We start from the raw sequence: 144,179 nt of genomic DNA on the forward strand, positions 1-144,179 counted from the left end.
CGTGTCTGTTCAGGTTGACACTTTGGTTGACTAAACACTTACATGTTAGAGCTATATATAACATGAAGCCTGTGCATGTCTGTGTGCAGGTAACCCTGCTCCAAACCCACTCTGCAGAACATCTTATCCTAGGGGCAGCAAGACGCTCCTTACCTTACAACAATGTCATTCTTCTAGGTAGGACAGCGCAAATCTCCTAATGGTTGTGTGCTTTGTGTGCTGATGGGAACATTTTTCTTTTTGGTATTGCGTGGATCTACAGTGATCTTCGTGCTACAATATCTTGCATATGAATGGATAGGTCTATGTCCATTGTGCAGGTAACGACTTCGTGATCCCCCTGAGCGGTGCAGAGGTAGCGGTGTCCAGAGTTGCTTTCCGAATCCAAGAGGAGCTGGTCAAACCTCTCAGAGAGCTGGACATCACAGACAAAGAGTTTGCTTGCCTCAGAAGCATTGTCTTCTTTGCCCCAGGTCAGTCTGTGAGGGGGTGACTGTGGACTGTAATTTCTATTCTGAGATCCAGTACAAGTTCCCTGTAATGTGCCATTGTATTTAAAATAATGTCAGGGAGACCACAGAAACACCACTGGCTGGTCATTTAGAGCACGGCCTTACTGTACTCTAACTGTACTGTGGGTTTATGTCTTATCTTTTATCAATCAATGCATTCTTGAACTGAACAAAATATTGATTATGTTCAATCACTGATTGAAAGGTTCCATTGCCTGTTGCAAGGAAACCCAGTAAGAACATTACATACACAGAAAGAACATCCTATATTCATTATACATGTGATTTCACCAGATCTCCTACAGGCCTTTTGACCAAAAGAGCAAAACAAAGAATTGTCTGTAGTATTGAAAGTATTTTATCTCTTGTGCCTAAAACTAAAATCAAAAGGACTATATTTTCCTACAATCTCCCAGAAAATGTTGCCTTACATTTTTTTTCTCCGAAACAACTGACAGTTATTAGGAAACGCACTTGTCCATGGACAGACTGAATATAAAGACTGAATATGAAGTCAGTGTAGATCAGTATGTAGCAGGATTTGTAAATCTCAACTCAGCACTACAATATCTGTCACCTGCCGTCTATAGAGAAAAGGATGTTTTATACTGACATACTGGCAACTGAGTTAACAAAAAATGCAATGCACCTGCAAAAAGTTGTACCTGCTTTTTGTTGTCATGTAAAATTGTAGCACAGTACAATTAAAACCATTTGTCTTCATTTCTTTCACCTCTGTTTTTCATTCAACAATTTCATTGTCATTTTACTGAGCTTATCTACATGGATAAACTACTGCACCTCTTTTACTTAATGTTAACGTAAACAATTCAATAATAAAACTGCACTGCATTCACGGCCTCTTTCTTTTGTCTCGCAGAATGTCCAGGTTTGAAGAGCCCACAGCTGGTTCGACACCTCCGTTTCCAGGCCCATCTGCTGCTGGAAGAAGCAACCAGTGAGCAGCGGGGAAGGTTTGGGGAGCTCCTGCTGATTCTGCCTCCTCTGCAGAGTGTGGCCTGGCAGATGGTGGAGACTCTCCATTTAGCACAGCTGCTGGGTGAAGCCAGAATGGACAGCCTGCTGCAGGAGATGCTGCTCGGGGAGGGAGCCCAAACTGGACAGCAACTGTATACAGGTTGGAGACACTGCTGCAGTATAGACATGCAAGACATTTACTTAAATAGTATGTTAAAAGTATGTTAAACTTGAACTGTCCTGAGCTTGTAAGTGTATAATAGCCGAGACATTATTGTGTTGTGTCCTCCAGTTTCTCCTCTTCCTTCAGAAGATGCCCCAACCCAAGACCTACAAAATGAGCGAAGAGCTTCACCTGGAAACTTCACCTCTGTCATCTCTCACGCTTCAACATGTGAGCACTCACACTCTCTGAAAATAACAATAAAACAGTCTATATTTAGGCAGCACTGACTTTTCAGTGTGTAACAGTGTGGATGTTTGTGTTCCATAGACAGTAGCTAATAGGTTGGGTTGGATCTTTATTGGGTTTAAATAGAAGTGAAATAACAGCTGCATTCATGTGCGGAGGAATTTATGGTGTATTTTGTATTTCTGATGTTAGTCTGTAAAATAGTAGGGATAGTTTGTGCCAGAAGGTCTGAGTTTGAAGAATATATATCATTTTCAAGTGCGAGGTTTGAGTAGTTTTGGCTGGTGAACACTTTATGGCTGGGATCGTTGTTCCCTCTTTTTTACATCGTAACTGATAAGCTCAATACCTGCTGGACTTATTGCTGGTTTCTTATTGTTGTTTTTGAAAAGATAATGTTGAATCAGAAATTTTGTGGGGGGTTTTTTTGTTTCTTTGTTTTTTGTTTAATATTTGGTCTAGCAGGAATTTGGCATTAGTCTGCCTGACATTTGTTCCCATGAAATTAGAATTTATTATTTATTTATTTAGACACTGATCTCTCATGTGCTAAATGCCATTGCTGATGTCTGCCTGTCTCACACAGGTCTTTCAAGCAGCTTGCCGGCTGCCCCCACAGACTGGCACTGAGGTGTACAGACATGGCAAAGCCGCCAGTGTGCCCATTGCATACCAGAGGCACGTGTCCACACCAAGAACTACCTCAAGAGGCAACAATTCATCCAAAGAGTGGGGGGGGAGGGTGTGTTCTTTTTTTGTTTATTTTTTGGACTCAAAAACTTAATAACTTAATAATTCATCACAGTATCTAGGATTGTTCATTTTTCAGAGATGGGACAAAAGGAAAATTAAAATTTCTTTTTTATACAGGAACACATGAAACACCAAATGAAAAATATTCGGCGCAAAAGCACAGTGACAAATAAAAAGTGAAGGCAACACCTGGGAAGCATGTAAAGGAAAATGAATGATATATGAAAATAACATTACACCAAACTGTAACTAAGCATTATTCACTCATCCTATCACACTGAGAGCAACAAAAATACTGCACACACACACACACACACACACCAATAAAACTGGGCCTGATTCTGATCTACAGTGTGTTAGATTTGTGCATTGAGCTGAAGTGAAGGTTCCAGAAACTGCCAGCAGAGGGCACACAAAGGCTGTCCAGAACTACATTTGTTAGCCACTGCAAGTTTTTCTCTGTGAATATAAACCTTCACTCCTGTTTTTGTGGTCAAATATTTATCATGTAAATCTGAATGAGTGAATGGTTATATCTCAAGGGTCCTCTCACGGAAGTGAGTAAAACAAATATCACAGCCACTTTGATTCAAACAACACTAACTGGCATCAGTCATTAGTAAAGATTAGCTATCCTTCTTGCAGAAGCCATCTTCATAGTGCAAATTGATACAAGAGCCCTGGTTGTGGATGTCCACCTTGATGAGCAGAGAGTTCTCAGTGGGGCTGCAATGACTCAATATGATTTAATCACATAATGAAACCTTTTCTCTTTCTAGTTACTCTGTTTGTTTTTGTATCTTAATTACTGAATCCCTGCAGAAATAGAGAAAGCAATCCATCCTTTACTCTCCCTTGAAGCCAATGGCAACCATATCCACAACACTGAGTATAATCTAAACAGTAAATTAGTTAATTCCACTAATCTGAAGATCGGGCAGTCATGCTTTCTTAAAAAATACTCATGCATCACAGAAATCAGGTTAGCTAAATAGTGATGTCTTCTCTTTCCATTTGAGACAGTATCAGGTCTGTGACATGCTGCGTGAGCTCAATCAGTGGAGGAATCTCTGATGTTGAAAGAAGTTATATAACATTATATAATCCCATAAAGCTAAGTGGTTCAATGTACTGAAGACAGACATGCTGCTTTAGCAATGGGACACTGGTGAACAGCATGGACAGATCAGTTAAAGATGGGAGGCTAATTTATCACAAAGAACTATAAAGCCTATTGTTTATATTTTCAGGCTTTTCATACATACTTGGGACAGTTTACTGCTACAATCCAAAAACATGCAATTCAGGTGGATTAGAGATTAGAATTAGCCTATACCACAGGTACTATATAAATGTATGAGAACACGTATGAGTCAGGCCACAGATTCACACTGTGCAGTACATGCTTAAGATATAGTAAGTCTTCATCAAAATTAATGAAGCAGTTTAAATATATTTGATAGAATAGTTCTACTTCTAGAAAATATAACCTGAACCGTAGCATTGATGAAATATTTTTATAGCAATGTATGATTTTGTCAAATGAAAGGGGTTAGCAAATCTCCTTTTATCTTCAGTATGTACAAAATATTGAACTTCTGGTGTAGTTTTATAAAACAGGAGCATTTACGGTTAACCTTCAAATTGTTGCTGAAAAGACTGTAAGCAACATAGAGCAGTGTCCATCTGTCTGTGTTAATCTTGTGATTGACCTTTGAATGTCCAACAGCAGGTGCTTCCCTGCTGCTTACCTAATGCATGCTAACACAGGCTTGCTGTCATGAGCCTGACTAAATCTTGTAAATACTTAGCGGGCATAGTATATACAGGTAGCCACAAGAAAGGAGTAACATTACAACTAATGGACCAATGAATGAATAAGTGAGCAATTAGTCGGCTGGGAACACTTTTTGAATCAGCGTAACATCTGGGGGTGTTTACAAAAGGCCATATTTTTCATCATGTTCATTGCTTTACTCATAGCAACAGCTCTGTCTGAGATTGTAAGAGTTCACTGTTTCATCCTGCAGGAGGACATTTGGTAACAAAAATGTGACTGGGAGCATGTGGATGATGGCCACTCCTCCTATAAACAATTTCATGCTCCATCTCTCTTTCACACGTCAAAAAAAAGCCTCACTAGGTAAATAAATAAGATATTTACACAGGTCTTTTTGTTTTGTCAGTGTATAATTTTGAGGGGGTTAGGTTTGGAGGTTGTACCTGTACCTGTTCATTATTGGCTGAAAGTTTGCTTCTGAGCAAAGGTCACTGTAAATTAAATATCGTATCAAAGAAGTGCCTTTTTAGCTTGCTATTAATTCCTCAGATCACAGAACAAAACATGTCTGCTCACTCACCACTCACTCCTACATTCATTCAAAGACTTAATTAGGCTTTTAAACAGGAACATGAAAAAGTTAAAAATGGGCTCCTTTTCATACTCAGGTTTCACTGTTTGTCGCTGTTAAGAGGTTCAACAGTGACACTTGCTCTGATGTTGATTTCCCTCCCAGTGGCCTGCTGCGCTGGAAGTCTATTGATCTGTCAAGCTCAGCAGAGAGCACAGTGATCGGTGTTAAAAGCTGTCTCAACTGTTAATGTCATCCTCCGCATACTGGGTGGAATGGGTGTAAAGGTTGGGGTTATGTCTGTACTGACTTTGTTCTTTACACAGCAATATTGCAAAGTCTTCCTCTGAGTTCCTCTTTCTGCATCATAGACCAGCAGCCTGTTGTGTGGTTACAAACTGCCAAACATCTCGGAGATCCTTGGATATCTGCTGCAGTTTAAATATTGTGCAATCTCCAAATGTTGGCCACAGGCCTGCTTGATTCTCTCTACTGGAGGGCATGAAGAGCTTAGCTAAACCACAGTATTTCTGGATTATGATAGTGTGGAAAGGCAGTGAGGTGAGAGTGGGGAAACACTGACATCATCAAATCAGAGGTTGTTAGAATCAAATTTGCGTCTGTCCAAGTTTTAAATTCTTACATTAAAGTCAAAGGAACTTCTGAACCTTGAAGATGTGCACCACATGAAACAAGTGAGTGGCAAGCAGCATGGATTATTTGAAAATCCTCTTTGTAAACATACTGAGCATAGAAAAAAGAATATTGTGGTCACTCGCATCAGTACTGGGCAGACTCACTCCCACAGCTCACAATAACAATGGAAAACATTTCACAGACAGCAGTCAAACACACCTTCTTGCTAAGATTCAAAACTTAACTCAAAGCTGTAAAACTTTCTTTCCATCTCAAGGTTGACTTTCCACTTTGAGAATGATATTACTTACTGAAAATCACATAACATGTCGTGAAAGGTTTACTATTTTAGGGAACTTTTAGGTGGAATTATATAGAATTATAATTTTATTTCTAAGAGGAATGCATCAGGGACTTGGTAGAAATGCTTGGTGTCTATCAACTAATTAGTCTCATGTGTTGAATCATGGAATCATGGACTAAAATGAAATTGTTTAGATCAACCAATTTCAAAATATGCAGCATGGTGGTGCCTGTTGCCTCACAGCAAGAAGGTTCCAGGTTCGAATCCCGATTTGAACGTGGGGTCTTTCTGTGTGGAGTTTGCATGTTCTCCCCATGCTAGCGTGGGTTCTCTCCAGGTACTCCGGCTTCCTCCCACAATCCAAAGACATGCACATTAGGTTAATTGGTGAGTGTGAGTGTGAGAGTGAGCGGTTGTCTGTCTCTATATGTCGGCCCTCTGATTGGCTGGCGACCAGTCCAGGGTGTACCCCGCCTCCCCCCCGATTGGCTCCAGCTCCCCTACGACCCTGGCAGATAAGCGGTATAGACGATGGATGGATGGAATTTCAAAATATGCAACTTAAAATGCTACATTCTTAAAATGTGGAATAAGTAGACAGAGAAACGAAAAAAAAAAAAAACTTTAACGCTTGAGAGAGAGAAGAGAAAGAGTGGATCAACATTTGCTGCTAAAATACTGTAACTCTTGTGGGTCAGGAGTAAATGAGACAAGTCCACTGCTGTCAGTGCTCTTGCCCAGAGAGGCAGGAAACATGGCTTTCAACACCTCCAACAGTGGGATGAGACTTGATGCTGCTGAAGCACTGACTCAGAGTTTCAGTTCAGTTCAATCTAGGATTTTTCCATATTAACTTTTCCCCTATCTGACTGTATAACAATGTATGAGGACAGCAAGAAAATCCATGAATTGCTGTAATTATCAACATTGTTCTTTCACCTTATGACAGGTGACAAAGCGAACATTGCTAATTGGTCACAAATATTCATCCTATAATAAACGTATGTTAGTTACTAAAGAAAGACAGCATGTGTCTTTCTGCCCAGTTAGGCCAGCGAGGTCGACCATCCAGATGTTTTCACTGCCCTCTCAGGTAGCAGAGACAGACAGCAGTCTTCTTTGTGTTATGGATTTATGACTGGAAACCGCTCCACCTAAATATAGCTGTGCAGAGAGGTGCTTTCAGCGTGGTCTGAATTTCAATCAGGGAGAGGTATGGATGTAAAGAGAAGTAGCTCTTCAAGTTTGAATTTGAATGTTCAACCGTGGGCACATTAGTTGAACTATTGCAGACAGAAAAAGGTATTTAAAAAAGAAGACGCCTTTTGAAGTGCAAGTATTTGCTGTGGCAGGAAAATTGGATAAGATAAGATCTGCTGTCAGCCTACCACAAATCATTTTTTGAAGAGAAATTGTGGTCACCTTTTACCCTTCAATCTTGAAAGCAAACCCAAACAAAAGAGAAGTGCATTCAATCCTGGAACCCTCGTATATCGTTTGTACACTTGTAGACTTAACCAGAAACAGAACAAAAGGAATGTCTGCTTTGAATACTCTTAGAAACTTGAGTGTAGTGCACTGTCAAATGAATTTTGTATCACTTAAGGGATGGAGACAGACAAAAACTAGGATGCCAGTATATTCAGGCTTCAAACAGTACTTTACCATCAGTGGACTATAAAGTCCAACTATAAAGTGATCCTTTCTAAAGCTACACAAGCTCTGTGGTCCAAATGCAATTTAAATGGTGGCCTCAAGCTCCCATTATTTTGAACATACAATAGCTAAGCAAAGTTTTAAGCCCCCTTTTACGAGACATCAAGGTTTCTGCTCAAGGTATATGAAGTTTCACAAGGCTATAAATGTAGAAGGCTTGCCAAGCCAAATTATATAATAAAACAAACTAAGAAAAGAGGGTCAAGTGACAACACAATGCTTCTGCTTTAAAGAATAAATGCCCAACAAGTACTATTAGTAGTGTAGTGTATGTATGTAGTGTGCAATGTAGTGTACTCTTGCATGAGATATGATGTATGTTGCTGTGCAGACCAGACAGGTTAATAGAGGCCATTTTAGATAACCACTGATAGCAAAGGTCCTGATGTGAGCTGGATGGTCCTGACCGGTTAACGTCTAGATGAAACTTAAATGAGGTGAAAACTCTCAGAGTCTCTATTTTCTGTCTGAGAAATCAGTCATCTACACAGTTGTACAAATGCCAATGGTATTTTCTGATCTTGCACCTGAATGTAAACATACAGTATATGTTTGCTTTGGGGCATTTGCTGAGTTAACTGATCCTCTTCATAGGATCGTAAAGGCCATCAGATGGAGCTGCAACGAAACATGATGGCATATTGATAATCTCACTCTCCAATTAGAGTCTAATGCGATTTTCCCGATTTTCACAGTGCCTTTGAGCAGCCATGGCTCATGACACACTCGGAAATAAGGAGAGGACGGAAAAGCAAGGTTTCTCTGTCCTCTGAACTGAAATCATTTCCTTTGAAACTGATGGGGTTATTTTTCAGTGTATGTAAGTACACATCTAAGTATTAAATGTCCCCAATGTGGACAGGTGGCCATAGGTGTGAGGACATGTAATTTTCAACTATCTTTGTTATGGTACAGTCATGGATGGAAATAGAACCAGTGTGTGTGTGTGTGTGTGTGTGTGTGTGTGTGTGTGTGTGTGATAATGTGTTCCAATTGTGCTCAGAAAGTCCAACCAATACTAATGAAATGAAACAAGGCAGCTTTTTAAAGCAGCAACTTAAATGGTGCATCAATCACATATGTAAACAATTACAGCTAAACCAGGAGAAAATTATTCACTCTGTCCTCACTGCATGGTAAATTGCATAGAAAAAAGGTGAAAACCAATCAAATTGATATAATTATGTTGTGATTCAAGGCCAATTCATGAGTCACTATTATTGCATCCTCTTTTACACGCTTTTATAGGCAGTGAATTTTATTATGTGATGTTGTTATCCCTGACAAAAGCATATCAGGCACAGGCAGAGTGGCGGCAGAGTTGCCTTTGAGCTCTAAACTAATAATTGTTTAGCAAAGTTCAGAATAAACTGGCCACTGCTGCTGTGTTGACCTGCATGGTTTGTTTGGCCAAGGAAATTCTGGGCAAAAGAGTTCAGACAGAGAGGGGTGATGAGGGGACGCAGGAACAGCTGTGTTTGCTAGGGCGAGGCAGAAACGTGTGTTGAGTTTCTTCCTTGTACAGCGTCCAAGAACTCCACAATGCAGAATTTTGGCCAGACTTGTTGCTCCAGTTGTTGGACATTTGTACACTAAAGTAGGGCAATCCATGCACACACAAGAGCACACATAGAGAGAGAAAACAGTGGAGTGGAGATGCAGTACACTTTTAGGGTTATTGGTTACCATAACGCAGAGGAGCCCAGAGAGGACACCTGCTTACATAGAGACACAGAAATACTCTGGTGAGACCAAACCTCAATACAACCCCTCGCAGTTTGGGTTTTTCCACTGCAGAAAAGCATAGTGTGAAAAGCAATGTTTTCTTTACAATAAACAGAGTAAGTAAAGACTGCATGGATCATCTTTCATTCACAATATGTTCTCTTTGGTCAGTGAAGTCTTTCAGTACGTGCATTAATTCTCCAAAATCAACATGTTATTTAAATCTATACCAGGATTTAAGAAGGTTTCCAGTCTGGTCACTGGCAGTGGATTTCTTGAATTCTCCAAGTTTCAGCCGCTTTAGTGGGCCCTGTTCTGAAATAGTTTTCATCCCACTTAAAGTACAGGAGCTTTTTTGTGTCATGAGGTAATTTTAAAGAAACAAAAACTTCCTCTGGGGTTCCACAGGGTTCAGTCCTTGGACCACTGTTCTTGAATCTATACATGCTTCTGCTTGGTATCATAATAAAGATACACAATATATCATGTACCATCCATGTGCCAGTGACACACAGTTGTACATTTCACTTTCTATACTCATAGTTGGTAGTAAAAGATCAGTAGGACTGCTCCAGCTCATTCGAAATGCAACAGCCAGAGTCCTTAGAGGTATGCAAATGTGGCGAGCGGAGGGTCAGGAAAATAAAAAGATAGTCGTTCTTACTCCATTTAACAAATCAAGTTGCCAGACAACGCCACTTTGGAATCTCAGCCCAAAGAACTGAATGACGCACCTTTAAAGGCGCACAGGTCCGTTCACTCAAATAGCAGGAGACGGTGTTCCAATCTCAAAAAAATATAAGTTTTATTAACAGAATTTGATTAAAATGATATAAAAACACACCATTCACACAGGGATTAAACTAGGGGACTAAATTAAAGCTGAGGATACCGGTGCACGAGTTGATGGAGCGGTGAATCCCAACAAAAACAAAAAAAAGAGAAGACACCCAGCTGTGACAGTCACACACACACGTGAAGGATGCCCGAATCCCAGGGAGCACAGCACACAAAAGGGGATCCCACCACCAGACCACCGGACCTCAGCAACTAAAACAAAAGGAACACACACACAGGTTAGTGGGGTTACAGTAATCCAACAGAACAACAATATACAAAAACAAATAAATGGCAGCAGAAATCAATTAAACTAAACAAAACTACCGGTTGCCAAATATAAGTTACTCAAAATACAAAGAGAAATAAGGTAAGAAACAAGAAAAACTCTGCCCAAATGAAATATCTAAACAAATAAATCTAAATACAAAAATAATCAATACAACAAATCAAGACAACGGAGAAGGGCAATGAAAACAAAAATGCAACCCACACTCCCAACAAACAGACTTTAAAAGGGCTCCAATCAAGCCAGTCAATTAACAGTCAGCACACCAGAGTACCACGCAATACTTGAGAGTGAAGCAAGCCAAGGGAAAAGCAACTGTCTCAAGAAGGCAGGTCCACAGCTGGCGAAGCAGAACCTCTCCACCGGACGGACGATGGAAATCGGCGCGTTATAGCGGACACGCCGAGGAAACTCACTGACGCCGATCTCCACAAAGCAGCAGCGATCCACACAACGCAGCAGCGATCCACACAACGCAGCAGGTCCCAACAAAGCAGGTCCCAACAAAGCAGGTCCCAACAAAGCAGCAGCGATCCCCAGCTACGAGCAGCGCCAACTGTGTTGTCAGCTGCTGACGCCACACACCTGACCGCAAGAATCACCGTGCCGACAGTGAGCGGGGTACACGATCCATTAAAAACTCCGGGGCACTCGAACCAAGGGCCCTGCAGTACAACACAGCAATTAATAATACCCACAGGCCTACACAGAAGGTGAGCAGACTAGCCGCCTTACCTGCCCGACGAGAGCGTGGTCGAGCCAACAGTGACGCAACCAACCAGGAAGCAGAGAGGGAGAGCCAGCAGGGGGAAATCCACCCCTTAAATAGCCATGGCGCCGTCAGTGGTTGGCTATGGTGCTGCCAATTGGCACCGTCAAAGTATAATAATGGCAACACAATTTCTATGCTGCTACATTCTACCCCTCCTCCTTGCATCGTCGCCCCGACGATGGATAAATCAATGCAAACCTGAAAGCTAACTCCAAGGCCTAAATAGAACTGAGACAGCGTTTGACACAAATACCGAAGGATTACCAGCCTCAGCCCGTGCAGGTGGCTGTGGGAGACGGTGAGGATTTGAGTGGTGTCCAGCAGTGGATCGTGCAGTCCTGCGCACAGTGACATCACTGAGACCAGGACTGACTGGGGGAGCAGCCATAGACACGGATGTTCCAGCAGGTGAAGCTGTGGGAAGGTCTAGGTCCAATGGCACCTGAGGTATGGCCTGAGTCACAGGCGGAGGCTGTGCTACAAGCACAACAGGAGGTGCCTCAGGGAGATTTTGTCTCAAAACCAACAAATCATACTCAAACACAGACCCATCCTCAGAGGGTGGCTCATCTGCAGGTGGTGAGTGATGGGCAGAGGCTGAACCAGGTGAGTTTACTCTGACCACAGCCTTCAGCATGGAACGGTGAACCTGCTTAACCTTAGTCCCATCATCTACTGGTGCAATGGTGTACACAGCACCACCTTCTCTAGGTATCCTCAACACTTGATACCTAACAGAGCTCCACCGATCCTTGGTCTTATGAGGCCCTCTGGCACTGAAATCACGCAAAAACACTAACTGGCCCTCACTCAAAGGCAAGTCTCTAACATGCTGGTCATAGTTTTGCTTTCTACGGTTGGCTGCATATAGCAACCGCTCCCTAGCTCCCTCGAAAGCCATCTGGAGCCGGGCCTGGTGCTCCTGAACCCATTCATGGACAGGGCCACTAACTGGACTCTCCACTCTACCCAACAGGAAATCTACTGGGAGCCTTGGTTCCTGGCCAAACATCAGGAAGAAAGGGGACTCCCCAGTAGACTGATGGGGAGTAGTATTGTAACAATACAACAGTTGGGGCAAACATGAGTTCCAGTCTCTCTTCCGAGTCACTGGCAGAGTGCGCAGCAAGTTGTGGAGGGTGCGATTAAATCGCTCACACTGACCATTTCCTGCCGGATGGTATGGAGTAGTGCGCGATTTCGCAATGCCATACAAGCTGCAAAGCTGTGCAATCAAAGAACTCTCGAAATTACGGCCCTGGTCAGAATGTAAACGAGCTGGTACACCAAACTTGTAAAACCATTCAGCCACTATAACCTTCGCCACAGTGGAGGCACGTTGGTCCCGGGTGGGGACAGCTACTGTGAACTTGCTAAACACATCGGTCATCACTAAAACATTTTCTACACCATTCTGGGCAGGCTCTAAGGTGGTGTAGTCAACGGCGAGGATCTCATTTGGCCGGGATGCTAACAGATGTCCCATGAAACTGCGAGCTGTTGGGTGAACATCCTTGGCAACCTGACAACGCTCACAAGTCTGACACCACTGGGCAACATCAGAGGACATGCCAGGCCAATAACACCTAGACCGCAGGAGCGCCAATGTTCGCTCCACCCCTTGATGGCCATGTTCCTGGTGAACTTTGGTCAGAACCTCATTTGTCAGTGCACTAGGTAACAACAACTGAAGCACCGCTTCTGCACCATCAGATCTAAAAACTTTGCGATAAAGGACTTTATCCCTCTCAACAAGGCGGTCCCACTGCCGAAGCAGAGCCAGTGCAGAGCGGGACAGCTGTTGCCGCTCCTCATGGCTGGGACGCTGCCCTTTAACCCAAAACTTCAGCACGTCCTGCAGAACTGGATCTGCCTGTTGAAGGGCACAAAGGTCAGCTGGGGAATGCTGTGGCAAAGCTGCGATGGCAGTTTGAGTTACCTCGACTGTTCGCCAAGCCAGAGCTTGCTGCAAAGGCTTTGGCATGGCAGTACCTGGAAGCATGGCTTCCACATCCTGAGAACCAGGTGGGAACCGACGAGAGAGAGCATCTGCATTGGTGTTACTCCGCCCTGACCGGTACTTTATTTCAAAATCAAATGCAGCAAGTTGAGCTGCCCAACGTTGCTCAGTAGCGGCTAGCTTAGCAGAGGACAAGTGACTCAGGGGATTGTTGTCGGTGTACACAACACACTTATGCCCTAGCAAGTACTCTCTAAACTTCTCGGTCATGGCCCACTTAAGGGCCAAGAACTCAAGCTTCATAGAGCTGTAATTTACCATGTTCCTTTCAGTGGGCCTCAGACCTCGACTAGCGTAGGCAACTGGCCTCACTTTGCCCGCTTGCTCTTGAGAGAGCACTGCTCCCAAGCCACCATGGCTCGCATCGACCTCTAAGATGAAGGGGAGGGAAAAATCTGCATAGGCCAACACTGGTGCAGTGGTGAGTCTGGCTTTCAAGGCCTGAAAGCTCTGCTGACACTCTGCAGACCAACACCCTATAACTCCATGCTTAGACCTTTGATTTGTCTTTGAGCGGGCGCACTCAGATACAACCTTATGAAGGGGAGCTGCCAACTTGGCAAAACCCTCCACAAAACGCCTATAATAACTGGCGAAACCAAGAAAAGATCGCAACTCTGAACTTGTAGTGGGAATCGGCCAATTGGCAACCACTTCAATTTTACTTGGATCAGTTGACACACCATCGCCAGAAATCACATGGCCCAAGTAATGCACTTCCTTCTGAAAGAAGGAGCACTTGCTGAGCTTGGCCTTAAGGCCTTCATGTTCTAGCCTGCTTAGCACAACCTTTAGTCTCTCCAAATGTTGTTCCACCGTTGATGAAAACACAACAATATCATCAAGGTACAATAACAGCGACTGACACTGCTGGTCTCCAAAAATACGCTGCATCAACCTCTGAAAAGTGCCGGGTGCATTACAAAGGCCAAAGGGCATCCTATTCCATTCGAACAAGCCAAACGGTGTACAAAAGGCAGTTTTTGGTCGGTCTGCTTCTGTAACTGGTACCTGGTTGTAGCCACTGGCCAGGTCCAGAGTAGAGAACCAGCGGGCACCAGACAATGCATCTAAAGACTCCTCTATGCGGGGCAGAGGGAAAGCATCTTTTCGGGTTTTACTGTTCAATTGCCGGTAATCCACACACATGCGGAGACTGCCGTCCTTTTTACGGACTAGGACAATGGGAGATGCATAAGGGCTACTACTCTCTCTGATTACCTGTGATAATAGCAACTGGTTGATGTGCTCTTTTACAACCTCGTATTCAGAGGGTGGAATGCGCCTGTAGCGTTGCCTGACCGGGGCATCATCAACCAGAGGGATGTCATGAGAGACTAGGTTGGTACAACCCAGATCTCCATCATGAGCTGAAAAGACAGGTGTGTACTGGCTAAGAAGGGATCTCACCTGACCCTGCTCCTTAGGTGACAATGATGACAGGCCCAAGTCATCCACCTGCTGCTGTACTGTGGAAGTGACTGTCTGAGACGACACTGTGGCCACACCTGATGGCACTTCAGTGAGACCTGATGGAAGACTGACAACATTTACCGTGTCTAATGTGCCAACAACAGTCCGGGGATACAACAGCACATCAGTTGAGCCAACATTCACAACTGGTATATATGCGGTCCCTCTGATCACACGTACCAGAGCCGGGGAAGCAAGCAACCCCGCTGGCAAACCAGAATCTAACGGTTCAAACAGCACTGTGGAGTCTGAGTACAATTCTGAGCAGGTGGCTGCCACAATTTTCATGACACCACCAGGGATGCGCCAAGCTCTCTTACCCCTGACCTTTAACCTCCCTGGACTGTCCGGCCGGGACTTAGCACTAGCACGATGGCACTGCTGCAGTGCCTGCACAAGGGGCTCTGGGGAATCAAAAACACAAGGCCGGGAGAACAAAGCCTTACCATGTTGTCCAAAAAGCTCTTGGTAACATTTATGCATGATGTTCATCCCCAAGACACCAGGTACCTGTGAAGGCACACCACCAGGCAGGTCTTTCACAACTAGCACCCCACAATGTGGCATTAACTTGCCACAAAGATGGACCTGTAGCTCCAAATAGCCAATATAGGGGATCGCTAGGCCGTTAGCAGCTCTAAGCTGCAACCAATGACATGATCGGAGGCGCTCCTGGCCCCAAGGCTCAAAATGCTGGCGGAAAAAGCTCTCAAAAATAGTAGAAACCATGGAACCAGTATCTACCAGACAAGGCACCTTCACTCCCCCCATGTCCACATCTAAATGGGGACAAGAAGAAATCAGCTTAGAAGTGTCTAAACTATCTGAAACAGCCTGTGAGCCAGTAGCGGCCCCACCCAAACTGTGGCTCTGCAGTTCGGTGGGCACTAGTTTTCCGACGCCGAAGTGGAACGAGCCCGCACAACAGTATTGGACGGAGGTTGCAAGTGAGACTGGAAGGGAGGGGGGACATGCACTCTACACTCCCTTGCAAAATGACCAGGCTGATGACAGCGCCGGCATATTACTGGGCCATTACGACGAGGGGAACGACTACGTTGCTGAGAGCTCTGCAGCAGAGAAATGCTCTGAGTAAGCTGACTGAGCTGCTCCTGCTGACGCTTGAGCATCTCCCTCATCTCAGCCATCTCAGACACTGGGGGCGAAGAAATGATGCTCGGAGAAGGAACACGGACACCATACTGAACACCAACCACTGAGGGAACTGAATGACTGCGGCCTCTCACACCACCAGGCAAACCCTCCCGCTCCCATCGGATAGCCTCGGCTCTGACGTCAAGCAAGGTAAGGTCAGACTGCCTGCGTACCAACTGCTTCAACTCACGGCGCAGAGAACCATCTAGCACATGCTCAACAAACTGATCTCTCAACAGAGCTTGTGAATTGGGCATGCGACTAGGTGCGCTCTGCTCAACCTTCTCCATGAGGCCCATCAAAGCAAGGGAGAACTCCTGAAGAGTTTCTCCCTCTTGCTGTCTCCTGGAGAAGAAAGCCTCCTGCAGGGCAACATAGGATTCGGTGCACCCGTAAAGCTCCTGTAAAATGGCTAGTATTTTGTCAGGGTCTCCTCGCTCTGCAGTGGCACGGTACTTAATCTCCTCTCTAGCCTCTCCCTCAAGGTGGTCAAACAGAAAAAATGCCTGGTCAGACCGCGATAAATGTCTAGCCCTCATAGATGCCTGTACCTCCTCCACCCACTCACCCAAACCTATGCCTGTTCTTCCCCTAAAGATGGGACACTTCCTATCTCTGGGAACAAAAACTAGTCTCTCCGCTACAGGGGCGCCAACAGTAGATGGGGCAGCAGGTAACGATGAGGTGGATGGTACGGCACTAGGGTCAACCTCTTCACGACGCAACCGCTCATTATCAGCTTTTAACTGTGCAACCAATTCTCTGAGTTCCTGCAGTTCGGCCTCCATTGCTACAGCGAACTTCACTAAAATACTAGTAAATAATCTCAATGAGAGAACACAGAAAAGCAAAGGGTGCGGAAGAGATCTCACCACACTTGTACGAGGGATGACTGGGAACCACTGCTGCTTTGCCTCTAAACTAGGATGCTCTGATGTGCCTACAAGAAAAATACAGCAACAATATTAAAACCAAAAAAAAAAACACAACAAACAAACATGAGATGGAACACACGTCTCTGCCTTTAAATGAGTAAATCCTGCCGACAACGCCAGGTTGTGGCGAGCGGAGGGTCAGGAAAATAAAAAGATAGTCGTTCTTACTCCATTTAACAAATCAAGTTGCCAGACAACGCCACTTTGGAATCTCAGCCCAAAGAACTGAATGACGCACCTTTAAAGGCGCACAGGTCCGTTCACTCAAATAGCAGGAGACGGTGTTCCAATCTCAAAAAAATATAAGTTTTATTAACAGAATTTGATTAAAATGATATAAAAACACACCATTCACACAGGGATTAAACTAGGGGACTAAATTAAAGCTGAGGATACCGGTGCACGAGTTGATGGAGCGGTGAATCCCAACAAAAACAAAAAAAAGAGAAGACACCCAGCTGTGACAGTCACACACACACGTGAAGGATGCCCGAATCCCAGGGAGCACAGCACACAAAAGGGGATCCCACCACCAGACCACCGGACCTCAGCAACTAAAACAAAAGGAACACACACACAGGTTAGTGGGGTTACAGTAATCCAACAGAACAACAATATACAAAAACAAATAAATGGCAGCAGAAATCAATTAAACTAAACAAAACTACCGGTTGCCAAATATAAGTTACTCAAAATACAAAGAGAAATAAGGTAAGAAACAAGAAAAACTCTGCCCAAATGAAATATCTAAACAAATAAATCTAAATACAAAAATAATCAATACAACAAATCAAGACAACGGAGAAGGGCAATGAAAACAAAAATGCAACCCACACTCCCAACAAACAGACTTTAAAAGGGCTCCAATCAAGCCAGTCAATTAACAGTCAGCACACCAGAGTACCACGCAATACTTGAGAGTGAAGCAAGCCAAGGGAAAAGCAACTGTCTCAAGAAGGCAGGTCCACAGCTGGCGAAGCAGAACCTCTCCACCGGACGGACGATGGAAATCGGCGCGTTATAGCGGACACGCCGAGGAAACTCACTGACGCCGATCTCCACAAAGCAGCAGCGATCCACACAACGCAGCAGCGATCCACACAACGCAGCAGGTCCCAACAAAGCAGGTCCCAACAAAGCAGGTCCCAACAAAGCAGCAGCGATCCCCAGCTACGAGCAGCGCCAACTGTGTTGTCAGCTGCTGACGCCACACACCTGACCGCAAGAATCACCGTGCCGACAGTGAGCGGGGTACACGATCCATTAAAAACTCCGGGGCACTCGAACCAAGGGCCCTGCAGTACAACACAGCAATTAATAATACCCACAGGCCTACACAGAAGGTGAGCAGACTAGCCGCCTTACCTGCCCGACGAGAGCGTGGTCGAGCCAACAGTGACGCAACCAACCAGGAAGCAGAGAGGGAGAGCCAGCAGGGGGAAATCCACCCCTTAAATAGCCATGGCGCCGTCAGTGGTTGGCTATGGTGCTGCCAATTGGCACCGTCAAAGTATAATAATGGCAACACAATTTCTATGCTGCTACACAAACATTTGGAAATATTACAGCCACTGTCAGCTAACTTGTTTTTATTTTATATAAATATTTGTAATTCTTTTCAGGCTATTGTTGCATAGCCATGGTGATGAAACTGTTAAAAACTAAAATAAAGCTACATAAATGACAAAAACACATAAAACAATGATAATGAATCATACAAAGATAATAAAGTGGATATTAAAGTAAAGTGGTTGAGATAAACAGCTGGCTTTCTCCTGCCTCTGTTAATCACAGTTCACTTGTTTTTTACAGCTGAAGCCTGACCGAATCACACAAGCATGTGTGTTTGAACGTGCAGTCACGGGATGCAGACACAGATGTACGTACACACACATGCCTGTATGTCAGGAGACCAACATATGCTTGCCTGTGCATCTGCATGGCCAAGTAGTACTAATCACGCACAAACAAACACACATCTCATATCTAGAGTATGTTGCTGATGTTACCCTTGTTCTCATGTTTATGCTTATCTCTTTATATTTTGTCTTTCAGTGCATTGAGTTTACATGTAATGAAATGTGCTATGTGAGTAAAATTGCCTTTGCCATTGCATTTTTCGTCACACTCAAACAGAGGATAATAAAGTCTATGGACAGATGAACAAAATATGAATGGAGTCCTAATAGTCATCCTCTGAGGGCATTTTTGTGGTTGTTGCTGCTCAATTCAAGAAATATGGGTGAGGAGAAGTGATAGCACATAAAATTTGTAATACATGTTAACAAACACTTGTCTGGCAATTAAACTTGTGTCAAAGTATTTCCAATATTACATTTGGCCATGTCAGAGTTTCTGTAAACTTTTGCCACAGCAAATGACATGACCTACATTATTTTTGGATGCAGCTCACCTCTGATAACTTTGTCCTTAAACAAACATACACAGTGTACAACCTGATTTGACTTCCTGCCTCCTTTCAACACCAACCAATGCCAATGTTTGATGGTTCCCATGATTCTTGGACACTAACAAGGAAAATAGAAGACAAGCAAGCTACAGCTAGCTACCAGGCAGTTCACCTTAATTCTCTGGCACTTTTTGAACTTGGAGCTACATCTGGTCAAAATCTGAAAACACGTCTGATCTTTTGTGAGTGAGTTCTGAACTTGTAGATAATACAACACAAAGTATCATATTCTACATTCAAGCGACATCTTTTCGTGCTGATGTAAGGCTGATTAAATAGTGAAAGGGGTAATTTTGTAAGATTTAACAATTTGGAAAAGATTGCATTGCAGATGAGAAGAACGCTTTCTGTACATCATCTGTCTTTTTTCGAGCTGTCTCACACAGAACTCGCCTTGACATTTTGTCTCCAGTGTGGAACAAAACTTTCCACAAAGCCGAATCTTAATTGTCAATCAGACATTTTTCCAAGTGGACCTCAAGGCTCTGCACCATCCAGAAGCTTAGGCTGTCAGAATGAGTCATCTTCCAGGACTCATCTTCAAACACATTTTATAGTTACGTTTTTATGCGGTGAAACCAATTCTGCTTTATGACTACTATGTTTGGATTGGATTACTTATTACTTTTTAATTTAGTTTTGAATTCGTGTTTGTGTTTTGAACTGGTTATAAACGACTCTGAGGAGGTAGTTGCACCAGTAGTAGCAGAGTTGTGCTAGAAACAGCAGTCGGTAGTGGTAGTGGTCATTTACAGAGCAGAATAGCACACAAACATGCAGCATCACTTAATTTATTCTTGGCAGAAAAATGAAAACAAATTTTGGGAGAAATGAAGCAACATGCTATCTGGAAAAAGCTAAAGTCACACTAAATTGTTTACTGGCTTCATCCCCGTGTTACATAATCACTTCAGAGACTCATTAATTCTAAAGGGTTGGGGGGGGGGTGATGATAGATGGTACTGTGATGGAGCACATCCAAGACAGCAAAATCCGCAAAAGTACTGAAGCAGCCAGTGCTAGATAAAAATTATGTTCTTTTTCCTGGGAAGGACTTACAGCTGTGGAGCAATGGAAAGACAAATGCAGGAAGACGATGACAGACGTTAAAAAACAGAAACAGTGGGATGACATGAGCAGAAAAAATGTGTTCAGCATGTGCAGAAACTAACAGCCTGCTTTTTTAAAACTCTGCATTTCTAAGGTTTGAATATTTCTTTCCACTAAATTTAATGTCAGATGTATCTACAAATGACAAACTCCTGCTAAAATAAATTTTATTCACCCGTTTGCAATTTTAAGATACAGACCTGTGTCTCATCAAGTTCATGGAGGTGCAAAGAAATGAAAGCACAAATGTTGCTGTTGAAAAAGGTGGAGACGTTTGTCTGTCATCACTTCAACAAAATGACACTACAGAGAACCTGAATGCATCCAGAAACATTTGTCTGTTGTCAAACTCACAGCCAGCTGAAGGGCTTTGAGATGGAAACAATGGACAACAATGGATCTCTGGGAGCAAAACAGGTTCATTACCTCACAGATGTGACAAGATTCATTTCTACGCACATGTTTTTTTAATTTCCTTTCTGTGGGAGATTTTCTGCTCTCTCTGGCAGTGAATCCAGTACCATCTAGAAATATATTGCAGGGGCTTGTAAAACAGGTTGCTTTAATTCCCCTGCTTACCTGCTTGCAGGTAATTGGAACCATTCAGTGCAACTACGAGCTCATGGGCCCAATTCTCCTCAGCCTCCTCAGAGGTGTTTGCTGTCTTAATGATTTTTCTCAGTAATATCCACACATCACATTTCTCACACATCCACCAGCCTACATTGTTCATATTGTTCATCTCTTTTGGCAGTTTCATTTACTTTTTTTTTAGGCAGTGGCATCCAAGCACCCGTAATACACTGTACAGATGGGGCTCAGATCTGGGCTTTGATCGTTTCTATCTTTCAACAATTTTCTTGCTATTTCAGCTCAGTCAGCTCATCTCATCCCCTCAACCCAGGTTTTTTTTTTCTTTTCTGAACTCATAGTAGTTCATCCAAACCTGTTGTTGCCTTTCTGCATAGAGGTGGATCCTCTAAAGCTCTGCTTTCTCAACAATCAAACCGAGAGTGTCACCTCAGGCCTTCATCTCTCTCCATTTCAGTGGAATAACAGCATCAGAAATTGGGAACCGTTTGCTGGGAAGGAGACAGCGGAGGAATGAAAACACCAACTGGAAGGGGCAAAGCATGCTTGGATCTTGTTGTGCGGAACTAGACCGGCTGAACCCACAATGCAGACACAGAACAACTGGGACAGGTGGGTTTAATAACACCAATTGATGGGAGCAAGGACGGGGAAAAGGGGCTAGCGGGAAGCAGGACCGGGGTGGGGACCAGGGAAGACAACCAGGTGGAACAGGAGTGGGACGGAGACCGGGGAAGACAGGCTGGAGGAGCAGGGAGCAGGAGCTGGACCGAGACCTGAGCTAGGCTTATGTAGGCAGGGAAGGAGTGGGTGGCTTGATTGGAGATTGGTGTCAGGTGTGTGTGAATTGCAGGTGCGTGGGCGGAGTGACCTGGAGTGACCTGGAGTGACCTGGAGTGACCTCTGCTCAGGTGGCAGGTAGAGGGAGACAGCACAGGAGGGAGAAAGAGCAGGGGAGACAGAAAACAGGGTCCTAACAGATCTGCAATTAAGAGGAATGCTTGGGCCATGTGAGGGTGTGCATAACACTGAAAATCATTCTCGTATCAGAAACTATGACCACTTGTTAAAAGGTTTTTCTCTTTGACTGAATCAATCAGTCACAAAGACAAGAGACAAGGAAGGACATCTGCTGAGGAACAGAATACTATACTTTGGATGGACCCCTCCACTGTGACAGCAGTATTTTGAAGCCTGTTTGTCAGTCAGACGCACCTAATGAGTTCCAGAAAAGCATCTCCATCTCTGTTCCTTTGAAGTTGATGTGCGTCAGCAGGCCTGTCAGGATGGCTTCACGCTTGTGTCAGCAGTCTGATCTCCTCTTAGTGCTTACTACTCACTACAAAGACACAACGAGTGAGTAAGTCGGTTAGCTCAGACGTCAAAGTCCAACCACCACTCCCAAAACATAATTTATGGTTCTCGGAGAGACAGAAACAAGACTTTTTTTTCCTCTTTATTCTCTCTCCTCAGACTGGTCGTCTGAACCAGATTTCAAATATAACTGCACTTGTAAATACAGCCATCCACCCACTATCATAATGAGTGACTATCAATTACAAAATAGAAAAAAGAAACATTTCTGGTTTATGTTTTATACCATGATAACATATTGGATGGCTCTCTTAACAAGAAACAGTGCATGTCAAATGAAGTCCAGATACAGCTAGAGAAACATTCCTTTAGAGTGAAAGCTTTTCATACAAAATCATGCATAATTACACAAAAAAAGCAAACACGACATACATTCATCACAGCCGTCTGAGCCTTATGTGTAAACCTAAACGCAAGTCACTATCAGCCCTGAATAGGAAAACTGACAGTTAAATTATTCGACAATGGCCCACAGACTCATAAGCTCTGGACTCTTACACAGTTTGAGTAAAGTGAGATAAAATGTGGGAATTGTTGTAATAAATTGTTAATAAAAATGAAAATAGTTTCTATGCAGCGCCCACCAGTCAGCTGTTCAAACCTCCAGGGAAAAGGCCACCAACAAGTCTAGAAAACCTGTCTCACACTCAACATTGCCTTTTCTGTCTGGGAACTAAACCTTTCCCAGAGCCTCTGCAGGACTGCTGCGCAAAAGACAACTTGTGAGGGATTTTCAAAGTCTGGTACAATAAACTCACGACCACAAGCTGGGACTTGGACTGGGAAGCCCAGGCTGACATTTGTCTTGGCATGGGCAGTCAATGCCAGTGTTGGTGCAGATAGCCCACTGACATCAGTAACATGGGAAAAGTGGCCTCAGGGCATTCATTGAGATGTGGACCCCATTTGGCTCTCTGAGAACCCATATTAATGACATAGGACTGGCAATGAACCTTATTTACTATGTTGCAGCTGCAGGGGATTTGCGTAATGTGATAGCCGAACTCCATCATAACGACTGATTCCTTTTGCAAATATTCTTCTTCTTCTTATGTTTCTATATTTCTACTACATGGAATACAGAGCGCACCTTACAGACATATAACGCAGGTGCTGAAAACATGAGAAAAAAAAATCATGGCAATAAAATCTGCAAACAGAAAGTGACTCTCACAAAAACTGCTTACCAGGAACGACAAACTCTGTTGCAAAAATACAACAGAGTAGTGGAGGTCTAACCAGTTAATTCATCGCGCCCCAGTTTAAGCCATATCTGGAGTGGAAACTTGGTCTGAATTTATGACCAGATTTCAAATAATAAAACAGACCTCAATTTGCCCAGTGCAAGAGATCATTGTACTGTATGTACATCTTTACACTGCCTGTTGCATAACCTGTCCAAACCTCATCATTTGGAGTTCTACTTCTGCAAGTGTGATGGATGCATCACATTTGTGCTGTTTGCTCTATTGGATGCCCTATAATAAATGACCACTGCTTTAAATTGAGGTTAGCAGTTACGGGTAGCGAATCTATTTTTCTCAGAATCGTGAGAGGACAAATGACTCTGGGGGGAGTTTTCCATACCTGATGGAGACAGAGCTACTGTAGCTCTTCATTTTCTAAAGTGTTTTTGTCTTCCATTGTGAAGAGAGCCTGGCAGAGACAAGGGGTGCTAGAGGGACAATTAATGAGCCCCTCCGAGATCCAGCACATATTGTACACACAGAGTGGGAGGCAGTGGGGTTACATAACGTAAAGGAAAACAAAACTACCCTATGCACTCATTGACAATGGACCTTAAGGACACCTGGAAACAATTATGTTTTAAATGTGTTAAGCATGTTATCATGTTCAAAACGTGACTTCTGTGCTCTGTAAGGCTGGTTTCAGTTTTACTGAAAGGGTATGAGCTTATTCTACCGTTGCTTTCAATAGAGGCCTTGCTTAAGAAGAGGAAAGACGCACAGTTTAAAAGAACATTATCGTGTTGTATCAGGACATCAGCAATTCTTTTAATATTTCTTTTCACAAAAGGAATAATTGCTTTCAAGTCGCATTCGGAGTATGCACCACTGTTGCTGCACCTTGCTTCAGTCCCATATTCACTGAGGGTAAATGTTTATGCATTGTTTTGATCATTGCTGTCAGGACATCAAACTGATTGGACAAACTAAGTACCCATAGAAGGCTAGGGTCAGTTTCATCCAAACTCTAAGAGCCTCTCACAGAAAGTAAACTTCAACAAACTAGACGTTTGCCGAATCGCCTTATTTTTACTTCTGCTTCTGTGGTTCACTAGTTGTGTACTGGCAAAACCCTCCAAGGATAGAGCTATTTAAACAGACAATAACACTGGCCCTCAAGCCTTGTTTACTTCAGCTTAACTTTCCACTTGTGTCACTGCTCCACTCAGAGCAAAGTGGTCAGAAGCTCTTCTGCTGCTCATTGGATTCATACATTAACAAAGCAGGGCAATAACTGTCAGAGGAGGTACAAAAGACGCAGCCAGCCATTACCAGCATGTGATTATGTGTCGGCTCCAGTGTGTGATCGTGGAAAACAAAGCTGGGCAATGAGTGTGCTCTTTGTTATAACAGCTACAGTATAACGAGGTATCCTAAATTTAGACTGCTTTGGTGACAGTAGGTTTATGAAACTGTTTTTCGTCCATCCACCCATCATTAGTCAAATATTGGACTAAAGGGGATCCTCTGAGGAAAGTCATGTGGGAGAAAGAATGAGGTTCTTCTACCAGGCCTCATCTTTTAGGACTCATTATGAAAAGCGTTGGTGGAAAAATGTTAGCATCTGGTGCCTCTTGAAGGCTTCAGTTTTTAGGGCAGTTTTATGCATTTAAATCACATTTTGAAATATACATAAAAGTACAAGGCAAAGCTTACAAAAAATAGTAAATCAAAAAATTATAAAATGCTACTACTACATTTCATTTGGATGTATAAACTGTACAATATGTGTATTACAATTTTAAATAAATGTGCAATCAATACAAATGATTTTTAGCTACACTAGCAGAGTGAATGGCAATGTCAGTCTGTTCATCAGTTCACCACCTGACTGAAATATCTCAACTATTGGTTTCAATGACATTCATAGTCGTTCATGGTCTTCAGAGGTGGAATATTAAAACACTGGCTGGCCAATGATGGCCTGACTTTTCCGAATAGCGCCAGCATCAAGCTAACATTTTTGGTTTGTAGTGCAATGTCTCAACACCATCAGCTGGACTGCCGTCAGCTGGAAGGTACAGACATCCCTGGTTCGCAGGGGAAGATTCATTATAACTTTTGTGATTCCTGGATTCACCATCTTGCAGGCCTAGTAGATCAGATTTATCTCTACCCAGTGAAATATCTTTTCCTTTAGTGTCACTGTTTGGTTGCCATTTTTGATTTTTAGTGAAATTTCTAGAAAAGTATTGGTAAATGAAAATCAGCACTAATTTGTCTTGCTGTCCATAACAAATGCAGGGTTCTGAATACTTAAAGTTGAATTCTAAGATTCTTCAATGGGGACTTTCTGTTTTCTTCTTTCTGTCAGAAGGAAGTTTGATTTTTAAAGCCACAGTTGAACAGTCATCTCATCACTAACTAACAGAAACACTTCAAGATGACTTTTTCTTAATCATCATCCATATAAGTGTATTAATCCTTGAATAGGGACAAAAGAATGTCCTCAAACCAACATGGATTATGATTTACCACAAAGTGCTGACTGTTGTGCACAGCTGTTGTTTAATCAGTGAATTATGAATGTTCAGCACACTCTTCCCAGAAGGGAAGTGTTTCAGAAAGGAGACAGAATAGCATGGAAAAGTGGATCTACGGTAAAGATAGCGTATGGTAATGTACGGTAATGTGCAGTAACATATGGTAATGTACGTTAACTTATGGTAATGTACAGTAATGCACTGTAACGTATGGTAATGTAAGGGAATGTATGGTAGTGTATGGTAACATGTAGCAATGTACGGTATTCTATGGTAGTGTATGGAAAACCTTTGGTAATGTAAGATAAAGTACAGTTACGTATGGTAATGTATGGTATTCTATAAAATGCTACCATTGCCCACTACTGCATTTGATGTGAATGTACGTACAATACAATATGTGTATTACAATTTTAAACAAATGTGCGATCAGTACAGAAAAGGTGAGTGGATGGTTTCTACATGTGTGGTTCCCACCGTGAAGCAAGGAGGAGGAGGTGTGATGGTGCGGGGGGGCTTTGCTAGTGACACTGTTGGTTATTTATTCAAAATTGAAGGCACACTGAAGCTGATTGGGAGAATGCCAAGAGGGTGCAAAGCTGTCATCAAAGAAAAGGTGGCTTCTTTGAAGAGTCTAAAATATAAAAAATATTCTGGTTTGTTTAACACTTTTTTGGTCACTACGTAATTCCACATGTGTTCCTTCATGGTTTTGATGTTTTCAATATTAATCTACAATGTAAAAAATAATGAAAATAAAGAAAAACCATTGAATGAGAAGGTGTGTCCAAACTTTTGACTGGTACTGTGCGTCCAGATGGGTTAAGTAGCTTTGCAATTTGTCTTAGCAAACTGTGAAATATATACATAACATGCACTTTGACATCAGCTTTTTTAGTCATTATTGAAGGCTCTGTATTGTAGGAAATGGCATTTTCAGGTATATTAGAATAAAATTTTCCTGCTATACCTCCCCTTGTCCATCACTTATCATGCACCCCCACTGTTAACTATAACCAGGCCTCCAGTGCACGCTGGATGACTACACACCATCACCACATATTCCTCATAATCTTTCTGGCAAACCGCCTTTGTTCACTCATTTGGGTTTGCCTCCTTCTGAGCCAGAATTTACGCCGTGTGTCAAGGGAACCCAGCCAGGGATTCACTGCGGTGGCTCTCAGGCCAAGAGAAAACAAAGAAGAACAAACCAAACAAAATAGTGACGAGGATACATTGCTTAAGAAAGCATCATCACATGAATTTCCCCGAGTGGTTTGGCAGCATCAGTGCAGGATGTTGTTACTTGAAATTCAGTGTTATAAGGATTTGCCAACGTTTGCAAGAAAAGTAAAAACATTTAGTAGTCTCTGACAGAAGAAACCATATACAGTATGTAGGGCTCTGTATGAACTGATTCTCTTTACCCACTTTGTGCATTTCTAATATTAAATATACAAGTGTACAGGTTATAACAGAAAGAGGAAACAAGAGATAAATGAACAAGACTAAGCTTTAGATGCTTAGTCTTGTTCTGCTTGCATGGCTGTGCTAAAGCTGTACTAAAGCTGCATTTAAGCAACTAAACCAAAGTGTTTTTGGACCCCATAATGGTAATAGAGACAAAACCACTGAAGGGACTTCAATTTATCCTGTGAAAGATAAATGTCCATACAAAAAGCATATCAATCAAACCAAACTATCAGGACATTTACCTCAAAACAACAAATAGGATCATCATCTGGGGACCATGAAAGTCTATACAACATTTTGTGCCACTCTGTTTAGTAGATTTAGAGTAGTGACCTGCTGGTGGTGCTAGAGGTAAGATAAAGTTATTATCAAAGTCAGAGTATGCATCATCGTAGTATTCATCCTCTGGGTAGCATGAATGTCTGTACTACTGAATGTCATGGCAATCAAGCGAGCTATTTCACTAACAAACAAAAAGATCAACGTCATAGTACCAAAGTGTTGTGCTGACTGACAGGTGAAGTGAGGATCAAGTGAGAATGAAAATTATGCTCATATACATCATCACATAAGTAAAGAATTCAATGCTAGATCACATTTTTTGTCATTCATGACTCATTTAAAGGTTCATTTAAGGTCTGAATGTCAGTGATGTAGAATCAACCTCAGCACTGTTACGTCAAATATGGCCATGAATAATTGGGGCCAAACAATTTCAGTGATTTCTGCTGTTATTGTGTAACTTAGAATATAAAGTCTGGAAAGTGTAGATAAATCAGGTTTCATTAGATGTGGCCTATTGTGTCATATTGTTCCTTTCATTCTGTTTAGGTCCAAGTTGTCTTGGTTTACCTCCTCGCAGACAATATACAGCACAAAACATGACATGTCTGCTGAGATACTCCCATGACTGGGTTTAACTAATTAACAGTAGAACAATCAATAGTCACGACCTAACTCTTGTCTGTAATCTGCATTACAACCTTAACATTACAAAAATATTGAGTAAAGTTATGTTGGAAGACATGTTATCACTTACAGTACATTCCAATGCTCCCTTTAGATAGATAGCTTTGGTAAAGCCTCTATCCTCCTTTTGTATTTATAAATCTTACTGCATTTTATGATGAACAAGGAGGCCAGACACAGTCCTGTCATAACAAGATCAGCCACATCTCAGCTTTGTCTGTTTTGGAAGATGGTGCCTCTAATTCCAGTCTCTCTAAATCTAAAATTCCTCCACACAAGCTGGACCTGCCTCAGCTGGCTTTGTTGAAACAATGTGCTGTACTATAACGCCTCTCTGACCAGAAAAATATCATCCCAATCATTTAATTTGGACCCAACTACTTATTTCTGTCCAGTGATCAAGGTCCTGCCTGGAGGTCCTATCTGGAGTATAAGAACAATAGTGCGTGATGAGCCCTTAATATTATTGTTGCACCCAAAATGAAAAAGCTAGTAGAAATACACCAGACCCACTGCTCACCAAAATTCTGCCAGACGCAGTGATTTACCATCTGGAGACAGCTGGTTGATGAAGCTGTAGTGTTGCACTCTTCATAGTACAACAGAGATGCTGGGGGGGGTATTTTCTGCTCTAAAAACCATGTGGTGAAACCTCAGTGATCAATACAAAATGTTATGCAAAGCACATTTAAGGACAAGAAAACCAAAAGGTGGACGGAGCCCCTGAGCTTTTTCTCTGAGCGCTGTGGAGATTTGCAGGGTGAGCACAAATCTTTATTTCCATTGAAAATGGGAGTAAAACAGTCATCGCACAAGCCAGTTGCAGCTGTTTATCAGAAAGGTGGCCAGGTCCCTGTCCACCCAGGGCTTAACTGAAACTGAACATCTGCCTCTTATAAAAGCCCTGGAGGTATGAAGAGTTATTAATACTTACAAGGTTGCTCTGGTCTTCTCTCTCAGTGTCATTCCCCTTTCCCCTTCCCATCTCTCTACCCATATCTCAAGGTTTAAGTAAATGAGGCATTTACTATTGGCATATATACAGTGATCTTATCATCACACCGACCTTGTTACAAACAGCTGTTCGGTGACTAATGATAACTTCAACCTGGAGTGTGAAATGGAGAATTACAAGGTCATGAATTTGTTTTTTAGTTTCTTTCTCCTGAAATCATTCCACCATAAGCTAAAGCTCTATTGGCACATTATCTATGTGGTTCTTGAGTAAAAGTGATTGCTTCAATTTATTGTTCCACTTCATTCGGCTTGTGCGTGTCCGTGAGAAGCAGAGCCAGGTTATGAACATGGTCAGTGATATTCTTCCAAAGATAATGGACAAATCTTGGGTGGCCTGGGTCTACATTTCATTCATGGCGCATGACGCAGATTTTAGCCTACAGTTTACAATTACAACAGTTATATAGTTTCTCTCATATTTTATCACTCACGACCCTGAGGATACAACGATCCATATATGCACTTATTGTCTTAGCTACATGTTTGTTACTTTGGAAAAGTGAAAAAAGCCGCATGCAGAGGTGGAAGATGTCACTCTGTTACAAGTAAAAGTCCTGCTACTAAAAGTACATAAATATCACTGTCAAAATATGTTTTAAGTGGCAATAAATAAAGTACTCATTATGCAGAAGGGCCTCATGTAAGTCAGGGAGAGTAAAACGCTGTGTATCCTGGTTAGTTTAGTTGTGCTAAACATCACAAGGTGGTGCCCAGGGCAACATGTCCAACATAGACAAAATAATCTAAACAAACAGAACACAATATAATGCTCTCATTGAAGATCATGCACTCACTGGACACTTTACTGAAACAGAAATATGAGCTGTTGCATTTTTATATCATACTTTATTTTCAAATTGTGCAAAACATATAGAACCCATCCTACACCTGTATAAAAACAAGACACTTTAAACAAATTCACACATTTGAATCATATCTTACTGCATAAAGGATTACTTGAAAACAAAACAAAAAAATCATAGTATTTACAGTTCCCATAACTTTACAAAACCTTTCCCATACAAATTCCCATAGAGATATGACATAAATGCCTAGCATAGCAACAGGACTGAGGTAGAATAAAGAGATTAAGTTGAAATATGCTTGAAGGAGGAGATTTTAGAGAGTTGGTTTTTTTTTCTTGGCCAGGTATTTGTAACGTTTTTACAGTCTTGTATTTTATTCTGAAAACACGTGTTTGGCATCTTCAAGGAAACCAACAGACAGAGTGACAAGGCTTAACAGTACTATGATGTATCTGATGTTCTTTAGGACCTCAACTGGACTTTTGTTTCATAAGTTTCCACAAGGGGTGCTAACTTTGTTATAATGTCTTTTTCCTGTGCATTTAAGCGACACAAATTCAATAAAAAAAAAGGCATTGCCTTGAAAAAAGTATTCAAATGAGCACGGTGCCAGTGGCAACAGTGTCTCAATCCGGTATCGTGACAGACATCCCAGGTGTCTGTATCCTGCATGCACTGTGTAGTGTAATTTGTTCCAAAGTCCATAAAATGCAATTTGCTGATGAGAATCTTTAACACATTCACACACCTCAAAATGTGGTCTAGCCTCAACACATAAAACTCTCACTATACCTGAAACATGTGACACATTCATCTGTCTTAGGTGGGGAGGGGACAAATTTAGTATTTCCATATATCTTAACAGAAATAAGAGAAACAAGGAAATGAGGAGAGCACTAAGCAATACTGTAATAAATATAAATGACAAATGACGGCTTGTTATTAACATATCCACTGTCTGCGATTGTTATTGAATACATCCACAACATTGTCGCCGTTCTGAGGACCCATCTGCTCCAGCTTTCATGTACTACACACTGAACTTAGCAATGTAACACCTTCACTAAATCACCTCCACATGCCTGGCACTAAAGCGACACCAGCCCCCTGAAACACTATCTGTCTACAGCAGTGCCTGCTGCCTGAATACACTTCCATTTACCACCCTGCTTCCTCTCCTTTAGTATCTGTCTGACGAGTTCTGGTCTACCCAGCCAATAAAATCTCTGCACACCACTTAATTTATTTAAGTACAATTTAGACTAAGATTTGGCTTCACAGTCTAAATCTTCAAGAGCAAAAAGGAAAGATTATCCAGGTGAGCAGAAAAAGGCAATAATAAATCAGGAGGGACGTAAAAATGTTAATATATGGTTCTCCATTTTTGAATTAAAATATAATATATTCTGTACACAATGATTAAATACAGTGTGATCAATATACATTCTTGTGTATGAAAACCAATTCAAATTTGTAATAAGAACATCAATGTAAACATAATACTTTCTGTAAAGCATGTCTAACTCAAAACATCCAGCACCAGCTGTTCAATGCATCATAATATATAAAAAATTCTGTATTCACAGATTAAGTAAGTATATCTAAGAAATATCTATATCTGGAGTTAAAAGTCAAGAGAAAATAAAGGTCCGTCATGATATTGGACAACTTTTAGAGGGTGGCTACTGTTTATGAACTAAGAGGGAAATATGTTTCAATCTGTTGGGACGGTCTGTTTCCACTGAAGACACAGAGACAGATGAACAGCCATGGTATCCAACCTGCGGGCACTTCCTGCTCTTCAAGAGCAGCTGAGGTGACTCTGTTGGTCTTTGGACTTCTGAACTGGAGTCTCACTCCCTCACGGGAAAGACTCGGAAAGAGCCTCCCTCTGTGTTGCTCTTGCTGCAAACAGACAACATAGAAAACGTGTTACAATCAGTAACCACTGTTATAGACACAAACATTATGTACTAAATGGTAAAGGAGCTCTCCAGCTATTTAGTTACTTCCATGACATCATCTGGGTCATCTAAAGCCTTGGACTTTAGAAAAAGCCACACAAGTCAACTGTGTTCGCTGTGTACTGCTGTACTGCCTGTGACAAGTAAACTGGACGTCAAGTGTAAAATCAAAATATCTGTTTTTGTGATACTTAGAAATTGCTTTTTTACTGTTGTCCAAGTGAAAAGTGCACAATCAAGGTGTTCACAACATGTTTGGAAAAAGATGTATGACTCACTGTTGCCGTATGTTTGAGTCTGACCTTTTCCAGCCACCACATGTGTTAAACTTTATGACTTTGTAATTAGTTCATTAGTGGAGAGACCTTGAAGCTCCGCCATGATCAATAATCATGATAGGCCTGTGAGATCGGTATCAGATCACAGATAAATGTCCGTATAGGAAAGCACTGACTAACTGGCTGACAGCATTTCCATCCACGAGTAATCAGATAGGCTATGATTACTTCCACAGCAACAGAGCCCAGTCCAAACTGCCCACCCTGCCATGATGTTGGCGCATTGCACAGCCTCTCTCTCAGCCATTTATTGACCTCCTATCCCAATGCCCTGAGTGGGGCCTTCACAGGTCTGCATTAGATTTCATAGTAGTCAGACTTGGATTATTTTGGCCATTCAGCACTTTGCACACTCAATTGAAATGCCTGGGTAAAGTAAGCAAAGATCCCATGTGTGGCCCATCCACACACCAAACCACACCATTACTCTTACAACCCCACATGCCAGCAGAACTGGCCACAAAGGCTTCCTTGCCTAAGCTTAGTCCACTGGAGCCGGCCACAGAGATGAGAGTGATGTGAGAAGCATGGTGTGCATGCAGGGAACCCACTACATGCAATATTACTGGAGACATAAATCAAGGTTGGGCAGAGTGCATAAAAATCACCTTTCTCAGGAATATTTTAGATTCTCTTGTTAAATTTACTTGTCTAATTTTACTACAAGCTTCATGTTTTCATTTCAAATGTATCTCAAGGATTTCTTTACCACACTCCCATTGGTCAAATATTAAAGTCTGAGCTGAGCAAATTACTGAAGATAAATATTATTCTACATCTACACATCTATGTAACTTCCAACATAAAATTCAGTTTTTTTCTGACTTTTCTTTTTAAAAAAGCTCCTTACACTATGTGCATACATATTGTGAACAAATCTAGAGATTTCATATCTTTATAGCTGACAGTATAATAAAGCACCAAGGCTGTTTGTTAGTTAGAGAAACAACTGACCGATCAGAGCAAAGTGGTCAGGATAAGGAATAGCGACCTCATCTTCCTACGTAGCTAGTGACAGGCTATATCTTACATTCAGTAAAAATGTGACAAACAAAGGGCAACAAGCATGGCTTAGAATGATGAAGCGTTACAAACGGCTGTATATCCACATTTAGAAATATCAACTCTTAAATCAACATATTGTCAGTGATGAATATGAAAGAGGTTAAGTTTCATGCTCCTATTAACGACTACCACAGCTGGAGTGTCACACACAAATGTTGTGGGCATGACAGATCTGTCATTCTCTACCACTGATGATTGTTGATGGATATTTTGTTTTAAAGCCCTTACACAATCTCCCAATTGTGCCTAATTAGACCTCTTGTGACTCCATGGTTGCGTGCGGACTTGATTGCCTTTCACTCACCTGTCAGCTTTGCTGCATCTGCATCCCAGTCAGCGTTAGTATCTTGTTGAGAGTCTCAGAGTCTAGTCAGGTTACTATTTGTCAGTAAGTATTTTTGGATTGTGTCTGTTTTTGGTGCCTTGTCTTTAAATTCCCTCTGATTGAGAGACATTGCTCCATTTAGAAAATATTGACATTACACGGAGTCCTAACCACCAAACCATACACGCTACCTGACTCCTGTGAGACTTAAGCAGATAACATGCTGCACTCCTTAACCTGCAGCTTGCCTTTTCAGAAAGCAGTGGGGATGTTTTCACAGACCGTGTTTGACTTGTCCCAGAGTAGTGGATTTATAAAGTGCTTGTACATATATTATTAGCAAAAACAAATTCCCATACCTCAGAGTCATGCTTTGACACCTAAATGAAAGCTTTCATTACATCTACGAAGGCTTTGCTGTTTCACAGCTGCCACATGGTTTCTTGTTGGTAGAAGCTGGTAGACACACCGTGTCTAAACATGAATGGCAGTTCTCATTTTTAGACAACGCTTCTCTTAAATACTCTGCAGCTAGACTGCTTGGAGCCAAATCTAAAAATATAGATCTCTGGAAAGCAGATTATTCCCATTGCTATTTTGGTATCCTACAACTATTTAACATGCTGCCTGATCCTTTTGTTATCGGCAACAATCTTCATCTGGGAAAAAAATAATTAGAGTAAAAATAGTTGACCAGAAAAAAAGTCATACCTCTCAGACTGGATGCCATTTTTTAGGACTCCGACATAGTTCTTTCTCTTATCCAGGGGAAGAACATCCACAAAACCGCCGTCTGCCTTGATTACCCCTGCATGGATGGCTGCTTTACAAATACTGGAGCTCTATGAAGAGGAGATGTGGCAAAAAGGAGAAAAGCTTTTACAAAATGGGAAACCGCTTTTAAATGACATTAATATCTTGGTTACGCATTTATTATCAAAAACAATACAAAATATGAGTAATTCTCAGACACACATGTTAGCACACACACACACACACACACACAAGCACACACACTGACACAACCGCAAGCTTTGTTTCACAGTCTGAGCCAGCACAACAGGCCATAAGCTCTTATCAACAGTCTGGAGCAGAATCATTCATTTCTAGTCCAAACACAGATCACACTGTCTATACTCTCTGCCAACATTTTAACCAGATGGTTTATGTCTCATGCTTAACCAACATCTAGCTTCTGTAGCACTGTAGAAACACGTTTGGCTGCCTGAGATTGCAAAACTTTCTTGGGCATATTTGCGATGAGCCACACTGCTTATTCTGTGACTGTTGTAAGACATCGCAGTTAAAGATCTCTGGGGAGCTGTGATCTGCGTCCAGCCAGACGTCATCTAAGGTTAGTTTCATCCGACGTAAAAACCCTATTAAACACCACATCGACTTTATGTAACTGTGCCAGTTGGCAGCTACAAAAGGAAGCACAAGAGTGACGTGAATACTTACAAACTGTGCATCTGATAAGCTTAGACTGGAAGCTACTTTACAATGACTACACTGAGCATGATTGGTGACTCCTAAGGTGATGATGTAAACCAGTCTTCATGAAACCATTTCTTTCTATGCCTTCTACCTCTGAGACACAGCCACTAAGTCTGAGATAACTCCTGAAAAAGCCTTGGAGTGCTCGTGCCCCATGCAGAGAAACACATCCCTGGCAGTCTCTGGCTTACCTCACCATTACTCCCATTCTCCATGAGCCATATTCACACAGTGATTCAGTGGCTTTCCATAGCTACCATGCATCACAAAGCCTGCAAAGTCACTCTAACTTAACCATGCTGCAGATCAAGTTCTGCTTTCCTTTCTGTCTGAACTGACAGCACATCATTAAAAAAAAAATAGCACAGAAGTGGAAGACCTGAGCTGATCTGTTTGTTCATTCACGTGCACATACAAAACAGTACGTTACTTACATCTGTGTAGATGTTGTTTCCGATCACAGGTGACCAATAAGAAGGCTGAGTCTTGCAGTTGGCTGGACAGAAGATCCTGAGAAACAATTTGGACATTAGAGTGAATTTGCAGCAGAGTGGGATCAGATTTCATGGAAATAAGGATGGTTCAACGCACTGTAATGAGGTCGTGAGCAGGACATTTTAAAGAGTTAATTAATGTACAGTATTTGTAAAAGCTGACAAACACCAATAATAGAATAAAGCAAAACCTTCAATTGGCTAAATATTTCATGCTTTAGAGAGTGATAAGATTGTGGATGTGAGAAGGCACCTTGGACAGTGTGAGTAGGGCTTTTTGAAAGGGCAGATTTCAGCCACTGTGGTGTAGCAGTCAGCGGTCATATCTGTCACAGAGAGAGCACAGGAAAATGCTTAATCTACTTAATACATGTTGGCTGGTTGTGTAAATCTACATGCAATCAAAGCTCTTTTTAAAAGCAGTGCTTCACTTACCTTCCACTTTTGCCATCACAAAGGCATTGCCAGGTTTATATTTACTGTAAAAGACATCATGGTGTTTAGAAATCTGGGAAACAAATGGTTCTGAGAAAACCCAGTTATTGTGCAAAATGTGAATCACAGAAGTGGGGAAGTATGTTTCATAAGTGCCGATTGAGTAATTGATGTTTCAGTCTATTTGGGAAACTTAGACCAAGCACAAATATCTACCTTAGGGACTCGATGCCATTCTTTGTGGATCTGACAAAGAATGGATACTTGTCTGTCCTTGTGACGTCGACCACTCCTCCATTGTTGTCAATGGCTCCAAAATGGATAGCAGCTCGGCAAATACTTGATTGCTGAAACAGAAAAATGAACACTTATGAGTACACGCATTTATAGTATAAATTGCTGCATGATGCAAGATTTCATGTCGGACAGACTCACCACATCGTAAAAGAGAGTTCCCCAAACTTTCCCCTTCTTAGTCAGACAATTAGCAGGGCAATTATATCTGCAGAGGCAGGAAATCAGACAGAGTGAGCTGATACCGGAGTGTACAGTAAATGTGAATGAATAAGACAAAGAAGAAAAAATAACCCGACCTGTTGCATGTTGCGCCTCTACACTTATCTCGAAGTCTAGTCTCACACTTAATGTTCTGAGCTGCAAGAACAAGACGAAAAGTTAGAAAAGTAATACACAAAATATGAAAGTTTAAGTCTATTGTCGATCATTCCTGTAGTTACCGAGATAAGTGTTACTGGGAGTCTTTGAAGGTGGCACCCTGGGTGTGGTGGGCTTAGGAGTAGAGGGTTTGGACAGCGGTTTCTTAGGAGGAGATGGTTTAGGTTTGGGGGCAGGTTTAGCGGTGGTACGAGGTGGCAGTGGAACCTGAGGCTTCTCCACCTCGTTCATGTCCTCTGTCTCTGAGCGCTGAGAGTCTACAGGTGAACAAACAGACAGGGTTCCGGTTGGCAGCATGTTTAATTTTAACATCTTTCATTAAAAAGCATGTGGGTTCGCTCACCTTTGTAGCACAGGTTATTTCTACATCCTCCTCCATAGCTGGGAGGGCAATGGGAACAAGGGCGTCCATGCTGGTATGGAGCCTCACCAATCCAGTTGCCCCTGCAGAAGTGAACAGTGGACAGCTTGACTAAGGTGGAAATTAATCATCAGTCAAGCGTCACTGGGCTCATGGTCTTGTAATTACCTCAGCGCTCTTTGTCCATGGTCAACACTCATAATAGTCATTAATCCCACAAACTAATAAAAACACTCCTCGTTGTCTCTCAGGCAATTAAATCCTGTGGGCTGTCTGGAAAACAAGCGCCTGCTCTACTCTTATTTTTCTTTCCCTGTGCTTCATTATTATTTTTCTATTCTGACTTCTGGAGGAATTTTAATGGTCCCAATATGTCGTACAGACGTCTCGTCTACAACTAGCGCTACATTTCTGCAGTTCAGCTATAACAGGAACATACGCTGGAGCATTTGTCGGCATTGTAGGGAGGAAGAATGTAAATAAGAGTCAAGAGAGCAGAGGTGTTGAAGAACAGTGGAAGACGGAGGAATGTTGATCTTACTTTGGGGAATAGTTGCACACAAGGTAAACGGCGTTCTCCCACATTTCCCCCCACACGTTCATCCTTGGGCACACGTGCACAGCACAGCCCACTCGGTTAGTGGTTGCCCAGACCAGCTGTACAGAAAGAAAAAAAAGAATGGCCAAAGTTAGCACAAACAATTGCTGAGTGGACAGAGACATTAAGCTTGTAGCCTAGATTTCCTGCTTCACTTCCCCACTGCCCAGTGGTTCAATCAGTCATTGTAGAGGAAGCAACTAGATGGGCAGTCTCCAGTAATGGTGCCTCTGGGACTTCCAGAAGTGCCAGATCGGTTATCCTGCCCTCTGTGACACAATCATGATCATTTTCATCATCCAGTCAGAAGTGGAAAGAATGGGAGTTTTTAATATCTTAGTTTTGAAAGAAGCAGAAGTCAGCGTAGGTCCAGAACTGTCTAAGGTGAAATAAAATGCCTTATTAAACGGAAAGCTGCTGCAGTGGTGTTACAGATGAATGATGTGCCATTTGACAGCAAATACAACACAGCATGTTCCATAACTCCCCCTCACTTTCTTCCCAAACATGTGCACTCTCCCTCCTCAGGAATGTTCATCTTTTTTCCTGGTATAGTTAGAGGCCATTGGAAGCAGTGAGTCAGCACACAGACTGATGTGTGCTGAGAGCTGGTAATTCACCTCAATGTACTCTCAGACGGTCCAGCATTTCTCTGGACAGGTAGTTATGGTGTATGACTGCCTGGGCTGCAGGCACATCAGCACTTCCAGAAAATGAAAGACAGAGACAAGGTGATGATGCTCAGATTTGGCACTGTCTCCTCTCTGTAGCATCTTCAAAAAAAAAAAAAAAAAAAAATCCAGGTCAAGCAGTGAGGGGTGTCTGGTGTGTCTGGAAATGACTACCAGATGGCAGTGATCAGGTTTCAGGGCAAAGGCAGAAGGAGGAGTCTAGATGCTTCTGTAAACTCATCCCAGCAGCTACAAAGTAAAGTCTTAGGGAAGAGGAGGCAAGCTCATACATTTCAGTTTCCTTTTGATTGATATCTTCATTTTAATTTTCACTCACTGATTCTTCTTCTCTCCTTTGTTCCATCCATTTTTCTATTTATCCAGTTAACATCCTTGTATTCACTGTCTACAAGTTGCTATATCCATGCCTGTCACGTAACCCCGCAGTCCCTCCGCAACTATGCCCATAAATACTGTGAAATATCATACAGGCTGCACACCACCTGATACTGCCCTGCAACACCTGTCAAGTGACATGTGCTGCATATTAGAGATAAAAGAAGCCTTAACAGATTGTATCAAAGGTATAGCAGAAATTGGACGGTTCAACCTAAAGTGACGCTTTAAATCTGTGCCAAGTTTTTCAGCTTCATACAACTGATCAATTCAAGAGAAGGCTTATAACTCAGTGCCAAGCGCTTTGTTAAAGGAGCACTCCATCGATTTTGCATTGCAATCTAATCAAATTGTTGGATTAAGGAAACCAGATATATTGTCCTTTTTATTCCACGCATTCTTCTTCCTTGTCAAGAGCTCACTTTTTTCCAACTACACACCCTAGATTTCACCCTACAAACTTAGTAGTCATCAGCCCCGACCGGTGCTTGTCAAGTGTCATCACTTTAGACCTCATGCAGCTCCCTCTGGTGCTGCAAAAGGTTTTATACAATTGTTTTTACATACAAGACTTTGAGACTTTGATGTGTCAAATTAGTGAGGTTCCTCATCAATATATTTTTTGTCTTTTTATTTTTTTTTCATCTCACCTGGGTGTAATGGGTGCACATGGGACCGGAGCAGCGTTCTGGACACCAGGGATTGCACTCTTGGGGGTAGGGATAGGTGTAGTCTTTCACCTCATCATACCAGGCCTGGACATGGAGGGCAGGGGAGCGGTATCTGTAGGGTACACACACACACACACACACACACACACACAGACAGACAAACAGTAGGCTCAGTCACGGGCCATCCAGGTACCACGGGCAAAAGGGAAATATCTGAGGGAGCTGCCAGGTGCTTTGGCTAGACTTGAGAAACACTGCATGAACCTCCCTGCTCCTCCCCCTCCCTTCAGGCCTCAAATGATGAGTCTGAATTTGACCTGGCACACACAACGGCAGTCTGTGCGCCTCCATAACAGGGGAAATCAAATCAGGCTGAAAAAAAAGAATCAAAGCAAACCTAAACATGGCTCCACAGCCTAACAAATCAGTTCTAGCTCTCATTATAAACATCTCTTTTTACGGTATTGAAAAGTGCTGAGCTTATAAATGGGGAGTAGAGGACGGATGGAAAAAAAGGACTCCACATCAGGGTTTTCTGGCACAGGCAGAAAAGAAGGGAATAGGGAAAGAGGCTGTGAGAATGAGAGCAGATTCCTGGAAGGGCACCTGCTGCGATAGACATACACTGTCATGCACAGAAGCCTACTGTGTCTGGCGTCTGCTCAGACACACAAACACGCATTCACACAAACATCAACCTTAATACACTTGCACTGAGTAGCACTGCCCATGCTTACGCTTCACAAATATAAATGGTCCAAGCTTTTCTTCAGATCAGTTCAAACCAATATTGAGATGTCGTATTTCCTGCTGTAAGCGGATACTCATCACTGCAGCTGGAGACGAGAAACGACTTCTTGCAACATTGACAGCTCGGAAAAGACTTTAATAAAACAGTAATAAAAAAAAAAAAGAAGAGCATAGACCTGACGATTATGTGAGAGAACAAGGGAGAATTACTGTTTGTGCTGCCTGGGCCTGGACATCAACGCTCAAAGCTTTTTTGGCACCAACCAAAATCCGTACATAACATCAGTATTGTATCAAAAGTTGGCATCCAGGGTCAGGTCAGATTTGTAGTCTTGTTTACTCATTTTGTAATCAGATGTTTAGTGATTTGAAACTTAATTGTATCTTATTTAGGTTTGTGTACTACTGCTTGTGTTTAGACATTTCACCTTCGAGAACTTTGGCTTTGTTTGCCACTTTCTAATAAGCCAACCTTTATAAAGAGTTTATAATTTGTAACTTGAAGCTTTATTAATGTTAATTGATACTTTACTGATGCTTTACATCAGCTATAAGCCATAATGAGAACGACTTTTGAGTTGCCACTAAAAGTCTCCAGTCATGCTAGCGGCTCTGTAAGGCTGTACATGTAAGCATTAGTTAAAGATTTATTAACCAATAATTAGGCTATAAGCTACAATTTATATAGGCTTTATAAATCAATAGTCCTAAAAACCTTTCCCTGAAAAATATTGTTTAATATTTGTACTGAAAATTCATGATATTCAGCCGTAACACTGCTATTGGTATTTATAAAATCTATTCTACACTTTCTGTTACATTTTCACCTGTAATCATAATCAAACTAAACACAGGTAAAGTCTCTTTGGAGTCTTACAATAACATGGCTAACTGTTCTCGACAATGCGTGTTATTGCATCTCACCTTCCCCAGTGAACAGCTAGGTTTTGTCCAATGGACATGAGCAGGTCCTGAGGTCCGTGGTCCCACTGACACTCCTCTGCCCAATGCGTGGCAGACCTCTCCAGATCATCATCCCAAACCTGCACACATAAAGCGAAACAAGGAATCCACTCATGTTAGACACCAGTAGGAAGATTCACCTGCTGCATCTGCTTCAGTGTAAAGCCTTAAAATCCACATCTTGTTCTGACTCAGTAGATACCTAACCGCCACTTGTTCAAGGCCTCTGCTCCTGAACTTCCTTCCTTCCAAATGAGCTGAAACCGACCTGGACACAAGTACAACATTAACCTTAGACGGTGACATTTGAGTGGAGCAGCTGGTGCCTGGCCCTGGTCCACTACAAATCTCCAGCAATCACAGCTGAATTATCCACATTTCCTGAGTGGGTTTCTTTACAGCGGTGGAGAGGAGGGTGGAAAGCGGAGAAGACACCTGACTCCCACTGTGGAGGGGGGGGGGCTACGCATACAGCATGGCCCCTTGAAGCACATCACCTCAGTAAATTTCCAGCCTTTTGGTGGTCGCTAAAACATGCACACACAGACACCACTGTAACCCCAAACAGCCATACACTAACACAAACACACACACTGCTTGTTCGCTGGAATTTGAGAGAGCAGTGGGCAGAGTAAATCTTCAGACGCTTTCCTCCTCGGCTACAACCGCACTCCAGAGACACAGGCCGCCACTTTGTAGACCTCGTGGTTTTCAATAACCTTCTGTCTCTCAACAATAATCCCTCTGCTACTTTATCCATTGATGTGCCACGTCGTCCCCCATAATTTCCCCTTTCCAGCTTTATTCTCTCTGTCCTCCTTTGACCCGGCCCTCCCTCGCTCTCATGTCTTCTCCTGCACTGAGCTGTTTGCAGGTAGGACAGAGTCAGCATTATTATCCTCCTTGTAAAAGAGCGGCACAGCAGGTTGGCAACAGCTCACCATCATTACTGCATGTTTCCAGCTGAGAGAAAGGGTTGTTTTTATGACAGCAACACCACTTTTCTAGGCAGCATAAAACCTTAAACCCCAATCACGAGCCTCATCTAAGAGCTCAGTGTTGCTGACACTTCCACATTAAATTCTTTGTGATGTAAAGCCAAACGTTAAAATGATCTTTGTTGGTTAAGAATAATAGTGAAATATGTAATTAGGCTAATAGGACATGTCTAACCATGTACTCCATATTCGAGGAGGTGGGGTAGACGCCGGCCCTCAGCTTGTTGTGCAGTTGGAGGATCTCCTCACGGTCCGACCAGCGGATGTCCCGTCGGGTCCTACCGCCAGCTGTGTTGCTGGTGCTGTTCTGGTCCGCTTCTTCCTCGTAGCGGCTCAGCAGCTGCCTGAGCTCCTTGGAGTCAGGCAGGAAGAGGGAAGCTGAGTCCCTGACGCACAACAGCAGGAGGGAGAGGGAGAGGAGAGGGAGCCAGGTCATGGCAGCGCAGTTCATTCCGACACTTCAGCTGTCTGGGTTGGACTTTCAGACGACAGTAGACAGCGGCTCGTGTGTGAACGCTGCTCCTCAGAAACCCAGACAAAACCTGCAGGGGGTGAGGAAACATTTAATGAGTCTTTCCCCACTGTGTGAGTCAACAAAGCAGGGCACCGATTACAAAATATGGGCGTACAGATTGCTAAAGTAATGCAAGCTGCCAATTGAATAGACACACACGGAAACATGCAGGTTTACAAAGTATTACAAGTATGAAAAGTAGAGGGGATTGCCCAGCAAGACTTTCCATCAGTGTCACCTCTCAGCATTTTCTGATAAATTATTGATATGGAAATATGTAGGTCTTCATTCTTTCCCTTGTATTGTGTTACTTTATGATGTTCAGTAGTAAACTGTCCTCCCTCAACACTTCTGCTTTCTGTAAGTTCATGGCTGTTGCATAAAACCTATCACTAATTTATGAAGTGCACTAACAGAATCTGAGGCAATCCAATACAACTGCATGGCAATAAGTCCTTCCTTTAGGGAGCTTTGGATGTTCAGTTATTGATTACACTGAGGTTGTTTTTGAGGCGCTGTACTGGAGTGAATTACACTGAAAGGTGCCTCCACCTTATGTATGTAAATGAGCAAAACACAAAACACTGCTCATTATGATGCAATTGAACTCCTACAGCCTCAATTATCACCACAGACTTTAATGGGAAGCAGATCATTATAAGCATGCAGAGCTGTTGCACTGAATTGCATCGTATTCTGTATATTAGTGTTTATGATCAAATCAAGCTTTTTGTTAAAGGTGATTATGTATATTTAAAAGGTATGTTCTCCTCTTTCTGTACACATACTGTGATGTATCATGGACATTTGTCTTATTGCACTATGTAACTGGTCACAACACGATGAATGAACATCATATGACAATATATTATGACAGCATATTGTTACATTATCATTCTGTGAGTGATCCTCTAATTACAAACCCCAATTTCTGTGTGTGCCAAAGTCTCATTAATATCAGTTATTTTCCTATAGACCCAAAAATAACATTACCTGTACCATCATTAACAAACCAGTTAGCTTCTACATCCGAAAAATGAACTCTGTTTAAATGACTTTGAGAAATCAGACAAAGATTTAAGTTTATTTAACCCTTACAGCCTGATTAGCAACATTTTAGTCAAAGTTCTTTAAAAAGCCTCTACCCAGAAATAATATAGCTTTATGAACCTGTCATTATCAGTACATGTAACACTGACTTTGCTTTAGACTTGCAATGTAGCTATGTAGAGTATAATGAGAAATCTACCTCTCCTCCTCTCCTGACTCTCTCTGATTATTTTCTAACCAAACTGAGTAGCAGGGTGGGACACTGAGGAGGCAGAGCCAAGATCAGGTTGTCAAGCTTTCACCCTGCTTTGAGCTAAACACTGCATTCTCGACACATCCAGGGGCAATACTCTGCAACTGAACCCGCATCTGACCTCCCTCTGGACGGCAACAAGCGAGAGGGATGATGTCCAAGATTAGAGCGAAACCAAATGTCACAAAGTTTTATAAAGAGAGAAGAGCAGTCAGTCAGTGTGATCAGAGAAGAAAGAAAAAAAATAAGCCAAGCCCCAGCTCGCACTGGTTGCTCTTATCCTTGAATCCCTTCACCTCTTTCCCTCTGGCTGAAAAGGCAGCTTGAGGTCTGGCACCGGCTTTGAGTCAACATGCTGTGCCAGCTCTGGGCACTGCGAGCCAGCGGGCAGCTCAGGCACCACACCCTTCTCCTCTGCCTGTGCCCCCCTTTTCACACTGAACCTCTACCAGCTTCTCTGTCTGGGCCCTTCTCATGGCTCTCATGAATTTTATACCAGAGTGACAGACAGAGCAGAAGACTCGGACACACGTTCATATCCACATCTTGTTTATGGGAACCGAGTCCTCTCTGGCACAGGGGGGGGGGCTTGTATCTGATCTGACCCCCTCTCCACCTCACCACCAGGGTGAATGTAAACACATCTCATGTCACCATATAAATTGTCTGAATTATATAGATTTTCATAGATGCATGCTCACTTTTTCACAACAGGGAGCCCTTTAAAGATTTTTTTTTTTTTTTTTTATAATTGTTTGTCTCTGGAACTGGATCTTGACATATTTCAAATCTATCATAACACTTGCAAATACACTTCTACTTTGCTCATAAGCTTACTGCATGTGTGCAGCGTTTTCCATCACGGTAGCCACTGCTCTCCCATTGACATTTCCTCAGTGAGGCTGCAGACACACAATGAATGGCAGTGTCCTGCCAACAGTCTCTTTCACAGTGGCATGGTCTGGGACCCAGATCCGAAATATAACAGATGTAAGTGTCATAAGTTCATATTTTCATACAGAGCAAATCAACAAACCTGAAAAAGTAAAACAGGCTCACAAAGAAAGTTTAGCTTCACTTACACAGCATTGCGCCACTGTTTAGGTCTTATTTCTGCAGGTTGATGTGCATTATGAAATAGAAATATGTGGATACACTCTAGAATTGAACCCATCTACAACTCCTGCTACACGGACGGTCTACCTGCAAGCTTCAACACAATTATGCTGCAAATGAATGTGTGTAATACCTCATCTTGCTCACCTCTGTCTTGCTCAGTTAGTATCCAGTTGTTTGAATATGTCGGAGCCGTTTTCCTGTGCGCGCAGGAGAGCTGTATTATTCCCCTGTGAGAGGACCAGGCTGCTGCTTGTTGGCCGTGTTCCCTGAAGCACATAGGAGCTGTGTAACTCCTGAGCAGCTCAGAGCGCCTTATATAGAGAAGGAGACCCTCAGGACCAAGGGAAAAAATTACTGTCTCTCCTCACTCCCCCACTCGCCAGCCTCCCTAAAGTAGGCTATGTTCTTAGCAGAGCGCGCACAGGGCGCGCACTGACGAGCAGCCTGATGTCAGAGAGAAAAACTACAAATACAGTAAATCATCGAGCTGTCAGGCGGGCTGGCAGATCACCATCTCTGAGCCACGTTTGGCTGCCAGTTATTTCCCAGATATGTGTCTTCATCAGCAGCCACAGACACGCGCCAAACACGATAACAAACACGGACAGCGGAGAACAGGGAGATACATCAATAAAATAAGAGTAAAAAAGAAAGAAAGATGGTGTTATGTTCAATGTTCTAAGTCATCTTTATCATTTGCCCATTCTCTCCACCAGCAGCTTTTATAAGGGCTAAATGGGGTTTAATGACGTTATTAATGCTTAACGGATAAACCAAAAATTACTTTTGCCAGATTATGAAAATCCTTTGGCTGGAATGTATATATATGTATTTCAGTAATAATGCAGGTGTAAATCTTGGTAATCCATACACACAAATCTTTGTAGTGATAAGTTAAAGAAAAAACTAGTGTTACTACTTGAGATGCATAAAAAAAAAAAAAAAAGAAATCAATCAAATGATTACAGGGACCTTTTCTAAAGGTCAAACAAGGCACCATGTCCTGGTTTTCATTCTAAAATAAAGTACAACACTACAGTCACACAACAAAGCAATCAGATCCTGGTGATCTCAATCTTACGGATCAGTTATCCAAACATAAACCCAGTCAGATGTAGGAAACGAGAGAGAGAGATAACATCATAATTTTACAGATCATACATAAAGCCTGTAGCATTTGTGTGGCATCGCAGCTCATTGTAACTTGATTTAGACTTAACTTAGGTTTTGTAGTTTTTCTGGAGAAAAAACCATGAACACTTACACCCTGTTTTTAAAACTGACTGGTACCATCTTCTTAGTTTGAGTCAAAATGTATCTTTTTAGGGAGAAGGTGGTATTAAAGCTTTTTATATCCCCCACATCTCTTTCATTTGAACCTCCATCACATTAAAGTTAAGGTTATCATTAAATACAGCATTTAAAGACACACACACATGTAACACATAATTATAGGACAGGTGTTAGAGAGGATAAAGGAAGGAAAGGATCCGGCACAGATGAACGGGGATCTCCTGCTTTCAAAACATCACGTGTGACTGTCGTATCTCCTTACTGACCCTGCAGAGGGCTTGCTGTGTTGTGACCCAAATAGTTCACATTTTATTCCATCATGAGCTTGATTTCTGTCTGAAATATCTCAGATATTTACAAGAACACAGCCACTTAGAAGGAATGCCGGCAAGCTAAACCCTCAGACAGACTTTCTTCCCACAAGGCCTCTGCCAGTTTGGGTGTTTAACAGGAAGTCTGGCCCATCATGCATCTGCTTTCTTTCTTAAATGTCCTGCAGTGATGCTGCGATCTGGAGTGAGATGTTCACGGGAAACTTTGCCTTCAGTCCTCTTTGGCGGACAACTCATCCTTTGTGCGGTGTAGTTTTTGGGACATCTGACAATTCTTCATTTAAGCAGATTCTTTTTTTTTATTATATGGGATTGCAATGTACCAATCCAGAGATTCTATAAATGGTGACATTTTGATCTAGGAAATGGTATTTAGAACAATGCAGATGTCAAATATAGACCAGGGGTATTTTCTTCCAACATGAGAATATTATTATGCATGTGTGTTTTCTCTGCATCAATTAGAATTGACGTGGAGCCATTATCCTCAGTGATAAGTTTATTCGTTTTTGAATTGGCTGCTGGTACGGTCACAAATCGATTATCCAAGCATAAACCCATCCAGATGCTGGAAATAAGATTACACCATATTACATCTTATTTACACATTTGATCTTTACACAAAGTTCTTGTGTTGACGCTGATATGATGCTTACATGGAACATGAAAAACTTTGTTATTCATCTTTTTTTTTTTTTTGGATGATCATAGCATGATCCAGGTTTTTGATCCTCTGAACGATTATTTCTCAGCCACTTGTCCAGGAGTCGAGGATGAACACAGTTTGGTTTCTGGCTCTCTGAACTCGGCTGCATTCACCTGGAAGCTGGATTTAGATTCTTTATCTCATCACTGGTGATAGAAAACAGTGACAATACAACTCTGCATGACTGAAGTTAGACTGTCCCTTATTCAGTTTCAATGTGTTGACCATCTTAACATCATTTACCATAGTTTATTTTTTTAAATTAACTACCAAGTAACTTAAGTCGACAACACACCTGCACATATGCACATCAGAGACCTGGATGAGCCACATTATCCTGGTTTCAATCAGAGCCTTCCAGCTGGCGTGTGTGTATCCACATTGCTGAAACCAAAATAAGATGTTCACATGTTAAACAAATCACCGTGATCATTTGGGAGCTGTCAAAAGCATTGATAATTTCCCACGGCACTGCTTAAAGTCGCAGCTTTATCAATAACACATTTCTAATTTTAAGTTCCGTGAGTTTAACTTTCAAAAAGCACTTTCCAAAAGAATTTCTGTATTTTTGATGAGTTGCTATGATTTTTTTTTTTTTAAATTGTTCCCCCTCTAACACATCCCTTGTTTTTTATTATTTGTGACTGAAGCAAGCCCATCATTAAATACCGATCACTTATGCTCTGGAAACTACCATTCTGTGAAAACAGGTATTCCAAAAGACACATTCTGGCATTCATTCCTCTTGATGTCTTCTGACACACTGTAAATCAGAACAATGAGTACATCTCTCACCATTTTGTGCTTCTTTGAGATTATGATTTCTTGTCAACACATCAATGTGCATTTCCCACTCCTGAGCTGTCCCTTCTGACAAACATTACTAATCAAGTAACTCACTGTGGCATGATGACTGTATTCAGATGTCCAGGGGACAGAAGGGGGGGGGGGTTCTTCTCAGGAGTGTAGGAGTGTTGTTCATTACTGAGCTGAATCAAAACAGCAGGCGTGATTCATACCAGGCCAAATGAAAACTCACAACTCTGCGTTAGTTGAAGACAAAATAAGAATTACACAACTCAGACATCATTTTCTTGTCTACTCTTTGACATTCTTTGACATTATATAATCTTGACCCGAGTTTTTCTTTTTGTGAAGTTCAAAGGGAACCACCATCCACTACACACACACACACTGCTCTCCATGCACAAAACTGAGAGCTGGTTTATTTGGACAGGGGCTTGTGGAGGTCCTTGAAACTCTGGTTGCCATAATGTTTACTTTCCTTAGAAACTGCAGAGTGTTTGTGGATCTCTAAACAAGACATATGAAAATGAGATGCAGAGGGGGAAAAAGTGGGGGAGGCCGAATGAAGAGACCATATGGTGTACGGGGCTGATTATAAAAACAAACCAGCGGGTGGATATAATGGACCAGGAAATGCAAGAAAAATCACCCCTATGAGGATAAGGAGGTGATGGAAGGCCAGATTAGTCATGTGCAGGGAGGAGAGTGGCGTATAGAGAACCGTGCATGCACTGTAGCTTTCGTAGTTTGTATCATCTTGAATGGAGAACTGACATGCCGAGCATTCCAGCTTCAAGGCCACAAGTTTCACCAAGAAGTCATGACAGCTGTAACTGCCCTGAGTAGATGGAAAGTGTCAGTGAAAAATAAAATATCTCAGTCAAGGATCTAAGAGAGGAAAGAATGTCAATCCTCCAAAAGACGTTCCCTCATTTCGTGTTTTGATGGCAGTGGAGACACTGTCCAACAAGTCTGGTGACTGCACATTATATGATTCACATCATTTTTATCCCCTTAACACAGTGCTTACTAACTTTTTAGGCTTGCAAATGTTTAAGATAAAGTAATATCTTCCTGTGATCCCTTAGTTTGGACAGGAGTTATGAGCAGTTCCACCAATGAGTGCTTTTTCCTTCGCACATTGTTTCATTTAAAGAATATGTACAAGCCTCACGATGATAACATATTCAGGATGTCACCAGAAGAAGAAGCAAAAATAAATATAAAGTTAGAGAGAAATAACAATATTTCAAGTAGTCATATCAATATGATCATCTTGTGAGCCCTCAGATTTATCTTGGAACACCATTTTGGGAGTCCTGACCCCCAGGGCCCAGATTAGATACCAGAACACTAAAATTGAACAACTTTAACATGATCGTTTTGAAATCTGCGCCTATGAACTGGCCCTGCCACTCCACTCTCCCAATACAGAGTTGCGGTGGTCGCTGCTTGGTTACGTACAGGATCTAATCGCTGCCTCCTGTCTACTAAAACACGACTCAACAGGGGAAACACAGTCATGAGTTGGTTGTGGAGCAGATAGACGTCCAGATGTGACAAGGCACCGTTGCTCTCATCTAAAGCTGCTGTTTGTGGTTCAACTTTGTTGCCCAAACAGAATACTCAATTTTGGGTTGTTGCCCATAAGTATTTAGATGCTTGGCACTTTCATTACCTAAATGGCACAATAACAGGCTCATATTACAGAAAAGTAACATGTAGTACTTGTCCCTTTCTGATGCTCCTTGCTGCGGCTCCAGTGGATGCTGCAATGCTATGGCCATTAAAATTACTAGCTTGTGTTGAAAAATATATGTCCTACAGATTTTCAACAAACCACTCGAAGCCTTAAAAACGCCCGTGGAGAGCAGGCAAACGTACATACATACACCATCGTCCCTAAAGCATGGCCGAAGGAATCGCTTGTGAGTATAGGTGGTCTATCAGTGGGTGTTCAAACATGTAATTTGCCCTTCAGACTGCAGGCCTGTAAAAAGGAGGGGAAAAAAAGCTCTTGTACTTGCCTTCTGACATTAACAAGGAAAATACTGCACTTGATTGTAAGTTTGAGAGCAAAGCCGAGCTATAGTAAGGAAGGAATAAATAGTAAGGAATACTAAAGGGCAGAAAAACCTTACATGGCAAATTTTTCAATGATGGGTCTGCTTCCCATTAAAGCAAACAGAGGCGAGCTCAGCTTTGGCCCTAAAGAGAGCAGTGTGGGCAGTGAGGCATCCAGCTAGACCACAGGAGGGGGAGATATGACATACTACAAATACTACACATAGTATACGTTGACATACAGGAACAAGAGACCAATTAGCAGCGTGTGGTACACCAAGACTCCGTGGATCATTTTGTTGTTTTGGTTTATTGTGCACATTGTTCTGTAGGCCAGTCCAGAGTGTAGCGACTGCAGATGTTTTCAGGATTTGCTGCATTATAAGAAAGCCAAGTAGTCCTCTGACTACACTTCATTAGCAAACTGCTTTTTGCACAATCCTTTATTTGAACAATTAACAAAATAGAATGCTGGAGGCTTGAAATTAAAAGACAGTATAGATTTTGTTGTTTTTTTTAGGTCAATATCCCAACAATTCCCAGCAGACAATAGTGTTAGGAGCACTTACTGAAAAGAGACATTATTGAAGCATTTCACCAGCACATTTCCTGACCAGCCATGAGAGACTGAGATAAAACTATACAGCAGAAAGCTCAAGGTGTCTGTTCAAAGTCCCAACTCTCAAACTTTCATCAAAAGGGGGAAAGAAAATATGCAAATGAACAATGTCACAATTTGTGCAGAAATGACTACAAAGCCAGCAGCACAACTGAACTGTTATTAAAGTTACAAACTGCATGCCTCAGTTTCTGGTGTGGAATGAGTTGTGGACTGTGACGAGACATCGGATGGAAAAGGCAAAATAAAGTTTGTATATATTATATACTGAAGGAAAGGCAGGAGGCCTTATTTAATGTTGTCCTTTGGTTTACCTGGGAAAGGTGTCTGACTCTGAAACCCACTAGAAAAAGTCAATTGACACTGTGCACCACGTAATGATGTTATATCATAAAGAAGCTAAAAAATGATTTAAACCTAGTGTGAAATGGTGTCATTTTGGTAAAAGTTTCACTTAAATTCCATTTTCAAATTAAAAGACTGAAGCTAATCAGTTTCTGAGAACTTGCAATCAGATACTGTAAGAGACATCTTCAATTACATGTTTGCGCAGCTATTATAATACAGAAAAATGTTGTTACACTGCACCATCTCTTTGATGTGAATCAGGAAAATGTGGGATAACCAACTTTTCACCTGTGTACCTTATTTAAATTGATGGGCAACTATGTGTGAGGATGTGAAGTCCGTATGAGACAAAAAGAAGGATTTTATGGATAAAAGTACAAAAGCTAAATCGCACAGAAATACTTGAGCTGATTACGTCTTGTATGCAAGTCAGTGTTAATACTGAGATTCTGACAATAGTGTTTGGAATGAAATGGGACTTGAGCAAAAATAAAAAATAAAAACACAATTGGGAAAAAAACATAGTGACAAAAATGGAAATAAATATCAAGCAAAGAACTAGTTCAATTTTATTCATTGTTGTGCTTCAGCCTGTGTAGTTTCTTTTCAAACACCAATTCAAATGCAAGCATATTTTTCTGAAAGGAGCGAGAGCATGGGGACATCCAATAAATGATCAATGACACAAAAAAAAAAAAAAAAAAAAAAACTAACATCGTTTAGTAACTCAAACAAAAAAAAAATCATCACAATCAATGAATGATCCAAAAATCAATATTTTCAACAAAATCAAACACTCTCCTTTTGTGCACATGTCCGGGGTCTTGATGCAGAGATTAGCACAGATGTAGTCCCACTTTCCCGCGGCACTCAGTTTCCCTCGACTAGGAGGAAATGCTGAGCCACAAAAGAGTAAATACACAGGTGTCAGGTACATTCCCCTAACTTTTCACAGACATTAGACTTGCTGTTGGCGCCTGATCAGGGTTAGACTTGTACACTGAGTGATAAAACATCACACATTGAACCTAAGGCAGCCCCCGCTTTCTGCTGAGTTGGGGGTTATGAGGGGTGGTGTGGCTCAAAACTACACTGATAAGCCACCTATACACAGGTGGAACCTTTAGACAAGTAAAGACAAAAAAGATGAGTGGATAGAGAAGGAAATGTACAAAGTAAACAAGGGCAGGTTTTGCAGTGGAATCTGTCTTGATTGGTTGTCATCTCTCCAGTGCAAGAACTGAGTCTAAAAACTAGCGCAGTCCTTTAGGACCCAAACAAGTTTTCAGTCAGCTAGGTTTTATATTTTTATAGTTTTTTTTTTTTACATTTTAATCTAAATATTTGCAAAATATGCATTTGCCTGTCATATTGTAATCAATCAGTTTATACTTTGTGCACAGAAGCTTATTTGTTATTAAATTCTAAAGCGCATTAATATTTTTTTTAGATAGTCTCTCTAAATCTAAACCCAGACACCATAACAAGGATCTCTCAAAACAAGGAAGCTGTTCAGTTCCCATTCGATGTACCACCCATCTCATTTTCCCTGTTTTTGATGGCTCAAGTTGTACCTAGATTTAAAAGCATCATAAAAGTGAAGAAATGGAGGAGGAGGAGTTGTTGGTGTTGGTGGCAGAGGAGACAACGATCTGGCCTTGGGAGGAGAGACTCATGATAATGCTGGTGCTGGGCCTTTACAATGCACTAGGGCAAATTCAAATAGGCTTTTTAAACTGCTGCAAATTCATTAGGCCAACAGTTCTCCCTTACTAAAAGGCAAACACTGATATTTCTGGGTCATTTCCTTAAAAAGGTCATTCAAACATGAGAAATTGCCCCAGCGGTCCACTTGCAGCCTGTGGTAGATAGTTCTTCCTGTGTGCGAGTCCACTGTTTGCCGTCTGAACTGAGCTGTGGGCTCAGCCACAGGTGAGTCTTAGGTCCTAACCTGTAACCCGACCCCACCTCCATCTTTTCAACCGTCCTTCCTTGTTGCTTTAAAAGTAGAACAAAAAAGGACAAAAAAAAAAACAAACAGCAGTGGTGCACAGAGAAGAGAGAGCAGTCACAGGGAAATCTTTGTGAATGCAGCTTGTTTCTCTTCTTCCAAAACGAAAAAAGAGACAAGGAAAAAAGTGTTTGAAAAGCTGGTTCTCAGGAAAGCGGGGACAGGAGGGAAGAAGAGGAAAATCTTGCAAGAGAACAAGTTGGGCAGTGTTCCTGTTCATTAGTTTGGTGTGTGTTTTGTGTCATGTGTAGATGTACTGTACTGTCAAGTGCGTTTTGAGCACGCATATGTTTTGTGTGTGTTTGTGAGTATATGCGGGTATTCTTGTGTGTGAGTGTGTTGGGATGTGTGTGCGTGTGTGTCTACAGCAGGTCGACGCGGCGGTAGTACAGCAGGTAGGCGGTGCGCTCTGCAGTCTGCTTCACCACCTGATACTGGTTGATGACTTTCACTGTCTGGTCGTCAATGCGCAGCCAGCCGTTAAGACCAATGTGGAAGACATCCGTGGTGTAATGGCCGCCTGTCGCGCTGTTCCCATGGTGATAGACAACTGGTTAAGATGAGACGGGGGAAAAGCAGATATTAAAGATATGTGGGATATTCTATTTGAAAGTTATTACCCTTCATTGACCTCAAAGCAGGGCAAGCAAGCAGTTTAGCCTCAAGTTGACCCACAATGCCATGCAATATAGCTAAAATAAAACATACAAACAATAAAGTCACTTACAAAACATTTTAGCCTACAAAGTATGGGTTGATTATTTACATATGGTTTTGACTTTGAAAACAAAGACTTATTCCAAAAAGGTTACAAAAATGTTCCCAAAGTACTTCCTGATGTCAAATGACAGGTCCACTGTCAGCCAGATGTATTTCAGTTCAACAAAGACAAGGACAGCCTTTCATTAAAGTACCCCTGGCAGCATTGTTACTTTAAACAGTCATATCATGGTGAATTAACACTTCCCAGAGTGACAATGTGTTACAAAAGCAACAAAATTATAGCCCCTTGCAGCAGATTTAATGATGCAATGAAGTACTTAAACAACAAAACACAAGTGTACCTGCGAAGAGCCTGTAAGTTCTTTGGCCTTTCACAACTTTGCCCCGCACTCCAGAGGACAAGAGATCTGAAAGAAAACCATGGTTAGGGAGAGAAGTTCCAACGTGTTGCTTTAATCATCATTAAATGCAGAATGTTCCACCATATTCTGCTGCTGGCCTGAGAACTGCAGTGTAAATCTTATGAGTTCATTGTTTTCAGTTTGCACTTTTTTTTTTGTTTTTGACATATGAGAATGAAATATGTTGAAAAACTGTAGCTACCACGTAGCTTCAAGCATATTTTGTGAAACATTTGAATTTTATAAATTAATTAAAATCTTCTCAGTGTAACGTAGATCCCCATATACAGTCGGGCTCAGAAAAAAATATTTCATTTATAAATCACTTGCAAAATGGTGAAATAACCGCTGGGGTTTACAATTTTCACTGCAACGTTGTTATCCTGATCCTTTCTGAAGCGAACCTGTCCAAGGACATCTTCAGCTTGTCACGCTGAGCAGATCAATCCCCCACAGAAAGACAAACCACTGTCTTTTTGAAAAACAAAAAGATCCGTCTTTCTTTGGGGAACCATCTTTTTCAGATAGTAACACTTTGAATTAATTTGGCCAACTCATGGAATTAATCACCTACAGCTACAATTGAGAAGCCTGTTGATGTGTATTGTAATGTGTGCAACAAGTGTCCATGAGTCAGGTTAAAAGGCCTGACGTCCTCAGGAGAGTGTGGGTCCATACCTTTGCTGATTTCCAGGTCGACGGGGTAATCAATGTTCTTTGTCAGTTTCTGGCAGCCTCCAGTCTTCTCAAACACAAACCTCTTGAGATGGAGCACCAGGACAGGGGGCAGCTCTTCCAGAGTCACCCTCCGACTGATCTCGATCTGAAAAGGAGGACATGTAGTCAGAGAATGTCCTGTGACAATAATAATTTAACCAAGAGTTTATGTGTACTTAAGATTACCCAATAAACCTTCTAAACAAAACAGGAAAGAAAATAAACCAAGCAGAGAACAAGAGGTACCAATCTGCTGGAAATCCAAGAGCTTGCTGAGCCCAAAATCAAAGCAGTGAGACTCATGAATCATTATGTTCTGGGGCTCTTAAAAGTACAAAAGACAAGAGCCAGGCAGTAGAGCGCACTTAACGGTCTCTAAAACGACAAAGACCAAATTGATAGTTTTATCTGTTACAAAAAAATACCATTATACAGCTGTAGAGCAGATGTTCCCTGCACCGTCACCGAAAACTTTTTCAGACAAGTATTTTCTTAAGTTGTTGGGAGATCTTTACATAAATAATCACTCCAAAACATATTCAAATGCCACAACAGTGAATATAATAACACTGAAAATTCAGACCACAAAAATAAATAATTGGAGCTTTTTATTGCTCCAACTTCCTTTTGATTTGATAACACACGAGACACTGATCTCGACTAAAACACCCTGAAAGTCTCCTTTATTCATACCTCCTGCTTGGTTTTCGAAGTGTAGCCCTGGACTGACTCGCGTGCCACCAAGGTTTCTAGAGCTTCCTGGACAGTGCGGATCTTCTCTGACTGGATGTCCAGCTGCAGGGTAAAGAAAGGCTGCAGAGTGGCCGACTCTTTAGAGTTTTGTTGATACACCACCGATCTGGCAAAGAAGCACAACACCAGGTCAGATAATAGAAGATACAAAACAAACCCAGTAAGACATTAAGGATCCTGGATGGCAGGTTATTATATTACTTTTTTTCATAACTTGAATTGCTGTGTATAAGCAACATTTGCTAAAGACATTGGATTTTCCTATCTTTACTTTGTATAAATTAAGAGAACGCCAAAAAGTAGTACTTTGTAAACTGTTTTAATATAATCTCATCTAGATTGAACAGTCAAAACTGGAATGATCAAATAACTGAACCGTTATTAATCATTCCAAGCATTTCCTGATTGCAACATCTGGTCCGTAAGCTTTGAAAGGAAAAAACATAATATCCCGGCTACTTGTGATGGTCGAATGCTCTTCTACAAGACTTTAATTGTGAAAAACAATTTTCAAATTGCAACACTGATTCATGAACCCATCACTCCAACTTGTGCCTAAAAAAAGTCCATGGGTTATTCCCAAGCTCAGTGGGCAAACACGCTACTCTTTCTGTAAACGTATACTCCCGTATTCCATTTCTCTCTGGTCGCAACCATTTCTGAGAAAATAATCCTTTATGACGCTGTGCAACCAGTGTGGACCAGGACTGTGCCAGACCAGAACCTCACAGAACATATTATTTAGGAAGGCTACACCCGCACAGGTTCTTAACTTTCCAATTTGTCTGAAAATTAAAACCTTTGTTTGTGAATGTGTGCCCCATGTCTTGCTGTCGAGACTCCTGACCACAATCTGCCCGCAGTGGCTGTTCTGAAGGACTGACAAAAGCTGGAGATGGCTAGAGGCAGACGGCTTTGTGATGCCACCATGAACAGGGATCAGAAACTGTACGTCAGTAGCTGCGTAACATAGCAAATGAAGATGACGTGTATTTCCCAAGGACGGTGTATTAACTGGGAACAGTAGCCATAACCAACAAGAGGATAAATCAAGCATTTCATTCACCAGCCCTCAGAATTCCTTCCTAAACACAGGTCTCGTTATTTTCACTTCACATAAAAATGTATTTCTGAACACATCTTTATTCAGCGATCTGTCAACGTACCTGATGTGCCCACCAAATATGTCAGTGATGGGTGTGCGGACAAAGTCAGCTTGGCGAGTGATGGAAGTCTTGTTTCTGGGGCCAACTTGCTCCCACTCGTCTTCGCTACCTTCTTCCTCCTTATCAGCAACATCTTCCTCCACTCCAGGCTGGGACTCTGGCCCGTTGGGCGTAGGAGTTTCTGCTCAAAAACACAAGAAGGAAAAAAAACTTTAGAGGTCGAACAGCCAAAGCACTTCAAACAGCGTTGAAGTAAGTAAAATAAATCCCATGTCAGTCTACAAGTTGCTGGAAATTTAGACAGCCCCGAACAACAATGAAACCCTATGTCAGTATGAAAGTATGCACGCACAAAATCAGTCATTTAAACTGCGATATTGATGATTATAGCAGATCATTCCTGAATCACAAGAAGTACAATTTCATTTTGACAAAACAAATGTTCTTTCTTCTATTCCTGCCACTTGTGACAACAGCACAAGAGACCGTCTGAATAAGAGCAAAGACTTGCTGTACCACGCCTAGGAAGGGAGACTGCCACTCAAAAACACAGCTCCCATGGTAACGTGGACATAGTTTTACATGGCTGGTGTGCACGTGTGTGTGTGTAACACAATGCATTAGAACAATCAACAATCAGAAACCCATCACTGGGGCCACTTACACTGAAACCAAAATGGTCTTAAATAAACGCATTTCAATATCACTTACACTGATGCACTGTCCTCATGAGGATACAGGTTTCATGTGAAACTTACTAAATATTCATAAAAGCTCAAATTTTAATTTGTGTGGGGGAGTGCATATTCATTGAAGTTTGAAAGACTCTCCGCTGTTAACAAATGTAATATTTGTCTGGTCACAACGGCTCAGCTACGAAATCCAACAACAGATAGCACAAAAATGTCTAACTAAACAATACTTTAATATAATACTATTTTAGTGTGTTTTGATTTAGTAGGGAGCACTGGAATTCATCTTTAACGTAAATACAGAAGAGTAATGGTACGCAAAAGATGAATTCAATTAAATGATATCTGTAATAGCCTAATCTGCCCTGTGATATGGTTTTGATATGGTAGTGGTAAAAGGTGCTTACTCTCTTCCTGAGGCGAGATTAGTTTTTTCAATGCCAGCATCTCCTCATGCAATCCGTTAAGAGTGAAGCCAAGATACTCCTCTGCATCCTCTTGTCGACCCTGCAAGTGGAGCACCAGGACATCGGCACCAATTAAAAGACTCAACCAGGAATGCTCACTGTCTAATAAAACACTAACATGCACGCACGAAAGTGCATTCACAGTCATTCATTAACGTCGGAAAAGGAAACAGACAAGCAAACGTCAGACAAGGAAACACAGAATGTCTGAGTAATTTCGTTCATTAAAACTGAATGAGAAATGACTCAGCATGTATAGCATGCACAAATGCCTTTATTCGAGTGAGTTGTCAAATTCTAAGTAAGAAACATAAAAAACAAGAACATTCCCTCCAAGCAGTCCGTGTACCAGGGGAGGTGCATTCAAAGAGTGTGGTCATTAAAATACAGCTCACCTTCTCAGAGAGACTTGACTTGATGAGAGTGAGGAGTCTATAAATGTATGTCGGTTCAAAAGGTACACCAGGCCGAATGTCTTTCATGACCTTATCACCAACAGCTGTGGACACAGTTACAAACCATACAAGATCTGAATGATGCTGAAAGAAAATGATGCAAAAGGTGTTTGGATGTGCTGTCTAACATTTTACCTTGCTGTTTGGCTTTAGATGGCACAGGCATGTTGTTGAACTCATTCACCAGCCTTACACTGTCGCAAGCAAACAAACAAACAAACAAACAGCAGTGATGTCTCTGAGCAAAGCACGTTTTGGGAATATGATATCAGCTTAGAAGAAAAGCTACTTACAAGTTGTCTATCATGGGCGTGGAGGTACATGGTCTCTGCGTTTCATTATGCAGAGGAATGGATTTCATCAGGTGATACATGGGAGGGCATGCAATCAGGGCCTGTAGGGTCTGAGAGTTCAGAGTTAGGGAGCTAAACAGTGCGTAGGAAAAGTTATATGATGAGCTGCTTTAATGTTTCCGAGTTAGCAGAGGATGGGTAAATTCTAAACGAACTGTACTCCTGGTTTCACTTTTTATGCAATCTACAGATGAGGGAAATTTTTTTCATTAGTCTCCACAAAATACCAACAAAAAAAAAGTGATCAGTGATGTGTTTTGAGCTTTCTTTCAAAAAAGGAAAATGGCATTTTCCAGGCTTTCAAGGAAATTTCCAGTGAGCTGGAAGTCATTCCTCAGCAAACATCAGCCAAAGACAAACATCTACATTATATCATGACATTGTGACCTTTGTGCCTGATTTACAGTATTTGTCCATTCTGAGCACAAATAGCCCCAATATAATAACTATTTACACTACCTATAGGAAAACATGTACATATATAAACAGAGTTGAAAAGTTAAAAAAAAGTTGCCAAGTGAAAGGATACAGCGTTGATATAGCACCAGTTTCCCTTGTTGATCAGTCCTCTCGGCTGCAAAGACACTGGTTTATGTATCAACTTCACATTCTCAATAAGTTCTGGGGATTCAAACAAACAGAGTGTTCTTAATCAGGAAGCCCCGTACAATTGCAACAAACAATGAAAACCAATGTCAGGCCGTACTTTCAGTCACTACCACTGTGACATAGTGGGCAATGTTATAGCAAATCACAAATAGTACATTTTCACAAATCAAATGTTCATTCTGATATCCCTGCCTCTTGTGAAAACAGCACAAAAGACTGTGTGAATAAAAGCAAGAACTTGCTGTACCACGCCTAGGAAGGGAGACTGCCATTCAAAAACACAGCTCCCATGGTAACGTGGACATAGTTATACGTTATATATGTGATAAAAAAGATTCAAAATCCATTTTGTCATTGCAGCTACAACAACATGATCAATGACATTTACACATTAGGCAGTACAAACAGATCTTTAGTTTGTGCATCTTCCCCATGTATTGACATAGTATGTACTTATTCCTAAATAAACTATTGCTTAACAATGATGCATTATGTTGTCAGAGTCAATAATTGGTACGCCGATTACTGAGCTCACTTTACAGTGGAACCACCACGGCTTTAAAACAGACCCATTTCTTTTTTGTAAATCTTTGCAGTTCTGTTACTTGTGACCCATTTATCTGGGCAGTCGTCTTCACTTTAAATGAATCATATCCTATGGTAACACTGTTTTAGAGCCAAGCAGTAGTAAGTATTTCAACCGAAAAAGTGCGTCATACTAACCAACACAGACTTTAATCACTATCTTGCAGAGAAGTGACACTTCAGACTGTGCTGGGAAACCCAACTTAAGCACAGTGTCGTGGAGCATTGTGTGAACTTTTAGAGGAGCTGTTTTCAAGTTACTGTTTACTCTGTAAATTCTTCATCTGTTGTTTAGTTCCTAACTATAGATCTGCACACAGCACACCATTTCAAATCAGCCCAATCAGTTATATAGACTATACAAATGGCTCATCTGTGGCTCTGTGCTGATCACCACTAGAGCAGACAGAACAAATAAACATTCAAATAAAAACTGCTGGGGAACTAAAATGCACAGCACTCAAAACAGTGAGAATACATTTCCATCTGCCTGGAATTGCATTGCAGAATACAGTCTACATTTTATATGTTGCTCTATTCTCCCACAGAAAAACAATTAAGAGTCCAGGCTTTTCAGAACATGTAATTCCAATGGTTCTAGTGTTTTAAAATATCTGGCACTCAGTGATGGCTGTAAAGCTAAGGAAAAAGAGAGCACATTGTTACTGTAAAATGAAAACTTTGCATCTCAAATTACTCCTGATTACCTTAGGAGAGACACAGTGTGCTGAAAATATGCACTCTTGACTAAACAGGATGGCGTTTAAAGTGAGACCAACCAAACCAAAGTGTTTGGGTAGACAGAAACAAATGGGATCTCTGGTAAGTTTCCAAACCCTTCAGAAAGAACAATTGTACAACAACCCAAACAAGTACATACATGCAACATAATCAGGTTCATCTAAATAAGCAACTCTTACGCTGCTTTTATGAGACAGAAAGCCCAATTGCTAGAGAAAAGACAGCTTGAATGGAAAAAAAAACACAGTTCAGAGTGACTTGGCACAGCAAAATATGAATCATCTTGTATCGGTTTGTAAGTTCTTAAATAAATGAATCCCAAAGTGATCTCAAATCATACTAAACTGTGTTTGTTTGTGTGTCAACTTTAGCTGATCCTTCTCCATGAGAAGCCAAACCACAATTGTCATTTTCAAGCCTGAACTGATCAATGACATATTTAAAGAAATTCCTTTCTCCTCTTTTGAATGAAATGATACTTAAATGACTCCAACTCCATAGACTTACTCTTAAGAACTAATGTACCAGTTTGTGTGCCAGGCTATCATGTTCCTAAGAATAATTGAATTGAAGAATAATGGTATTTCACAGGGTACTATATCTTCTTTTTTCTTTAGTTAACCTGGAATAGAAGCTAAATGGTAGCTAAAAGGGAAAATCTGTCTGTTCATTTAAGCAAAGTGAATAATCACATTTCAGGGTATCTGTAATGCACCTGCAATCATGGTCACACACACAACACAACATACTGAATGTAGCCTTAAAAATCATACGTACAGGGTTTTTAGGCGTATTGTCCAAAGGATAATACCCCTGCAAGCCAAGAGAATCCTTACTACATTTGAGAAAAGGAGGCCATCCACCTGTGCTACAGCTGAGCTGAGTGAGGAGAACAGCGTTTTTCTCACAAGGTGTGAGCCTTGCAAGGCATCCCCAGCCTACTTATAATGGTGGAGTAATGATAAAGTGGGTTACACAAATGTCACTAATGTATTAATGTCTGACAGCTATTCTGGATGTAGTACCACCATCTAGTGTTCATTTCTTGAATTTCTGGAATGTGAATGCAACATTCCTACAAGCTTTCCCCTGTGGCAAGGCATTAATAAGCAATTTGAGCTGCTCAAACTTAATTTCTGTATGTGGGAGAACCAGCGGCAGATTTTAGGTCTGGTCTACTATAAAACATCAAACCTTTGAAAGCTCACACTCACAAAGAAATACAAGAAGAAACAGTACAATTGTCTCAACATTGCCACCAAGTGGAGGGGGGGGGTGAATTTAGCAACATTGTACATCTATTGCAGCTAAACACTTAAAACAAGTATCTGGGCTTCAGACTAACATTTCCACTGGTAGCACTGGTACTGCCAACTTTCTCAGTTGGTCACACCAAAATCATTTGGACATGGTTTAAATAAACAACCACGGATACTGTGATAGCAGTCCACTCAAGTACTTTACTCTACTAGAAATCTGAGGTGCTTGTACTTTACTCAAGTATTTCTATTTTCTGAGCCATTATCTTATAACTTTACTCAACTACATCTCAGAGGCAAATACTGTACTCCACTACATCCATCTGTCAGTGTTAGTTATTTTGCAGAATCACATTAACAATACAAACTATGATTAATAACTAAATTCTGTTGTTATATCAACAAGCCTCTACTGGCCCCCCAGGGAAAATGTACAAGCTACGCAGCAGAATGTTCAGTAATATATAAAATATATACAAATACATTGAAATCAGCACCACCTTTGCCACTGCAACCATTCTGGTCACAGTCTGGAGCCAAGGGTATGATGGTTTTTTTTCAGATATAAAATGAGCATCTTCATATAATACCTGCAAGTTTAGGGGCCATAGGATCCTCTGATACGTGGACAGGGCCATCTTTGACCTCCCCAACTTTTTCAGGCTGCTCTGGCGTGGAGAGGGAGGGAGACGCAACTTCCACAACATTCTTAACCTCTACAAAGGCCTGAGGCCCCCCAGGCAGAGGCTTGGAGTTGTGGAAGAGACTAGCCCAAGATTTGGGGAGGTTGGCAGTAGGTGCAGCTGGAATCACAGGCGAATGTGCCTGCTCTGTCACTACCGACTGGGCAGCAGAGTCTGGGGAGACCTGCTGAGCATGGTCCCCACTCTCACAGTCTTCTTTGTGTCCATCTGCACTGACGGGAGTATCAGGCTCCTCTAGACCATTGGCCACCCCACTGTCTGCTAGCTCCCCTCTCTCCAGTTCAGTAGTCGTAAGGGAAGTGGCCACAGGGGGTATGGCCACAGCAGCTGAGGGAGGAAGAGGTGATTTGGAGCGGGGGCTGTGTGGAGTATCTGAAAGTTCTGGGCTCTGTGGTGCCAAATGATCTGGCTGCTGATCTGCAGTCCTTGGGCCCTCTGTCACCCCTCTGCTTTGAGAAGAGGATGAAGAGGAAGAAGTTGCATTGTTGCCATCTGATAAAGAGGCAGCTCCACTTGTTAAGTCCAAAGAAGAGTCATCAGGGCTATCACAAGTCCTCTGATTGGCAGTGGATGTGGGGGCAAACTTGGCTGCTGCAACAGCAGCTGTGGATGTTGCTGTTGAGACAGGTCCAGGGTTGGGAAGTTCAGCCCCCGACAACACCTTACCGTCCACATCTTCAGCACTTTGGTGTGGGCCACTGAGTGCATGTCCGTTCACCAGTGCTGTCACAGGCGTCCCATCTGCTGCACTGCTGCTGCCAGTTGATGGGTCCAGGTAGTTGTAGTACCCCGGCGGTCGCTTTTTCTTTTTCTTCCTTTCTCGCTGTCCCAGGCTGCCAGGGAGTCCATCCATGTCCTGGCAGGCCTGGTGATTGTCCAGGGCTGAGGCCTCCGCGTCAGGGCCATCCAACGAGTTGAAGTGGGTTCCATCAGGGACGTCAGCCGCTGGAGGAGCCGTCTGTTGGGCCTTCTGGGCCGTCTGGCAGCCCAGGATGAACTCTGGAGCCTGGGGGTTGAGGGTGCTCGACACCTTGTATAAAGGATCGTTCACCCCAACAGGCTTGGAGTCCATCACCTCGTCAACTCCAAACTCAATGCGCTGATAGTCTTCTGCTGCAGATAACATTGTAATCGATTAGAAACGCATAGTTTTGTCTTCAAACACAGCCTAAATATAATAACACACACTGTTGTATTTTAATCTACTTCAAAATCCTGATTTCTGAGCAAGTATGTCATTACCCATAAGGGGTCGTGGGAGCTCTCTAAAAGGATCAGACATACCAATAAAAAAAAACAAAAAACTGCTCGACCTAAATTTGGCTCAAAAAACTATTGTTGTGTCTATGCTCAACTAAAGCACATTCCTTCTGGGCTTCTGCGGATCCCAGGAATATTGCTAACAAACACAGAAGAGTGATTCTAGTCAACATTTAACATTTCCAATTAGGCAGAGGAAGACTATAAAGTCTTTGGGCTTGAATTATTTCATTATATCCAAAATATAAGAGTGAGGATCTTTTTGTCTAAATTATATGCTTAGGGATGCAATATTGTGTACAGACATAACAGAACAAGACAAATGAAGACGTACTAGGAAACTTAACAGGCCTACCTTACACATTCCTGTATGGCACTACACACATCACACGATTAATGAAGTTTTATTGAATATTTGTTTTATAGATGGTCATGTCCAGTTGTGGAAATAAATATTTCCAACAGAGCACAATGAAACTGTGATGGCAGGGTTACATTTTATATTCTCTGTTTAGAGGTGTAGACTGAAACGTTGACCATAAATATGAATTTGACAATATACTCTATAAAGTTTAGATTTTGATTGTCAACATAAGATTGTTTAAAAAAAAACATTGCCATTTACTGTTGTTTTATGCCAATGGAAGCTAATTTGTTACTTCAATTTTTTTACATTCATAAATGTCCTTTCATAAAGTTGAAAAAAATATTTCATAAAGTCAAGATGTATATTATATACATATGAATGAGATATATTGTGTGTATTTTAGAGAGTACTTTCATAATGGACTGCATATCAACATGCACCATCTGAGTATCTTAAAGTCTGAGTATTTTTTACAGTAGCATTTTAAAGGGTCGCTACCTCCCTCCGATGTAGAACAACAATGTCCACAAACAAATGTATCATTATTGTACCATAGGCTTTGTTATTTAGTTAAAATGTGTTGCATGGCAGCTTAAACAGTACATTATGCAGTGAGAAGCACAAAGTGAAAAGGTGAACAAACGAGAAACATTAGTATAGTGCAAATGAGAAAAATCATCCAAGAGTCTTTCGTTATGACACAGCTGACTGGTCACCCAAACTGTAAACCCTGATGCTCTGCAGGGGTTAAGAGAGTATGAAAACAGCAGTTACTTCCTCTACTGGGATTAGAAGATCTTCTGTTAGTGTTGCTGAAATCACACTTCATGACTGAAAAATGCATTCAGCAGTAAGATCTTAACAAGATAAGGCTAAATATGTGCACACATGTTAGCAACCACATAAAACCATCACTATGCCCTTGGTAAATAAGCTGATTGTTAAATCATATGAATCCAATTTTCATTCAACTTTGAGCCCTGCAGTGGTGAAAATGCATTATATGCAAGAGAAGATAAGATACTTGACAGTATCTTGAGCATGCAAAGCTCTACAGATTTTACCAACAGGCAAGAGAAAGAATACAGGCGCAAGGTTTAGAAAGCCACCAGTTTTTGAAACCTGGATTTTGAGTTTTACAGCAAACGTACAACAGCTAGTCAAGCCACAGGGTGTCAGACTCCTCAACTCACCGCAAACCTGCAGTCCCATAGACTCCATAATATAAGGTACAGCAGGAGTGCAGTAACTTCCTAAATAATCAATACAAATCAAGGTAAGGCAAATGTCATGTGCAGATGGTTACCATTTCAAAGACAGGTGGCTGCTATTACATTTTCAATTTGGTGGCTTGAAATTTAAAAGGATGGCTGACGTATTCATAAAATAATGAAATTGTCCATATGTACCGGGATTTGTAATCCATTCTAAACAAAATATACTTGATGTATAAATATATACAGAAATAATCACAAGAAAAGCACCTCCCTGTCAGGCAAGCCAGGTCAGATCTTACAATTTAAAAGACCTGCTTTGAAAAACTACAGTGATGTCAACTATGAGCGTGACCATAGTCAGCTCCTGAGAGAGGGTAGGGTATTTTAATACTAATACATTTTCAAAAGAAATATATTCATTATCCAGCAATGCAGTGTACGTGAAATGTACATACCAGAAGACTGACTGACGCACGGGACTTTGTCATTGAACGGAGGAAGCTGTGAGGAGACAGAATTAGGAGTAAGGAAAGGCATTTAAAAGTTTCACCACTAAGAATTACATTTTTATTTCAGTCCGATTTACTTTTCAGCTAACTAAACAATAAAAGGCTTACAAATGATATTGGAAGATGGTTTTTAACATGCACAATGAACATGACAAGGGGAAAAAACCAAAAATGACAGAATTATCATTTGCAACAACAGTAAATTTAGACAGTGTTCATTTTAAAAAGGTGCACCACAAAGCATTAAAAGAACTGGTGGTACCTTTCTGATAACATGTTTCGGCCAACCTGGAACCTCCAAAGCAGCGTCTTAGGACAAGTAATAATGATTTAAGTAAAAAAAACAAACAAATGATAATCCAGCTCCTTACCTCAACATAACATCGTGGAGTCACAAAAAACTGATTGATCTCATCAGGGCTGAATTCCCCGAAGATGTACTGTGGGAAGAAATCAATGTGACCATTAGTTTACAACAAAGACAATATTGTAACATCATACTTACATGTTATCCTGATGTGATGAAGATCCGAGATATGGTAATTGATCTTGAATTGTTTGAAAGACCATTACAGTGGTCACAAAACATGAGAGTATGCATCAATATAAAGAAAAGATCAAACCAAGAGTCAGGGTTAAATAAACTCAGTGAAGGACAAGACCTTCCTACTCATAACTGGAACGGATTCAAAAAGGCATGGTCATTGGATATCTAGATTTAGTCATCACCCAGCCACGACTGCTAGCTTGCACAAAGGTAAGGAACATGAAGTGATGAGTCATGCAGCGTTATACATAAACCATGAACACAAACGGCTCAGATTTGATTCCAGGACCGTCTGCTTTTAGTAAAGTAAGTTTTTGAGTAATAATGCAAAGAGCACAAAGCCCTGCTCGTAACCTTATGTGCATTTTTGATGGAATGAAACTAGAGATGCAATCTGAGCCCCTGACACATTTGACTTATGTTCTTGTGATGTTAAAAACTACATGGATTCAGAGAAAGTCCCAAACTAGTTCTGCAGGGGTACTACACTGCATTTGTTATTTCATAAACTACTCGTGTTTATGTAGGGATAACGTGCTGACTATAATTACCCCTTTACACTGCATTTTGAGTTTGCTTCAGTACTTGGCCATGAACACAACTATATTTCTTCTGATATACTATGTGAATACTAGGCGGTGCGGCACCAATACCGGCCATTGCACCACTGCAGTGTTTGCCTCCATACCACGACTGCTGCTGAATTACACCTACTACTGAAATAAAATTTACATATACAAGTAAAATTAAATGCATCTTTTTAAGTTAACAAACAACATCATGCAGTTTACAGGGTTTGATGAGGCCTTAAAGTTTTAAAAGCATTTTAACAAACTTTTCATATCTGTATAATGAAAAACCTATTAATTTGTTAATATTCAGACAAAGAGACGTGACCTACATGCATGATAGATCACTTATTCGTGGCTAACAATACAACTAACTAATTAACAGTTTGCACTCAGAGGTGGCTGTGTGGACAACCTTAAACGTTGGAGTACCAAAAAGCTGATAAACAGGCATTGGCACTGTAATTACTACTGGGGAAGGAAGACTTACACAGGCATGTTAAATTAACAGCAGAATGCAGTATCAATCCACCATCCTCCCACTGTTCATCATATTCATTCAATGCATTGTTTTTCATTGCCATTACTCAATATTACCATAGTAATTAATTAATTTTTCATGTACTTTATTACTGTGCCCCTGACAGATGATCCTTCAGGGGAAACACTGCACTGTGCCACCTAAGTGTCCACATGTGCATGCAAAACACAAAGCAATGGAGAAAAGGTGAAATGAACTCACTAGCCGTGCTGTTAATCCTCTCAGTGCAACGTGAAAGGGGAGGCACAGAGAAAAGAAAGTGCAGCTCAAGCATATGTAACTCTTTGCAAACGAGGCCCCCACGCGAGGGCCCACATTGCTGAAACGGCACTACAAGCGACAAACAGCCAGCCATAATCCAACGGCCTCGGGATGGCTAATACAATCACAACAGAAAGAATGTCCCTTTGCTTCTTTCTGCAGGCGTGCCACACGTACCACACTAAGCTTCCCTTGCTGTTCGTTTGGACTGAGGATTACAACAAATTAGCCATCTGTATGATTTCAACACAGTTCAGTGACGACACCACACGCACAAGTGCGCACGCACACGCACACACACACACACACACACACACACACACACACACACCAGGGCTATAGGAAGGGCCTAGCATTACAAAGAGGAATGGTATTAGAATGATATGTATAATTTTACCGAGCTTCACTACCATCTACAGACTTTGATACCGTCTCACAAGTTTCAAGTAAAAACATGTTAAACTTGGTGTTCCTGAGATTGGTTCTGGTATATAAATTAACATTACTGATATTTTCTATTCAGAGGTTTTTCAAATATAACTTAAAATATCTGCAGCTGTAGACCATCGAAAATCAGTAAAATAAAAACCAATGGCCACCAACAGCTAAAACCCCTAAAACTGAGGCCAGGGTCACAAAAGGGTCACAGCTGTTATCTCACATAAACCCTGACATTTAGCCCAATACAGCAGTCTTCTACACAGCATTGAACACAAAGCAATGCACTTATCTGCAAGTCACACAACACACAGCTGGCTGGCATTTCAAAATACCATCAAGTTAACCAGATAAATCTGAAAAGTATGAAGAAATAACCTATGAAACATTGTTCACCATCAGCAATCATTAAAAGCTCTACTAACGTACACATATTCTAACTTATAATGGATTTAAATTCATCACATTATTATACAAAGGGGGGCCTGCTGATCCATCAGAAATACTTGTCCTATTTGGAAACCCTCTCTTCCCACACCTTTCCTGCTTAACGAAAGGGCTGGGGGGTGCATTCAACCAGTTTTGTAACTTTGCAAAACCAACAAACCCACATTCGCTCCATGATTGGCCAACTGTATGTAGGGTTTGAATTTCAACGCTCTGAATGTCTTCATGGAGGAAATGTGCACCATTAACCGCATTTTTAAATGATAGTGTTTCTTCCTTCTCCATAACGGCTGGAAAAACATGGTAAACATGCCAGTTCCAACGTTGTCGGACAACACTTTTTTCCTAATATAACCAGACCACAACTTCCTCAAAACACGGATTACTGCTCAGACAATCTGTGTACTCTAAACATACCAGGGGACACAGTCACCACTACCGTGCTTATTCTCTTAAATTGGTATGCAGAGTTATTAATGGACAACTTGGCTGAGCACGAGAATGCTGCAGCGCCACTACAAATAAGGTCACACTAGTTTTCAATGAATCTCTGGAGCACGTCTGTGCCTGCATATTGGTGCGATGTAGTAATGTGATGAGATATGATTACAAAGCATGAAATACAGAGGAGTGCCACGCTGAAATAAAGGGATCATTGTCATTTATTGTTAACGTCCTTTTTAAAAGCAAATATCTAGAGCTTCCAGCTTCCTTTTTTTCCCCTACTCTACTGATAGTGGACTGAAGTTGCTCAGACAAAACAAGACATTTGAGGACCTTGGACTCTTGGACCAGTTGTAGCTCTAATTTTGTGCACTGCAGGATTTTAATATTCAATAGCATGCTAACATCTAGCATCTTGGCATGGTTACAGATGGAATAATAAATTGTTTACATTTTTTAGTGTGGCGTGCTAAGGTTAAAATGCTCATCTCTAAGAACAGCCGAGGATGCTGGGAATTCATTTATGGGTTTTACATGAGTCTTGTTGATAATGTGTGCTGGATAAGTGGAAAAATTAACCTGCACATGAGGCCAGACAACAACAACAAAAAAAGACAGAATTACCAACATGTTAGGAATCATACTATGGGAATTATGAGTGTCTGCACCAAATTTAATTGCAATTCAAGCAATAGTTGAGACATTTCAGTCTAAAGCAGCAAGTCAAGAGTAAAGCAATGCTATTAAATTTGTCGCTACATTTCTGGTGTGTTCTTTGGTGCATTTTCATTCTGCATTTGGCATGACTAAGCTGAAAACTTTCTGCGACTTGGATGATTTAGTCTGATTTGTTTGTGCATACAGTGTGTAGTTTTCCCAAGGGGGGGGGGGTTGGTGGGGATTACTATCCCACTCGTAGATTTATGCTTTGGCGGAACATTGGGCTGAACTAAACAGAGACAGATTACAAAAATAAAGATGATAACCCAATAAAAGTTTAAAGCTGCAAGAGACATACCACTCCACTGGGTGAATTACTCCTCATCACAATGAACACAGCCGATGCGGTTTGTTCTGAAACTTCTCCATGACCGCCTTTTTAATCTCTGGATAGTAGATTCACATCAGGCAAACATCGATGTGCACACACCAGGAGGAAGCTTGCTCTTTTAACTGCTTTACTAATTTGATGGGTTGAGAGGAATAAAATGCAGTCATGCTGCCACGTTCGGTGCAATAAAGAAATCTCACCAGGATTCAACATGTGTGTCTTTTATGTGTTTAACAGTTTTTAGAAAACAACAATTTTCTAAGATATGGCTGTAAAATTTTGTCGTAGCTACATAGGCAAGAACTGTGACAGCGTCTAGATGCCAGATACTAGATTTTAGAGGGTTTTTGTCTTAAATTCAGGGGGGGTGGGCAACTTTAGGAGCCCTAATCATCCATACCTACATCTTCGGCGATTGTGGTTAACTTGACTTTAAATGTCTGATGAACCGTTTCATAATTTACTTTATTTATAATATACTTTTATTTATTTTACTTTATTTCCTTCCTACTTTCGACAGTTGTCAGATAAAAGCTGTGTTTTATCTGCAGCTGCAGATTATTATTGATGAGTATTTCCAGGATGACCTGTTTTTCTGTGAACAGTGACATTTCCCTTTTGCTTCTGGTGTGTCTTGTTCTCCCTCTGGTTATTTGGCTGCTCCACCTGTTAATCATCTTCTTTTGTTTAGATTTGGTTATCTTGATATCAGGTTTATCCTTTCCCTCTAGTGTATTTTCAGCTTTACTCAGCTCTACTACACATCTCGAATTAAAAAAAAATAAAAAATTTAAATAAAATCAATATGAGGGAACCACTTTCATTTGCTTGCACAGAATATTTTATACAGAGGACGTGCTATTATGAGGAGTTTTTGTAACACAGGAAAAATTAGTGCCAAATGGGGCAACCAGACCAGATGAAATAGTTGACAGAGGTCCAAATCCTGGTGCCCAAGGAAACCAGGCAACTGTTAATATAGCCTCCTGTCTGTCAATACCGGATTTAGGCTATTTACACACTTTTCTGTGTTATGCTAACTATTCCATGCCGTTAGTACAGAATATAACAATAAATGTCCCATCACGGAAGGATGATTCAATGGGCACATGTATGATCATTCATTTGACAGGCCAAATCATTTTTTTTACAAGTCATCACAAGTCATCACAAGACATGCAAAACCTTCTGAAAAGCAGACGCTGTCTTTCCCCTTAAACTTTCACTTCACTGAACAGTGGACCAATAGAAACACTTAGAATTTAAGGACAGGAAGGAGTGTGAAAGCATGCTGACTTAAGTCTTGCATGAGGTTTCCCTTCCTATGATCGTTCAACATGTTCAGTCTCTACTCCTGTCAGCCACAGTTTGAGCCTGATGAAGCATGGATCCCCTGCTTAAATTTTATTTCTACTATGTGGAATTTTTGTCTCAAGCTAAACTTTAATTCAGTTTACTACTAGAAACTTCGGATCTGGCATGCCTCTGCAAGCATTGCCAGACTTCAAAATGGGCCTTCCCACATGATGGCTAACTTCCTCAGAAATGACACCAAACTTGCTAAGTTACAATCTAAGTGGCACAGAGACCGGCGGTGTAACAGCACAGTAACCCGGCAGTCTGCAAGCTCAATCATGTTTTTGAATTGTTTCCATATCAAATACATGTGTGCTATAAACGAAGGCCCACACTGTCGCATTCGTGTTTAGCTAACCAGCTAGCGGACTGACTGCAAAGTATCACCACACCACCTGTGCAATGCTGTTAGCTTGCTATATGCTAAGTGAACAGCACGAAATTGCCACACCATTGCTCACAACTGCTCGGAGGCGGCAAATTATCTCATGCAAACACCACACAAAGCTGCAGTTCTGCTCCTCAAGTATCCAGAGGTAAAGTAATTTGCAGGTATAACCAGCTATGAAAATAAGCGCTCGGGGAAGGCCTGTCGCAGCAGTGGGCAGGTGGGCCATGCATACACGCAGCAGTTTTCTGTGTCACTTTACTCTGGGAAATAACACATGACACTCGTGGGATCTCACGCCAAAGTGTCACCAGCAAAAGATCAAGCACGCGTTGGTGCCATTTAGCTAAACGTGGCTGTCATTTCCTGAGGAAACTGCAGCAAACAGCACCGCTGTCTCCTTTGAATGGAGGGACCTGGGGCCTGTTAGCTGCCATGCTGGTGGTGTTTCAATGAGGCTTAGGGGGGCATTAGCAAGCACTTTTCAGTACTTACATTCTCAATGACACGACTAGCCAGATGTTTCAAATAACAACACGCACCCGAGCAGATTTCTACTACACAGCGGCGCTGTTTTAGGAGTGAATGGTGTTCAAGCGAGGGCCAGGCGTGCGTCAGTAAATAACGTTTTAACGGCGTGCAGCAGGAGTTGTTTTGCAGGCTAACGTTAGCCAGCTAGCTTAGCTACCTGGTTGCTGTAAGAAGCCATGCTCCCGGTGAGATTTTCTCTCCTCCGCTGACAAGATGAAAACTCTCCCGGGAAGGTGTCGTAGGTTCGTAATGACAGTTACAAGAGGCGTCCTACTTCGACGTCATTGTTGTTTTCCCAACGTTGTCCTGGCAGTGGTGAGTTTTGATCCGTGTAATGCATCAGCACTTCATGCTGCTCGCCTTGCCGTCACCGCCATTTCTGTCGAGCCTCTTCCTCGCATGCTAGCCGAGCCAGCGCGCGGTCGGTTGTGGTGGCAGCGTGAGCTCAAGGAATAACCACAAACACTTCCGGTGGTGGTCTGCTGCAGGACTTCACAATAAAAGCCTTGATATTTGATCGTTAAATAATCCCTGTGACCTCTGGGTTGCACATGGAGCAGCACAAAACAAAAGTTAGAAAAACTCCATTAGAAAAAATACATATTATATTAAATATATAATAAACATCATATCAAATACAATAACTGGGTACGGTAACTGTGAAGCTGTAGGATTTGTTGTACAGATCTTTTATTAACCACATTTGTTTAAGATTGTGCCAAATATGAGCGCAAATTGAAATAATCATTGTAAACTAGAGCTTGACACTGAACCCCTTCCTCAAGACATGAGCTAAAAATCTGGTAAAAAGCATCAACTGACTATTTTATCATGCCATGAAATTGTTCTCAATAGATCATATTCCCAGACAAAATCTCAATGAATTTAGCTCAAACCAAGATAGATAGATAGATAGATAGATAGATAGATGTATATTAATTGACCAATAATAATGAACTGCAGCTTGAGCCCACAGAAGAGACGGATCTTTTTATTTGAAATGGAAACTCCGCTATCTTCTTGCATGAATATTTATTAATAAGGGAATAAGTATCCGTCCCATGTGATTACAGGGTGTGGGTATAAGTATGACCTCACTGACATGGGACAGTCACTTTCCCATTACATTTATTTTGAAATGCAGCTATGCCTCGGCGGAAACGTTGGAAGTGATGTCGTGAACCATCACCGCGAGCTTCACCATGGGAGCGTGACCGCGTGCTCTGTGTTCGTTCACGTCCGGGTTGGGGCATGAATCGCAAATTTTTTGTTTTTGCAAGTTGAGCACGACTGAATCCAACATTTTAAATACATGTTCCGGTTTTTATGGCGCTCTGATGAAGCTGCCCGCGTGCTGTGATAATTGAATTAAAGTGGCCGATGGCTTTAAAAGCAGCTGTGCTGCTTAGTCTTTTATAAACAATATACAATAAAGAACTTACCATACAATACATTAAAATACTATATTAACTTTATGTATACACCCAGAGCATTGCACACTATAATAAACTGGGGGGAAAAGGGCAGAAACATGTAAGATTTGCAGTAGAAATGTCTGTATTTTTCATAGAAATGAGCTGTAAACTAGTGGGCGTGGCGCCGCACAGGTGAGCGACGGGAAAAAAAATCTCAAACAGGAAGCTGGAAAAAGGTTTGGACTTTTTTTTTTTCGGCAGAAACGAAAACAAGACCCCACTGTGTATACAAAGGTAGGAAATAATTATGTTGTCTTAATCACCAACCTAAACCCATCTCTCGTTTAATTGAAAACATGAACTCGAAACATGGATTAAGGTAGAAACAGGGGAGAAGCAGCGCTGCTATGAATTGTGGGTCTCCTATGAGAATATGCTTCGGGCCCATGTTGACAGATAAAAGTCACATGTAATAGTGTCTAATTCACAGGCTTTGTGTTATCTTCATGTTTGTTTAGTGAAATGTCTGCGTGCCCCCAAAGCAATAACCACTTTGAGCCCCACAAGAAGGAAGAAACTTCAGGCTGTGGTCCTTCACCTCACTCAGCCATTAATCCCCATTAAATAATCCTCCATACTGCTTCACTGTCCACAGTGGCAGTCACAGAGACACAAGCCAACTATCCACTTTGTTTATGAGTGTTTGTAACAGGATTCGCGCCCTTAATCTTCGGTGGTAGGCAGAGGAAAATGCCAGAGAGGGGAAGACACCAAGAGAGGAGTGATGGGTATGCAGAGCACAAGAGCAGGGACAAGGACTTTTCACACTATGGAGACCACGCTTCATATGATAGCAGAGGACGCAATAAAAAGCCAGGAGACGTGGAGGAGAGAGGCTCTGCCGGTGACAGGAGGGCCAAACAAAACAGACAGAGGGACATGACAACTGCCTCTCACAGGGAGCCACCTGCCTACAGAGACCACGACCATGAAGGGCCCTCAAGACTGTAAGAGGCCGAGCACTTTCCAGCCCCTGCACTCACTGTCATGTCTTCCACACACGCTTTTAAACTGTCTGTGGCGAGATAAATAATTCATATTCTTTAAATGTGAAAATGACATGTTTTGTAGGGAAAGATTAAATTCCACCTCACTGTAGAAATGGTGCCGTCCCTGTAGGTCCCACGAGACGTCGGTGTATCAGTCTGAAGGGGAGTATTATGAGCGACAACACCGACAAGCGCTTTACAATCTCAGATACATCTTAACCAGCAGAGGCAAGTATGTTTATTTAAGCGCTCTTCTGTGACATTTAAGTGGGAATCAGTGCTCCTGCTTGTCAGTGTTCACAGTTTCTAGAATCCAAAAGGACGTCCTCAATATAAAATGTTATAATTTCCTCTTTTTATTAATCATTAATTGCTTAATTCTATTCAGTAGTTACTCCAAGAGAGCACATGCACAGACATTTCAATGTAAGTGATAATATACCATAATAAACGTATCATACTACTATGGGATTTTTGTTTAAATTTTTTCTCAAATTAATTAATCATTTTGAATAAAAAATGGCAGAAAAGAGTGAAAAATGCCAACCAGACTGTCCCAGGGTCTGTATTTATCGGTCCAAAACTTAAAACACATTCTGCTTATTATCATTTAAAGCAAAGAAAAGCAGCAAATCCACAATATTTGGTGTTTTGGCTTAAAGAAATTAAATTTGACTAAATGAATTGACTCATTGTTTCACCTCTGGGCTCGCTGCTACACATTTCTATACATTCATGTCAGTGTTGTGCTTCTCCTGCGTGTCCCAGGCCTCTGCCAGCTTATGGAGCTGTTTGTGAACCTGCTTATCGTCATCTGTGCCGGAGTGCCATACAGCAACAAGGGGGGCTACCGTGACCTGGCCAGCCTCGGTGGACTCTACCATTACCACTTTGGTGGCGCTGGTGCCTTCACTGGAGCCGATGCAGACCGGGTGAAGGAGCTGGACCAGCTGTTCCATCAGCTCAGTCGGCCCCCGTACGCCTTCACCATGGCCTGCGGTGGGGTTTTGATGATCTACGCCTGTGCCATGCTTGCCCTGGGGATCTTCAGAGTGCCTTACCGCTGGCCCCCTGTGCTGCTGGGGGAGGCCCTGGTGAACTTCCTTATTGGCCTGGGCTACATCGCTGCGCTGGCCTTCTACTTTATTAAGCTGCAGGAAACCTACAACAGCTCCATCTGTCAGGAGAGAGAGCAGATGTACAAGAGCAAAGGGCACAAGGGCTTCGAGTGCCAGTACCACGGCGCAGATATCGCAGGAGGTCTCTTTGGGGTGCTGGGGGTGTTTGTTTTCATCTTGGGTGCTGTGTTAGCTGTCAGAGCTTTCAGGTCTGTACAGGAGCTGAAGAAGCAAAGGACAAACGAGGACAATAATTTTTAAGCCGGGTTGTCTCCTCGACATATTTGAACAAAAGTGGGATTGAGTAGAAATCCATTTGACAAGGAAACAGTGTTTTTTTGTCGTTTTTGGTGAAATTGCGTATTCACTCTTGGTGAATGTAATCTGTGAATTTTTATCCTCTTTTTAAGCCTTTTTAAAGGAACTTTTCTAATGTGATTTTGTGGCTTACTTTTTTTTTTATTTCCACCACTTTTCCAGTTTACATACCTGTTTACTGTGTCTGTATTTTATAAAAAGGTATAGTTGTAATAAAACACTCAAACAGTACATAAATACTTTTTGTGATTACTCATTATGTGCAAAAAAAACTCTAGAAAATCAGTTGTGAAGTAGAGAAAAAAAACACAGCAAAGACTATCTTACTTTAAGAATGAGATTTTCTGATATGTTACGCAGGCACAGACTCAAGTGTCATGGGCTCAGGATCTCACTTAAGGTCAAATCATTTGTGTTCCAGGCTGCATGCCTTAGACCTCAGCTCGTTCAAAGTGAGACTCAGCAGGTTGATAATTAATCCCAGCAGCTTGATCTTGACACAGACGGTTAAATTGTGTCCAATGACTTGAAGTTTTCATTTAGTCTTACTTTGTTTCCATTTAAAACTGATAAAAGTCTAAAATATCCACATTGTTTCGGACGAATAAATAATATGATGGTTCCTCCATTGAGATATTGTATATTTCCATTTGTTTAGACTCTACTTGAAAGAAGCAGAGTCTGACTTTGTTCCTCCTTAAAGCTTAACATCATTTGAAATCAGCAGTTTTTGTCACATTTAAGCTCATTTTCCCTCGTGATCTTCAACCATTATACAAAAGTCTCGGATGTCATTCTGAGCTCCACCAATAGGTGGCAGATCCTGTGTTTAGGAATTTATTCATGACTTCAACACATTGAACCTGATTGTACATCATGTCACAGTGGTTTATGTTCTCCTTTTCTTCTGATTCATATTCTTGATCTGAGCACTGCTTTTGTGCATTTAGGCTAACAGGAGAAAACCTTTTATGGAAAGTGAGGTAAACATATAAATAACATCCTATTACATTACAGATCAGGAGTTAAAAATGAATGACAAAATAAACTGTAGACATGATATCTTATACTGTCCAAAAAAAAGGTTATTCTGAGGATATTTATTGGGATTAACCGTCATAGAAATGGTGAGCAAAATGGACACTGGACAAAAAAAACACAGTAAAAAGTTTTATTGCTACTTGGCTTTAAAGTTAATTTAAAAACAGCTTGTCTGCTCAAAACTAATGATAGCAGCATTTCAAATAAAGTAACGACCATCTTTCACGCTTAAAGTTCAAGGGAGTACAATTCTGTCTGATGACACAGCAAAAGTGCTCATTGTTAGTTCTGCTCCTAAATAATATATCTTTTAATTATTAAACATAAAAGTTTAGCAGTAATCTGCATGCTAAAATAAAAACCTAAAAATGTTAGATATGCTCCATTTTGTACAAATAAATCAAATTGTGTATGCACTCTATGCTTTTATGTTGATTTATATTCAGGGCATGCTTTCAACATTAAATACAGTAATAATTAGTACCTTCAAATAAAGTACCGTAATGAGTGACAGTTTTCTGTAGAATCCCAATCACTGTAAATTCTGTTCGTGGAGAGGGAAATATAAATTTGCATGAAACAATGGAAGTACAAAAATAAACATCAGCTTCTTGGCATTGAGAAAAAAATATTCAAGCATTTCTAGAAAATAATGTACAGAAAGGAACCGTGAGATTAAACAATGGCTACTTTGGTCACATGTTAAACAACGGGAGCGTCTTTGATCAGCTTCATTCACCATATTCACGCGGGATTACACTCAATCCATTATTCACACGGGCATGCATACACTTACTGTACGTGTGCACTGAAGCTTCATTTTACACACACACAAACACAGACGTTTTGCAACATAGTTGTACGGGGAGCTTGTTAAGTTGTGCGGAGAGGAAACGATCCCTTACGGTTACTAAATGAGTCAGCAGTTTAAAAAAAAACCACTGACGGTGAAGCCTACTCAAATGCACATACCCTCTATTTTGGTGCACAAAGGGGATTATGAGCATTATACTACTGGACCCCGTCCACTAAAGAATTAAAGGGACTATTTCAAGCTAATGCACTGTACCCTGTGCCCCCCCCCCCCGCCTGCCTGTATCTGTCAGCATATGTACATGCACACAGATGATGAGTAATAGCGGATCATTATTCCAATATAATTCACGTTGGAAACATATATTGAACAGGACAGTGGGTGAATATATGATGCCAGCCAGGAGACAGACAGACAGACAGACAGACAGAATGAATGAATGCACAATGTGTGTACAACTGTATAAAAAACAGACCACGGTGGTTTCAAAGAGCAGGACAGTGCAATCCTAACCGGGCGAGCTGGGACCAAACTAATAAAAGTACACTGCAAATGAGCCGAAGGACATACTCCGAAAATAATAAAGTAGCTATGAAGCTTACACACATAATCTTGATTACATAGATCATACATACATACGTACATCAGTCAATATTAATTTTCAGACATATTGAGAAATAGGATTCTTGTAGTTTTAGGTGAAAATGATGAAACTCTTGATACACACACACCCACACACAAACACACACATATGTGTGTGTGTATACATATGTATATGTATGTATAAATATATACATACATATGTATACATATATGTCAACGTATAGTTGAAACTTTGCATATTTGTATGAGCGGATTCCCAACATCTGTTGCGAACGCGCCACTATTTTGTTTTAAACTTTAAGGAAAGTTCCATTTCTCCTCTCTGACCTTGTTTCAGATGTGTACCAATAATATTCACAATCATCATCTGTCTTTTAGCTTTTCTAGCTCCCCCTGTGGCAGCTGCACCTGCAGTGGCCATCCGGGTTTCGCTGCCATCGGTCCAGGTGCCCGACACCATGTGTGGCCTCTGATAGCGGAGGTCTGGCCACAGTCAGAATCACAGAGACTAACTAACACACACACACACACACACACACTGCACAGTCTGCTCAATAAAGTGACTGCAATCAAATGCTTTAGCTTCATCATAAAACGTGGTATCCCAAACTTTAGTTGAACACTGACACTTCCAGTGTCTGAATTCTGAATAAGCAAAATACCAACTCTTTGATGTGGATCATAGTAAATATTATCTTAGACTACTGTTTTCATTACATGTAATTATCCTACCTGATGTGTAGGAATCAATTAGCACAATGTTTCAACCAAATAGCAATACTGGCTATAAATAATGGAAAACATGCACAATAACAATATTTACTCATTTTCTGTCAGAAGGGGGCCTGATAATTCATATTCATATAGAGTAGGAGTAATGTTGATACATAAAGGTAAAAGGAGTAGTTAAGAACTTAGTGCTGTTTGTGGTGCTGATGTTAAAAACTCAAGACATTCTGTAAAATTCAGCTGTAATTAAAAGCAAACATAATAAAATAAGACAAAATAAGAAATATTTGTCATAATAAAACACACCCAAAAGTCGAAAATGAATTGTCATAGTGTCACTTTACATTATCATTTCTGTTGGCTATGTATTCTTAGACGAGAGGTGATATGTTGGGCAGAGGGAAGCCGCAATAATCCCAGCACACTATGTTGATCGATATCTCATATATTAAAGTCAAATATTCAGAACTCTGTTCATAACTATTTTCTATGTACAAAGTGCTTTTAACAGTGTTTATTTCAACAACCTCCAAATGACAGGAAAAGGTTCGGACTCGCACATCAGTTAAGGCTTCATCACACACTCCCCACTCATTCCTGTGGAGCAAAGAAAGGACAGATGAGCGGCTTTGATAACAAAACACCCCCAGAGCTAAAGACCTCAGTCACAAACAAGCATGAGTGGGATGAACAAAGGGCTTCTCCTTTCAAAAATACCGTGCAGTGTTACTTTAAGGCTAAAAGGGAACACTGAATGGTCCAGCTATGCAACAGCTGTGGAATGCCAGAAATGCACCACTACCAACATGGAGTGGCAACCGAAAATACACATCTAATGTAGTAATCACTGACATGAGCAATTACCCAACTTTGGCCTTCGTAAATCCATGGCAGCCCCAAGCACAGCTGCTTTCTCTTTTGGCACAAGGTGGGGAGGTTCAGTAATGGACAAACTGAGGTTTCAAGGGCTGCATAATATGTACCTGATAATTCAAATAATAATGTAGTCTTTCACAATACACTTTCAGCTGAGATTAATATGATTGGTCCAACATCTGGTGCTACAAAGTCCTGAAGCACTGTATGTGACTTAATGAAAAAAAGTTACTTTGACTCTGAATCGGTGTTATCTTGTTGCAGTACTCTATACTGCTGCTGCTCTGATGATACTTGTTATATTAACTGTGTGAGCTGAATTCTCCAGAAGCTTAACCCTCTAATCAGGGAAATGGCACATATACAATATGTGTGGGTGAAAAAGAGAACTATAGCGAGACATAACTTGTTTCTGTGTCCCATTTCTGCGACATCTTGTGTACACAGACCAGATCTTACAGAATACAAGAGTACGGGATTTGGTTCTGTTTTTAATGGGCCAAAATAACACACCCTGAAAATCATCTGAATGTGTGGGTAGTGCATTACAGAGCCAGGCTGAAAACAGATTGGCTAAGATGTAAAAACATCAATAACTAGATCTGCCTACGGGGATATGGATGGATGTTGACAAATTTAAAAGGGTAGCAGCTTCCAAAGTTTGGATAAACTAAAATGTACAATCTTAGATATTTCATAACATACAGTACATACAAATACTGCATCGTGTCTAATAATAATTCACTTTTGTGCCTTGGCGGGTTTGTTCAAATGACATGAATCTAATTAGAATTTCATTATATGAATAATAAAATTAATAGTTATCCAAACCTCCTGGGAACTCCTGTCCGCTATCCAGTGACCGTAACACTGACTAAATTTAAATTAAACTTTTATTTTCCTATGTTGTTTTTAAGGAGATAATTTGATCATGCACTGTCACAGATTATACTGTTATAAGGATTTTTGAATTCTACAACACATGTGCTCTGTACAGTTGATTGACTTTGATGTTGTTTTTGACAGCTTTTCAAAATGTGCTGCTCTAAATGGCAACTCTTTTCTATCTTGTTGTCAGCAGCTCAAGTACACCGTGTTAGTTGGCTGCTAGATGTGAGCGTGAACTACACTGTATAGAATTAATCTATTCTATATAGAAGACTCTATACATATCGTGTGGGAATGTTAAAAATAAAACCCAACTATAATGTTTCTGGCAATGTAAATGCAATTATTTTCTCTTCACATCTCACATCTAGTCTTATGTGCCTTCACGCATTTATATTGTCTGATTTCCTTTGTAAGCCACAGGAAGAGGAGGAGAGCAGAAGCTGTGCCAGTGCTGGTCTCTTGGAGACACTGTCCCTCCTCCAAATTGAACTAACAAGCTCACATCCCCAAACACAGCCTGGATGTTGGGGAGCGTTAGGCTGAGTCGTCTGCAGTAGGCACTTTTTCAAGTTTCAGTCACAGGGCTTCTCTTCAGGAACTGAAAGACCACGAAGCCCCCGGAGAGGAGATTCGACCTCACCGAACACAATCCCGTGCACATCCTATAGATTGCTTGCTTTCCAAGTAAAGGGAAATGTTGCTGACATGTTTAAACACATGAGGTATCCCATTTCAAGTCTGGCTTGTTTTGGTCTATGAGAGCCAGCCATCCTTTTCACCACATTATGTTATGAACTGGGATCTTGGTCGCCCCTATTTTCTTGGATACTCAGACCATGCACAGAAACCCTTTGTAACTCACACTTATGGTGCATCATCACTTAGTGACTATCAAGGTCCCACAGGTTTGTCTTGTCCTCACAAACGATCTGAATGGCAACTTGAGTTGGAATATCCCACATGTATGAGAAAACTCTCCTCTTCTTCCTCAGAATGGCACAATCACAGAATTGCAGCCACATAGCGCTGTGCTGTGTCCCCCCCCTCTAGAGGGCAGTGTCGTAGACTTCCTGCTGTAGGATGGGAACCGGGCCTGGACCTGGGACCAGGTTGGAGGCAAATGCAGGGGGGTGCGGATGATCCCATACGGGGTCTTTTAAGGAAGGGGGTATGCATGGTAAGGAGGAGCCTGAGACTAAAGGGCTCTGGCCTCTCAGCTGCTCCCTGACTTCCTGCTCCAGACTAGGAGGCACAATGAGCTGGTCCTCTGGGTCCTGCTGTGCTGGGGCAGTGAAGTAGCCTGACTTCTTCTTAGGAGCCTCCAGGGCCACCTCAATCAGATTATGACTGTCCTCGGGGGCTACCACAGAGCCATTGGACAGCTTCTTCCCAAACAGGCTGGACGTGGAAGGAGATTTCTTCAGGTCAGCAATCTCTCTCCCACACACAGCCAGCAGGCAGCCATTTGTAGCAGAAACCACCACAGTGTTCTGTCTGCGCATTTTGCCATTGGGATAGTCAGAGCCTCTCTTTTCAAGGTCCAAGTCTTTGGGGCTTTCTGAGGCCCCTGACCGTAGTTGGAAAGCGCAGCAGTGAATGTCTACCTCCACTTCTAACTTGCTGCCATTGGAGATAACGCCCTCAAGCGGAGCTTCATCATCACTGTCCAAGCCGTTGTCAGACTGGTTACTCGAGAACGTAGCACAGGAGGGCTGCCGCTGGAATAGGCCTGGGTGGGTTCCTGCCCCCGCTGAGCCTGGCACCATGATCCCACACAGTGTAGTAGCAGGGTGTAGGCTGCAGCGTCTCTCTGGGCGGGATGCAGGGCCAGAGGATGGGTGCTCGTCTGAAGCGGTGGACCCCGCCTCGCTGCCCACCTCCGACGCCGATGTCTCACTGTTGAACTCAGAGACAATACCGCTGCTGGATGAAAGGGTGGCTGGGTCACTGGGGCCTGGGGTCACAGACACAGGCACAGGGGCGGGAGGGGGACCCCGTGCTTCAGCGGTGGAGGCTGCGGGCTCGCAGGTACAGCTGTCCTCACCGATATGCAGGGACACCACCACAGCCTCGATGTTGTCCTTACAACCATAACTCTGAGCAAGTGAACACAGCTTCTTGGCGGCTGCACGGGGATCCCTCACGGCCTGCACAGTGCACACGGCCACGGCCTCCTGGTAGGACACCCGTTCAAACAGTGCTCGATTCCCCAGGATCAAGAACTCATCCTGGGAACAGAGAGGCTCAGTGTGCACCCAGGGCTTTGGAAGCACCCAGGGAGAGAGATAAGAACATCCCAGCAGGCGAGAGCAGCATGTCACTCCACTCACTTTGTTATCCTGTAAAACAGACGCGCTATTAGAATTGTAGATGAGTGTAACGCTTCATAATATATACACCTCTGACATGAAGCTGTACAGTAACACTTGATCAGAAGTTCTACATGATGACTGTTGACATACAGAGAAGCTGTGCATTACCTCTGTAATAATGGCTTTACTGAGTTTAACTCTCTCCATCTCCTCAGTGCAGTTCTCCAAGCTGTAAACCTTAGAGAGAGGAACAGGTCGGCCATCCCGGCACAACACTGCCTGGCATGTGCCCACATTGGCCACAGTGAGGCTGAAGTAGCCTCCAGGATCTGAAGGCTCATGGTGAATATAGCACAGCAAGGCAGAAGCACCCAGTTTCTGGCCAGCCATACCTAGTTTCCTGTTGCGAACAAAAACAAACACAGCTGCAGACAAACTCTTAAAGTAACTGGTTGCAGCTTACAAAACTGCTGTGAGAGGGCAATTATGTTCATTTGTACAAAAAGAGGTTTTTATTACTAATCAACACTTTAGATATGTGTCTTACCTGTGTGAGGTAAGGAATGTGTTGCACATATACACATTGTCAACACTGGAGTGCTGCAGTTCCTCACACAGCACATCTCCCATGGTGCACTGCAGCAGTCGAGGCACTTCCTCATTGCGGTCTCCATCAAATATACCGTAACACGCTTCCACACCGTCTCCGAATCGGTCGACAGCCAGCACGGACACACACAACCTGCCCCCGACGACAGATCAGCATTAACGAACAGATCACTCGGCGCCTCCCATACAGGGGTAAACCTCATACATACTTCAGCATTCGACACTGCAGCTCCAGGCCACGGGAAACAGCAAGGGGTGACAGCTGATAACAGACACTGTTGTGTGGCCCCCTGTGGTGTCCATGACCCTGGAGGAGCAGCCAGGCGTACCAGACTCTCACCAGTGATGCACTTAACATTGTTAGAGGCATTAAATCCAATAGAGTTATTAGGCTCCACTGCACCAGCTATTCTCAAAAAGGGTCTACTGACTGCCCCGATGCCAGTGCTAGGTGCTTCCCAATGATTCATTGACTTAGTGGAAAACACCTGCACTGTGCTTGTACAGCAGCACCCAAACAGACAGATATACAGTATATCTAATGCACCAAAACAAGACTTATAGAGTGATGATATGCTTGACAGCAGAAGTAAAGTTAGGCACCTCATACGGACTGGAAAAGCTTTTTTTTTTTTTAAAAAAAACAGACAACAAATAAAACATACAGAAAAAACAAAGAAACCAGTACTGACTTGTTCCTTTGGCCGCTCATTTCAGAGTAACCATGGTTCCATGGGGTGGAGGCACTCAGTGAGTCTCCTGCTGTCGTAGTTGATTTCTGGTCTAATTTCAGTGTGGTGATATGACTAAAAAAGGAGAGCAAATATAGCAGAAGGCATTGCAGATGAAGAGATATGCATGCATCAGTTCCTGTCACCACTACTAACACAACACATCTTATAAGCTTCACATAGAAGAATGACGCCATATCCCTCCTGTATGTGACCAGACAACTACAGGATCTAAAGCCAAGGTGGATGTGCTCATAGTCAATGAGTTACCTGGAACTATTTTAAACTGGTCTGGATTTTGTGACTCACCTGAAGAGGTTGAGGGTTTTGTGTTCCAGCATCAGGCTGCTGTTTCCCGTCAAGTCGAGCTCTTGCAGCGTGGCAGGTAGCGAATCAGGCAACTGAATCTCTGTCAGCTCATTACAGCTGAGATCTACAAGCTACGAACGTACAAACCACAGATAAGCTGACACAGGCTGAACATAATCATATGCACACTGGTCAGGGAAAATAAAAACAAGTCTGACCTTGATCTCAGGCAGGTTGAGGATCTCTGGGAAGACAGTAATGTGGTTGGAGTGTGCTATGAGGGTGTGCAGTCTCTTACAGCTGGACACAGTGGAGGGGATCGTCTTTAGCTTGTTGCCACTTAGATTTAACTCCTCCAGCAGTTCCAGCTTACTCAGCTTACTAAAGACAAACAAGCACAACAGTGGAATTATTAACCTGTAGGACATAACTATATGGCTCTGTAAATAGCCTCTTAGATAATGGTTCTTAACAATAATAATGACAATAATATAGCTAATGTATTATAAAAAAAAAAAGCAGAGCAACTGATACAATGCCTAAAAAACAGGGCATGGGCACACTATAAAAATTGGGTTTAATAATGATATTTTTAAGGAATGTACAAGCCATCAAAAATGATTTACAAAAAACACTGACTGACATAAAAGCCAAGGTAACACACCTCGCAGGGAAGGAGAGCAACTGGTTGTAGGCGATGTGAAGGACCCGCAAGTTCTGGTGTCCAACCAGCAGAGCGCCGCAGTTCTCGTTCAAGTTGTTCCCCGTCAGGTAGAGTTCCTGGAGCGTGCTGAGGCTCTCCTCTGATTGGCTGCTGGGAGGAATATTTTCCAGGGCATTGGCTGACACATTTAAGTATTTTAGGCTGTGAGGGGAGACAATAAAATCAAGAGTTTAAAAAAGTGTATGCAGGTATCCACCGGCTCATTAAGTCACATCCCATCCTGTCTCATATTCAGACGATTTGGAGAAGTTGAACATAAAAATTGGAGGTTTGCATTTTTATGGAAGATTTATGTCCAAAATACTGAATGGAGTTTATTGGACCTCTTCTGGATTCTGGGAAATACATTTATTATATTATTTACAATATAGGACATACAGTAATGTTAGTGCAGGGATAAATGTATATAGTTGAGGTGTGGGTTTAAGATAAATAGCTTTTAAGTTTCTGGGGCTTTAGAGGCCTTTCTTATCCCCATTCTTATTGTCACTGTACTGAAGAGGAAACTTCTAAGCCCAGTCTGTTAATTTATTCCTGCAAATGTAGCTTTGATTTTCATACTGCTGAACCTGCACAGAGAGGAGGGACGGTAATTTGAGCTCCAGTGGTTCTTATGTAAGTGGTGTTGTTAAGTCGTTGTATGCATGTATCACACATTGAACAGTAATAAAACCTGTCCTTCCGACCCATGAGAGATTGACTCTTGTCACACTGTTGTTTTAAAATGCAGTCAGACATCATTAAAGTGCAATGCTGCCTCTACAGCCCACAAACATTACAACAATACTCCACTCAAGAGTGTTGACATCTCACTGGCCTTAAAGGCTTTTTGGAACTCTGTGTCTATATGAAAATTAATATATGAAATGTTTATAAATGTCAGTTTATATGGCCATATAGTGTTTCCATCAGTCCTGAGTATAACTGCTTTGCCTGGTGAGCTGTGCAGCTCTAGACGACATATCAGGAAACCCATCATGCACAAAGCAGTCACTGCCATTACGTCTTAGCATTAGAGACGGTACATTAGAGCATTTGAACTGCTAATGCGTGTTAAGTGATTTACCACACAGGAAATATGAGGGCAAATGAAGATCCAGTTACGGTCTGGAATCTGTCATTGATCCTGCCCTGTTCCCTAAATACAATCTATACTTCAACCCAAAAACAACGAGCCATGATACAAACTGGGAAAACATTGATGGTAAATGTTTTAACGCAGCGGAACCAGCTGTTAAAGGACTCAGGTAATAGCTAAAACAGTCTTAGGGGAGTTCGGAGACTTACTTTAAGGCCTTGTAAAACATACTCTCAGGGAGCTCTGCTAGCTTGTTGTGCTGGAGGTCTAGGGCTTCCAGAGGGACGTGGTCAAGTAGGTCAGGCACTCTCTGCAAACGATTGTTCCCTGCCAGCAGCTTTCTCAAACTCAAGCTGTTGAGCAGTCTGTTGGAGGCCAGAAGAGACGTTAAAGAGCCAGATTAGGACTAAAAAAAAAAAAAAGAACAGATCAACAAAAAGGCAAAGAACCAAAGAACATCGCCTCCCTGTGCAGACTTGACTACTTTGGAAGCTAGAAGGGGGTGGGGGTGTGGAGGGAGATGTGTCAGTAATGGCAACCCATGCTAACTAATCCATCAATGACCTTTTCGGCTTGGCTGCCGAAAACAGACCAGCACAGCAGCTTTTTATTCTCCCATCACAGAAGCCCTAAGTGAGCACAGTGGATAGAGTAATATTATCTCCTTTGCAAAAGCTTTTCTGATGTCTCATTCAAATGCAAAAGCCTGTGCCGAGTGTTAAGGGCTAGCAGTGAATGAAGGCAACTCTGAGCCGAGCACTATGTGTAGGATGGCCACATTTTACAGTTGCAGCCAGACGACAGATATTGTCATACAGAAAGAGACCGATAGCAGCTGTTTTTTGTGCCTCGTTCTTTCCATGGATTCAAAACCAACGCAAATCCTTAAAATGGAAATTATGAAAGGCAGTTTGGCAAATACAGTGAGCAGTTAAAAAGCATGACCATGTGTAATGTGACACCTGATCTGCTAATTCTGGACAGGGAAGCCATGTGTTTATTACATAAGGCCGGCTACATTCAAATTATGCAACAAAAAAAGATAACGTTTCAGCTGAAAAGGTTCAGGATTAAGCGACGGAATAATGTCAGTAACCTGGAAGGAAGCTCAGACAGGAGGTTGTGCGTGACGTCCAGCATCTCAATTTTTCTGCAGTCACACACCCAGTCCGGAAGATACTCCAAAAGGTTCCTGTCTCAACACACACACAGTCACACACATAGAAAGACACATACACACATACACTCAATCTGAGTAGAGTTGACATTTTACTTCTAATAGTATGAGTAAATAGTTTTGAAATCGTAGTAAACAGGAGGCAAAACCACCATCTTACAGGCTTATTTAAGAAAACTAGATTAGAAAAAGGACATTTTGCAGATTTTTCTTATACTGGAAGGTTTTTTTTCAAATTCTTAAATATTTCACTGGTGCAGTCGGAAAGGCAGACAGTAACAGTAAATAGTAAATCTATCTTAGCATATATTGCATATAGTTTTTGAGTTGTCATTTGTCCTTGGGTATTTTGACAAATAACAGATGAAAAGTCAAAACTGTGGACTGGAATTTTTGTGGAATCTGAGAAAACCCTTCGTACACACTGCAGAAAAAAATGAGGTGTATAGAGAAGACTGTGATGAGAACAGAAGAAAAATAAATCGTTTAATCAGGAGACCTGATGCAGTTTCTAAACTATAAATACTGTGAAACATCATGATGTAGATTCCACAGAATATCTGCTTTAAGGTTGTTGGGTACTGATTATCCACCTCCATCAAGCACTGTGCTCAACTAGATAAATGAGTATTAAAATAAAGATACTATTTTTAGACTTCAGAGCTGCTGTTCAAAAATCTGTGAGGACAGAGGCCACTTTTTATTCCTATCCAGAACTCACTGTGATAGGTCCATCTGTGTCAGCTGGTTAGGGACTGGATATATGTTGACTGTTGTAAGGCCTGTGGGCAGATAAAAGGAGCAATCAGCGGCTAAACATCTGGGCCGTTAATATGTGTGCTCATAAGATGCATGCATCACGAGGGAGGAAGGCCTGAACATACAGACAAACAGCCAGTGAGGCAATAATAGCAGCGAGTTGACGCTGTATGTTTGACTCACGGTTGCTGCTGGCATGAAGCATGCGCAGAGTGAAACCGCTAAGTGTGAGTGTCCCCAGTTGGTTGCGCTGGCAGTGCAGAGTCTCCAAGTTGCAGACGGAGCTCAGGTCCAGTGAGTCTAAGCAGTTGTCCCGTAAGTCCAGCTGGGTCAACTGGCTCATAGCCTCATGAGTCTCACTTTTCACCCAGTGCAGCCCATTCAATCTGCATTTAACAGAGTGCAAGAGATGAACTATCACTGGTTATTCCTGCTGGAGCAGAGGAGAGATTCTTGGATGAAGCATTAAGTTGACATAAAAAAAAAAAATACTGGAGAAATTCTGATATGTCATGCTTGCTAAAATTAGACAAAAATAGTATTAGTTGTTATAATTCTCCAGCAGTGGCTATTTTCTCTTACAGTGACAGATCATCTGCACACACAACATCACAACTATTGTGGAATATAGAAAGAAATAACCTTTGGCCTTAATAGAGCAATAACACGGTAATTTCCTTAAGCTGTTGAAAAATACCGACAAGGGCATGTGGAAAGTAATATTGTAGCACTCTTTTAGGTCAATCCGTGAGAATATAAAAATGAAGAATGAAACACATTTTAGACAAGTTGCAATCGTCAATCATCAGGTGTCATTAAAAATCTAATACTGCCATTCAAGATATTCTGTTTGTTGGATTACATACTGGGACCACTCCATTGCCTCTCTCTTTGTTTCACTGCGGACAACTTCTATTAGCTTTGTCCACCTATGTTTAGTTATTCTACTTTTCAAAACAACCCCCAGGTTGACAACAAAAAGTAGAGAAATTCTGAGATAAAGACGGTCAGGTAAGGCACTATGCTGAGATCAGACTCTCTCTGATCCCCTCTATCCTGTTAATAAACAACATCTTCTCTTTTATGAGAGCTGCCAGCCTGCTAATCCACCACAGATGCACCTTGCCCTCATGTATATAGTCAGCCATTGCCAAACAGAAACTTCAATCTCAGGGTTGAATTATTAGCTGGCTGTGGGTGGAGCAGTGTGTTACTGGTTTGATCCTCAGACTGGTACTGGAAAAATCAATGTGTAGAGTTTACCCATCCCTCATTACCCACCACGGAACTCCCCTTGAACTAGACACTTAGCTCCCAACTGTTCTTGTGGAGCTGCTAAGAGGCCAACAAATATGCATGACTGTAGTTCCAGGCAGCTCCCAGGAGTAAATGGAGGTGTGAAACAGGGCAGCACAGAAAGAAAATATCTGTACTCAGCAAACTTTGCATCTATAAATAAATGTTTAATAAAAAGTTCAGAGGAGTGACGAGGAAAGGAGGAATGGCTGAAGCTCAGACTGTTGTTTGTGTGGGGACATTTGTCTTTCAATGCCAGAGGAAAAAAGAAACTTTAGACGTAGATTGCAGAGCGGGAATATTCACCATCTGCCTTTATATTCACTGAATGATCAACAGTGTTTAGGCGGTCCCTTTACATTACATATTACATTTAACTTATTGATCCAACAGAGGAAGAGAGGGAAGAGACTAAAAGTGTGTCCAGATTTGCATATTAATGTACTGCCTTCTACATAGTCAATCAGTATATTCTGCATTACACCAGCTAAATGAAGTATTACTGGCAGACTTTTAATACTGAACCATACTCAAGCAATAAGTCTTCGGTCCATAAATTGTTTTACATATCTAAATCAACATGGCCTCTTCCACTCAATGTAGTACTTTCCAGTATCACTTTAAGGTCAATTAAAATACTTGAGTATTTTAGTGTTTTCCCTCAGTACATTATATATGTGACCTTGAGACTACGTTTTTCCTCTTGACTGTACCACAACACCCTGGGTCGTGCTTCACATTCACTCGGCATCACTCTTAATTACTATATGCAAACATGCCTCTCATCAGGTACAATGTGGTGCTGGAACAGTCTGCCTCACAGTCCGCCACTGGACAGTCTGCAGAGACGCAATGCATTTTGGGGTGGTTGAGTATATCCAGCAGGCTCACCATGCACGCTCAGAAATTCTTGCTTAAGCAGCATACATCCAGGGATTTTTCTCGCATGCACAAAATCCAGATACTATGCAGCTGGAATGCACTGCCTACTCAATTTGATATCATACTTAGTGTGAATAGTACATTAGAATGTGATTTTAAACAGAAGCCTAAAGCAGAGGCTGGGTATATTCTCTGACTGGCCTCTTACCGGAGGTCGATGTTTTTCAGGTGGCTCATCCTGGCCAGAGTACACAACTCAAGACTCTCCACTCTGTTCCCAGCCATGGCCAGCTTGTCAACTCCACTCAGTCTCTCCAGCACAGCAGGGATGTTACAGAAGTTGTTGAAGGAGAGACCAAGGCTGTTGAGCTGGGACAGGCCACCCAGCTCTTCAGGCAGGGAGCTAAGGTGGTTTCCATCCAAAGACAGCGTCTGCAGGCTGCAAGATGCAGAGGAGGAAGCAGTCATGTTTCGCTTTCTTTTACTTAACAGAGTCAAAATATCTGCTTGTGTCCATTTGTAGTTACAGTGGGGCAAAAAAGTATTTAGTCAGCCACCAATTGTGCAAGTTCTCCCACTTAAAAAGATGAGAGAGGCCTGTAATTTTCATCATAGGTATACCTCATCTATAAGAGACAAAATGAGAAAAAAAAAATCCAGAAAATCACATTGTCTGATTTTTTTTTTCCCCAACTTTATTTATAGAACATTTTGAACATTTTAGACAGACAGTGTGATGCACAGCACAAGAAACAAAAATACAGAATAAACATGGATTGGCACATCTGACTACATTGTCTGATTTTTAAAGAATTTATTTGCAAATTATGGTGGAAAATAAGTATTTGGTCAATAACAAAAGTTCATCTCAATACTTTGTTATATACCCTTTGTTGGCAATGACAGAGGTCAAATGTTTTCTGTAAGTCTTCACAAGGTTTTCACACACTGTTGCTGGTATTTTGGCCCATTCCTCCATGCAGATCTCCTCTAGAGCAGTGATGTTTTGGGGCTGTCGCTGGGCAACACGGACTTTCAACTCCCTCCAAAGATTTTCTATGGGGTTGAGATCTGGAGACTGGCTAGGCCACTCCAGGACCTTGAAATGCTTCTTACGAAGCCACTCCTCGTTGCCCAGGCGGTGTGTTTGGGATCATTGTCATGCTGAAAGACCCAGCCACGTTTCATCTTCAATGCCCTTGCTGATGGAAGGAGGTTTTCACTCAAAATCTCACGATACATGGCCCCATTCATTCTTTCCTTTACACGGATCAGTCGTCCTGGTCCCTTTGCAGAAAAACAGCCCCAAACCATGATGTTTCCACCCCCATGCTTCACAGTAGGTATGGTGTTCTTTGGATGCAACTCAGCATTCTTTCTCCTCCCAACACGACAAGTTGAGTTTTTACCAAAATGTTCTATTTTGGTTTCATCTGACCATATGACATTCTCCCAATCCTCTTCTGGATCATCCAAATGCTCTCTAGCAAACTTCAGACTGGCCTGGACATGTACTGGCTTAAGCAGGGGGACACGTCTGGCACTGCAGGATTTGAGTCCCTGGCGGCGTAGCGTGTTACTGATGGTAGCCTTTGTTACTTTGGTCCCAGCTCTCTGCAGGTCATTCACTAGGTCCCCCCGTGTGGTTCTGGGATTTTTGCTCACCGTTCTTGTGATCATTTTGACCCCACGGGGTGAGATCTTGCGTGGAGCCCCAGAACGAGAGAGATTATCAGTGGTCTTGTATGTCTTCCATTTTCAGGTCTACAATTTTTTTTCTGGTGTCCTTTGACAGCTCTTTGGTCTTGGCCATAGTGGAGTTTGGAGTGTGACTGTTTGAGGTTGTGGACAGGTGTCTTTTATACTGATAACGAGTTCAAACAGGTGCCATTAATACAGGTAACGAGTGGAGGACAGAGGAGCCTCTTAAAGAAGAAGTTACAGGTCTGTGAGAGCCAGAAATCTTGCTTGTTTGTAGGTGACCAAATACTTATTTTACCGAGGAATTTACCAATTAATTCATTAAAAATCCTACAATGTGATTTCCTGGATTCTTTCCCCGCATTCTGTCTCTCATAGTTGAAGTGTACCTATGATGAAAATTACAGGCCTCTCTCATCTTTTTAAGTGGGAGAACTTGCACAATTGGTGGCTGACTAAATACTTTTTTGCCCCACTGTATATAGTCATTGTTTACTGAGCAGCATCCTACATTAAGCAGGTCTACAGGATGAAAAGCGACTGATTTAGTTCTCTGAACTAATCTGATTGCATAACAAAATATTTTAACTTTTTTCACTGACTCCATTAAAGGATAACTGCAGTATTTTTAAGCCTGAGCCCTACTTTGACATATTTTGAGTTCAAAATGACTAGTAGGTACAAAAACTCTTGGAAGTGTTCCAGTAGATCATCTGCATATCCACTAAAAGTTGTTTTTTGTTGCCACAGACAGGCTCAGATTGTTATTCAAAGTCTCTGACAGCATTGTGGAAAGGCTCACTACAGGGATAGACCGTACAATCTGTTTTATTTATCCAGAAACAGCTGTTGTATTGCTTGGTTCAAAGCTACCAGACTCCATTGACAGAAACAGTGATTTTACCTCACAGAACATGGAAGTTGCTATTGTAGTTGCTGTGACTTTGGTGTTACACGTCACAAAACAACAAAAACAAACTAAGGGACAGAGGCAGTGATAGACCAGCAACTCTGGTACTCTGAGAGGTAAAATTACAGTTTTGTCAATGGAGCCTGGTGATTTTGAAACCTGATATTACAGGAAATAAATAATTCTCTTTCTTACTTTTGATTGATTATTGATGATGTCACTCCCAGCTAAAGAAAACCACATAATGTTGTGTTTGTCTGGTTAATTTGTTTTAAATGTTATTTTCATCATTGTTTCTCCAAAGCATCCATATAAAACCTAAAAATCGACCTAAAATATCTTTGTTTCTTTGCTTTCTAAAATTATGGTTTGCACTTTACAGCCATCGTACTTATGATATACACAGACAATTTTGAGTGGAATGACATTATTAAGAAAAAATATGTTTATTTACCAGGATTATTATGAATATTTACCTTTTGTGATTTTACATGGCATGTGTGTGACTATATCAGTTATTTTGGGTTTTTTTAAACTCACACACACAGGTATTGTGCACTTTAAGGAGCTGCCCTTTTTTAATCTCATTGTACCCAGTACAATGACAATAAATGCTTTCTATTCTATTCTTCTATTCTATTCTATTCTATTGTTGTCTCTACTCTATTACTTGCTATATTTTTTTATGTAATGATAAAATTACATATCTACCTCGTGCAGTTAATCTTAAGAACTTTGTGTGTACTGTTTGCTCATGTATATCCCGATGTACATGAGTACACATGTAGTGTGTGTAATGTATGTATGTATGTATGTGTCTGGTGTATGTGTGTGTGTGTGTGTGTGTGTGTGTTTTACTGTGTCACACCTTTGAAGGTTGCCTATCTGGACGGGTACGGTGTGGAGACTGTTACAGGAGAGGTTGAGTTCAGTCAGCGTGAGGATCTCACACACACATTCAGGGAACACACCCAGACGGTTGTGAGATAAGTTCAGGCTCTTCAGCTGAGAAAACCTAAAGAGAGCACAGAATGGAGGACCAAAGAAAAAAGTTACCTTTTTTGTTTTCCTTACCATATTTATTATGACATTTGTCCAACTGATTAGCAAAAATCTAATGATAATAGACGTGTTAAAGTGAGTAACCACCAATCTGATGTACCATGAGGTGTCTCCATCTCACTCTGTTCCAGTAAAGGAGAATAGGTCAATAAATGTACATACAAGAAACGCAGAGTGTTTGTATTCCTTTTATCAAACGGGCTTCAGAAGCTGCCGTAAACTAAAAGGGGCATACGTTGGCTTTTGTTTGCTATCACTTTCATATGGGTAAAAGAAGGTGACTGGTCACGCACACTGTAATGTTGAGAAAGAACAGTGAAAATACAGAAAGATTCATTGAGACAGGCGTGCACCTCCACATCAGCTGACCTGCTACTGTGGCCCACATCACAACTGCAGAGTTATTTGTTGTGCCTCAGGAGAATGCAAAGACAAGGTACATGAATAAAAAAAAAAGATATATGGTAAACGAACAGCTGAGGCTGAATCAGTTCAAATGCAGGGTGAACACTGTGGAAATTAGATACTGAGTTTTCTGCCGTGCTTCAGGCTCGCACCATGCTATTTAGACGACTTAAAAAGCAGCTTGAAAAAGTCAGTGAGTGGCACAGCAGGCTAAAAGGGACAGTGTTCACATAGAAAAAGTATTCATATCACCGCCGCTGGTGCCTGAGTATTACCAGTGTATGATAATGTATGATATTACTGGATTTAATTAGACCAGTCATACATTGTCTCCTACATTTGATGAAAATTGTTTGAAGTACTCTACTGATGTGTAAAATGTGTTGTCACCTCCAAAGGTCTCAGCTGGTTGTTTCAAATAGAAATACATCCTAAGCACTAATTCTGAAATGTGTGTGTGTGTGTGTGTGCGTGTGTGTGCACATTTGTAACACACGTCCAAGAGACAGGGCTGTGATGAATGAAACTGCACTGTGTGGCTGCACAGTCAGATCTTCCACATTAACTCTACCTTCCTCCTATTCCCCCAGGTGCTGTGAGCAGTGGAGGTGGCCAGCATGATTCACAACACTGGTCAGAGTACAGACCATTTCTTTTTATCTGTGCATCCTATTTCTGAACATATAAAAGGGAGGGAGCATCTGAAAGGGAGGGGTACCAGACAGTAAAGTACACCCTCTTAGTAAGTAGCAGAATAGGCGCTTGTACTATGATGTGATGCATTGGTTAATAACATTGTGCACAAAGACAACCAATAATACTGGAGGTGTACAACCTCCACCAGACTAGAGGGATGCAGAAGATAAACACTTAATAGCGTTGCTTCTATGATAAATCCAGCTTCCTAGAAAGCTCAGGTTCTAACTAAATCCCTGTCATGTTTCATAGATGACACACAGATTGAACCTAGTGTGTTTCCAGACATCTGGCATTAATGACTTTGGACCATTAGGTGTGTGATGAGCAAGAGATGCAACACATTACATGCTTACATGGAGAGCATAACAAAAATCATGCCACGATGTGACTGTGAGACAGCTGAGTCGCTGTCCTCTTCGTTTTGTGTGCTTTAGGGCGGGATTACCTTGTGGCACAGCCAATCAGAGGTGGATCATGCCAAATCATAACTACTCAGTGGCCTTTGGGGAATGAGCATCACTTCTGGTTTCAAAACCAAGATGGCGACAGCAAAACCACTGGGTTCTAATTGTGGAAGGCTGATGTGAGCAACATGCTGCGAACTCAGCTGCAAGATGCAAAAGCAAATATGCAGGGGCTTAAGAACAGAGGTCTGGATAAATGATTGTTGGAAAACAAAGGATAACAAAGTGCTGTTTAACTGAGTAGCACCAATAGTTACCAAATGCTTTGTGTCATTAATCAGCTACTTCAAAGAGGAACTTCCTTCTTCCCACAACAATAAACAAGTGAGGACCACTGCTGAGCTCTGCCCATGCAAAGTTTAGCTCCTTCCAGACATGCACCTCTTTAAATAAACGTGACAGCAATTTAACAAATCTGTGTGAACTGAATTCTGTCAGATTAATGTACACATGTACATGTAATGTACATTAATGTTGACAAATGAACTATGAAACACAGTGAATGACCTGAGACTGGAGCACTACATTGTAGCACCAAAAAATAAACTCTCTGTTGCTCTAAAATATATTCCAGTGAAGTTTTCACAAGGGGGGTGATCCCGGTCAATCCCATCAGTCTGCTTGTAAATGTTTCAGGTAAAGGATGTGTGATTACCTGGGGAGGTTGAGCAGGCCCCCAGGCCCCTGAAGGCTCATAAAGTTGTGTCGCAGGTTGAGGTGGGTGATATCCTGACTGTAAAATAGATATTCAGGCACTGCTTCCAGACTGTAGCAGGACAGGTCCACCAGGCTGACTGTCTGAGACACCACCTATACTCACACACACACACACACACACACACACACACACACACACAGAGTTTGGAAAAGAAAATGAAGAGCTCTGAGTAAGTACTTCTATTTTCTGTTTGATGTGTCAGCATCACATCTTCCATATCACAACATGTAACTCATTACAAACTTGTGACTGTGTCAACTTCTACTGAGTGCAGGCAAAGCAAATCATAATCACAAGGAAATCTGTCTAGTAGCTGTACCATATATTTTTGAAGTTTCTGAAATAGCACATATTTTCTGAAATGGTGCAACTACATAGAGAAATTTCTAAATCTGAGAGCCATTCCAGCTCACAATAGCCAACACTTGCTGCTTTATTCAAACTCTAACTATTAGGAATTCTATCAATACAGGCATCTGCCTTTTCTCCTTAAAGTAAATGGGTTTAACCTTTCAGTTAATAGCTTGATAGCTTTACAAAATAGGGCTAAAACTCAATTTAAAGACTCCTTTCACTCTTGGGCATCCACCTGATTATGTGGTGACCAGCCTCAAATACACCCAACAGAAGACTCCTCTATTTAAAGACTTATTTCCTTAAGTGAGTTGGGGCAATGGACAGTGGAAGCAACTACATTGGCCTAAGATTATGCAAGCAGCCAGCTGCATTGCTAAGACATTACTTGAGATAGACAATGCCCCAGTTTCCAGTTCAATGAAGTTTATCTTCCAGGGAAACACAGTCGTCATGGACTAAGACAGTAATAGAGTAACTGCTTAATTTGAGCCAGTTACAGTCAGACCTTAGCAAACGTGTACCTATTTAAATCAAGTGCAGCCTAATGTAAGAGCTTTGCAATAAGTCGTCCCCTCATGATGGAATATGTAGTCTTTCTTGAACCTGTTTTAGAGAGCTGTGGTGGTCGTTTTGAAGGCTGCAGTTTTTGGTGCACTTCAGCTGTATTGTGTTGAGATGGAGTAACCCCTCAAGGACTTAATGCTAGACACACAAAGTCTTCACAAGCAGCAAAGCACACACTGTGTGAGTGTGTGTGCCTGCTTTAGCATGGTTAAAATCTCTCCCTGCTATAACAGTAAAGTTACACAGTTTTGTCTCACATTTTTCTTGTACAAAATGCGGCCACACAGACACTGCATCATCTCAGAGATGATTATTTACAGGCCAGCCATCATTGCAGGCTACCTAGAAGTGCTCGTCCAGCCCAGACTCAGGATAGTCTCCTCCATTAACCACAGGGCTGCACACTGTGCAGCAACCCAGAAAATGGGACGGCTGCTCAGCAGAGCGTGACATAACGTCACTGCTTTTAGAGATGACAAACACAAAAACCGCTCATCTCCCACAAAACTACTCATCTGTCAGCCACTTTAAAAAAGCAACTCCTCTTTAAAAGGAGTAATTAAGTGATGTGAGAGTGGGACGATGGACGCAGACAGACGGGGAAGAATTAAAGAGGGGCAGAAAGGAAATGGAACAGTTTTGCTGTTTTAGATTATTTGCATAGTAATTAAACATTGTGGCTGTGAAACATTGTTAGGCAATACGATAGAAGAAGAACACAAGGAAAGAAGACACTGAAAAGAGACAGCTAAATAAAACCTCACAGCATGAATGGAGGTTCACGTCAGTGCTTCTTCTGGTAACTGTGGTCCTCTCAGTCCTTAAACAATAAGTTGCTACACATTTATTCAGTCTTTCACATATGCAATCAAATAATTTCCTCTATAGCTGAGAAACCAAAATGCTGCTTTTTCAACTTGCATAGCTGACCATAGTGAAACACTTTTGCAACAACATTTCTGATCATTCTTGTTTGCCTAACGATGTGTATATACAGTATAACATCACAGTTTAACAGCATATAAAAAAATCCTTAATAATATGTTTATGCAACAGTTCAAAACCAGGTCATCTGGCTGCCTTTTCCCCAGGAATATCTAGTCCCATCAGGCAGATTGACATCTCCAGTCCTTTTAGGAGTCACAACTAAAAACCTGATAATGCCACTGACAGAGGCATTAACTAGATGGTGCAGTAGCTCTGCTTCCTCTGTGCAGCTTCTGACTTTTGAAAAACTGAGGAGAGTGTTCTTATTCTGGTGTCATGGTTACTGAATAATGAGTTACACAATAAATATTATTCACTGAATTAATTAACTGCACACACAATTTCAGCTGATGTGTATTCAGGACTTTTAATGCAGTTTGAAGAACTAATAAATTGAATAAAATTGTCACTGGCAGGATATTATTGACATAATCTACGTTCCTGTATGCTGTTATCGCCAACAAATTTATTGCCCGTGTCAGCGATAGAGAACATATATTGCAAAATAGTTTTTTATTGCACAATTACATAAGACATTAGATGACATATTTACACAGCAGTCATGAGTCACTTTTCCTTTTAAGAACATATTTGGAGAGAAACCTTTCTTTTGCAGTGGCTTTTTAAAATATATTCTTTAATATAACATATTAAAATCTGTAAATGTTAAAAAAAATCTTTAAAAAATCTGTACAAACTGCAAATTAGCTGCAAAATGTATGTAACATTATCAGTCTAAGAATTTAACTAATCTGGAGGAATGTAGTTCACATATTCTGACTTCCCACTAATACAAATTCTGATATGCTGCTCTATCATGTATCCCTACGCTCAATCCTATCTGGCAAGCTCATCTTGCAAGCGCAAATGCACTGGCTGACTCCCTCTCGCTCTCTGTCTCTCTCTCTCTCTCTCTCTCTCTCTCTCTCTCTCTCTCTGTCACACACACACACACAAACACCCACGCATGCACACACTCTTACGATTTATGCAATGTAGCATAAACACTGGCCCAAATCCACCAAAAACCTTCATCAGTCATCATCCCCCAGTCTCCATAGAAACCTCTCGTCTAAGTCTCAGCCTAAATACAGCGCACTAACAGGCTACTCTATCCCAGTAATCCATACCACCATGGTAGAGAGAGATCCTGGACTAAGCATGAATCTGCAACTAATTGGATTTTCTTTTTTTTTTTATCTGTTGGCTTTCTCCTTCCATGGCTAATTGTATGCTGGCTCTGCCTCAGTGGAGGCTCTCACAGAGGCTGTGCAGCTCCAGGAAGGAGCTGCGGCACAATAGCCATTAATTAGGATATTAGAGACAAAGCAAGCTGAGCAGAACAGAAACAATGATTTGTTTGAAGAACAGCTGTGAAGACGTGGCAAGATTCTCTGAAAGACACACAGTATATGACACAAATGCAAAAATGTGTTTGGGTCATTTAGCATCCTCATATCCACAATGACTTACATAACAAAAGCTCTACTGCTGAGGGCCTTTGTAAATAATAAAATTATAAAGTGTCCTCCATAGAGGAAAAAAAGATCAACTATTTGAACAGAGGTATGTGGTTCAATCAAAGCCAGACACTGCTGAGAGTCTGCCTCTGTGGAGCCAATCAGATGCACCCAGACAGGCAGTTTCTGATTGGACGACTCAACGGGCAGAAGGCAACTGTAGTCCCAACAACTAATCTCTGATTTAGGTACAAGCCCAAAGGGACTAAACGGAAACAAACAAAGTGCTGCTGAGAGAAAACATGGGAGACACATATTATGTCCTGCACACACAATAACACGCACTCTTTGTCCCTCGCTTACTTTTGATGCCTGCCGTTGCCATCGCTGGTAGTCTGCGAGCGTGTCGAAGTTGACAAAGTATGTCTGGGCCTGTGATCCGGCTGAGCTGAACATCAGACAGTGTTGCCTCCGCTTCACCTCCTCCACCTCAATACAAAGACAACACACAGATACGATGAGGAGGAACACTGAGAGACATAACACACACGCAAATGATCATTATCATCATCCATTACTGCAATGATGTTAGGAGAGGAATAACTTGTAATTCATCTTCACACAGCTATATATCAAGTCACTGATGTTTGAGCATTTTTTGTGACGATGTGTTGCAATATTCTCAGTTCAAATCTACCTAATCTTACTGATAGTGATTCATTACCAATATTTAATTAAAGATCACTTGTTCCCTTTAGCTGTGGGCATGTACTTCTAGTTCAGGAAAATAAAGTTGTGCCCCTTGTTCAAACACGGCATGTGTTATGTCTGCTCAACGGAGGTGACTTTACCCATTTACCATTAAAAACCACATCAGCACAAAATTGTAAGCACATAGCAAAGTGGAAAAGTTGCCCTCGTTTGGCGGTTGATACACAGTGAGGGAATAGAGAGAGAACTAAAACTTGTAGTTGTAGTTACATACAGAAGCATGTGTGTGCTTAGCTATAAGGTGATTTTGAGGAATTTTCGGGTGGACTACATTTAACTTAGCATAGATATGGTAATGTCTGAAAAGACTGTCTACATATTTTAAACTTTGACATGTGAGATTCTCCACTATTTTCCATCTAAGGCCAGGAGTGTAAAGGTTTGAATTCCAACAAAAGCTTATTTTATTTGACTCTGATTGAAGGTAAACAGTAAAATCAGTTTCTGTCTTAGCCTTTAGCCTGTATATATTCTGTGGCCTACATAGCACACGGCTGAAATGCACTGCTTCAAATGGTGCGCCATCTTTTTAATTGATAGCACTGCAGTCAGCGCGTTCCAACCGTCCAACCCAGCTGTGTTGTTGCAGTGTATCTACACTCAGCCTGGAGTGTGGACTCTGTCACCCTGGGGGAAAGTGAAAGGTTAACACCCCTTCAAGTTGTCTGAACTCTTACCTTTCCCCCCACCAGGGGCAGGATGTGCATCTTCCCAGTCAGGCTGTCTTTTACAGAGGCCACGATTAGACAGGTGCCACAGAGGATGACCTGCCGCTCTGCCCACTTGTGCAGCTGCGACTTGCCTTTTCTGACGCTGAATACGCCTTTCAGCAGGGTCCGCTCCTGCTGGTCAGCATTCACTGGACGCTCTGGAGGAAAAAGCCCACACACAGAGGATAGTGTAGATCTACAGACATCGATCTAAAGTGCAAGATCCCCCACCCCTCCTGCGATAAACAAATTCAGCTAATTAATAGCAAATGTTCTGCAGTTACACATAGGATGGAAGTGTCCAGAAAATGAAGTCATGTAGATACTGACAGGTCAGCATGATATCACCTATAGATTAGTCACCTCCTTAGCTTAGTAATTCCAGGAACTGATCTTACATCAGCACTGATGATGGACACTGCCCTGTTATCTCACATACTGTACATCTGGATAGATCTAACTGCACAATAATACGTTTGATTTTAGAGTAAGAGAAGGGAGGTTTCTCCATTAAACTCCATTATTAAAACCCATTAAGTTAAAGCCATAGTAGAGCTCTGGTACGACTAAGGTCAGGTTTGGGTTTGGTTATTTTCAAATTTAACTTATTAAGGTGTGTTGCATTAGCAAGTTAACAGTCAGGAAATAAAGCGATTATTCAGCTTTGGGTCGTGGGTTGGGTTCAGGTCTAATTTGAGAAAGGAAGAAACGCTCAGGTTGGGTCTTTAAGACGTGGGAATGGATACAGTTCAGGTGTCAGTTTTAGGTCTGAACCAAATCCTTGCAGTTAAGGATCCAAGCTCTTTTTCTTGATAGGATTATAAACAATTGCTCATCCCTCAGTGGTCTTCTGAGATCTGGGATCAGACAGATCTGATGTTCAGGTTTGAAATGTGGCAGTGCTAGTCAGGTTTGGTCTTATAGATGAAGAAAGGTCTAGGTTCAAGTCTCAGTTTAAGAAGAGATCTCTAAACCATAGTATTTCAGTGGATCTTTGCAATTGATGAACCAAACTCTTTATCTTTTGAAGATGTCGAATACTTGCTCCTCCCTCTCTTTACCGGCCAGACTTGGATCTGAATTCAACATGCCAGTCAACATCTCAGAGATAAGGTGACCAGCAGGTCAACTGTCAAAGTGCAAGAATACATATCTACTGCTCTATCTTTCCTTTCTCTTTCTCTATCCACTGCTGTCCTAACCTAACAGAAGCATCAGTCATATTGATGAATGAGTCAGGGTTTTGTCATATCAAAGTTCACTCTTTTCAATTAAATTATGCCAACTTGCACAGCAGGCAGCCTTGGCTGGCCAGTGCTGAAGGACACATCAAACAGCAGTGCCTCTGTCTCTGCCAGGCTTCAAGTACACTCAGGTTAACGGCAGGTCAAATAAGCGCAGAGGAGACACTGCCTCAGCCTCTTGTCCTCTGTTGTTAAATTTTTCTCAAACCAACTTATGCTGCCTCCCACTCAGAGGCTTTGGTTGGCAATCTGCTCTCTCTCCCTCTCTCCCTCGTTCTGTCTGACTCGCTCTTTCTCTCCACCTTCCCTTTCACTTCACAAGGGCATCCAAATGAAATGAAAGGCTGCTCATGTTTTTCTTCGCCAGGGAAACTGATAATGAACAAGCCAAGTGTTTCTGACAACAAATTGGCTGGCTGGCAGATCAATAGCAGTGACTGCTCCTTGGGCATCCCCTCACTCAAAGAGAGAATTAGAGATACAAACCCTCGCAGGGTCAGTGACGGGTAATATGGAAAATACTGTCACATGAGGCATGATATTGAATCTCAATGTTTTTTTTGGTATGAACTGTAGTGCATCTTTGCACAGAATATTGAAATATGAAATAAAAGAGGTAAAAGTTGGTATTGAATGTTTGCTCAGATTCATACTCTTCTTTACTTTGGCTTACTTTTTGATGATGCACTTGATTTAAATCCACATTTTTTCCACCGTATTTTACTGACCATATTTCACGTTTGAGAAGTTTGGCTTATTTTGCTTGAATTGACATCAGTATAGAAAAAGGTCAAACGATGCCCAGGCCTACTGCATCATTGCCCTTTCCAGTGTATCACTGTCGGGAGATGAGGAATTGCTATCATAGACATACTCTTCAGTCCACACACAAAACCCTTCCCTTGTAGAGAGAGATACAGCACATGCCAAGCTGTACGTCAGATACTTTTAACATTTTCTTTAATCGCAAACTTCATTGCAGTATTTGTAATAGTAGTTTTCTGTCAACAGCATCAAACATTTACAAAAGCTGGCAGCTGAAAGTTAGAATAAATCAAATATAATACATTCATTAAGACAAGTAATTAAGCAACACATTCGCCCAGTGCGGTGCCCACATCAATAAACTCATCATCACACACCCACTCGCTACAAACCGACACAGGTTGACAGGATGCTCTCACTGGCTTCACAGTATATCACCAGAAACAAGCATACTCCAAGCTTAGCTTTGTTAAGCTGTCATGGGGCAAATTTCTTTAGAGCACTACCTGCAGGATGCTATAGCACAGTCTGGTCTAGTTTATTAATGTTCTCAACATTCACAGTGCAAAACAGAATTGTTAAGCAACCCCGAAAACCAGCGAGAGGTGGTTTGGCTGAAGAATTCCCATTTCGACATGATAATGAACATGATAAACTTCTAGGTCTAATCTCCCCTTCTTTAAAAAAAAGCTTTTCTGGGCTCACAACTAGAGTACACACAGCTGAAATGATTAGTCAATGAATTGATCAGTTGAGCAAAAGAAATTAACTGATTAATGTACTAGTTTGTGCTCCTCAAATGTAAGGATTTCCTGTTTATTATGAATATTTGAGGTGTTTTGAACTGTTGCTAGGATAAAAAGCCTAAAGCCATTTGAAGAGGACATCTTTGGGTATGGGAAACTGCAATTAGCATATCTGCCTTACATTTTATATAGCAAACATTTTATTAATTTATTCATTAAACTCAATTTATTAATTGAGAAAATCATTGGCAGATTAATCGATGGTGAAAATATTCGTTAGTTGCAGCCATACAAAGGAATAACAAAAATATGAAAATATCATAGATACGACATTTTCTTCCAGGTTCAAAAGTCAGTGAACAAGCCTTTAGATATACAAAATTATTGATGTAATAGGTGCACATTCACAGTGTGAGCATATAGGCACACAATGTAGTGCTTTTTGCAATTCTATACCAATACAACCACCCATCTGAAAATCATTGGCCTACTTACGCAATACCAAACATGTCACTTCCATAAAGAGCCAACTTCTAAAACAAACACATATGATATCCCTCAAGGTCTGTGGGGCTATTAGTTGCTAGGAAAACAGGTTGTTCGTAAAATCAAAGTCCAATCTAAGTAGAAAAACCTCCATACTGTCTCCAACAACCTCTGCTCATCTGCAGAAAGCAAGGCAAATCAATCCCATTCCACTGATGACGAATGATGTTGATGGTTCCCTGTGGCTCCAGAGGGGTTTAGTGACATGGTCGTTGATATTTTGCAACACTGTTTTCTGTTGCAGGATGTTTTTGCCCGAGCTATGGGAGTCGGGGGGGAGCGGGGCCACAGAGGGGCCACAGAGGGGTCACAGAGGGGCCATGCTGCCTTCACTAAACTCATCATCAATGTGTCAAGCGGCCTCCTTGGAGAGGCTGCCAAACCACAGGGACAGTGTGACAAGTGATAGATCAGAGAGTCGACTGCACGGCTTCTCCTCTGTTCCTCTCAAGTGTGGCTGTGGCCTCCACTTGCCAGCAAAGTCAGTGACATCTCACGTCACATGGCATGCCAGATGAGCAACGAGGCCGCAACAGGTCAAATTCTGCTCGCTTATCGCTGATGGACGAAAATGGAGAGAGAAACAGATGGAAAAGTGGCTAGAAGTGAAGAGAGAGGTGACAGAGGGAGGGGAGGACAGGGGACTGAGAGGGATAGGAAAGGTGTGAGCTAGGATGTGATGGGGCGATGAAATACAGACAGAAAGTGAGCTGAGGAACTAGAACAGGGTGGAGGGCTACAAATGAAATTAGTAAAACTGAAGCCATTTATCAAAAATGCTCCTTACAGAAGAATAAAATTGGGGTGACAGATAGTCTTCAGACAGGAATAGTTATAGGACTAGAACTATATTACATGAATTACAAATACAGCATGAATGATTTCTCAATTATTCAATAAGTTGAATGACAGAAAATGAATTGGCAACTATTTTGCACATGAAGTAATGGTTTAAGTCATATTTCAAGGCAAAATACCAAACATTTGATGGTTCCAGCCTTAAAAATAAAAGTATCTACTATATGGTCTCCAAAGAAAATATCTGGTTTTCGATTGTTGGCCGCATAAACGGCAAAAACTACATAAGAGGATGTGAACAATGCAAAACACTCCATTTAAGATGATTAATTATTGTTGGAGGGAGGTAGAAAATCAAGTTTACTCCAAAACAGGTGAAGTGGCACTTCCAATTTTAATCTATTTATGCGATAGTTGTGTCTGTAGCACCTGATCTTGTTCTGGAGGGTGTTTATACTTTATTGAATCTGTTTTTAATCACATATTGGATGATTTCGAGGCAACTGTCAAGCACTCAGTTGAACACAATACTCCCTGTATCCCAGAGCTTTTTTGTCTTGCTCAAGATTGCATAGATTGCGTTAGCATGCAGTAGGGGGTCAGTGGAGGCGGAAACACAGTCTGATTTGACTCAGAACAGCAAGCTCTTTTTGGCAGCAAATTCAAATTCAACCCACCACCCAGATGCCTCATCTTGGTGGTCTGTGTTTACCTCTATTTAACAAACTCTTCTTTAAACTTTGAGAAAGAAATTCAATTCTGCTATCAAATACAGCAAGCCTCTGCGGAGAACACAGATGGAAGACGTGCAGATGAATATTGCTTTTGAAAACAGGTGACAATAAAGCAGAGGCTATTAACATGGTTGGTATTTTTCAACAGTGGTAAGCCATCCGACTTGAAAACTGACCAGGAGTCTGGTATGATAGACAGTGTGCAGGTTTCAAATGAGAAGGAGGAAATCCTCGGGAGAAAAAGAGCTCCATCACAGACACAGCATATTATATGGAGCTGGCAGGAAACCACGGAGAGCCTGCTCTCAGCAGAGCTCTGTTGCTCGGGGCAATTCTGTGGGAGCCTGGATTTGAATAGAATTACATTTTTCTCTTAAATCTCAGTCTGACTGCTTCTCTACTTTTTGTCGCTGTAAACCAATTCTTTTCTCCCTTTATACCATAAAATGAAAAAGAAACCTTGTGCTTGCTTATTCACTGTGATTTTTGTCTTTCTTTTCCTCCAGGACATGATTATTATGACTCACTGACAAACCACTGGGCCTCAGAGTTTCAGACACTGGTTCACTGTCCATGTCATCACAGCGTAGTACATCCACAGTCTTCATTTAGGTTTCATTTTTGCCAAATCATTATCTTTTGCTCGTTAGGTGAGTTCACGGTGCTTGCAGATGACTTAATTCCTTCTGCTCTGACACTGACGTTGAGCCTGACGTGAACTGTGCACAGCAGCTTCAGGTCTCTGAGCACAAAGATGTCAGACAGAGATCACACAGTCAGAGGTGGAACGAGGCCCAGTGGACAAGCAGCAGAGCTTACAGCAGGAATCCTCCGTGCTGCAGCTGCATGGGCTGACACAGAGATCCACTGGCCCTCAGGTCTCTGCAGTTGTTTTCACTGGGAGCGTTTTTTATTAAGTCAGCATTTAGAAATGTTTACTCCCTTGTCCATTTTTTGTTTTCATCTCATCTGTGCACCGCAGCAGGAGGGTGTGTGTGCGTGGGAAGCAGGAGGGTGGAGACGGTTCGAGATGAGTTTCTTGAGCAAATAAGGAACGAGGATGGTGAAGTTTAATGAATTACCTGCTTAACTGCACTTTGTAACACTTCAACAGACAAATGTACACAAATACAAATGAGCATATATGCACACCTACCCATAAAATACAAGCATGCCCTTCTAATTGCATGTAGACCACTGACTCTTAATCACAAACCAATATCTACTTGTAAACCTGTGTCACTGATTCCTTGTGTCCAACCTTCTTCCTCAGACTGACTGATTGGATGATTTCAAGAGTCCTAAACAAGTAAACATAAGTAATATTTAAGAAAAGAAAATAGATGGGAGAAAAATCAATTATGGTTCTTCTTTGCAATTCTGTCAAAGGATCAGTTTACCTCAAGGTAACCAAGACACTGTTTCTGTGAAAAGATCTTTTGGAAGTTTATACTTAATGCAGAGAGAACAATAAACTAAACCCCATTCAGGCTCCATTGTATTGTAGTGATTTTCTCCATTCTTTGACACATAAAGCTAAAAGTGCATGGCTGGATACTCTTTAATCAACCTGCAGTGCCTCTGGAATATCTAATAACTGCATTCAGGTCGGGAACCAATGATGTAGACGCTCAGAGCCTATTAAAGGCAGAGCTGACACATGCAGTGCACCACATCAGGTGGTTCTGTAGCGGCTGTAGCCTGATGGACCCCGGTTTCCCTCATCTGCTTAGTCAGATCATTACCCCTGACAACAGCTGTTAGACAAGCAAGCACCTGGGAGCAGGATCTCAAAACAAGGCTGTTGTTGTGTGTTTCACTAACACATCACAGCCCACCTACAGCACCACTGTGGGTGGGAATGAAAAGCCTGGGTTACCTTGTGCCAGGCATAAATTGAGGTCTACTGGTGAAGCTGTATGACTGGAGAGCTCCTGAGCAGGAGCACGGGGAGGGTAGGTGAACACACTGATATAATTCAACACAACCATAAACACCTGCATGTTATACTCCAAAACAGTTACCTCTTACTGCCTCCCCAGCTCTAAGGGCAGCAAATGGCAAAATCAAGCTTTGCTCTCAGCCTTGGCGGTGGGTCAAGAGTGGCTGAGTACCAGTTATGTCTGGTCTCTGGTCCTCTTTTCCCATGAGTTGACAAAAGGAGGCAGGAAGTCTCCAAGGGGCCTGGCTAGACTCTGACCAATGTGGCACGATAGCAGCCAAGATCTGACCAGTTCTCATGTTGGCAAGGAGCAAACAACAGTTAAACTTCCACTGGACACAAAGCGACTAGGAATAAGGCTTAGGCGACAATGAGCTTAAGATCTGACAGCTAAACAAACAAACATCAGTTGTGTTACCAAGTAGATATAAAGAGTAAGTTGTATTCATTCTAAAGAGGCAGGCTTAAGGCAGAAAAAAACATAGCACTGCAGCTCATCACCCAAATTTTGTTCTGCTAAGCGAGATGGTATCTGATACCACAGACACCTAGGATTAAAATTTTACATTTCCTGTCTGAGCATCAAAAATGTCTAAGAACCTTCACAATTATATTAAACATGGTTACATTCTGTTGTTTTTAGGCGGCACGGTGATGCAGTGGTTAGCACAGGTTCTGGGTTTGAATCTGCCAGGACCTTTCTGTGTGGAGTGTTGCATGTTCTCCTGATGGACGGATGTTACATTATTACAAGTGGACACAACATGATCTCATCGTTTCTCATGGTTAAAAAAGTAATTAAATCTGTGGCTGAGTCTTCACAGTCAGTTAGGATTCTTAAAGTCTCTTTGTGAGTTTCTAGTCAACCAGAGAACTTCAACACAAAGCTGTTAAATTGTGTTTTATTCAGTGTGGCAGCACTGCATTTCATTGTAGGGGGAGGGTTGTGTGCTTTATGTGGGAGGAATTACATGTGAGCCCTTTAGACGCTGTGTCTTCCTCTTTCTCTGGCACGGCTGCATGTGAGCAGTCCTAACCCCAAACATAAGTTCCACTGACTCAGCAGGAACTTCAGTTGTTTTATTAAGTGGAAACACATTACCCTTAATGGCAAATCCCTTAATTGCTGCTACTAAGAGTGTCATTACACAAATGCACAGACTTAAACAAGGAGAGCCAGAGATGCCTGTGGGTTTATGTGATGTTTTAAGATGCATGCATGTATACAAATGTATCACCAGTTTCTCCAGAGAGTCACATCCATTCTGCTATGGCATAAATATATCACTTTAACACAGGTCCACTTAGTCACTCCAGTCGTGGGGTCACAGGAGCATGTTGACAGGCCACATGGGGATGAAGAGACACCACAGGATAAAGAATGGTCCGTCACTTATCATGACGCCACGATGACTGTGTGTTTTTGCTATCCCAGGCTATATTGAACACTAGAGGAAGGCATCTCTCAGGGACAACTGCCTTTGCTTTGTCGAGAGGAAAATCCTTGCTCAACCCACACATATTTTGAAACACACACACACACACACACACACTGACACACGATCAAAAGAGGACGTGGTAAAACCGTTTTGGACAATTTGACCAGCAGGTCACTTTTCAGAGGAGGACAGCAGGCTCTTAACAGATCGCACTGAGCAGCAGCAGACTGAAGTGAAGATTTGGGATAATGGTCCCTGTGGGTCAGTACTCACCACTGTAGAAACGAATCAAACAGCTGAGGTCTGAGTTGGCTGCTTCTTGCTGCACCCGTACTGGGTCTGCGTAGCCCATAGCTGCCAGGTATTCATACACCATCTGGAGTGGACGCTCAGAGGGGTCCAGCCTCCTGCAGGACAAAAGAAAAAGAGAGGCGCTGTAACAATGCCCGTCACAAAATAGTAGGACCAGTTTCTTTCGCTCTATCTATGGGGGACACGAAACACTGAAGCGGTAACATCAAACTGAAGGTGAACTGTTTCTTTTGCAAAGCAGCAGAGAGTATTTGTATGGAATAGCAGAGGAGGCCAGGCCAACTCCTCAGAAAGAAACTCCTCTTATGCAGGAGGTGCAGAGTCCAAACATGTAAATATACAGCACATCAAACATGAACATACAGCACTAAAAATTTCAATTGCTTTAATGGCAGAAGGGCCAGTTGAATTAAGCAGAATTGATGTTTCAGAATAAAATCCGTCTCACTGCATTTGTTCAATGTATTCTTTGAGTGAGTGTGTGTAAATTATTTTAGAAAGCATTAACATTTGTGCATGTGCGCAGTTAATGCACATATTATATATATGTATATATGTAGATATTGCAGATATTGAGTTAATGTCGCAGTTAATAAAAACAAATCTGACAAACAAGTAATCCCTCACAGACTTCCTGTGAACACAACTATGCTTAGCGGGGCACCTGGCCCAGTAGAGAGCACCACTGCCAGGGATTGAACCAGGGTTCCTGTGGTGGTAAGCGCTGTTTTTTGTGTAGTTTTAGAGGAAGTAAATGAGATGTTTGACAGAGCTTAGGATGGTCAACTGTGCAAACTCTAAATGGTGCCAATAATGTAATTGGTACTGTGTCTAAAGTCCGAGTCTGTTTTTACTTCATGGAAAAAGTGCATTTCTCACCATGATTAGCAAGATGAACCATGAACCACAATAAAACCCAAATAAAGTTGATTAAATGTATATTCAAGTCATATTTTATATAACTGTGGATTTGACTTAATCTGAGGAAATAATCTTGGTCCAATAGTAGTTTTGCGTAATTGTCTGAGCCATCCTTAGTGACTTTACATGATTTTTCAGGTTGCAGTTCTACTTATTGAGGTGTTATACCATGTAGACAATGAGTTGATATTTGTAAAGATTAGTTTCTGATTTCTTTATTGCTGGACCCATAAATCTGCTGGTTGAAACCTGCTTTTTATTAACATATTAGTGTCTGTATACATGATGGCTGACACAAATTAGAATTACCACCTTGCCTTTGGTTGCCTCCACCAGCCAGTCACGTTGCAGTTTACACCCATGTCTGTCCAGACTCAGAATATATTCAGTGAAAACAGTTTTCCATCAGAGTTGAGGGTCTAAGGATTGTGGATGTCATTTGCTGTGCAGATTGTGAAGCCCCTTGAAGCAAATGTTTGATTTGATTTGTCATAAAAATAACATTTATTTGACTTGACTTTGTTAAGCTTTGTTGTTCTTACTCTGCTGTATGTACTCTGCCTATTAGAGTGTAAGTTCATCGAGAGAAGCAAAAAACAAAGTCATAAGTCAAATTCCCCGTATGTGTTCACATATTTGGCCAATGAAGCTTATTCTGATAGAACACCAAGATGTAGCCATGAAAGACAACTCTTCAAATATGCTGCAAAGAAATTACAAATTCCAAAACGTTGATGCCTCACACACATCTCCAACCCAACACTGTAGAAGATCTACAATCATCACAGTTTCAAGGATGGCACCTAAGATTAATGTCACTAATTCAGTATCCGACCAAATGTGAAGTATGGTAACTGTCTCCCCCTCTATTCCTGATTTATTGCGATTATACTGGGGTATCAGGGTCAGCCAGACAATATCCAATTTGCATATAAAGCACAAAGAGATACTGAGGACGCTGCATTAACACTACAGCACGTGGTCAAACATACAAAGCATCCTGAGGCCTTTTTCCAATTTCCATTTAATTTGTTTTAATTTCATTTTTTTTCAGCTTTTAATCCGATCAGGACTGACATTTTATCAAATCGACTTTTTAAACTTGATACCAATGGACACTTTGCACTGTGGAAGATTTTTCATTAGGCCCCTCCCATTAGACCCATTGGGTCCCACGGGAACAAACAAAAGTTTCACAGTAGCAGAAGGTCAACAAATTAGATAAAAATTGTAGAGATTAATTCATTCATGTGTGAGTCAAGGATCAACACTTTCTTGAAACAACCACGGGGATAACAAGTATAACACCACGCAAACAGATCGTACATTAAGCAAGTCTTCTTACATGACTGTGAACTAAACAGACTGAACCCAAGCATGTTCAGATACGTTGGCATGGACACATGTACAAGGTATCATAATGACCAAATAGTACAAAAATCTAGTAGTCTAGTAGTAATAAAAGTATGTTCAAATGCAGAGTAGGAGAACACAATTTTGCAACCAACAGGTATGAATAGAGGACTCCATTGGGACTGAGATCCCACATGTTCTGCGAGACCTTATGCAAATCTCACAGAGGCGGGCGGCACACATTGCAGGTGTGGCCAGCAATAGTCAGAAATCTAGAGGGAGGAGCACATCCTGCAACACCTTGACTCTCCAGGGACACCTGCAAGGATCCTGTTTGTGGACTTCAGCTTGGCGTTCAATGACATCATCCCAGACATACTTCACTTCAAACCCTCCCACCAGCCCCCACTTGTCAGTGGATCACAAACTTCCTGGACCAAAGGCAGCACGTGAGGCTGGGTCACGTCACGTCCAGCCGCCGGACAATCAGCACTGGTGCCCCCAAGGGATGTGTGCCCTCCCCACTTCTCTTCTCCCTCTACAACAACAACTGCACTTCAGGAGTCCCGTTTGTTAAACTCCTGACGTTTGCAGACGACACAATGGTCACCCTAACTCTCATCTAGGACGTGATGAGTCTGCATACAGATGGGAGTTTGAAAAGGACCTAAAGTGGACCTCCTAAACAGACACACCCATCAAAAAGGCCCAGCAAACGATGCGCTGACTGGAATTGCTGATCCACGTCTACAATGGAATCATCCAGTCCGTTCTCTGCACTTCCATGACTGTCTGGTTCGGACAAGCCACCAAACAGGACAGCAACAGACTACAACAGACTGTCAAATCTGCAGAGAAAATCAGGAAAAGTCACTGCAAGCCCATTACACCTTGGACACAACGTGTATCAACTTCCCCTCTGGTGAGCACTACAGAGCGCTGTACGCCAAAACCACCAGGCACAATAACAGCTTCTTCTCACAGGCGATGACTCAGATGAACACCTAAACCTGTCATACAGTGTCAGAAACAACCCCTGTGCAATAAAACCTGAAACTCTTAACAATGGGTATATTCCTAAATGTTATATCCACATACCTCATGTATATAAATCATCCTGTTACAATATTTATTCCAGCATCATTGCATTCTGCACCGTTGCGCTTTTGTCTTCTTGTTTACATATGGCATTGTTGTTTTTAATATATATATATTCATATCTGTATATAGTAAATGTTTATTTTCACCTCTGTTCAACTTTGTTGTCTCCTGTTTTTCGCTATTCGTCTATTCTATATAAGTACATTGAATGCAACTGAAAAAAACAGAGTCAAATTGCTTGTATGTGTACAAATACATGCCCCTTTGTTTCATCTTTACTTTTAAATTACACTGTGTGCAATGCGTTGAAGCCGAAGACAAATTTCCATGTGAGTACACAATAAAATTCTCTATTCTAGTCTATTCTTCCAACATCACTGACGCCTCTAAAGCATAGTGGGCAAACAAATATCAATACCTTACCCCAAGCCAAGAGCCACCTTCCCTCTGCCTCAGTGATTTTATATGATTTGCAGGATCATGCTATTTGATGTCAGACAGCTGTGGCCTCAACACCTCAATGCAGGATTTAAGCAGCTTCCAGCAGGAAGCAGGAGGAGGATGACAGACAGTCCCGGTTGACCATACACACTGAAGCTTACACTTATCACAGACATGCCTCATTTATTCACAAATCCTCCAACCTTGGGCAGTGCAGCAAGAAGCTGTTAAATCTCTGTCAAATGCCACCCAGCGGGTTCATCCGTCCTGAAGGTGGAAGATAAAATATGCAGCAAACTATGGAAATGTCTTTCTCGATGTACTGTAGACATGCCCAGTAGCCCATGTAACAGGCATAGGTGGGATTTAAGGAAAGCCTTACAAATCAATTGAGTAACAGCACAGGTGGTGTCACTTCATTTGGCTAAATGGACCTATCTGGACTGTATAGGTGTGTATAGATAGTGGTTCATTAACATTTTATTTACACCTTTACTTATTATTACATTCTGCTGGTAATTCCTAGCAAGGTTCTACTCAACTTCAAACTGAGTAGCCAAAATAAATGAAAATGGGTGTGGGTGTGCATTCGTGCAAATGTGATTTGTTTTGCAAGTATAAACAAGACCTGAGAAGTGTGTTTAATTTCATCAGGGTTTATGTTACATTTCATTAGTTGGCAGGAGGTGTGACGCCTCAGCAATCATCGATCATTTATTAAGGTTTCTGTTTCTTACCATAGAGTCTGAGTGCTGAGAGAAGGAGGCTGTTGTTAGCACGAAAGCAGAAGAAAATGAGCGTTCCCAACTGTGTAAATATATTAATTGCCATGTTTGTACTGTGTTGACAAGTACCTCCTCTGTGAAAATCAATGATCAGACCATAATGGAGCAAAGCTTACAATTTACAATATAAATAACAAACTTTGTGTGAAACCATGGTTTTCTGATTGGTTGCTACAGTAAAATCAAGTCTGTGCATACCAGTAATAATATGCATAATGTTCATGTTAATCTTAGCTATATAGCTATCAAAAATATATTGCTGTTATTGTACATAGAAGTTTTAAACTCAAAGTAAGGCGAGCAATGCCTTATCTATTCCAGTCCTCCCCCTTGTCCGCCACCACTCCCAGCCTCTACCTTTCACCTTGGCCCTGCATCACTTATCTGGGTTGTACCTGACCAAGCTTGGGGGTCACCTGACCTTCAAGCATTGACTTGTAAATTTTACTCTCAGACTGACTCCAATAGATGGTACAGTGCCCCGATCCTGCGTGGGGATCTGTCTGGTCTTTTCAGAACCTCACCATGCAGGGATGTAGATTCAAATTGGTGAGATGAGACTTCTCTGCAAGGTGGCTGAACTTATTTTACATTTCAGAGTGAGGAGCTCTGTGATTTGGGAGGCCCATGGTATCAAGTCACTAACTCCTCTGAGAAGAGCCAGATGAGATGTCTGGGAGGCTCCCTTTGGAAGTGCTCTGGGCATGACAAACTGGGAGGAAACCCCGGGCATACCCAGAACATGTCGGAGGGATTACATATCCCATCTATCCTGGGAGCACTTAAGGATCCCCAAGGAAGGGCCTGTTGCTGGGAAAAAGATCACTACACTGCTCTGCTCACCCTGTTGGCACTGTGACCCTGATCGGGATAAGTGGCTCAAAATGGATGAATGGAAGGATGGATGTCCTCCATTAACTCCATCACCTCAGTAAATTTATCTTTAGAGGGTGTTTGTCTGAATGAGAATACAACGTTCCTTAAGCAGGAAAGAACAGAAACTATGTCTTCCTGTAAGCAGCACATTACTACAAGCTATAAAAAGAAAATCACTAAAAAAAGCTTTCATGCCTTCCATCATGCCCTTACTTACAAATCCCTCTTCAGCGCTTGTCTCAGTGCTGTCAACAGCTTTGTATGTTTCAGATAATCATTTTTACAGTACGTGCATCTATTATCAATCACAGTGATAAAACCTATTACACAGAGAACGTTTTTCTAAAATGAGTTCATAAAAGGATTAACAATAAGACAGATAGAAATATAGAGCTAGAAATATAGCACTAAAATCCCCTTTTAGAAATAAATGGAGTGAAACATAAATGGATTTCATTTATTTTCCACAAACATATGCACTTTTTAAAATTCAATGCACTGAATGCAATCTTGAGTTGTCTTCACTGTATGCGATGTCTGTCTGTAGGAATACAACTCTTTCTTTGCATTAACAGAAATCATCAGTCCTAAGTCGCCAGTACCCAGTTTTTGGATGCTGAAGACTTGCATATTAAATTTAAATCCACCTGGCCATACTCGTGGGCACACTGCAGTTTAAGTGCTGTACTTCTGGAATGTAAACTGAACCAACGCAGCCCATCCACAGGCTTACCAAAAGCCTTTCACTTATTACCAGTCTGCACTACTCTGCCATGCCTACAGCTTTTAATCAGCATCAGATATAACGAAATCGGTTCATATGCTGTTAGTTGATAACATCATTAGCTACCAGCCTATAACGTGATTAATGACCTCCAGTCATGTTTCCAGCACAATATCTACAGCACGTCTATGGCATGAGCCATTAATGCTCAGAAATGCTACCTTTTACAATTTCAGTTCCACCTATTGAAATTTTTGCTTCTACCCCACATGACTTGTGTCCCTTGTGTGCATAAGTCATGCTTGTTCAAGGTGACACTGTATGTGGATTTCATTGACGCGGGTACCGCTTTTATATTGTATAAATAAGAGTTCGGGATTCATCTAAAAACATAATGCGTCCTAACTGCTTTTGTTGGATTTTACAGTACGCTGTCATCAAACCTACTGCAGCTGTGTTCTTTGTGTCTGATGGAAGATGTGCTTCCATTTTAACCTATGCAGCTGTCTAAACCATCTGTATAACATCTCATGATTTACTTACGCACGATACTCAAGCAACTGTAACTCAAAGAATCTTTTAACGCTTTAAGTCATTTTTTTAATTTCTTTTCCTTTTTCCATTTCCATGTTAAGACATGATTATACATTAAGTTGTGAGCTGCCAGATGCTTGCGGGTGCACAGCAGTACTGTTTGGAATAACTGGCCTATTCAGAGTAACTGATGCCGGTGTGTTACATTGAAGGGGCACAGGGCATCTGGAGTACTCCTGCCAAGGTCCTTGACCATGCAGGGCACTAGCTTCCAGAATACAGGAAGTCTGTGGGCAACCATCCTAACCTTTTGGGGTAATTTGTGCCAAATTGTTAGCATGGCTCAAACGCAGAGGACACATTTGCCCACAAGAAACGTATAGCTTTACTTTGATGACTTAACTTAGTGTGTATTTACCTGACTAGGTCTCCATGAAGCTGAACATGGAGTCCCTGTCCGTCCCTCTGAGCACACAGCTCCTCCACTGTGGTGCTGGTGGAGCAGAGCACCAACTGCAGGTCTGGCTGAGGGGTGGAAGGGGCCTGTGGGCCAGAGGCAGGTGGCTGGGGGTCCACTGTGCCCCCATACAGACAGACACAGCCCCGCTGGGTGTCCCCTTTTAGCCAGTCGCGCTCACGGGATCCAAATCTTGTCTTTCTTGTCACACAGCCACGACTCCCATTCCGCTTCATGTTTCGCTGCTGACACGGAAAAGAATCATTTTAACACACTGATCGACATCGGATACATACTAGCATGTCTAACAGCCATACGCCGCCTATAGAGCTTGAGGGTGGTTTAAATTGTACTGCTGGGGAACAGTTATTTACAGCAGACAGGAGATGTTACAATTAAGTGAAGGTGACACTTGGAAATTGGCGCAGTAGCACATTATTGCACTTGGGTAGAAAAGGATACAAGTAATCAATGTTTTAAAAATCAATATGTAGTTATTAGCATGTAGCTAGGAGTTCCTGTCATTACGCTGAAGACACTTGCAATTACTTTCCTTTGTAGACTCAACTCCACTGGACTCAACATTTCCTGAGCAGCCTCTGTCTGTAGCAACAGCACTGACCGATTAAGTACAATCTTTAATGGTTTTTCACTCTGAGGACGGACTCCATGACTGTATTACTGACAGGAACTAGGATAGCACGTTGTTTTTAGCTCTTCCCCTAATCACTGTGGTGATGTTAGCCAGACGTGTTGTAGCCTAATGTTTTTCCTGGAAATTATGCAATGCAAGACTATCTAAATCTGACATTAATAAGGACTAACGTTGAGCTAAAATGACGAGTAAGTAACATCACAGTTTGTCACTTGAAAGGTATGGGTGGATAATTTTCCAAGAGGTAAAGATATCTATCTTTACTATTCTGACTGCACGTAGGCTCTGCAGTAGACAAACACAAACACACACACACACACACACACACACACACACATACAAACACACACAAACTATAAACTATACTGCTGTTATACTGCTGTTGGAGTTTATCAAGAACGCACCTTGACCCCACATCTCTTCAGAATACTGATAAACAGGACATATAAGCACAAGACTGGAGAGGATCCAGCTTAGTGACTTATTGGTGTCATCGACACTGTTTGAAAATGTGGTCACATTTACGTCATTCAACTGTGATATTCAATAGGCCTTTGAGCAATCTGCTGCTCAGTGTGACGTATCAGGATAAGGATGAGTATCTCAAAATAAACCCAAGGGTCTGTCTGATAAATGTGGGAGAGGAGTAGTTCAGTGAGTCAAAGAATGGTCAGCTGGACCTGCACCAGTGTGGGCTTTATACTAGACTACAAAGCCGAGCCACAGAGCAAGAGTTTTCAATTTACAGATCAGCCACCCCCACTCACCAAACCACACACACACACACACACACACACATACAATGATGCAACATATAATCACATAATTGCACATTTCAAAACATTTTTCAACAATGCGTAAGAACTTTGACTTATTTTCCCAAACTATAACGGCCTGACTGCATGAACACTTAGGAAGATGATTATTGTTGTTATCATTATAATCCTGATCACAACTTCCAAATGTTCTTGAATTAACACAAAATCCCTAGAATTAAATAACTTTCAAAAAAGAATTTAAATTTAAACTAATCAATTAATTTGGGAAATCTTTTCTGCATTATTTACAGTATGTCCAACAGAAACTATATTTCTAAGCTTTGTACATTTGAGTGATTTTAATGATAAAATTCTAAAATATCTTTCTAATGTTTTAGCCTTTTAAAATGTGAACACTGCATATTTTAGGTCAATTGGGGGATAATGGTTTTAAAGGTTTTTCTTTGCTTACCACTGTTATGCATTACTGAACCTGAACAACAACTTAATCTAACTTTGTCACTCAATTATTGTCATGTTCATTTTTATTATCATTATTATTATCGTTATTAAAGAATTGTCTCTTTAATCCACACCTCAAGGTCTTCATCAACAAATGGAGTTTGATCAGTGAAGCTAGAGAGTTTATTTTGTACAAACTTTGTTTCCAAGGTCAAAAATAAACTTTTACTGTGGCTCCTTAAATAAGTCATAGCTGGAGCAGCATTATTCCAGAGGAGAAAAGGAGGAAGAGGAGAAGTGGGTAAATGGAGTGTGATCTGTGATCACATAGAAAGTAAACCACCCAACAGTCTCCTCATCATCTACTGTCAAGGTGTGTCTGAGTGAAGCACTGAACCACTGCTTGCTGCTGTGGATTCACTCAGTGGTCAGCCCAGTCGACTACAGATGTACTGGAGAGCTCGACCAGGCAGCTCCAAGGTGTGGATGTGTGTCATTGTGTGAATGTGAGGTAGGGCTGGATAAGAACATGCAAGAGCTCAGAAAGGAGTGAATAAATACACTGTTAAATTATCTATCTTGTCCATGAGTGATGTCTGACCTGACTCAGTTTTTCAGTCAGCTATGGAGGTCCCTTGTAGATTTCATGATGACACCGTATGTGACTGTAACATAAACTGCATCTTACGCCTCAGCAAATCAACAAACACGTGAAGAAAGGCAGGCAGGCAGGTTTGGTTTAGATGTGACTCCCAATTTACTGAACACACCAGGGTGCATTTCCTTACTGATCCTCAAGAATGCAACTTGATTGTCTGTTTTATGTTGATGTTAACAGCTATGATAAAACACTAGCAAGCATTGCCCTTTCACACTGATTGGATTATGGATGAATAATGGTTGGTGAATGGCTTCACAGGCAATATCTGTTGGCAGAAATATTGTTCGGCTTAAGGGGGGAAAAAAGCAGCATTTTTATGGTGTTATGCACTCATTCACGTGGTGACCTATTTTATTTTATTATGATGATGTGTGCCCTTCCTTCAAATACACTAAGTGAGGGTGCACAATTTAAATGAATAGCACAACCAAGATCCTGTGTGTGTGTTTGTCACTGCCTTGCCAGCAGCTGCCTCTGGGACTTACATGTCATTACACATCATGTGTCTCACCCTAAAATGTCATAGAACTGTACAGCAATGGGCCTTCCTATAAAAGCTTTAACAGCATAGAGAGTGTGTGTGTGTGTGTGTGTGTGTGTGTGTGTGTGTGTGTGTGTGTGTGTGTGTGTGTGTGTGTGTGTGTGTGTGTGTGTGGTTTGTGGCTGTTAATTGGCTCTGGTACATTCCTCACTTAATGGCAATCATCCACAGATCAATCATCAAACAGAGAAGATCAATCACTGGGTATCACAGTCGTTACATAATATTACAAGGATGCGTTTTCATTCTCGGTGCACTTTGCCCTGTTTGAGTCACCTACTGCAATGTAAGGAAAACCTTGACATGTAACACAATATAGAGATATTTGTCGAGCACTTAGTCCCGTTTGAATCCCCTGCTGCATCACAAGAAAATAAATCCTCCCGGCATGACTTGCCTTTAGCACTCGGATCCCCGTCGCAGCATGAGCTCCCGGACCACTGCGGCTGCCGCGACCTGCAGTCTGGTTCAGCCCCGCTTGGTGGACCACCGTGTCCGGCTGCCTGTCTATGCAAGTCCCGTTATCTCCGACATCACCTCCCTTCTTGATGCCCGCTTGGGTGTTAGTCGCCACGACCGCTGCATTAGTATCCTCGTCCTCCATCGCCATGTATGATCCCTATTAACAGCGACAAAAACCAAGAAGTGCCGTCCCGGGGCGCGACAGGCAAATTCCCACGGAGAGGTGAAAATTCATCCTGTGTCGGCGCTGCGACGCCATATCCAGACTGAATCTGACTGTTGTCAGATAGGCCTGCCGGAGAGCTGATCAATAAACATTAAATGGGCGGGTTCAGGGTATTTATTATTCATCAGCCACTGCCCCTTTCTGGGGGGAGAAGCCTATTACATTAATCATAAGGGAGGTCTTTGACCGCTCCACGCAGCGCACAACGACAGATCACGATATGTCCTCGCAGGGCGTGTCTGTGGTGCTCACAGTGTTAACTTGGCGAGTTCGCACATGTGAGTTACGTGCACGTCTTCAGTCCGTCAGGGGATCACCGGTTATAACATTAGTGAAACAATAATCAGCGTAAATCAGATCAATCGACCGTCTCTGCATGGGATCCATCGTTTGTGACTTAACTTTAACAATGCTTGAAAAATAATTTACCTTATTAAGAATGACGTCTGAGTTGCCAGATTTGGGGGGAAATCCCTTCAGCTGTTCATCCTTTCCGGTATATTACACTCGCTTTGTCTTTCTAGATAGTGTTTCAATCCATGAGATAAACCTGATTACATCTGCAAACTAGATTTATTAATATTATTAATACATTTATGTGATATTTCCATGAGATGTACAGACTTCCGCTGTTGTTTTGAAAAAGTGAGAAAGCTGTGACTTATTAATTATTTACCTACTACTACTTGTTGGGTTTATACATGAATTACTGCAGACTTGAAAGCTTATTAGTGAAATATATTATTAATATATTATCAATTACTTGCCCTAATTTAGTGACAGAGATTCTTCTCAAAGCTGGCAACCCAGAACTAGCTAGCTAATTTAACCATTAGTTCTTATGGTGTACAACGAAACTACAAAGTAATATTAAATTACTTATTAACCATTAATAAAAGCCATAAAGATAAATTCAGCATCAATTGTAGGCTATCCTTTATTATTAGAGGCAAAATGGTAGAGCTAACGTTAAGCTAAGTGTAGCTAAGTTAGCTGTACATAATACATTTCTTGCTAACTTTTGCTAATACCAAACTTAGCTTTGGTCTAATATTGAACTCAATAGCTTCGTCAGCTATTAGCATCCCTTTACACTACAATATGTTCAATTATACAATGTACACGATTAAAATAAGATACTAGCTACCTTAACAAAGTACAGGCTAATTTCTGTAGCTTTAGCTGAAAGACACAGCTAGCTTAGCATAATTATATTCACCATCAATTCTACTCACAAATTTACTTACCGACTTAATTGGGTTAACTTCATGGGTAAATAATGTGGCATGCAGGGGAAGATCTGTTCTGACTCTTATACCAAAGACTGTGACAAGGAGCCCCAGAGCTTCACTGAGTGACAGTTATTTAGAGGTCATTTGAGTGATTGCAGATTTGACCATGACAAGCAGCAGTAACACACAACATAAGCTGAAGCAGTGGAGGGCTTAAGGTGGCTCCTGCAATTTCCCTGAAACCCTGTTTCAAGATCTAGTATTTCTACCTTTAATATTTCAATTGATATTATGCCTATAGGGTTCTACATGAAGTTGAGTATAATCAATTGATCTAAAATTACTTATTTAATCTTTTGAAATATTTCACTGTATTCATTATTGTCATATGTTATCAGTAGACCTACATTGTTTTTTTTTCACACTGGTGAAACCAAAGACACATTTTCCAAAACCTGGACAATAAAGTTCCCCGACTGACTAACTAACTGTGACTTGGGTAGAAAGGGTGTGAGGAGCTCAGTGTGGCCTCCGCAGCTAAGTGTTTCCCTTGAGGACCAAGATAAATATTTAGCTTAGAATTAAATTTAATATCTAATTTGAGCTTGTAACTCAAGTTACATGTACTCATTATACAGACTTAATACTTAATATTGCTCAATGCTGAGAATCAGTTGCATCATTTGTGGGATGAGAGGTGGTGCTGGTGGCTTCAACTGGAGATGGGCCACAGCATCCAGGTGGTATGAATAAAGTGTCAGGAACTGTGAGCTAAACACCGGCTCATAATTAACTTTAATTCTTTAAGGAATACACTTTTTTTTTTTTTACAGCAGATATAGTAGAAAAAGGCACAGGTGATATTGATAACATTAAGAACGGTTCTGTCAAAACCAGCCTGTTTGACCTTATTGCACCCCGGCTCACCCTCTGTAACCACACACAGGAAGGTGAATAAGGTGCGATTCCCACTGGGGCCCTGCAGGCTCAAGGTTTCACCTGCACTCTTGTGGCATCATTAGATGGAGCTACATGGCTGCTTGTTCATCTAACATTGTTGGTTTTAGCCCCTGATGTACTGATATTTTCTGATCAATTAATAGTAGTGTTTAAAAAAAGAATTAAATACTGTAGTCTCCCATGTAGTATACAGATTTGCTCATTATGAGATGTAGGATAAAGTCTGCCATATAAGCTAACCAAAAAAAAAACCAAAACTGTTGAGCTAGTGATGGGCACCATGGATAAACTCCCCATCACAAAATAGGGAGGTTTAAATACATTGCAATATCTGTATACTGTGATATAGTTCATGTTCAGTAAAATGAATAGCGAAACTGTTTATTTATAAAAACAACATTTCTGAATAATGCAGCAAATTGAAAACCTATGAAATCATTGTACTTCATCACATGGATGCAAATGTAAAATCCCAATATGACCACTGAGCCCTGTTAATCTAAAGCATTGACGACTATGTAAAGTGTCTGAGTTTCTAGAAAAGCACTCCATAACTGAAATGTGTTATTTATTATTAACCTATAAATGGAAAGAGCTAGCTACTTTATTATCAATGATATAGCAAATTCTTTGCATTTGACAAATTCATAGCATCTCTTGGTATGAATCCTCAGATTGTTCATCCCTCCAAATAAAAAAATAAGAGACAAAAAAGCCCAAATGAACCTAGCACTCATTTTGAATAGATCAGGCGGTTAAACTCACACCCCCAAACCAAGAAAACAAACTACCATAGTTCAACTAGATTTTTTATTTGACTTTTTATTCGCTTGATCATTTTCTCCAACCCAAAGACAAGAATACACAGCATAAATTGAAAATATCCCATTTAATAGTTTACAACTTCTCATCTTTAATCATTTCATACTTTCAGTCTGACATTCACACTCACCTTGAACTGGGATTCAGTTCGACATGTCAAAACTTGACTGGAAAAATTGAATCTCATGCCTCCACCCTCCCCAAACAAATCAGTTACTATGTTGTTTTACAGTCAGGACAGGCCCGGGGGGGTGGAGGGGGGAGGGTTACAAACAGATTGTGTTTTCAAAATACAATGGATGCTTTTTTTTTTTATTCAATAGGGAAAGTGAACATGGTGGTAATTCAGATGCTCTTCCAAGCCCTTTACACACTGAATTCACCGTAACAAATAATTAAAAAATAAAAATAAAAAAAAATCAACTATCCAATTAATCCAAATGACGGATGTGCACTTTCATCACCCTCTTAAAAACATAAACAGTATTGTGAGTACTATCTGAACAGCTTCCTATTGTACATATTAGTACTGACCCATGAAGGTGGTGTGACAGATTTTATCATTTGAATTTTTCTTGCATTTCAAAAAGAGACTCAGGTCAAGAGTAGAAATGACATTATTTACACTGGTTTTCACATGCAGCTCAGAAGCTGAAAGTTGAAATTGCAGCCAAAAATCATGTCCTATCTAGATAAAAGACATGTCACACACCATCACGCTCAAGCATGATTATTTTCTCTCTGTCTCATACACGCACGCACACACACACGCGCACACACACACACACACACACACACACACACTATAATCACTTCAAACGCTGACCACACCGCTGATGGGCATTTGTTTCAGTTTCTTTTCTTCCTTTTAAGTTACAGTGTCCAAAGCACTTATGTTGGGTTAATTTTCCATTTGTACATTTAAAACTGCATGAATTACGGCATCATTGAAAGAACTGATCAAATGTGATTAACAAGGGTACATACTGGTTGAATAAGACAATACAAACAACACCAACAAAAACATTCAGGAATAGATGTATGAAACTTCCTTTCCCATCCCGTCAGCCTTCCGTTTTGCACAGCTCCCCCTTGTGGCTATTAGCTTGTAGCACAGGCCTTTCCCCAGGTTTCTTTTGTGGCTGTTAAAAGCAGCACTCCATAAACACTAAATATCTAGAAAGATCCTGACAGGAAAAAAAAAAAAAAATCAATCCAATGCCTTCCTTCCTCATATCCTGCCATAATTAACAGCCATGTAACGTTGAAACTGAAAGAGTGAGGGCTCAGATCAAACTGGCGTGTGGTACAGCCCTACCTTTCTATATCGGAGACTACAAAGAGAAAGTGAAAGGTGTGCCACGCAGAGGCAAATCAACACCAGCGATACGGGACGAAAGTAAAGAAAGGAGGCCAAAAGAAAGCCATGTACTGTTCAGACCCAAGGAAGGACACTGCTGTTCCAACATGCATATCTGGAACCGCTTAGCACGAAATAAAACTTTTATCAGCTCTTGTCCAGATAAAATTGACTACTGGCCAAAATTGGGGGAAAAAGAAAAACACAGTGAGGTTAGAAACCTCCACGGGGGACTAATAGTGGTCTTGTTTGTTTGAGATGTGATGCTTTCAGGAAGGTGCTGCATGGCAGACAAAAAGGTAACCTGGCAACCATAAGAGCGAACACAACAAGACCAAGGGGCTTCACTTCTCCAATCAATTTGTAGGTTGAAGAGAGTTTAATAGATGTGAATCGTCAAGAGTGCAGAACACTCAACCACACATAGGGCCAGGAGGAAGAGTTACATCTTGGCAAGAAACCTGCTCCTCTTTGAAGGAGGGCGTGGATACATGAGGCATTTGAGGGGCAGGGAAGCAGATGAAGCAAGATGCCACTTCTGCTGCTGTGCAGCTCTGTGCTTTAGGTTTCTCAGTAGTACAGTACATCATTCAGACATCTGTTAAGACAGATTCAACCCTTATTTCAACATCGGAACCCCAACAAGTAGCCTACAGACTCACCAACTACCTTTGTAAAAGAAGCAAAGATGACACATCCGATCATGAATGAAGTATGAAGAATAGTAAATCAAATGCAGTTCAATTGCATCCTTTTAAGATTCTTTTTTTGTACATATATGCATACAATTATATTTCCTAGCTAATCTTTTAAGTCTTCATGTGGGTTTTATTTAATTTGATCAGCTTTAGTTTGTTTTACAACTATATACAATGTACAGGCAGCAGATCATATATCTTTTACAATGAATGAGTGATGATACAGGGAAGTCTTTATAGGCTGATGCTGACTAGATCTATTTAGACAATATACATTGTGAATAATTGGAATTTTTAGAAAATGGTATCTAAAAAAAGGATGAAAGATAGTACAAGAGACAAAATTGTAAAAGCCCTCAATATGTACAGAAAAAAAGCCAATATAGCATTTGTCAACAACAGAATAAAGGTAAACTGAAATCATTTTCTCCATATACACATATCATAGCTCAAAAATATTTCCAAAGCTAATAGTTTCTCTGATTTGGTCACAGAAGTTAGAAGATAGTGAAGCATAGCGAAAGGAAGAATACAGCCTGATTGAACATCTGAGGATCTCAACACAGCATCGCAGGGGGCTGCTAAGTTTGTTAAGTAATGAGATGTACAAACTACCATTAGTTTCTCTCATGCAGATGCTCCCCCTTGATTGCAATTCATGACTAAACAAAGCTGTCAATCTACTGCAACTGAAAGTTAACAGAAAGAGAGAACATTGTGAGGTATTAAGGTTACTGTCCCCGACAGCATGGTCAGAATTCTGATTTGGAGAAGACGAGAGCCAAGAAATCACACTAACAGCCACCACAGAACAACCCGTCCCAGTACCTCACCAAATGATCCAGACTCACACTAAAATGTTTGTCGACGACGGGGGGGGGGTCTTAGTTATTTTTCGCTTCGGTAGAACATTTATACTTCAAAAACAAAAAAAAAGAAACCTGGATGCCAGCTTATGAAAAGTTTACACCTATTAGCTGCCATAAACTTTGAGATTTGCTTTGTTTTTAGGACTTGTTATTAATCCAACAGGCATTTTTAATGGAAGGTCTGCCACACACTACAGGGAAAGAAACACTGACGATCATGTAGCTATAATTTATGTTTTTGTCAAAACTAAGACAAATAGACAGTGCTGTGGACATCCGGGTAGGCCAGTATTAGTGGATGACTGATTATTACCTAATTATGAGATACAGAAGTGTAAAAGCAAAACCTATTAAATGAAGTGATGCACCAATTTAAATCCATCAGGACCATTTCCCTCAGAATGAAAACATGATCAGCACACAAGCAGACTTACAAACGAAGCTCATACAGAACTTAATAGTTCGGGGGCTTTTATCTAGCTAAGTCAGAAAGGCACATCACTTTGATATCAGGCATAAATAATTAAGTCAAATTACTGCAGAAATAAAACATACTTTCACAAAAATAGTGCCAATAAGATGAGTGTCCTCATCAAAGAGGACAGCCACGAAAAGAAGACGTGAGGGTTGGGAGGAAAGCATTCAGTGCATGTAACTACATTCATAACAAGCTTCATTTACATGTATGTGCATGGTGACTAAGTTCAACTAGGTGAAACAAATCTGAAATGTATCTAAATTGCAAGCTAGACTGTGAAGACAGAGATGCAGAAGAATTTTAAACGCAGATCTCCAACACAAATGCAATCAGCTTATCTTCAGATATATTTCAGGCCTGGATTTAATCATCCATCCTAATGAATGAACCTCCTCGAACTATGCAAAGCAATTAACCGTTGAATTTATTATACAGATCTAAGACTACAGCTACAGATGAGATGGTTTTAGGAGAGCTGTGTGGGGAAATTTGAGCACATTCTTGAAAGTAGCCACAAGTGATCAAACTGGGCATCTTGGATCTGATTATGCTCATCATTGTGACAAAACAAGTGTAGACTACCTCCTATAGAAACATAGGATAAAGAGGCCTACTACCAGAACCAGAAAATCCCCTCCCAGGTGTGATTGGTGATCCTAACAATGCTCAAACATGCTTTAAGCAAATTAATGTAATTCAAAATGAACACAACTCTCTGAAGTTATATCAGAGTCAAAAAGGGCTTATCCAAGAAGTTTATGACCTCACTAAATAGACCTTTCAAAGCTTTTTCTGCTGCCATCATAGGACTGAAGGTTCATGTGAAAAATCTGAATGCAAAGCCAATCATAAATATCAATGGGGCAAAGTGTTTCAACTGCACTTTAGGTTAATTACAAATTAAAATAAAACTATGGTTACTGCAGTGCTCATAGTGGGCAACACTTTTTCTCTACAGCGACTTGAGAGGTAAAGTGTACCACAGTGAATGGTGTGCGTATGTGCTTTCGTGGATGGTAACGGTGCTGGGCGGAGGGTGTATGTGGAAAATAGTACAACTACGCAAAGAGATCATGGAAACCAATTAAGAAAGAAAAGATAAAGTTCATTGATTGATATGTTTTCCCAATTATTCTGGTGATGTCAATAGTCAATAGGGTCTTCGTAACATCTGTATTTTTCTCCTGTGTTAGATGCTCTGCTGCTTCCCATGCAACTTGAGGGCAGCGGACTGCAGTGACGTCACAGGGGGATCCGTTGGAAGAAAGGAGGGAGGTGAAAGGAAAATCGTTTTCATAGTTCCCTTGGTGGGGCTTTTAAGAGCCACAGAAGCAGCTCATCACTGCCAGGACTGAGGGGGGAAGTTATTAACCTCAGCCAGGTCTTGCACAGGCGAGCCTTTGAGGGTGTACGTCAGCTTGATCCTCATTCGTAGCTGTTGCTGAAATTTTGTGAGGATGAGCATGTTTATGAGAGAGGAAATTCTTGTAAACAATTCAAGGCTGCACAGGTCTTAAATGGGTGCCAAGTGTGCTTAAAAGATGCAAACAATACTGATCAAACACATTTTGTTATGGACAAACTCACCTTCTGTGGGTTGAGGACTCTGATGATCTGTGTGACAGTTCCCTGGTTGAGTGCTGGGACAATATTACTGCTAGGGGAGAGGAGCTGCAGCTGGAATGTCTGACAAACAGATAGGGGACACCATGTTAGATTAAATTCAATGATACCCATAGAGAAATTGGGTCTTTACAGCAGAATAAAATAGGGAGCCTCACACTGACTGGGCACTGACCACAAATGATGGCTCTTCAGTTCAAATAACTGAAATATTTTTTAAAGGAACATATATTTCACTCATGTGTTTTCATTGTCTGATCCATCGAGAGATGGTATTGGATCCATTATAGCTGCCAGATCTCCACAACCCATGCCCGTGTGCCTTGGCAAGCAGCATCTTTGGGGTGCCCAATACTGGAGGGCTGTCATCGCTTGCTGAACTTAAACTTAAGCCTCTTTTTCACACAAAGTACCCAGAACCTTTAGTTTGAAAACCTAAAAGGTTCTTTCAGCCCCTTACTGTCTGCATTTCAATCACAGCGGTGGTTGAGCGAGGTAGAGAGTGAGTGAAAACAGGGAGTGATGTTAGTGAGAACGAAAAAGTAAATTAGAGAAATAAAATGTTACCATTTGTTTACAGCGATTATGTTCTAGAGCACAAATAAACACATCCAACCCTCAGCATAACCCTGCGGGAACGTGCTGAATTGACGGATTTTGTGTGAATGTAGCCTGTGGCAAAGGTACATCCTGTCTGCTGTACAGTCTCTGCTCTGTGTGTGTGTGTGTGTGTGTGTGTGTGTGTGTGTGTGTGTGTGTGTGTGTGTGTGTGTGTGTGTGTGTGTGTGTGTGTGTGTGTAGCTGAGACCTGCAGCTCTTTGACACAGACGGTGAGCAGAGGAGACAGATGGAGACAGCAATGTAACCTGGTCACTGTGGGATTATTTTTGTTTGTGTCTACACATTGTTTTTTAGGAAAGTCCTTCTCACTCTGCATTTAAAAAAATGGTGGCTGAAATAAAATGCGAAGAGTATTTATCAGAAGAATCAACTACAAGTATTGACCCTTGTGACAGAAATGCAGGAGCCAGAGTATTCTTTTTTAATGTTTTAAAATTTCCCGTTCAAGTTGATCCATGTGTCCTGTTTAAGCCAACACAATACTATCTATAGTTCAGACTACAAAAAGTTAAGGCATAAATAGATATCATATAGATATGTATAAATAACAGATCTACTTAAGGTACTAGTACAGTACCAAAAGCAATTGGTAATCTGTTACTGATTTAACTCCATCAGTACTGACTGGCTTAAAAATTAGCCATCTTTTAGCCACATTTACATTAATGAAGGTTCTGCATACATGATGTACACATTAGTGACACTGTACATTATTAAATCTGCATCACAAAACCAGTGCAAAACTGTAGGACATTCCCACTGTAACACTACACAGGAAACTCATCAGCAATGAACGCCATTATGCACTGAAAGGTATTGCAATTCAGCCATTTAATATCAGCATCAGATTGATCCTGCTTACCTTTGGTACTGCAGCCTGAAAAACAAACTCTGTCATATCTGCTTCTGTCGAGTTGGAAGCATGGATGGTGATGACTGCGATGTTTGGATTGGGATTAGCTCTCTCAAATGTGAAGTCTATTTTCAGACCATTCTTGTTGTATGCTGTCATAGGAGGAATACCTATATAGGGATTTCAGAGGAGCAAACAATTAGAAGATTTATAGATACAATAAATAACATTTCATGTGTCATGGTAATCCAAGAAAAGAAACACAATGATCAAGTGGTTGAATACGGAAGGATTATATAATCATACACTACTGTATATTTAGGAACGGATGGTCGAAGGGAGCAACAGACTCTCACCTGCAGCTGCAATGTCATTAAACAAGGGCTGTGAGGAGAGGCCATCCAGGAGGAAAGGGGGTTGGGAAGTGGGCACAGAGGGAGCAGGAGCAGGGGCTGGGCCACCTGGAAAGAGGGGACAGCAACACACCAGGGTTTTTGTTCACTTTTTTTTTTATACAACAACCAAAGCATGTTACTGCTAAACAGGAGTAAGCACAGGATGGACATCACGTTCACACTGGTGGCAAACACAGGTTTCTACCAAGTCCTGGCTTTGCTCTAAAGGGGGTTAATAGAGAGCTTTTCACAGAGCGTCCTACCACTTAGTGAGAGGTCACCCAGCAGATCAAGCAGCTCTCCTCCAGCTGAGGCAGGCTTGGTGGGCATCGTGGTCTGGATTACTGGTACCACATCATTACCGCCCAGCAGGTCTAATAAATCATTAGCCTGTGAGGGACAGACAGAACGTAACATAGTAATAACATAATAACACTGCAATTATAAATATTTATCAGTGTATAAAATCAAATTCATCTTGCTTCAACCATTAAAAAAATTCAAAGTCAAATTTTATTTTTATTTTATTTTAGCACAAAAAGTATTCTGTTAACTGTTTAAGTAGTTTCTCAATTGAAGAATGTTGTGTCCTATAATTTCTTCATAATAATAATTAAAAAAAAAATTAAAAATCAAAATTCCCTCACCTGGTTGGCTGGCTGGGCGACAGGTGGTAGATGTTTTGGCTCCACAACAGAAGGCTCCGTCTCCCCATTTGTCTGTACAATCTCTGTGGGGCCATTAGTAGCAGTTTTCTCCATAATGGGCATTCGCTCTAGGAGAGCTGGCCTATAGTCAGGAAACAAGCAAGGCATGAGGAGGGAAACAAAACATGGACCAAACTTAACCACTGGAAGATTGTCCTGAACAACTAATTTGAAGTAGAGTGTGATGCCGTTTCACCTCATGTGGTCGTATTTCTTGAAAAGGGCATTGTACTCCACGGCTCTCTGCTGAAGCTCCACATCGATGCTACTGCCATATATCGAAACCACCTTCTTGATTCGGCTAAAAAACATTTTAAATGTTACAGGTTAGCAAAGGGGAAAAAGTAGTACTAGTTATGGCTAATTAACTTTATCACCTTGGCACTTGGCAGGTGTAAAAGGCCATGACTCACTTAACACTGCTGAAGCGAGTAGACAGCTTCATGATGGCAGTGAGGGAATAACCCCGGGTCACAGGTGTGGACAGGTTGGACACCAGGAGGCCTTCCAGCACATCCAGCACTTCATCCTCAGTCACCTTCATTTAAAAGAAAGAGAAGAAAAACACAACATCTCGTGATCTAGTCTTTCTCTCAGGTTTGAGGTTTGTGCGTGGTGCTGTCTTGAATTTGTGTGTGTGTGTGTGGCTTCTTCCAAATGTACCTGGATGGGCTCCTCCTCCTCACACTGTCCAGATACCAGCAGGTCCCCATACTCTCCTATGCACCAGGACGCCACCTGCACTAGAGGTTGCTACAGAACACAGAGAAAAACACGTCCACTCGTGATGCACTCTTAAGCGAGTCTGAAATACAAACGGTGCATTGCATAATCAAATCTATGACTGTATGCTTCAAAGCCGGAGACGCCAAATCTAATGATGACCCAAACCAGAATGGTTCTGACCTGTGAGATGTCATCCAGCAGTGCTTTGTAGAGTCTCTGTACTGTGTAGGCATGCATCTCCACACTGTTGGTGATGAGCTGGATGAGGTTGGGAACAGAATCGTCTCGCACATAGCTCCCTGCCTTTAAAATGAGCAGAGAAACGCAAATGATCCATAAATATTTCATTGTGGGTTTTCAGTTAAAACTAAAGCAGCGTTTATTGAGAACATCTATTACCAGATTTGATGTGATCATTAGCACTTGGGGTAACGCATGCATTCTAATAAGCTCCAAGAATCTAATCCAATCAGCAATCAAAGATATTGGAGGTACTGTGTGTGTTTTTATACGTACTGTTGTCAGGACTCTCATAATGGTGTCTATGTGCCATCTTTTTGAAGGGGCATACCTAGAACACAACAAATACATTGATTAGTCCTAACAAAAGGACTGAAGAAGAAACATGGACGTGTAACGTTGTCTAAACTCTGAACAACCAGGAGTCAAATGCTGTCAGAAAACAAATGGCATCAACATAGTCTGTCAGACGATGGATCACTCATTTTATCATCATTCAGCATTTCAGTGTTAGTCAGCCCCTGACCGCTGTGCTATCACAAACTTTTGGCTTGATGGTTATGTTGTATACTGTATTCTGTGACACAACAGGTAGATTTTATTCCCTCTTCACAGACATTAATGAAATATAGTCATTTCATGCAAATAAGGTTACTTCTAACAGGTTCTATCAGTATCTGTGCTCTAAGTGCTAAGAAAAATGAAAAGCTTAAAATCTCTTTCACAACCTTGCATATGACAAGGTCACACAGAATGTGCATCAAATTATTACAAAGCAGCTGAGCACAGTTGTGATGTGTAGTGAAGGCAGTGTGCGTCATTGCCATACTTCTCTGCAGCTAGGAAGACTCCTGATGCACAGTCTGCTTTGAATTCTGGGTCGCAGGAGTCCAGGAAGTAGAGCAGCTCTTTCATCATGCCTCTAATGTTGTTGCCATTCACCAGAGCAAAGCTCAGTTCCATTGCACGTCTACACACCAATGAATGAAGTAGAAAAAGGTCAGAAACAACAAGGCTAAATAGTGAGCAAAGCAAATTTGTAGTCAACATAATGTGTGCACTTAAAACACTGTGAATCACCTCTTAATGGACACATCGAGATCTTTTAAACAATCCACAATGGTGCTCCGATGCCTCTGCACTGCATTGTGGTCTGTCTGTACCGTCTTTAGTAGAGATGTCAATGCCACATATCTGGAATAAAGAGTTTAATTAAAATAACTAATAACATTTTGATGACTCAATGCATTAAGGTGCTGCAAGTGAATTTCTTGCCTTATGTTTTTGTCATTGTTGAGAAGGAAGCGACCTAGTATGTTAATGGCCAAGACCTGTAAGATAAAAGGCATTAGTCGAGAAAAAAAAATATTTTCAATATTCATTCCAAGTGTTCCTTTATATTAAATCCACTCACCCTCAGTCCACTTTCAGACTTGATGTCCATTATAGTCAGTACAGTCTCATACAGAATTGCATTGCCTACATTTTTGCTTGTCTCTGTGTTCGTTGCAACCTGTAATTACAAATGCCACACGTTGGTCAAAATAACACTCACTCTTATGGCAAGCTTATGGCAAAAAGCAATGACTACGTTTAATTCTCACCTGTGCCAGAATGTCATTCATTGCTTCACTGGAGTCATCATCACTCTTGCCTAAAATTCGCAGTAGTCTCAATATCCGCACCTAAAGAAAGAGAGAAACAGTCCAGACCTGTCAGTTCACTTGGCAAGTGTGATGTACTTTATTGACCCCCTCGGGTAAATCCTGGTTTCTCTTGCCCCAGTCCTTGCATGCTGCTGGTATGTTTGATTTGCTTCTTCTACTGACTCAACTTAGCCTGCTTTAAGCTGCAGGCGTGCCATTACATGGTTTTTCTGTTTAACTGAACTGTAAAATGTATCCACGCCAAGATAAGGACATTTGAGGCAGCTTTTCTGGCACAGCAGGTTTAAATACTACCTTTTCCTTTGATATTTCTCTCCTAAACTCATAAGCATTGGAAATGAACCATGAGGTTTGAAAAAGAACAGTGACTAAGAGAGCACAGCGATCTGACCATTGCTGCCTGTGGCATCTTACGATATGTTTATGTATATAAATAACTGTATGTGTTATAATAAAAACTAAAACCATCTGTACATGTGTTCTGTGTGTGGAATGAGGGGGGCACAAGCTCCATTTCATTGTACAACCCTTTAGTGTAAAAAGACTATTAGATTACTAATCAAGCACAGTTGATGCTGTACCCACATCACAAGTCTTAATCATTGTTGCTCACAGCACAGAACAAAAGCATCAGACCAAATCGAAATCTGCACTTACAGTACAAGGTGCCTGCATCAAGAAAAAAATGGAGATTTACCTGCAGGAAAGGGTCGCTTATGCCTGACACATCATGCTCAGGAGAGTATCCAGACATGATTAGGTTCTTCAGGATTCTCACCAACTGTGGAACCAGCTACGATAAAAAACAACAAAAGAACAGAAAAGGGCATCACAATATTTTGTGTTGATCTCCCAAATTGTTAACTTTTCTTCTTCAGCATTTACATAACATTGTTTCACATGAATTCTTAAAGCTAGTAATTTCTCAGCGACAGTGGCAGCCAGCCAATCTCATATCAAGCAAAGGGGTTGGGATTTTTATTTATTGAAGTATTGCGGTTGAAAAGTAGGTGGTTAAAGGTGATCGTAAAAAAATACATATAAATATTAGCTTAGTGCATTTGGCTTCGAGAGAAAAGGGAAATATTGCAAACGCGCTTCTGTTACTTCTGAACATGACTATAAACCAGATGCATATTTAAAACTAGAGTTAAATTCAATGGCAATAAAAATTTGAAATATATCAAGATAGGAAACTTATCACAAAGTTAATTTTCTAATCTATGTAGCTTCTATCTGTCAATGCCTTCTAAAATTAGAACCTTAAAAGGAACACTCCAACATTTTGGGAAGCTGTTTGCTGTCATGTCCTGCATTAAATTAGAAGACTGGGTGTTTGCATCCCTTTGCACCAAGTACAGAGATAAGTCTGGGATGTGATTAGCCTAAATAACACAACCTGAGACTGGCAGCGGGGAAACTACTAGTCACTACTAGTTCTTGGAAATTCTTCGATGTAATGGCTTACTCACTAACAAAATACAACTTGTAAATAAAATACAAGAGGTTTGGAGTTGTTAGAAGGCCTATTTTTCATTTCATTATTTACCACTTTTATATTTGTTTGGTCTGCTTCCAGTCTCTCTGTTAGAGAAGACTGAACATGTTCCAGACCAGATCTTCTCCTCTGATGTGGATGTGACGCCAAACAAGCAACCCAAAATGCCAGACTGGGATTTTAAAGAGGCAAAAAAAAACTTTTAACCTTTTAACTCTTGATTTAGCATGACATCCTAGTACTACGTTTGCCAAACTCTCAACTCTTGCTCAACACAGAAAACCACCTCTACAAGTATGCAGTTACTGGCATAACAAGTGGGCTTCCCTCTAACAGTGACACAGATACAGTGGAAAGCATCTGTTCCTGGTGACACCTGTGGCAATCATGTAAAAATACACCCACCCAACTGCTTTTAATTAGACAGTGATCAAATGAGTTGCACATTAATGACAATCACAACAATAGTGATAAATGTATCGGACAAATGGACCAGAAATTATTTCAGTAAATATTCAAAACACTGACGGAGTAATGATCACTGTACAAGTTAAAGAAATTAAAAATATAAATTAAAACACAACATGACATTACTTAACACAAATTTGGTTACGTCTGAGGTGACTGTGAGGAGTGATTACTATTTACAGCATGCACCAGCTATGAGATCAGAATGTACTCTTACCTTCTCATTCTAACACAATGCAGGAATTGTAACAAAGACAAATGACAGAAAAAATATGAGGTAGATGTTAGGGAGGGGAAACTGGAAATCATTCACTTTCAGAGAGCTTAAAATAATGTTTAGATCATGAGCATGAGGGGTGGTGCTTCTGGCACAGTTTTGTTACACCTAGGGAAGGAGAGGTACAGCAGCAGTTGAAATACAAGAGGAAAAGACAGAGGTAGAAGATAAAAGACTGAGACATACTTTGAATGTAGAGCAATCCAAGCCTCAAAAGTTAAACATATTTCTCTGGGTTAACTATACCAAAAGGAAATGTGTACGCAAAGGGAGAATGAAATGTGACATGAGCTTAAGACAAATGCATAAGTAACTACGTTAAGGTCCTTTGGGTAAGAGATTCTATTTGTACCTTTCTGAAGTGGGCCAGCATGTCAGGACTTCTTTCACACATCTCAGTGAGGAGGACAACTGATGTATGGAGAACACCTGGGGGAATAGATGAACTAAAGGTCATCTGTTTTGAAATAATATGTTAACACATTAACATTTTTTTATTTATTTATTTATTTTTTTAAAAACACCAGCTATGTTGGTGGGAGCCATTGTTATAGCTATGTTATATAGTTATAGCTATCTCAATGACAGTTAGTGTATCCTTTGTACGATGCTTGAGGTATACAGTATAGTTAATCTTTCACATTACAAATTAATCTAGCAGGAGCATGTGCTTGTATGACATATGACAAATCATTTTACTAGTGACCTGATCTCAATATTACAAGGGTGGGTATTACTGAGTGACAGCAGTAGAAAGCAGTGGTGTTGAGCTCTGAAGCAAAACAATACATAAATATATCTATACATAAATAACCTAAACGTGTTATAGTTTAACATAATTGGTTAAGGCCAAAACGCAATGAAAGCATCTGATGTGCGCATTTTGAAGTGCACCTATTGTTTTAAATAGCCTAATACACACCAAAAGCAAGTCAAAGTCAAACTGCCTTGATGCCCCTACTCCGACCTTGTTTTGATTTTGGGGTGTCAAATGAGGACGGCCAGAGCTGTATTTTCTGTGGCTGGAGTACGTGTTTCAAGAGAGCTAAAAGGAAGCGTGTTGCTGTGCTTGCTCGGCCTGGTTAGCCCGTGGCAGAGCAGCGATCAAGGTGTCTGGTATGAAAGCAGTCTCCTCCACTTAAACGCTGCTGTGCTGTCAGCCCACTGATCAGTTAGTCCACCATCACCTCCAAATAACCCTCATCGCTCCTTCAGTCTTTAATAAGAAATCAGCTTAACAAAGTTGCCAAGGCAACGAGCCAACACAAACACACAGAGACTAAGAACCTTCGTCCATTGTCCCATGTGTCGCTTTCTCTCCCTCTCGGTTACTTAACCGGTCAACTGTTGTCCTGCTGATTGTGACTCTGAGCAGACGCGATGATCACGGTTGTCTGACCTTCCATTAAGCACACAAACTTGTTTCAAATAGGTAGTAACTATTTCCCAAAATGATGCTGGTTCTGTGGTATTGGGATTTCAAATCTGATGCCTGCAGTGTGCCATTGGAGCATCAAATTTCATTCCGATTTTTGAGTTTCTGATTAAATTCAGAGCCGATTCGTGATTGAATGAATAGAATGGGGGGCACTCAGTCTCTTACGTCAGTATATTATGTGCCAAACCATTTACCTTAGTCCTTGGTCTACTGAAATAACTGGTAATTAAGATAAATGATCTGCAACATTTTCATCTCAAAAAATGAGTGGCCTCCATTCATTAATTTATTAATCAGAAAGCATATTACAGTCACTTGCCTGTATTTGAATATCAAAATTAGGGGAAGTATTCCACTGTGTTATTAACATTATCATCTCCAGCAGTGTAGAGCAGCCTCTCTGCAGCACCATTAGCTCTGGGCAGCAAAAACCTTCGTTGTACAAGACGCTGAGTGGGCGCATCATGTCCTTCACCTCAAAGTTGGTTTAAATTGTTTCATGCAGCAGTGTGTTGGTCAGCTGGTCTTGTTTGTTACTGCTGATCTCTGCTCTGCTCACATTAGTCTCTGAATGCCAGTGTACAAAGTTCACTATATATTTCACATTCTTCTCGAAAAGTTAATTATTTAGTTACTAAACCACAGAATTCTTGCTACCACTGTTTTTTTTTTAAGATGGATTACAAGATAACTCTGGCATGTGAGTGCTGTAGATTTTCTAGGTGCGGCACTGCCCTTGCAGTTGTGTTCTGCCTTTTCTGTTCCATCAACATCATGTTATTAACATTCAGAAAAATGTATTTTGACTTTTATGAATCCATCAATTCAGAATCACAGGAGCTAATGGGAGATAAGAATTCATCCAACATTTCTTTTGATTTTTGATCACTTATTTGCAGCTACAAGTTTGCATTAGCAACTCCTAACAATGCTTTTTGCATACTTTCAACTACAAAATAAATACGAACACGGTCACGTCACACTATCTTCCATTTAGACATTCAGTGGCGTGCACTGCAGGACAATAACTATCTATAAAAACAGCAAATACACGCATTTTCATATTGTCTTATTTGAACCAATCACTATTGCACTGCCACACAATGTCAAAGAAGATCAAATTATTTGAGCATCGAGGCAAGAAATCTTTTTTGTATGACATATTTCCTCTATGTGGGGGACACAAGCCACAGAGTTTGTGACAGACTCATTAATTCCAGTCTCCTCTACAAAGGACACTACAAAAAGCCCATGAGTTGCCCAGCTGTTCTGAGCAAAGCCCTGGACGTGAAAGGAAATAGGACAAAGTCTGCATTTGTGGAGGACAGGCACACTTCCCTATGAGCCAGCAACTGCAATTCTGACAAACTGTTTACACTTACCATGGTTCTTCTCGCTCAGCAGGTTTTTTGTGGCTGGGAGGAACATTTCCATAAGTTCTGGGACCTTTCTGATGACATGAACAGCACACAACGCCGCCTGTCAAAACATAAGACCCTCAATGTACAATTCTTTAACACAATATTTCACTTCAGAGTGATTAGTACCAACTAGTAACTGCTTAGCACACATGTTTACAATTTCATTCATTTTAGATGCTTCATGTATTCATATAAGCATGACAACAATAAGGCTTACTTTTTTCCTCAAGTAGGAGTTGGATGTTTTGAGCAGCTTCTCTACCTCCCCAGCTAGGTCACGACACATTTCTGAGGAACCCATGCAGCCCAAAGTGCACAAGGCCAGACCCTGGACGTATTGTGTGCTGTGATTCAAGTCACTGGGATGGGAGTAGAGAGTGGAATAAGCCATGGAAACACACAAGTATACATACGAGAAACATTGTGCGTGACAGTTCCAGTAGCAATCAAGTAGACTCTGGGGTTCCAAATTGCCATCACGTCATGAATTTCATCTTTAATCAAGAACAAAATATTGCTTACGCACTGCAAAAAAGCAGCATCTCCCGACATGAAATATTAAATATACTTAATGAATGTCTTGCCTCCACTTACTTCTTAATGCAATTTGTCATTAGTAGGTGGACGTCCTGCCTCTCGTCCAACAGCAGCATAGCTCCCAAATAACCTATTCGTTTGTCGGTGAACTTCTGGGACGCAATCAGCTTCAGGCACTCCAGCTGGAAAACAAGTCACCATGTCACAAAATTGTCCAAGGGTATAAGCCTTATAACAATTATGTCATTGGAAATCCAGAGAGCTTCTCCTGTTTTTATTGCCCATACCCAGTCATCCTCCCACGGTCACCAAACATACCTGCCCAAAGTGTGCTGGGTAGCCCAACATGTGCATATAAAGTAGCTTTGCCACATTTCTGCAACGGTATGTATTGTCTTCCTCTCTAAAGGACGAGCGGATAGCAGCACACTCTTTCTGGATCATCTCACGCTCCTCTGCCTGGGTCCGTGCTGTCCGGATAGTCCGGATCAGCTCCCGCAGTCTGATCGGAGCTGGCATTCTCTGGAAAGCATGAAGAAAAGAAACAGGTTGGCACCCATTGCTTTACAGTTGGTACTAAACTAGACCACACGCAAATAGAAAAGCTTCAATTCTAATGAAGAAAAACTGAGGAAAAAAATGAACCTCTTTGAACTGCAGCTTCTTATATCACTTAAACACCTAAATGTCAGCATTTGTTCATGAATATAGGAGCATGTCATTTACTGTGGTTTTAAATCGAGTGAGAAGTATGTTTTTTTTAGAGCTTGTAGAGTCCTACCCTGCTGGCCATTAGAAGAAATGCAGGTTTAAGGTTTTATCTGCTTCACTTTTAAGACCCAGAAGCCATGTCCAAATCTCAGTTTTATCTGTCAATTTAGCACACACTGAGGTATTTGTTTCTTCATTTGACTACATTTACCAACAACACTGACTGGATATTTCCAATTAAACTATCCAGATTACCTTCGAGGTACACAGAAGGGGGGAAATGTCTTATTGTATCTTTTGGCAGACAAACCAATTTTTGAACACCATTAGCAAAGGGTATGATGAATATTTGGCTTAAGGAGGCATATGGATGACTATTCAATTTAGAGCAGCATTTTTTTTAATAGTATTAAAAGTGGAGAGGGAAAGGAGAATGGCAGGTGAAATTACATTCCCTCACAGAGAAGCTTCTGGGAGCACACAAGCTTTAAGCCAGAGGAAGAGGTTTAAATATTTATGAGTACATGCTTAGTTGTGAGAATAAATTCTCTAGTGTTTATATGTATCAAAAAAATAACCGTTTACAAAAACAAACACTGAACAGACATTATGCTTATTTAAAAGCAAGCAACATCAGGTGATGGCACGAACCAAAGCTGTCAGGATTCTGCTGTATTCTATCGTAATATCCAAGAAACTCATTTCTCATAGAATTTAAGATTCTGATAAACTTTTTACACAGTGTTTTTTTTTCTACAAAACAATGCATATCACTTAGGTAGCCTACAAGGTTTTAACAAACTTCAGTTGGTATGAATATCTAGAAAAGAGGAGGGATATGCAACATGTAAAAAACGACATGATAAAAAAATGTATTTTCAAATTTCCAGGGAACAACTCCTACAATCTCCGTAGGACTGTACTGTGGCTTATTTGTTAAATTGACAGATCTATGTGTATCTATATATACAGATCTATCTAAAAGACTGACTGCACGCAACTGCAAGAACAGGGAGAGTAAGCTGATTCCAGTTTTCAGGAGGCTCAACCACGGGTGTTGCTTATTAAATAAAAATATTCAACACAAAAATCTAAATTAGTTGCCTCTGTAAATGTAAATGTTGACATGCTGATTTTCAGGCGATTGGCACACATCTCAAATCAATTTCAAGTCTAATCAAACTGGAAAGTTAGTGATGGTGGCCTCTCTACTTTTAGAAGTACTTCTTCTCCCAACTCACGAACCCTTTATCTAGTAGCCTTCAATACATAATTAAGCTGCTACAGCAACAGAAACGATGCTAATTACTTGTTGAGCAAATCCATTTTGCTCTTGCACACAACCCATGAACAATGCAACTCTTCAAAATGTGAGACTGCATTGATGAGTACTTCATAAAAGGATGTCCACCGAGACCTTAACTGATTAGCTTCCAAAGGTGGTTAGAAGTCACAGTCTGCCCCTGGTTTTAGCATCTATAAGGTAGATGATTAAAGTAATCACAAAACATGTCACACAACCAAATAGATTATGCTTTTTCCCCTATAGAACTACTATACCACAGAAAAGGGGGTTGTCAATTTTGACACAGGCTACCTTAATAATGCTTTTTCATATTTATTCATATTTCGTTTGTAGTTGAGTGAGCAATTCCTCAGGCTGGATTGCTAACCATCAGGGGAATACTTTCAAAGGGGAGATTACATGCTTTCTATTTGCATGCTGATTTTTTCCCGAATGATTTTCAATGGTGCTATACAGGTGGCACTATATGCAGTGTAACACCAGTGACAGCTTACTGATGAGGCTCTGTGAAATGATTCACAAATAAAACTGTGTCATAAGCATTTGTCTTATCTAGCAATGTTGTTGTTGTTCTCTATAAAGTCCAGCCATTTGACTTATGGACATCTTACCATGGTCTTACCATTGCCAGTGCACCTTACATGTAAAATCAACTGCAGCTCCTGGTCCCACATGATACCAACTCAAATTGCATGCGCATTTATAAATCAAGGTGACTATAAAGAATGAACTTTATAGTAAACCAACATGTTACATACACACCAAATTTGTGTAAGAGACACTTACTCATCCTTTCAAACCAGCATACTGTGGAGGCTGCAGTATTTTCACTTAAGTGACCATTGAGCAAAATCTCCCCACCTTTTCATATCATTTACTATCGCTGACAAGATCAAATGAAATTCTTTGGAACTGTGCCAGTCTACTGAGAGAAATAAAGATCCAGACATAGGGGGAATGAGGGCATCCTTTGT

At 41.3% G+C, this 144,179-nt stretch overlaps 6 protein-coding genes and 1 long non-coding RNA gene across 11 annotated transcripts in view; 2 read left to right on the forward strand and 5 right to left on the reverse strand.

Annotated features, from left to right (window-relative positions):
• Positions 1–1,994, forward strand: part of hnf4b (hepatic nuclear factor 4, beta) — a 7,103-nt gene extending 5,109 nt beyond the window's left edge. Inside the window, exons 7-11 of the mRNA XM_070832151.1 lie at positions 90–177; positions 321–473; positions 1,393–1,650; positions 1,783–1,884; positions 1,984–1,994. Of these exons, the coding sequence (XP_070688252.1) occupies positions 90–177; positions 321–473; positions 1,393–1,650; positions 1,783–1,884; positions 1,984–1,994 (612 nt within the window). The remainder of the gene's footprint in view (positions 1–89; positions 178–320; positions 474–1,392; positions 1,651–1,782; positions 1,885–1,983) is intronic.
• Positions 1,995–10,234: 8,240 nt separating this feature from the next.
• On the reverse strand, positions 10,235–17,466 carry LOC139205738 (uncharacterized). 2 transcript variants are annotated; one of them, XR_011584471.1, is made up of 3 exons: positions 17,265–17,466; positions 16,806–16,873; positions 10,235–10,437 (listed from the first exon to the last, which is right to left on the reverse strand). It is a non-coding gene; the product is annotated as an uncharacterized lncRNA (long non-coding RNA). The 2 variants fall into 2 exon arrangements; XR_011584472.1 differs by having other exon boundaries at positions 17,217–17,466.
• Positions 17,467–30,452: 12,986 nt separating this feature from the next.
• On the reverse strand, positions 30,453–45,837 carry crispld2 (cysteine-rich secretory protein LCCL domain containing 2). Its single transcript, XM_070847754.1, has 15 exons — positions 45,690–45,837; positions 42,785–43,151; positions 41,573–41,691; positions 39,878–40,010; positions 38,104–38,219; positions 37,545–37,645; positions 37,264–37,458; positions 37,120–37,180; positions 36,962–37,028; positions 36,743–36,873; positions 36,527–36,570; positions 36,345–36,417; positions 36,032–36,107; positions 34,812–34,942; positions 30,453–32,313 (listed from the first exon to the last, which is right to left on the reverse strand). Exons 2-15 carry the CDS (start codon positions 43,058–43,060, stop codon positions 32,262–32,264), a joined length of 1,575 nt encoding a protein of 524 aa, XP_070703855.1. The 5' UTR covers positions 43,061–43,151; positions 45,690–45,837; the 3' UTR covers positions 30,453–32,261.
• Positions 45,838–51,054: 5,217 nt separating this feature from the next.
• On the reverse strand, positions 51,055–73,678 carry usp10 (ubiquitin specific peptidase 10). Of its 4 annotated transcripts, none has more exons than XM_070827533.1 (15): positions 73,434–73,678; positions 67,075–67,143; positions 66,650–66,695; positions 66,171–66,230; positions 63,237–64,460; positions 59,982–60,073; positions 59,393–59,502; positions 59,235–59,293; positions 59,040–59,143; positions 58,585–58,684; positions 57,486–57,666; positions 56,260–56,425; positions 55,528–55,672; positions 54,790–54,855; positions 51,055–54,275 (listed from the first exon to the last, which is right to left on the reverse strand). In XM_070827533.1, exons 1-15 carry the CDS (start codon positions 73,452–73,454, stop codon positions 54,088–54,090), a joined length of 2,631 nt encoding a protein of 876 aa, XP_070683634.1. In that variant the 5' UTR covers positions 73,455–73,678; the 3' UTR covers positions 51,055–54,087. The 4 variants fall into 4 exon arrangements, with proteins under 4 accessions (XP_070683634.1, XP_070683625.1, XP_070683650.1 ...); XM_070827524.1 differs by having other exon boundaries at positions 63,237–64,463; XM_070827549.1 differs by lacking the exon at positions 66,171–66,230.
• A 1,677-nt stretch (positions 73,679–75,355) lies between these two features.
• Positions 75,356–77,331, forward strand: marveld3 (MARVEL domain containing 3). The gene is made up of 3 exons (XM_070852538.1): positions 75,356–75,698; positions 75,871–75,968; positions 76,509–77,331. The coding sequence occupies exons 1-3, from the start codon at positions 75,442–75,444 to the stop codon at positions 77,117–77,119; spliced, it is 966 nt and encodes a 321-aa protein (XP_070708639.1). The 5' UTR covers positions 75,356–75,441; the 3' UTR covers positions 77,120–77,331.
• A 2,642-nt stretch (positions 77,332–79,973) lies between these two features.
• Positions 79,974–118,771, reverse strand: phlpp2 (PH domain and leucine rich repeat protein phosphatase 2). The gene is made up of 18 exons (XM_070852523.1): positions 118,495–118,771; positions 111,303–111,436; positions 102,783–102,973; positions 101,698–101,823; positions 97,904–98,058; positions 95,487–95,633; positions 92,216–92,446; positions 90,013–90,215; positions 89,792–89,852; positions 88,990–89,085; positions 88,103–88,258; positions 86,756–86,956; positions 86,310–86,472; positions 86,092–86,222; positions 85,744–85,857; positions 84,990–85,184; positions 84,611–84,842; positions 79,974–84,469 (listed from the first exon to the last, which is right to left on the reverse strand). Exons 1-18 carry the CDS (start codon positions 118,767–118,769, stop codon positions 83,177–83,179), a joined length of 4,104 nt encoding a protein of 1,367 aa, XP_070708624.1. The 5' UTR covers positions 118,770–118,771; the 3' UTR covers positions 79,974–83,176.
• A 6,521-nt stretch (positions 118,772–125,292) lies between these two features.
• Positions 125,293–144,179, reverse strand: part of ap1g1 (adaptor related protein complex 1 subunit gamma 1) — a 22,958-nt gene continuing 4,071 nt past the window's right edge. The window contains exons 2-23 of the mRNA XM_070843059.1: positions 141,507–141,710; positions 141,246–141,370; positions 140,869–141,010; positions 140,613–140,709; positions 138,145–138,221; positions 136,247–136,342; positions 135,487–135,567; positions 135,297–135,395; positions 135,158–135,213; positions 134,963–135,076; positions 134,712–134,852; positions 134,159–134,213; positions 133,823–133,945; positions 133,580–133,669; positions 133,330–133,454; positions 133,113–133,217; positions 132,857–132,998; positions 132,473–132,599; positions 132,171–132,275; positions 131,824–131,984; positions 130,305–130,403; positions 125,293–130,158 (exon numbers count right to left, since the gene is read on the reverse strand). Coding sequence (XP_070699160.1) covers positions 130,057–130,158; positions 130,305–130,403; positions 131,824–131,984; positions 132,171–132,275; positions 132,473–132,599; positions 132,857–132,998; positions 133,113–133,217; positions 133,330–133,454; positions 133,580–133,669; positions 133,823–133,945; positions 134,159–134,213; positions 134,712–134,852; positions 134,963–135,076; positions 135,158–135,213; positions 135,297–135,395; positions 135,487–135,567; positions 136,247–136,342; positions 138,145–138,221; positions 140,613–140,709; positions 140,869–141,010; positions 141,246–141,370; positions 141,507–141,707 — 2,463 coding nt within the window. The 5' untranslated portion in view covers positions 141,708–141,710 and the 3' untranslated portion in view covers positions 125,293–130,056. The remainder of the gene's footprint in view (positions 130,159–130,304; positions 130,404–131,823; positions 131,985–132,170; positions 132,276–132,472; positions 132,600–132,856; positions 132,999–133,112; positions 133,218–133,329; positions 133,455–133,579; positions 133,670–133,822; positions 133,946–134,158; positions 134,214–134,711; positions 134,853–134,962; positions 135,077–135,157; positions 135,214–135,296; positions 135,396–135,486; positions 135,568–136,246; positions 136,343–138,144; positions 138,222–140,612; positions 140,710–140,868; positions 141,011–141,245; positions 141,371–141,506; positions 141,711–144,179) is intronic.

The sequence above is a fragment of the Pempheris klunzingeri genome, chromosome 1 (genome assembly GCF_042242105.1).
Source record: "Pempheris klunzingeri isolate RE-2024b chromosome 1, fPemKlu1.hap1, whole genome shotgun sequence".
Lineage (NCBI taxonomy): Eukaryota > Metazoa > Chordata > Actinopteri > Acropomatiformes > Pempheridae > Pempheris > Pempheris klunzingeri.

Coding starts and splice junctions, on each gene's coding strand:
- crispld2 (XM_070847754.1), bottom strand. CDS start 43,060: ATGAACTGCGCTGCCATGACCTGGCTCCCTCTCCTCTCCCTCTCCCTC. Junction 41,692..42,784: donor CCTCGAATATGGAGTACATG/GTTAGACATGTC, acceptor TTATGTGTGCAG/GTTTGGGATGATGATCTGGA. Junction 36,108..36,344: donor CCCTACTCACACTGTCCAAG/GTGCCTTCTCAC, acceptor ATTGTTTCTCAG/GATCTTCTGTCCAGCCAACT.
- usp10 (XM_070827524.1), bottom strand. CDS start 73,454: ATGGCTTCTTACAGCAACCAG. Junction 64,464..66,170: donor TATGGGACTGCAGGTTTGCG/GTGAGTTGAGGA, acceptor TGTTATCTGCAG/CAGAAGACTATCAGCGCATT. Junction 59,294..59,392: donor ACGCCCATGATAGACAACTT/GTAAGTAGCTTT, acceptor TGCTTGCGACAG/TGTAAGGCTGGTGAATGAGT.
- marveld3 (XM_070852538.1), top strand. CDS start 75,442: ATGCCAGAGAGGGGAAGACACCAAGAGAGGAGTGATGGGTATGCAGAG. Junction 75,699..75,870: donor CATGAAGGGCCCTCAAGACT/GTAAGAGGCCGA, acceptor CCGTCCCTGTAG/GTCCCACGAGACGTCGGTGT. Junction 75,969..76,508: donor ATACATCTTAACCAGCAGAG/GCAAGTATGTTT, acceptor TGCGTGTCCCAG/GCCTCTGCCAGCTTATGGAG.
- phlpp2 (XM_070852523.1), bottom strand. CDS start 118,769: ATGAAGCGGAATGGGAGTCGTGGCTGTGTGACAAGAAAGACAAGATTT. Junction 88,259..88,989: donor CTGTCTGAGCTTCCTTCCAG/GTTACTGACATT, acceptor GGCCTCCAACAG/ACTGCTCAACAGCTTGAGTT. Junction 84,470..84,610: donor GTAAAGCCATTATTACAGAG/GTAATGCACAGC, acceptor TCTGTTTTACAG/GATAACAAAGTGAGTGGAGT.